At 48.1% G+C, this 112,753-nt stretch overlaps 13 protein-coding genes across 13 annotated transcripts; 4 read left to right on the forward strand and 9 right to left on the reverse strand.

The window, feature by feature from the left end:
• Window positions 1-402: 402 nt before the first annotated feature.
• On the reverse strand, window positions 403-4,086 carry LOC128726101 (uncharacterized). The gene is made up of 8 exons (XM_053819890.1): window positions 3,933-4,086; window positions 2,334-2,611; window positions 1,934-2,259; window positions 1,736-1,861; window positions 1,546-1,658; window positions 1,296-1,352; window positions 658-1,017; window positions 403-518 (listed from the first exon to the last, which is right to left on the reverse strand). Exons 1-8 carry the CDS (start codon window positions 4,084-4,086, stop codon window positions 403-405), a joined length of 1,530 nt encoding a protein of 509 aa, XP_053675865.1.
• Window positions 4,087-6,526: 2,440 nt separating this feature from the next.
• On the forward strand, window positions 6,527-10,553 carry LOC128727677 (WASH complex subunit 5). The gene is made up of 7 exons (XM_053821614.1): window positions 6,527-6,651; window positions 6,730-7,024; window positions 7,089-7,602; window positions 7,664-9,305; window positions 9,388-9,840; window positions 9,903-10,280; window positions 10,343-10,553. Exons 1-7 carry the CDS (start codon window positions 6,527-6,529, stop codon window positions 10,491-10,493), a joined length of 3,558 nt encoding a protein of 1,185 aa, XP_053677589.1. The 3' UTR covers window positions 10,494-10,553.
• On the reverse strand, window positions 10,551-11,356 carry LOC128727678 (peroxiredoxin-6). Its single transcript, XM_053821615.1, has one exon. It carries the CDS (start codon window positions 11,354-11,356, stop codon window positions 10,676-10,678), a length of 681 nt encoding a protein of 226 aa, XP_053677590.1. The 3' UTR covers window positions 10,551-10,675.
• A 2,002-nt stretch (window positions 11,357-13,358) lies between these two features.
• Window positions 13,359-19,449, reverse strand: LOC128724726 (uncharacterized). The gene is made up of 6 exons (XM_053818448.1): window positions 19,177-19,449; window positions 16,707-19,100; window positions 16,472-16,644; window positions 16,194-16,404; window positions 15,964-16,107; window positions 13,359-13,619 (listed from the first exon to the last, which is right to left on the reverse strand). The coding sequence occupies exons 1-6, from the start codon at window positions 19,447-19,449 to the stop codon at window positions 13,464-13,466; spliced, it is 3,351 nt and encodes a 1,116-aa protein (XP_053674423.1). The 3' UTR covers window positions 13,359-13,463.
• Window positions 19,450-20,117: 668 nt separating this feature from the next.
• On the reverse strand, window positions 20,118-30,573 carry LOC128724727 (protein cueball). Its single transcript, XM_053818449.1, has 4 exons — window positions 30,483-30,573; window positions 22,919-24,491; window positions 21,828-22,092; window positions 20,118-21,733 (listed from the first exon to the last, which is right to left on the reverse strand). The coding sequence occupies exons 1-4, from the start codon at window positions 30,571-30,573 to the stop codon at window positions 21,602-21,604; spliced, it is 2,061 nt and encodes a 686-aa protein (XP_053674424.1). The 3' UTR covers window positions 20,118-21,601.
• A 762-nt stretch (window positions 30,574-31,335) lies between these two features.
• Window positions 31,336-31,834, forward strand: LOC128723444 (probable nuclear transport factor 2). The gene has a single exon (XM_053817187.1). The coding sequence runs from the start codon at window positions 31,381-31,383 to the stop codon at window positions 31,771-31,773; it is 393 nt and encodes a 130-aa protein (XP_053673162.1). The 5' UTR covers window positions 31,336-31,380; the 3' UTR covers window positions 31,774-31,834.
• A 209-nt stretch (window positions 31,835-32,043) lies between these two features.
• Window positions 32,044-33,419, forward strand: LOC128724728 (uncharacterized). Its single transcript, XM_053818450.1, has 5 exons — window positions 32,044-32,076; window positions 32,143-32,229; window positions 32,292-32,401; window positions 32,470-32,564; window positions 32,623-33,419. The coding sequence occupies exons 1-5, from the start codon at window positions 32,044-32,046 to the stop codon at window positions 33,417-33,419; spliced, it is 1,122 nt and encodes a 373-aa protein (XP_053674425.1).
• Window positions 33,420-33,545: 126 nt separating this feature from the next.
• On the reverse strand, window positions 33,546-34,423 carry LOC128724729 (copper chaperone for superoxide dismutase). Its single transcript, XM_053818451.1, has 3 exons — window positions 34,355-34,423; window positions 34,103-34,292; window positions 33,546-34,036 (listed from the first exon to the last, which is right to left on the reverse strand). The coding sequence occupies exons 1-3, from the start codon at window positions 34,421-34,423 to the stop codon at window positions 33,546-33,548; spliced, it is 750 nt and encodes a 249-aa protein (XP_053674426.1).
• A 968-nt stretch (window positions 34,424-35,391) lies between these two features.
• LOC128723587 (pre-mRNA splicing regulator USH1G) lies at window positions 35,392-37,399 on the reverse strand. The gene is made up of 7 exons (XM_053817343.1): window positions 37,377-37,399; window positions 37,157-37,300; window positions 36,854-37,075; window positions 36,444-36,790; window positions 36,005-36,371; window positions 35,712-35,942; window positions 35,392-35,636 (listed from the first exon to the last, which is right to left on the reverse strand). The coding sequence occupies exons 1-7, from the start codon at window positions 37,397-37,399 to the stop codon at window positions 35,471-35,473; spliced, it is 1,500 nt and encodes a 499-aa protein (XP_053673318.1). The 3' UTR covers window positions 35,392-35,470.
• Window positions 37,400-42,848: 5,449 nt separating this feature from the next.
• Window positions 42,849-45,290, reverse strand: LOC128722617 (UDP-glycosyltransferase UGT5-like). The gene has a single exon (XM_053816291.1). The coding sequence runs from the start codon at window positions 45,211-45,213 to the stop codon at window positions 43,609-43,611; it is 1,605 nt and encodes a 534-aa protein (XP_053672266.1). The 5' UTR covers window positions 45,214-45,290; the 3' UTR covers window positions 42,849-43,608.
• Window positions 45,291-46,777: 1,487 nt separating this feature from the next.
• Window positions 46,778-48,370, reverse strand: LOC128726422 (UDP-glycosyltransferase UGT5-like). The gene has a single exon (XM_053820231.1). The coding sequence runs from the start codon at window positions 48,368-48,370 to the stop codon at window positions 46,778-46,780; it is 1,593 nt and encodes a 530-aa protein (XP_053676206.1).
• Window positions 48,371-49,318: 948 nt separating this feature from the next.
• Window positions 49,319-51,438, forward strand: LOC128727628 (UDP-glycosyltransferase UGT5-like). The gene is made up of 4 exons (XM_053821558.1): window positions 49,319-49,706; window positions 49,802-49,889; window positions 49,973-50,158; window positions 50,232-51,438. The coding sequence occupies exons 1-4, from the start codon at window positions 49,536-49,538 to the stop codon at window positions 51,356-51,358; spliced, it is 1,572 nt and encodes a 523-aa protein (XP_053677533.1). The 5' UTR covers window positions 49,319-49,535; the 3' UTR covers window positions 51,359-51,438.
• A 22,730-nt stretch (window positions 51,439-74,168) lies between these two features.
• LOC128725939 (uncharacterized) lies at window positions 74,169-75,016 on the reverse strand. Its single transcript, XM_053819713.1, has one exon. It carries the CDS (start codon window positions 74,999-75,001, stop codon window positions 74,339-74,341), a length of 663 nt encoding a protein of 220 aa, XP_053675688.1. The 5' UTR covers window positions 75,002-75,016; the 3' UTR covers window positions 74,169-74,338.
• Between the last annotated feature and the right edge of the window lie 37,737 nt (window positions 75,017-112,753).

Genomic DNA, 112,753 nt, shown 5'->3' on the forward strand with positions numbered 1-112,753 from the left:
CAAATATTCCATCAGAAATATTATCAACAGTATTCTTCCATACTTCCTCGACATGCGGTTGCGTGCGCAAAGCTCCCACTTATACGTTAGTGTAAAAAGTAATATATCTGATCCGTTTTGCCAACGTGTCGCGCGGGGTCAGTAACATCAATATTTACATCTCGCTACCTTTTCCCGTACCTTTTCTCGTTTGTAATCTGTCTAGCTTCAGAGTTCATTTTGCACATGCAATTGCCATTACCACAGAAAAAAAAATCCCCAATCGCGTACACAGAGAAGGGAATAATAACGTGAACGAGATACTTGGCAGGCTCCGAAGGGCCCAAAAACCACAAAAATGCGTGCTTTTGATGTAGTTACTCTTGTGGCGGCTCAGTGCTACCACGCGTAGTTGTACGCTTTCTAGTGCCCTAATACGTGAACATCGTCCTGCTCTTTTTCTCGCTGACGTACGGCAACTGCAGTTTCCACTAGCAGGTAGAGACACTTGAACTGATCCTTATCGTCACGAATTACACCTGAAACGAATCGAAAAAAGCACGAAATTGACGATCACGTTTTATTAGGCCACAACTAAACAAATTTATCCCAAATCTGGTACTCCTTTTGTTCCCAACCCACCTAGCCCTGTTTTCACTCTTTCTATTCCTAACTTACCTTTTACCTTGACTGCCGTCGTCGTGTGCGGATTAGAGTTCTGGGAATTGTTGTTGTTGTTGTTCGCATTCCCGGTATTTCCACCCTGCACGAGCGTCGCCGTTATCGTCTTTGCATTAGATTCACTCAGCGGTGTTGTGGTGACAGTCGTGGTCTTTCCAGAGGTTGTTAAGACAGTAACTTTCTTTGGGCCTGCCTTCAGAGCTGCTTGTAGCGGCACGGCCGTCAAGTTTCCACCCAGCTTCACTGTTCCGAGGGTTGCACCACCCTGGCCCGTGCTGATCACTTTTGCGACCGTGCCCGCTTGTCCCAGTGCGTTGGTGGTGCCGACAACCTGGACTCGCTGCATACCTACCGGAACTGTGGTGAAACCGAAAAACATATGGAAGGAAGGCATTTTAGCGATCAATTAGGCTACGGTCATTGTTAATAAAACATTCCAATATCGTAGTTAGGATGATAAACAAACGAAATAGCAAGCAGGAACGAAAACACGTACGATAAATAACAATAAAGCAAATCATATTGAGAGAAGATTTTCACAAAAAAGAGTTGACAAAGTAAATGGAAGGTATGAAGCGCTAACGTATTAAAACGATTACATAAAACAACTTTTGGCTTTTAGTTGGGTTTTGTACCTGGTGTAGATGTAATTATTTTAGCAGCGGACGTCGTTACCGCTGGGCGAATTGTGCCTGATGATACGTCATTTAAGCCCATCGAATCGTTTATTGCAAGTAACAGAGAATGTTATAAACGAGATAAAGTAGACAATTAACAGAACTTTCCTTCCACCGCACGCAAAGTTTGATTACTTTTAACATAAGGCTGATCTCATGAGTTTAAAATTATCTAATTTGTCCCTGACATGGACACATTTTTTCTTACCTGTAACATTAGTTGTAGTCAGGGACTGTGTAAGGTTTAAATTTGAGATAGAATGTGTCGTCCCGGTAAAATATTCGGGACTGTCCGATGCGATGACTTCTTCTTCTGTGATTCTGAAGAAAAAAAAAAACAAAGAATTAGCATGATAAAAAACATAACTAAGACATTTTCCAGAGTGATAAACACTTACTCTTCTGGAATTTCATCATCCTTAACATTTGCGTAGCGAATTATTCCGTCCCATTCGGCCTGTTCCGACACAGGAATCTCTTCTTCGCTTTGCGCGTATTCATATTCAATGTTGCTGTCGTCCGACCTACCATTAACATGAAATGTTGGTTAGATAAAGGCTGTCATACGAAGAAATTTACAACCTGATAATACTCACCGGTAAATGATGTGATCTTCAAAGTCCACATCCTCCTCCACCTTGACCAATCCTGTCGGTGTTTGAACGTACTGCTGACCGTGACTGGTAATGATCTGAGGAACACCATCCTCGATCACTTCCTCCTCTTCGATGATCTCTTCCGTCGCACCCACAATCACTTCCGATGCCGGGCTCATCGTAAGAGGGTTCTGACCATCCTGGACAATCTGGCCGCCAAGTTTCTTCCCTCTTCGAGAGATGGTGTAGTGCATTGGGTCATGCCCGTCTCGACGAATCATTTCAGGTAGGATACGTCTCCTGGCGTTGATGAACCAATTGCAAACCTAAGATGGAACATAAAAAATGGAATTATTTTCCAAACCCACTGTTATTTGTTGTTCGTGTTCGAGCGGCTTACTTGCAACACCGTAAGGTTGGCCTCTTGCGATAGTGTAACCTTTTCGGCATCCGTTGGATACGCATTGAAACGGTGCTCGTATAGCCATCGTTTCAAGATTTTGACCGATTGCTTTGGAAGATTTCCTCGTCGCTTGCGGCTTGAGTTTAAGCTACCAGAATTCATGGTATCGTTAAAGTCCGCTTCACCCTTGAAGGTCACGTCGCCCATGATCTGCTCCTGGTCCGAGCATTCCGTGTAGTCTGCACTTGAAGCATGCTGGAAATGGTAGTCTTGAGCTACAGACAAAGAGAAAATAAATGAATATGTTCCATTTCAGCAAAATCAATAATTTGAAACAATCAGTGTTTAATGCAAAAAAGGAGTTCAATTGTATCAAGAGGCTTTGTTTTGAATAAAAGAAAAATAGACCTTGAAAAAAATTACGAACATCGGACACAATACAGAAATGATCAAAACATAAACATGGAATTGAAAAATTAAAATAAAGCATATATTCCCGCTGTCAACATGTCAAAATGACATGCAACCAGCGAATGTAGTGGTGTATTCTCTTGTCCTATCGCATTTGCCGCCAGCGAGGGCAATTGCGCCCTAACCGTATACCATTGGCAACAGAGCCCTATAGGGCGAACGTCAATCACCCAAGTTGTAATATGCGTGAAGGGCCCAAGCCAACAGAATTGTGTACGAACCTAGTATATGTTGTTTGTAAGGCGTTGACAGTCCCTTCTTCTAATGAAAACATTACCAATTTCCTGTAAATTTAGGTTTGCAATGCGTTGAGTGTGCTTTATATTAATACTAAAAATTCAACTAAAAACATTGAAAGATCCATTTAAAAAATAAAAATTTAATATCCAGCCTTTTTATGTTATCAATTTTACGCTGACCAGCACTCACACATGAGAAACTTGGGCATAAAAATCATTTAGGTTGCGCGATATAAATAACCATCATGAACCATACGCATTCTTGCATTTCATTTTAATCAAACGAAATACTGGCGATTAATATTGATAGTATTTTCCGCTGATAAATATTCCATGATTAAAGCATGTTTTTTAAATCGTCAAATGCAGCAACACAAGCTGCGCACGAACTATGCTTTGTGTTCCTTGTCGGCGGCATTATTTCGCCGCCACCGGACGCCATATTGGATTCGAAGCAAATGTCACCCTGACACAAAATACACCGCCAAACAACATACCAGAATGTTCGGCAAATACTGTGCGCGTTTCAGTACAATGAATAGGCTTGGTCGAAACGATGGACGCCAAAAAAAATTATAAAACAAGGCACCATAACATCAGCCAGATTAGTTCTACCTTAAGCATAAATTCGTCTTTGACATTTCGGTTGTCCTCAAAACTTTACCCAAGCCCCTATTTACTGCCTTTCGTTTGACATTAAAAATTATGCAACATAAGTTTGAAAGTTCTCTTGTTTACGAACAGTAGAGAATAACCAAAGCAAATCCATATGTTTTAAGATTGTCACTTAACAGAAAGCAACCTTTACACTTTACATGATGACGCGTAAGTTAAGTTATGTGAGGAGCATGCAATAGGTTAACCCTGTTTCATGGCGTGTACGTACCTTCGTTTTCCTGCATGAGTAGTTTGGTCTGAAAGTTGGCTTCCCGCACCATATCACGAACATCCCGCTTCAGGTTGCTTGACCCACCGGAGGGCGTCATTACGGTCGGTTCCTCCATGGACACCATTGTTATTTCGAACTCTTCATGATGCATTTCATCCGGAGAGAGGATAACCTCGGTCTCCACGATTTCCTCTATTTCCTCAATCTTGAAGCCGTTGGGTGCCGGAGGTCAACGAAAATAACGAAGGCTCTCGCCTTTCACGGTGGCCGCTACGGTTCTGGCAACCACTAACGCTGCAAATCGATGCCACCCGCTAGCTTCGCGATTTTCTTCCGTCCGCTGCGTCACTAAGGGCAAGCAAGCCTCCCCTTTTATCCGGAGCGTGGGTTTCTTCGTACGGTCACCTGTGAGTCAACGATAGGCCCACAGCTAGCGCTAATATACTGCTAACGACGATAGTCACTTCGGTGTGTATTTTCAGAACAAACTTCGTCCAAAACTGATGCACATACGCGTGCACATAAACGGAGCTGCGATGGAAAAAAAGAAACTGATCACTTTCATTCGGTCCGGCCGCGTATTGCATGCAACTGTGTGAGCCCCCCTAGCACAATCTCACTAGCGCCCGGGCGCCATTTCACCTTCGGGCAGCATTTGCGGCTCGCGCAACTTTTCTGATACAAAACGGAGCGTAAATTTGTGCAAAAACCTTATCGCTTGATGTTATTCAGCTGTCAAAAACGCGACTATGGTGTGCGTAGTAGGAAAAAGATGACCAACGAACAACAAAGCCACCGATCGCTACACTAGAACTGTCAGCATTGACAACGCGTCGCCTACACAAACGCGGCAAAATTTCATCATGATGCTTACCGCTGTATCCCTTCCGATCGATGCTGCAGGAAAAAACAAAATGGCGGTCTGCGTACCCCACAGGTTAGAAGACAACTCGCGTACAGTGGTGTGAGTGGAATGTGTCAGCTGTCTGTCAAGCAGCGAGCTACCCTTGCACCACGCCACTCAATACTTTGCGTGTTTTGTCCCTTCTCGTTGTGTCAAACTTTGAAGTCATTGTTTTCTTTTGAAACCAACATAAACCCCACTAAACTTGCTGGGAAATCTTTAAAAAGTTTATAACATTAATACTTTTACAAGAAAACTGCTTGTTTCTTAGCATTTCCAGCCGCAAAGCGAAACTGATAGAAGCATTACCAACCTGCAAAAGTTTACTGCCCCTGAGTCGCTCAAAACACGCACGCACACACATCCGCGTGCTGCTGTGACGAACAACCTATGCTTTATGCTGCAGCATGACAGCGGCTGTCAAAAAAATCCAATATTTTCATGGACTGGTTAATGTTACTTGTTTACGAACTTAATGACACGCATGCATACGCATCTAATTTAGCACTTTCGCTTCTAAACAAATTGTTCTCTCACCAAACAAGGATTCACCGATGGATTATGTACACTCGAATAATGAGTGCATTGCGTGCCTAGGAAGCATAATTCAAAATGGCTTCCCGATGCTAGCATTACCCCACGGGACTAGCTAACACACCAAGCGAGGAAAGATAAACGCAAAAACGATTAGGATAACAAAAAACAGCTTATTCGCAATGGAGGCATTCATTGTCAATTGCATTAGCGCAGAACAACAATTAGCAGCGCGCCGAAAGAAATGTCACTCAAATCATCAAATGCATCTTGCCCACACCACCTTCAGTAGCTGCAGGAAAGCTTTTACGCGTCAAGCTTCATGTGACGGATAGAGCGCTCAACGACGTAAACTATCCATCACATTTGTTTACACTTTGTTCTAGACGAAAAAGATGCGCGAAATCACTCGATTTTCGCCTAGGTATGCACAAACCAAAGAAAATAACGTATTGCCACTACTTTTTGCGCTGCATCACAAAGCTAAGGTTGGTAGCGACGCTTTCAGCGTAGCATTCGCAATAAGCTCAAAATGCCCACATCACAGCAGATGCAAAAATTCCCATGAAACTAATAACAATCGTGCACTGAAAGGATGGAAAACACTTACCTTTTCGAACGAAGCAATCGATGCCTATTAACACAGATATCTTTCACTAAATTCCGGTTTATTAACTTTCTCAACACAGTGGACGCCAATCGGGAGGATTCTTTTGGTTCTTTCCTTCACAAGTGTCAAATACAAAGTGTTGTCAGAGGAAAACTGACAAGAGTGACGACCCGTCGATGGCAAGCATCAGGGCTAGCTACGAGCCGGAACGAAGCGTTTTCCGTGAGTTACCTTTATGTTTACGTTCATATTTATCAATTACAAAACATGTACAAATCTCAAGCCATTAAATAACGGTTACAATAGCTTAAGACAGAATTTCTTGGAACAAAACATCGATACCAACCGCTCTCAAATTAAAAACGAAAAGTAATTTTTGAGTTATTGTAATGTTACATTGGCATGCAGCCCTGCATCTTATGTTGTTGTTGTTTTTTTGCGAGTGTGGACATTTTCGTTGTAATCAATCGCTTTGGAGTGCGTATCGCCGTGCCAATGATTCATCGCTGATGTGAGAACGCAGCAAAGTCTAAATTTGTGATCATGGCGACCGAATTTCTAGCCGAAAACAATGTCTGCGGGCAGACTATACTCCAGATTGTTGCGGAGGGCAATACCATCATATGCGAGTTGCTGCGGCTAAAGGATTACGTTCCGGAATTGTTTTAGTAAGCCCGGCATACATGGGTCAATGGCCGCAACAAAACATTTGATGCTAATAAACAATTTTACAACTTCGTTTACAGTTTAAAAACGAAGGAAGAACAACAGAAGTATGGCGAAATTATCAAGGATTTTAGCTACTTCCAAATTGCCGATGCGCAAGAGGCAAAGATCGAAGCAGATGGAAGGCTTCGCCAGATTGACGAGGAGCTTCGCGAAAACTATATCGTCACCCTGAACCGGTTCTACATCGTGTTTGAAAGCATACACAAATACGTGAAAGATCTGAACGCGTTCATCGAGGAGCTAAATACGGGCCTCTTCATCCAGCAGTCGATGGAGAAGGTGTTTCAGGACGAGGAAGGAAAACAGCTTATGGTAAGGCACCGCTCTTCCGCTCTGATTGCCATGATTAAAGGGTGTGTATATCTTCTCATTCCAGTGTGAAGCATTGTACCTGTACGGCATGATGCTCCTGGTGGTCGATCTGCACATTCCGGGCATCGTGAGGGAACGCATTCTGGTGTCGTACAATCGGTACAGCGCGTTGAAAACGCACAGCGACAGCAGCATCGACGAAGTTTGCAAGCTGTTGCGTTCTACCGGCTTCAATGATGTCCCGGCAGGCAGCGGGAGTAGCGGTGGAGGCGCTGGGCGTAAAGCGACCAGCTATCCGGAGGATTACTTTGCCCGCGTTCCTATCAACCGGCTCTACATCGAGCTGGTCATCGGGCGGTTGCGGTCCGACGATGTGTACAATCAAATCACCGTGTATCCGCTGCCGGAGCAGCATTCAACCGCGCTTGCTAACCAGGCTGGCATGCTGTACGTGTGCCTCTTCTTCTCACCCAAAATGCTGCACAATCAGCCGGCTCGGATGCGCGAAATCGTGGACAAGTTTTTCTCCAACAATTGGATCGTATCGCTCTACATGGGCATCACGGTGAATCTCATAAGTACGGTCGGACGATGCCTTAAGCCGTGTTTTAGCTGATTTGCCGCCTCTCTCCATTCCAGGTGCCTGGGAATCTTTTAAGGCGGCTAAAACGGCCCTAACGAACACCCTAGACAACGGAAATCTGAAGGACATATGCCAGCGGCAGAAACAATCGATGGACGTGCTGCTCAACCGCACCCGGAACATTCTGCGGGAGGGAAATCTCACCGAACAGAACCTGCTCGATCACATGCCGAAGGTGATGGCGCTGGTGCGCGACTGTAACATCACAGTCCGGTGGGTGCTGTTGCACACGAGCGGTTCCAGCACCCTCGATATGACCTCCGCGGCCGTCTCCAAACGTTGCCGGCAAGTACGCGAGCTGATCGAGCAGGAGATCGACTTCCGGGGAGTGGTTTTCTTCGAACTTCTCCTCAACACGAGCCAGCTCGAGCTGAAGGTGCGCGAAATCTTGAAGCGGCTGCTCGAGGAAAAAGACGACCGTTGGGCGGAGTTCCGACGGGAGGCAACCTCCCGGATGCAGGACCTTACCGATGCCTTCTCGGGCGAGCGTCCGTTCGTGAAGACGCGTAAAAACGACAGCCTTAGCAAGTGCTTCGCCAACATCCGCAAGGAAATCGACGGATTGAGCAAAGAGGAAAAGTGCATCAACCAGACGGGCCGGACGATCATCCAGCTGCTGCAGGCGCTCGAGGAAGTACAGGACTACCACGGGCTGAGCAAGAACATGCAGGTGAAGCAGCACATCGTCGAGACGCGCCAGTACCTGCACGAGATGTTCCACACGATCAGCATCAAGGAGAACGATCTGATCAATCTGCAGCTGATCGGTGACTTCAGCTACGCGTGGCGGCTAATCGACGGCTACACGGGCATGATGCAGGAAAACATCCGCCGCCAGCCGCGGCTGGTGATAAAGCTTCGCTCGACTTTCCTGAAGCTGGCATCGGCCCTCGAAATCCCCCTGTTGCGTCTAAATCAAGCCGAATCCGAGCACCTGATCGACGTGTCGAAGTACTACAGCAACGAGCTGGCAAATTTTGTGCGCAAAGTCGTGCAGATCATTCCCGAGACCATGTTCGCCATTCTCGCGCAGATAGTCCACCTGCAGACGAACGTGTTGCGCGAGCTGCCGGCCCGGCTCGAGAAGGAACGCATGAAAGAGTACGCGCAGTTCGAGGAGCGATTCCAGATCGCGAAACTCACGTACACGCTGTCCACGTTTACCGAGGGCATTCTGGCGATGCAAACCACGCTCGTCGGTGTGGTTGAGCTCGACTCCCGGAAGCTGCTCGAGGATGGCATCCGGCGCAAGCTGGTGCAGAACGTTTCCGAGGCGTTCCATCAGCAGCTGGTGTTCAACGCGAAAGCCAAAGAGTCGGAGCTGTATCCGCGGCTGGACGCGCTACACAAGATCCTTCACGGGTACCGGCGATCATTCGAGTACGTGCAGGACTATCTGAACATCCACTGTATGCGCATTTGGAACGAGGAGATGGCTCGCATCGTGCGGTTCAACGTGGAGAAGGAATGTCAACCGTTGCTAAAGCGCAAGCCACACGAATGGGAACAACCGCTGGCGGAACTGACCGACACCGAGGGATGTTTGGCGCCGATTCCCGTCTACAACCCGGTCGATATGACGTCCGTCAACTTTATGGGCCGGCTGGCGCGGGAAGTGCTACGCGTTACCGATCCCAAGTTCGTAATTACTTGAGAGGGCCTTGAGACGTTTGCATTCCTCATGTAAGTTAACTTCTTTTATTCTCTTCTCCGTCCACAGAACCACGATCTACATCGACATCTGCTCCAGCTGGTACGACTACAAGACGCACAAGCTGCTGTTAACGAACAAATTCGCTAGCAAAATCAACGACGCGTTCGGTCCTGCCGGTCTAATCGGGCTGGATCGATTGTACGGTGCGATGGTGAAAAGCGAACTCGAGACGATCCTGGCGAGCCTCCAGCGCAAGATCCAACACGAAGCGAACTGGAGCGACGTGTTGGGCACGATAAAGAGCGATCTAGAGAAGGCGGACATTGTGGAAAACCCTGGAAAAAGCTACGCTACCTCGCTGTCCAACGTGAACCGTCTATTCTCGTCCAGTGCCATCGGCGATTGGTTGCTAAAGATCGGCCAAAAGCAAACCCTCCGCAGCCAGGTAGCCCTGGAGCTGAACTGCAGTTGTAAAATACGGGCCACTAAGCTGGAAGCCTCACTGATGACGCTGAATGAGTATGAGAACACGCCACGGGGTTCAGTAGCACGTGTGTGACATGTTCCTTTATCCATTTCAGAGCCATCCTGCTGGAGTTCCAGCGCCACCAGCTCGATGAGAATCACCCCGTACCACAGGCGGAGCTCGTGGCGGAACTCAACACGTACCTGCTGTACGCAGGATTGTACGATCCGTACCGGAAGGTGTATCTGAAGCAGGAAACACCACGCTTTCTCCCGCTTGTGCTGTTCCTGTTCGTCGTGTCCACACTCGGCAAGCTGCAGTACATGGAAAACGTGGACAGTCTGGTGGCGAAGCGCAAAAACGAAGCCATCGATGGACATCCGCTCACGATCGGTGTGCTAACCGTGCTGCGGCAGTTTGACGCACTCGAAACGGACATCTTCCTGCAGTACCTGTGCCAGTACGTGCTGTCCTTCGTGCACGCGAGCTTAGAGTGAGTGTGCGCCTGCCGATTGTTTCCCACCCCGGTTTTCATTTCCCTGCTTTTCGTTGTAGAGCCAAAAACGCGATCGGAACGGAGGCACTGTTTGGGTTACGATTTCTCGAAATCTTCACGCGTATCGCCGACATTCCACGGAGCTACCTGGAGCAGTACCTACCGGTGGTCGTCCTCGATCAGCACGTGTTCACGGCGGACACTAAATGACGACGGTTTTCCTTTGCACTTTTCCAATAAAAACTCATTACACACGCGTGCTTGTTACGTTTTAAAAATCACCTTCCAAAAGGGCTTGTATTTGAGCGGGTATAAGCAAACTTTCACCACACACATCCGATGCTGGATCACGGCACATACTCCTATAAGCTAAGTAACGAACGATTTCGCGTTCATTCGGGACACTGCGTTTTACGTAAGTACTTTTTCCCCGAGGGCATCGGTACGCTGGTGACACCGGCCGGGAACAGGACGTCCAGCTGGTCTTCCGGTACCGTAGGTTGCACCATGCAAACGCTACCGGGCGTCCAATCCGCCGGTGTGGCGATCTTTCGCCTATCCGTTAGCTGCATGGAATCGATCGTTCGGAGAATCTCCGCAAAGTTGCGTCCCGTAGTCGCTGGGTAGAGGATCGAGAGGCGCAGCTTTTTGGCGGTATCGATCACGAAAACTGCCCGGCAGGTGAGCGGCAATCCGGCCGCTCCGATTTCGTCCCGATCGAGCATGTTTAACTGCACCGCTAGCTCACGTTTCGAGTCGTCGATGATCGGGAAGGGGAACACATCCTTGCCGGTGGTGCTTAACTCCCCGTACGCCTTGATGTCCTCGATCCAGCCACGATGCGAATCCACCGAATCGCAAGACAGGGCGATGGGTTTCACGTTGCGCTTGTTGAATTCTGGGACCAGCTTTGCTACGGCGGCCAGCTCCGTCGTGCAAACCGGCGTGTAGTCGGCGGGATGAGAAAAAAGGATGGCCCAGCTGTCGTCACCTATCCACTGGTGGAAATCGATGGTGCCGATCGTACTGTCGACGGTGAAATTGGGAAACGGATCGCCCAGGTTTAATGGCATGGTGGAATGGGTGGCCACCGTAATTCCGATGCGCAAAAAACACACAAGTAAAGCTTCTTTTCCGGTCTTTATGTTCCCGGTGCGCCTCTTCTATACCGCGGTTTTATGTTTTACTCCAATATCAAATCGCATAAGCAAAGGAAACAAACCCTATTTCGTTGAAAAATTTTAAGGTTCAAGGCGTGCTTGCACTTATCTAAAATGACCCCATGTTAAACTGTCATTTGACGCACCACCAGAGAAACTTCTTGACAAGTTTGACGATTAGCTGAGGTTTATTAATTTTACACTTGCATTGGTGATAGTTTCATAATTCGCTCATAATATCTTGCTAAAGTATCCTTGTTGAACTATTTCTTGTGATTAGCATTCGTTTGCGCAGCTTATGATGCTCTAGGTTTCTTGTAAAATTCATGTCCTCCAATGCGTTATCTTTGCGTTTTTAACGTTTACATGAACATTTTATAACTGCTCAAACAGCGAACAAGTTTTGTTTAGCTATGAAATTGATTTATTTGGCAGCTTTACTGTAAAACAAAATTTTACAACGTTTGTGGTCGTTATTATATTTACCGGTTTTTTTTAAATAACTCACAACTGATCCTTGAAGCGTTTTTCGTCACTCACAAGCTACTCTCGCAGGGCTGAACATTGAGCTACGCTCTCAACACTGTTGGCACTAAATTTGAGTGCCCAATAGTTTGAACATGCTGAAAAAGAAAAAATTGAAACCACTTTATTTAACGAGATTTGACTGCATAGAAGTAACAGGAGAGCATGCCGCTCTACAGGAGAACTGGTAGCGCTGCGTCTAATCCGATCGCTGGTGATGATCTTGGAATTTAAACCCTGCTTCTAACATCTTTTGCGGAGCTATGACTGCTTAACTCCGTTGGCCTGCAGAAACAGGAATAGGGAGCAAAAGGAACCAAATCGTGGATATAATAATCCCGGCCTTTAAGTGGACGCATCAACGCCATCACTTCATCTCAATTTTGATCTACCACGTGGGCGATGTGCACGTGAGCGATTCAAAAGGGCTTTCAGCCTGTACAGGTCGTTTTGCATTGCATTTATCACAGGTTTTTTGAGGGCGTATATAAGGAGATATTTGTACGATTTTAATGGCATGCTTGCATTGATCAACGGTTTTTGAGCGCCCACCGTAAAAGGACCTCTATAACTTATCCTGTTTTCCGTGAAGTAGCGTATTCTATGAACTATATGATTGCCTCATTGTTGTGGAGCGACAATTAGAATGGGCCACCAAGTCCGTATAGTCCTTTTAGGCTGGAACACGTGGTGCTGAACACCGCTGTCTAGTAATCGGATCTCTTGTAATGCATATTTTTAATACCGCAAAACGCCAGTAATTTCAGGTGAAATATATTTTTTTCCAATTGTTTCATGTTTCTTATCGTAACGATCATAGTTCATTATTGCTGCAAAGGTTATTGTTCTTACGTGATTTCCTTTTACAGTTTCTCTAAGCCTACAGGGTAATAACGCAATTGGAAGAAGAGTTAGCTTGACGAGCTAATCGAAATCTAATGTTGTAAAAATATGAAAAAAAAAGAACAAGTATAAATATAAGCTTAGCATAACTGCATGAACGCCGCCACTGTGCCTGTATGATATTTCTATTCTTTGTTACACAGATATCCTTCTTTTACTATGCTTAACCTTTTCTATACCTTTGCACATGATCCCTCAATGGGTACGTTTCATAGTCTTACTACTCAAATGCGAAACAACGAACATGCCCTTACACTTTAGTAACGGCAAGAACAAAATTCGTTCGTTTCGTCTCCTGCACTGTATCTCACTCTAAAGGCCTCGAGCCCCCCAAAAAAGGGCTGATGTTAAAATAATAGGAGAAGTCGAACCGTAAATTAAAAATTCGTTCAACGGGTAAAAGGCACTATGATAAGAACTGATCGTAAAATAAAATTCCACACTATGCAGCGTAGAATTGTAAAACGTGGAAAAAATAAGGGCACTAGCTCGATAAGAATACACCTCTGTTAGCCTTCGGATAGCTAAACTAATCTGTCAACCTGCGCGTACGATACAACGGGCGGTGTTGTAAGCGCGGGCGAGTCAACAATTACAGTTCGCCCCCTTTACTGACGAACAGCTTAAACTTTAGCTGACATTCGGTTGTTGACCATTGCTGAGCCTGCCGCTTCTGTTCCGACGGTAATACCTGCTCCATGTTGGCCAACATGTCCCGCCGCAGATGCTGCTTGATCGAATGCATTGCCTGTTGAATAGATTCGATAAAAAACGAAAAAGTTAGATCATTATTAAAAGTGCTGGAAAACTACTCGCAACAACAACACGTCCTCTGCTCGTAAGTGTCGACCGCAGCTAAATTTAAACATTTGCATTATGCTCCTACGACGCTTACCGATGGTAATAAGCGATGACGGAGCATAAATATAGACGTAGCATAATTTATGCTATATATAAAAAATCATCTCACGTCACATCTGCTCTAGTTCGCTAAGCTATCGAGCTCTATTAGTGAAGCATTATACTGTTTCGAATGAATACATCCGTCACTATACATCATGTAAATCAAACGCATGGGCAAAAATATGATACTGAATTCTTCTTCGAAGCAACGCACATCAAACGCCCTCGCCAGACCAGTTGCATTCGATCAACGATCAAAAACACGAAATCCGCCCTCGAAACTCGATCTGCCAGCCGGCCAGCCCGGGGGAGAGGTTCGGTTGCGCGGGGCGCGATGGCAAACGCGTTGTTTATTTATGTCTCCCGGCTGTCTAAACTGGCGCTCGGATGTAACCATCCATTTCGTCGTTCAAAGGTGAATTTCCTTTCGTCACACTTTCCGCACGCGCAAGATTGACGATGGGTAGGGAAAACCATTCGCTATCTCACCCCCTGCCTCACGGCACGATCGTGGTATAATAAAGGACCCCTTTGGATGACGTTACCACCGAGGGTTTGCTACAAAAATGGATCATCGGCCGATCCACCAGAGCACCGAGCGCACGCAGACGATCTCTGCTAGCGTTGCGAGCGGAGATTAATTTTCCACAAAACCCCACGAGAGCGAATGCAACGTGGACAAGCCGCTCGTTTTTCATCGTTCAGACGATTGATCGCACAAGCCGTACCCCGCGCTTTACGGAGCGTGTTTTTTGGCACACATTTTCCGAGATGGCGGCCAACCGGCGGGTGAATGTTTTCCTCTTAATCTTAGAGTCCCGAGGTCGGAAAAACGCCGGATCGCCTCTCCCCGACACGTTACCGTGGCTGGACTCAGGAGTAGAACCGACGCATGAGAACTGTGTACCGACCGAAATAGGAAAAGAGCAAAAGAGCGATCGATCGGTATGGTTTGCAATTTGGCCGGCAGTGGCCTTCTATCGCGCGCTACTTTTGCTCGTTAAGATTTTTTTTCCTTCTGTTCTGGTCGAAATGTGGAAGGAAAAATAAACCAAACCAACGATCGCGCTCGCGCTCCTTTGGCTCGCGACGGTTCGGGGCGATTTGGCAGACCATCGTCGGATTCTTGACCGACACCATCAGTCGGTTAATAGGGCCGTCGGTTTACGCGGCTCATCGAAATACCCCGAGGGGACCGCCGTGTAACGAGTGCGAACTGTTTCCCTGTTGGGCGGGTTCGGTGCGCGGAACTTGGCAGGGATGATAACAAGCGGCACGACGACGCGCATGCTGATACCGATTTTAATCGTCGGCTCAATCGCCACTCTACTCCAGCATCCCGGCGTGGAGTCCTATCGCTATCACTATGAAGATTATGTAAGTACGAAATTCCATCTCGCCCCAAAAAAAAATTCCATTCCACAAACACGCCGCCGGCGGTGGCTCTTCTGCCTCGTCTAGGACACGATGATGGGCACGTGCCGGGAGAACGAGGTGTGCAACATTGTGCACCATCGCCACTGGATGCCGAGCACGGTGGACAAGATTTGCCGCTGCCCGCTCAACACACCCAGCTGTCCGGTGGTGCATACGCACCACGGTAACGTGATGAACGTTAACAGCCGCACGCAGATGAAGTTTTGTGCGCCGTTGCGAAATTTGCGATCCTGCCGTGACGGCGAGATTGCCCTTCGGCGCAAGACGCTTTACCAGTCGTACGGCGTTAAGAACGTTTCGATCGTCGTGGACTGCCTGTGCGACCATCGGCAGAGCTATTGGGCGTTTCACAACCGTTCCGGGGAGGATTTCAACGATGCCCGACATCTGCTGACGGTGGTGCAGAACTACAAGTGTGTAGGTAGGTAGGATGGGGAGCGCACGCATTGAACAACGCCCGTGAAATGTGTTTTAATTGTGTCCTCGTCTCCCATCACGCTGCAGCGATGAAGCGTTGCACGCCACACGAATTTTGTGGTTACGGACGGCGGGATTACGGTTTCATCTATCATCGCTGCACCTGCCCCGTGTCGCACCAGTGCAAGTTTGATTTGGACGAGTACGACGATGATGTCAGCGAGCTGTTCTACCAGGGACCGGCCTACATCGCCCGGTGCGTACCGATTTATGATTACGATTGGTGGTAGAAGAGAAAGAGAGCGAGAGAGAGCAGACATGAGCGAGACACCAACCTGGACGGACTGGCAGGACACGTTCTTCACAAGCAAAAGTGCTCTGTCGCGAATCTTCTCCGGTGGGACCGTTTCCGTGACAAGACCGTAATCCAGTGCGGTGCCAACTGTAATTCGCCTGCCTAGCAGCAGAAGATCCGTCACCTACGGGGTGTATGTGTGTGACAAAGTGAGATCAGGGAAAACGTGTAAAATGAGTGACAAATGCAGACATTCCGTTTGCTACGTACCGCTTTTGATTTAACCATTCGACCACCGGTGAACGCGTTCAAACCTTCGGGCAGGTATCCGAAATAACCGTACGGTGCCATGAAGCTGCTGCCGACCTGCGCTAGCACTACGTCGAACAGGGGCAGTATCATCACACCCATTCCGAGGACATTGCCGTGCACAATAGCAACGATTGGCTTGGGAAAGGCGGCGAGTGTCATCAAAAATTTCCTGCAAAAGAACAGAAGCTCGATGAGTCTGAGACACGCAGGCCAAGTGAGAAAGCTAAATGCTGTACCTCAGGCAATCGCTCATGTCCTCGGCGATGGCTTTACGCTTGTCCATTGGCTGTATTAGGTGCGCCACATCCAACCCACGACTGAAATGTGCTCCAGCAGAACGCAACATGACCACACGTGTTGCCGCATGATTTTGCAGTAGTGTTAATGTACTTCCCAGTTCGTTCATAAGCTGAAACAACAAGCAAAACCCGGTCAAATATGGAGCTGTTCTTGTTCGATCAGTAGGCCTACCTCATACGAAAACACATCCACCAAGGCTCCCTTTGTTCCGTTGGCACTGGCAACGCCTTTTGACTTTAGCACAATTTCCACGTACTCCCCGTAGCTTTCGCATGTCATTTGTTTCAGCTCATCTAGCTTCCTTTGCATTGCATCATCGAAACACGCGTTCTCCCGTTTCGGTTCCACTACTGCAATCTCTGCGGGTTTCTCCACAGCTGGCTTTGGTGATTTGCGCTTGACCATCGTACCTTTGGCAGCAGTCGTACCCGTACTCGGCGTTGGTGTGCTCGTTGCCAACGGAATTGCCTTCAACACCTTGGTGAGTTTGCCTCTCATGGTGGCCACCAGCGACGTATCCACCTTGATTTGTTCCAGCGACGATGTTCCGAGCGATTTGTTCACACCCGTCTCTTGGTTGCCACCTTTATCGGTCGGCTTTGCGAACAAGAAGTCCCCGTCCTTCTTGGTTGCGTCCTGCGAGGAGGTCGATTTTGCTAGCGACGACGATGACCCAGCTGTTTGTTCATTTGTTTGGTCGAAGCTTAACCGCCGTGGACTTGCACTGCTAGAATATGAGCTGTTCGAACGCCGGCGGATGATCATGGCATCGTCGTTGCGCTGTGCGTTGTACACGTAATCCCAGTCTCTCGAGGCGTACGTGGCCAGTTTGCGTTTGCGAGCACCCGTTAGCGGTTGACCGGCCGCATTGCCTCCTGACCCGTTTAACGTTTTCTTCGCCGCCTGAGTAGTGGGGGCGCTTGATGGAGAAACCGTCGATTTGGTGACCACTTCCGGACTGCTCTTGGGAGCAGTTTGTTTCTGGGGCGTCAGGGCACGCTTCGCTCGCACACGTAAGCCCTGCGTGGAAGACACTTCGCGGTTTGGCGATTTGCCCTGATTTATGACGGCGTTGGTGATAATTTTGGTTTTTGCAATCAACTTTTCGTCCTCGTCGCTTCCATCTACCACGGTGTCTTTGAGCAGGTCCTTGCGGTTCGATTCACACTCCACGTCATACAGCATGTTAATAGCGCCCTCGTCGCCCAGCAAGCGCTCGATTTCGTTCTTTTTCCGTTTCTTTGCCCTCGAATCTGCCGGAGCGTCTTCGGTGCTTTTGGTCGACTGGAACTGCTTCCGCTCAACAAGCTGCACTGGTTCTGGTGTCTGTGCCCTCTTTCGTACCGGCGCCACTGGCTTAAATTCCTCCGTACGAATCATGTGAACGGTCACGGAATCAGCGCGCTTTTGGCGCATTTTAAACACCACTTTCTCGGTGGGCGTTGTACTGTCGTTCGTTGCCTGGCCACGGTTCGATTTGGCCAAACCAGTGGCGGGTGCACTGGCATCGGAAGGATCCCATATGATCTTTCGCTTAATGATCCGTTTGGGTTCCGGAGCAGGTGGTGGCACGGCAAACGGCTGGCGGGCAGTTGTTTTAGGAGCTTCCTGCACTACCACACTAGGTGGTTTTGCCGTTGATAAGGAGAGGACGTTCTGGGGCTTATCCTGCGGTAACATCGGTTCATCGTCCCAATCGGACACGAGTGAATCTATCAGTTTATTTTTCCTCTGGGGAATAACGGTCGGCTTGATCGGTGTGTGTTTTATCCTGATCCCTTCAGGTTTTAATCTATCGCCAAACTGTTTGACAACCGTTTCTTTTATGTTCGACTGTTGCGATTCCTTTTCGCTCTTTATTTCCAGAGGATCTACCGCTACCGCTTTCACGATAGGTCGTATCGTCGTCTGTCCCTTTATCGTGACGCCAGCCTCGATATTTATCAGCTTTGGAGCTGGCGGTGGAGTCACAAATTCCATCTTACGGGGGGGTATTTGGGCATTTGCTTGATCCGCGGTGGGTTTAGCGCTTGGCTTCGTGCGAGGTTTTCTCACCTTCGGTATCAACGGCAAACTTTCGATTTGCCGTCTGGCGATCTCTTTCTCGCGCTCTATCTTCGCCTGCTGCACCTCAGTCGGATCAATTATGGATATCGAAAAGGATTCCATCTCCTCATCGACGTCCTTCGCTTCTTTGGCCCCGACGCACACCTCTATCTCGGACGCATTTTCGCGTATTGCGACCACGTTGCCCTCAAGTATGGCAATCAGATCGTGATCCTCTAGCTCGCTCGCCTTCGGTTCGGTCGGTGCCAACGGTGTCGGGGGTAAATCATTGCTCAATATGAGATCCTGGGGGATTTCTATAGCCCCGCTCACATCTAACGGCGTACTGGTTGTAGAGCTGGTTACCGATTTAACATCGATTTGTTTGTTCAAATTGCTACGCATCTTTTGAATTAAATTTTCCTTCGAAGGCAACTGTCCAGGGGAAACTTGCTGTGGTTTGCTTGCATCCTCTTGATCTCGTGCGGAAGGGGCGGAATGTTTTACAGCTTGAAAAGCCTGCAAGCATTTATAGCGAGAAATAATCACAACTAACGAACCAAGTCAACGGTCAAAGTCAAACTGTCATGCCTACCTTTGCAGGTTTCTTAGCGGGAACCACTGAACTAGTAATCTTTTTCGCTGGCTCCTTGGAAAGTTTCTTCGCCGGTTCCAACGTGGTCAGCGTTTTAGTCTCGTCATCACTGAGGCAAATTACGTTCTGCACTGGCGAGGCGGATTTTAACGATGGTCCGGTTGGTAATCCATCATCGCCTAGATTTGAAAAGGCAGAGCCTTCCGGGTATAGTGCCTTCGTTGTCGCCTCCTTATTGTCCTTCCCAACGGAAAATGGCTTTGGTTCGCTCATAGTGCTCTTCGTAAATATGATGCGGGCATCAATCACAGCCAGCTCGGATTTGTAGCGACCGCTTCAGGAACACCACACCCCACGGAGCGCGAAAACTGTTAACGTAGCCTAACGAGAGCGGCCGTTGCACTCCGAACTTGCGCTGGTATAACTTGTGCCACTTTTGGCGGTACCGAATTTATGTTTTCTTTCTGCCGCACAGACGCTATCGGTCGGCAAGCGTTAAAAACAGTGGAAACGAACGACCGCTGCTGCTTCTTCTTTTTCCAATCACGATACGTTGGCAAGCAGCACCGTTTCCTCGGTACTTTCCCTACCAACTCATTCTCTTTAACAGTGACCGAAAAGATATACGTTTACCGATCGCTTCTAGCTACGGCGAATAGTTATTAAAAATGGTTAATCACCCAAACTCACGGATTCCTGCGTTATCAATAATGCCCTCCAAAACAATAGTCTTCATACTTGTACTCACAGAACGTTGACACGACTAACGTCACATAAGTTGCGACGTCAGTTTTCATTCAAAAACTGCGGATGTCAAGCATGAAGTCGTTACGATGTTTGTACGGCTTCTGATACGGCTAGTTGGAAAACAATCAGGAAATAAAATATTAATCGGATGCCATCATCAAACAAATAACAAGGTTTCTTTCTCATGAATTGTTTTTATCCAAAATAAGTCTTTTTTAAAATATTGCTACTAGTGTTGCTCCCTGCAATAAACTCCTATAAAGTTGTTCACTTTGAACTATAATCTTATCTAATATCACATACTCTCATGTGGATATTAGACCTCTGCTGGGGTTCCCTCGTGCTTTCATCACATTTCTAACGTTTTTTTAAGTTACGATGCTTAAGTTTTGCGCAGTACCGCTACTTTCCTACGTTAACATTTCAATTACTTGAGGCAACGCTTTGCGTTAGATCTGTTTCATTACTTGCGCTTATTGCTCCCCTCTGCTCTCGACACCGAGCTGAAGCTCGTGCTAGGCAATTCAGGCTCTCTTCGTCTAGAACTTTCAGTATTAGCTGCCAGAACCCGTCATCCGTAGACGTGTGGTGTCGCTTAACAACAGTTGCGGTATGTTTTGTTTGAAACTGGAAGCCCCAAAACGGTTATCCCCCACAGGTAAATAAATTAAACTAAAGCATAAACACACGGCGATGCGGAACATAAATGTATGAGGGATGATAGGACTCGATATTAAACAAAACATACAATTTGAGACGAGCAAGAGTCCAACAAAGCCAAATTAAGTCGCAAGTACACCATTCACAGCTTGTGGAATTTAAATTAATGTACAAAATGAGCTATTCTTTCGCTGCCGCGCGCGAAAAGCAACAATTAGAAATCAAAATCGAACCATGCTTGGAGTAACAACTATGTTCTGGTTAAGCAACAAGCGGGATCCATTCCACCACCCAGCGCACGCTGCCTGGGTGCGAAAATATATACTACAGAACGAACTGTAGAGGAATATGGCATGAGAAGCTATCCTTCTAGGTCATGTGTACACGAGTACAGGAACTTGGGTTGACGACTTAAGCTTTACCGGACCGAACATCTTCGCATTCTTCCTAGTGCACTGCACGAAACCGCCAATTGCGCTTCCAATTGAGCGTGAGAGAATCTTGCTTATGTTTTGCCCTTTGGCAGGAGCAAGAAGTTTGTACTATTATGTATTTTTTGTGTGGTAATTACCGGCTCTAACAAGAAGTACCTCTGATGGTACGTGGAGTTCCCTTCCAGTAAGACTCCTCGTACTGGAACAAAAATAGAATAAAGAATGTTCGTCCACCCATCTGTCTAACGCATGAGTGTAGCTTCTACTTGGCTGTGGCATTGGCTGTATATCTCATGCAGTGCAGCAGTGCACACAGTGCTCGGCATACAACCCTGGCAAGCTTCGTCTGCAGTGTACGATACTGCACTGAAAAGACGGATGTCCATTACCAACATGGATTGATTCCCTGCTCTACGGTGGCAGCATGTTCAAAGGACACACATTAGTATGTAAGGCTATCTTCATCCGTCAATGGGCTTTCCCCTTCTAAGGATTTTACTGTCTTTCCAAACATCAAACGCCCACCACCGAATCCCTAGGCGCTTGATGTACATTGCCAGCCTGCCGGCGACCGACTTTGAGTCTCATTTACGCTCGTTCGCTTCGCCGCAATTCGGTAGCTTCCGGTAGCTTCCTCCAACATCCTCGATATCCTCCAGCAGAAACTGTTTGTCTTCCTTCTGTGACTTCTTTAGCAGTTTAGTGTCGAAGCAGGGCTGTGGAGGACAGAAAAAAAACGATACAATGAAACGTACTTTCTAGTCGCACCAGTAGAGCAGTTTGTTCTTTTTTTTTGTTTCTCTTCCTTACCGTTTCGCAGACGTTCATGTTGCAACAGTTTTCTATCGTAATCTCGCACTGCGTTGTTGGCGGCCGCGAGGTCATCGGCGTGACGACCATCTTTTTAGTAATGCGCGGCCTCGGCGGTTTCATCATCCGGTGGACGGTAAGTATGATGACGAGCAGCACCACGAAGGACACGGTGAAGCAAAGCGACGAGTACACAACGGTTCGGTTGAAAGATTCCTTGCAGTACGTCACCTTCGGCTCCATCAGTGGTAACGTTTTGGAAATGCTGTCGAAGAACAAATCACGAAATAAACGTTTAATGATCATCGTCCTGCACGGAGAATATCGTTAAAATTTGTTAGGTCTTATCACCAGCCAGCGACAGCGAAGCAATAAATCCTAATCGAGTTGATGCAGTCCACCAAAACGTCAAAACACGTGGCCACATCGTCCCTCTATCGGTACGAGCGAACAGTCCTTCGGCCATCGAGACAGGTTACGATGTTATTTTGATCGTTAGTCAAATCCGCAAACCGGAATACGGATCATTCGATCATCAATCAAAAGGACCGCTTCCGGAGGTAGAGTAATAACCGGATTAGTTGTCTCGCTCATGATGTTGATGGGCGAAAACAGCTTTGCCATGAAAAGGCAAAAGCTTATCTCCAAGCGTCTCCATGCGCACCCATTAAGCTACATTGTGGCATGCATGCAGGGATAACATAAACAATCGTGGTACCGGACAATTCGTTGCCCTTCACTAGAACCCGTTAAAGCTACTCATTGTGTGTAATTTTTAATCATAAAAAATACGCGTTACTGCTGCGTCGCAAAGGTAGGCCAACAAGGATTTTGAGGCCTTCCCTTCTTATCAGTGTTTGAATTGATTTTTTTACTTAAAATGAAATAAGTTAAATGTTACCATTCAGAGCGATGGCGCGAGATTATAAAAAAACCCTTAAAAACCGGAAACATATGTTCATTCCCGTTAAGAAAAGAAATAAACATCTCAACTCATCATTAGAAAACTAGCTAAATCAACTATGAAACAGAACAACAATTTCCCCAGCATAATGTTGCAACAACAAACAACCCAAACTGCCAATACTTACCCCAAACAGTACTGCTGCCACTGCGGATCATCGTTGTAGGTGCTGCAAAGCCGAACAGCAATTTCGCACCGTTTACCGGCAAACTCTTCCTCACACTGACACTCCGGAACCGTGGTTTCGTTGCCAAGCGTACATCGCCCTCCATTCAGGCAGTAATTGTTGCAGCTATACTCCTCACACCGCTCGCCCCGATAGCCTGCCTTACACCGGCACTTTGGCCATTTCCCATCCTCCACGTAGCATTCCCCATTGTAGCAGTAGTCCGTGCCACAAATCGGATTCTCACACCGTGCCCCACTAAAACCGGTGCTATCACACGAGCAGACCCGCTCGCTTGATCCCTGCGTGACATTGGCAAACCGACACTTGCCACCATTTAGGCAGAACCCATCGCACCGGTTCCGATCGCACCGTTCGCCCTCGAACTGGCTGTCGCAATCGCACCGCGGCCGATTATCCCGCCCAATGCGGCATCGTCCTTGCGCGCAGAAGTTACTGCAAAGATCAATCTCACACAGCTTCCCACCGTACGCCGGTGGGCAAATGCACACGTCCGTGTGATGATTCACGGTGCCATTGTTAAGACACCCGGTCAGGGGGGCGTGCTGTGATTCCTGCAGCAACACGCTGGCCGGTTTCGAACGCTGCATGTTCTCAAGGATACGGTTGACCACCGCCTGGCAGTCAGGATTATTGCGCTGGTGCTCCAGCAGGAGGTTCGCACGCAGGATCACCGCCGATGGGTGCTCCCCACGGTATACCGTGCGCGATTGTGCATTTGGTTCCTTCGCCATCTCGTAGATTTCGTTGTTCTCCTGATCGGTCCAGTAGATAAACTCATTCCGCACCGCAATGTCAGCCGGCAACCGATCCAGTCCGGTTTGCAGCGTTCGCTGATCGTTCACCTCCAGATCCGCGCTCTCGATCGTGTACCGACGGCCATACTTTTTCTCCACCCAGTACAATCGATTGCGGTAGTGATCCACCGTGATCCCTTTCGGCAGGTACACGTGTTCCTCGTGTACGTTCAAAACCGTACCGTTCATTGCGGCACGCACAATGTTGGACGTCTTCGGATAGCAGTTCGTCCAGTAAAGATGTCTGCGACACTCGTCGATCGCAAGTCCTGCCAACTCGTGATCGGGTTCGACTGTCGCAACGGTGCGCACTAACAAGGATACAGGATCATCACCACTGGCCGTTTCGTTCACTTTCCCACCGGCAACACGTGTTGAGTTCAGTACGGCATCGATCTCAACGGAATAAACCGATCGGGTGTGCTTCTCCGTCCAGTACAGACGCCGTTCAAGGTGATCGAACGCCATGCCGGTGATGGTTGACGTTTGGGCAGTTTTTGGCCACAGTTTGGTGATTTTGTGCAGCTCATCCGTGTTGTCGTAGTCCAACGCAAACAACCGGTACTCCGGATGATCGAGATCGGCAAAGTACAGCTTCCCAAGGACTTCATCGTACGCGAACGCTGAGATGCGGCTGTACTGGTGAGCCGCCGAGGATAATTTGCGCCAATTTGAATCGAAAAACAAAATGCCATTGTCCGTCGTAACGGCCGCCTCTGGAAGGAAGGAAGGAAGGAAGAAAGAAAGCACATTTCATTAGCGCGTCAGTGGCAAATTTAGACTATGTTTTTAAACCTCATCTTCACAGGGCTCACGCAACCACACCAAAATTACCCCGAGCCACGTTTGCGGTCAGGTTAGCGGGCTTATCGCGCATACATACGAATGCAGCTATAGATTAATTGACAGCGAAACCCCGGCGTGATTGAAATACGTCGATAAGAGATTGCACAAGGATAACGCTCCTCGACATGGATGGCGCGACAACATAAGTCCGCATTTATCACGGCGTGCGTAAATATGCACGTAGGCCATTGCACCATTGCTTGGGAGTTGAATTTGTGATTCATTCATATGCCCACATGCTGTGTGGAGCTAAATCCTCTACCCTCAGTATTAAATGTTTGCAACATCAAACCAAAACCCTCCGGGGGTTTCGCTTCTCGTTTGGGGTCCAAAAAACCCCACTCTTCAAATGGCAGCAGCTCGTTCGCATTTTTCGCTTTCGGGGCAACTCCACCACGGAACGGAACCACCGGTTCTCGTGCTAATGCAGCACATGAAAACGCAGCAAAAAAAACACGTAAAAACGAATGTGCAAATTATGTCTCGAGTTGCGGCCACGAATCGCGAATGCACGCGTTTGTGTGTGTGTGTGCTTTGCACCGTTCGTGGAAGGTGGAAGGTGAGGGACCTTGTTACAAATTAGATGCCACGGTTTTGATGCATCAGAAGCCGCACGAGGGGCAACTCCACGTCTTGGTGGGGGAGAAGCGTGGTTTAGATACCCCGCACACACACATACAGCCGATTCCGGCCACTCGACGAAAGGTCGGACGGTTGCTAATGGCCGTAAGGGATGCCATGGACAAAAGGGGATATTCTGCCTGCAATCAGCAACACTCGGATCGTTTTTCGCCTTTTTCAGCCCAGCTGGAATTTTCCAAACATCCTGGGTGTGCGAAATTTGACCGAAAAGAGCAGTAACCAAAAGCATTAGGAGGGGGGTTGTATTGTATAAACACCTTCCTCGAGCTCATAGCAATCGGATTGCTTTACATTCGGTGTCCGGAAGGTTTTACTGCATTTCGCTCGATGTCTCCCTTTAAACAAATGACCTGCAGCACGAGGAGCAGCCCTTCCGAGGGGAAGAGCTCATTTTCACCGCAAACTAATGACGGCCGTCAGCATAAATTATCATTAGAAGCAACAATGAGAGGCTCAAAAAACCGCATACCACCGTCGGGTTCCACACGTGCGTCTAGACGCAATCGAAGGCCACGCCACTCTAATCACGACGAGGGGGTAGTAGGTAGGCGGCATTGTGCCGAAGGAATTTCCAGAATGCATCCAGAGAATTTCCCACCCTTAGGTGAGAGGGTGTTTTTTTTTATCGCCCTCTAAGCTTTCCCGCTCATCTTACGATAAGTGCTGCGTAAGGCTAAAAAAACCACCCCCTGACGTGGTTTGGAACACTTCTGGAACCGGTAGCGTAAAAAAACAAAAAATACCAACCATTTACGTCCGCTAAGATGAGCAAACAGAACGTTGACGCGTACTGCTATCTTGAGTCAAGTGATCCTCGCTGACATCGCCTAATGGGAAAACACGAGGTATTTTTCGTTTGGCGGAGTTTGCCCCTAATGGTTTCTTTTATCTACGTCCTCCATGGGGTCATGTGCTTCCGTTTCAGCTTTCTACCCAGAGAAATAAGAAGCCACTTAGCAACGGTCATTATGCTGTGATAAAACGCCCTAAGAATCCCCCAAGCGAGCCATATTTTCCAGGACCTCAGCCAAGAAAGTTCACGTGGCCTCGACAGTGACACTTCCCAACGACCAGGTGTTTCGTCTACACGTTCAGCCACAAGCGTCCATAAAATGTTGCAACCTGCGCCTGATCGATGATTTCGTTAACAGCAGGGCCGTAAATTTGCTTCCGTCAGACTTCAGACGGCACCGCACAACCGGAGAGAGATCACATCAGTCCTCGCAAGGGCCAGGAAAAGCGTCACGTCACCACTTTCTGTCCGCGAATTTCGCGATCGAGATCGTGATTAGCGCGATGGCGACGACGAAGTGAAATAAAAACTAACCCCCCAATCGTAAAAGCACACCGTAGGCTTAGAAAAGGCGCGTCCGGGACGTATCATGGCGCAGGTATGCGATTAGGACACCCCCTGATGTGTGTCTGTGTGCGCGTACCTTGGGGTGTATTTTTTTTTCACGTTGCTCGTACGTTGCAAATAAACGATAACGAACCGAATACGGCGGTTGGGAAAAGGCGCGTTATCACGCTCGCTGTTTGCATTGGTGATTGGTGAGTTTTTTTCTTACACACGCAAAGAGGCTCGCGATTACATTAAACGATGGGATAATGGTGAATGGAAATATAAATATATAAAACAAAAAAAGCTGAAGCAGCACACGATGCGCGTGCGCAATACGGTCAAGTGTAAACGTGACCATGATCTAGGGTGTTTGGTTATCGGCCAGGCCCTGTGTAAAAGGCCAACCCCCGGTGGTTGAGTTTCCCGGTTACGTAACAACGCCAAAGAGCCACCATTACCACCGGACGGGCGGGCGTAGAAGACGTAGATGTATTGTTGTTCTACGAGATCTGACGGCTCAAATCGAACGTTTAATAGCGGCGAATCATCGTAACGTTCTGTTCGAATTCACTGCAGCTAAACTTCACCACGCACCACTTTCGCTTTCATTCCAATAACATTCAAAACACACGATCGTGATCGTGACGAAAAGAACCGGAGGAGTTCATGGGCGAACAACCTGTCACGGCGGTGGCGCTAGAGTCCTTGCCGAAATCGCCATTACACGCGGCACCCCAAAAATGGGGTCGGCCGGTGCTAAGCCAATGAAAACAACTACCACAAAACAACAACAAAAAAACCGCTTAAAATTAAGACGCACAAATAGTGCCATTATGTCGCGGCGCCAACTCGCAACTCACCGACGTCACGATGCAACGGCGTCAATGTGTTGGTCAACGTAATGTGCGTTCCGTTTCCTCCACGGAACGTTGCAGCGGGGAAAATTCCGGATTCCGGCGGTTCACGGAAAGACCAGAGGACCAGCACTGGCCGTGGGAAGAAGGAAGCAAAATTTCCAAAGCATTGCATTGCTCGAGAACAAACGGAAATCGCGAAACAAAAACGTGCCCCACGATCGCAATCGATAGCGGCTTCGATCGCGCACTGTTGTTTTTGTTGTTTTCTTTATTTCTTGCTCCAATAGTTACTATTGCCTACGATATATTCCGCTCACCCGCTTCGTGCAGGCCATTGCACTGAACGTTCTAGAGAACAAACAGCGAGATCACTTAACGGAAGTGAATTAACGTCAAAATCCGGTTCCGGGTCCGGGGGTCAATCAAATCGTGCTCCGTTTTCTACAACTGAAACCACTCGCCCGCCCGGTGGTGCGTTGTGCTGGAGTCTGGGGAAGGGGGTGGTTCTTGCACAAACGGGTCGAAAAAAAATCCGAAAGGCAAAAGCTACTGACCGAGGTCCTGCGCAAGAACTGTTAAACAGGAAGTGGAAAGGGTGGCCCGGTGCACGATCGTGAAAGTGACAGCACCATAATAAGCGCTGCCCGCAACAGGTGTTTTGACGGTTTTGTTTCCATGGCGGGTTTTTTGAACCTGCTCCGGGTAACAGGGCTCCAGGGAATAGACCCAGCGATTGTGATGGCAATGACCTTGAGGAGACGGCGAGACACACGAAACACAATGCTGGTCACTTATTTTGCGTTCTAAAAGCAATAAACTCCCCCCCACAATTCGTGGCGCAATTTGTGTAAGGCATATTTTCGTGTACTGTCTGCTTCGAACGTTTGCTTCGCGCACCCTCGTACCACCCATCATGTCCTGACAGACGGTAGATAAGCGGAGTCTTAGCTTATCACCGGTCTTGTCGTGTGCTGCATCACCTTTTGGGTGCCTGGGTTCATGTTTTTTTCAGCTATTTCAGCTTCTCACTCAACGTGTGTTGGTGTAGGGGAGGGTTTTTATTTTTGATAACACCGAAATGGCACACCACCATATCATGGGTTTTGACCTATGCAAAGGATATTGTTGTGTGCACCCTTCACGAAAGTGGTCAATCATTGGCGCCCGTGATTAATTCAATTCGAAACCAGAATAAGAGGCACTTAGAAAGCGTACTGGGCAGGAGATTAAATTGTTTACGGAACGGTGGTTTCATCAAAACCAAACCCGACCGATCGATGTAAACCATTTTACACCACCACTGGCAAACGGGAACCATTTTACATCCTCACCCCACCAGCGACCCACCGACAAGGGGCTTATCAAAATGTCTTGCTAAATGCGTCTTGCTCATTCGAAAGTGTCAGCAGAACGTAAGCACATCAAACCATATTTACCAGCGTTTGTCAAATACGGGAGTTTTTGATGTGCGGGGAAAAACGGGGCCCATTTGGTTGCACAATCGAATTTGACCTGGGCACATGGACATGCTGTAGACAATAAGAGAGAGGCTGGCATTCCAAATCGATGGGATTTGGGAGGCTAGCTAACGATCATGCTCGATCATGGGCCTGCGCCCTAAGGACATTTTTCTTTTTTTTTTTGAATGTGATCACGCACGCGGTCATAATCACGCGATACGCGGAAAAGCGAATGTGTGGCACCAAACGGTCAATCAAGTTTATTGCACAGGTCATCGTGGGGTTGCAGATACTGGCACCGGGGACCCACCGGACCGAAACGGACACCGAGAGCGCAGGGGTTTCTTCCTTTCGGGGCGGAATTTATCTGGGGCTATGCTTCAATCATTCATTGACTCGCGGCCGCAAAAACTAATAAAAGCCATCGCTGGAGCTGGAGACCAGAGGCGGAACGAATGGGTGGAGGAGGGAAGAAAAAAAAAACCACAGCCAACAGACGATTGAAGTGCGTACGTGCCAAATGGAACGACTTTGGCCCGTCCGTCTCCGATGAGAAGGGAGGGAGGGGAGGGTTTTGACTTTCTCAAAATTTGTTGGCCATTGCGAAAAACTGCGGTCAAAGTACGACGCACTCCCCTCTCCGTTCGGAGAGGTCGGTGGAGTCGAAAATGCGAAGTGGCCGAGGAAAAGAAACGGAGGAAAACTGTATAAATAAATACAAAATCCTATTCGTAATGAAGCATAAGGGTTTCGTCGGTCCAAGCAAATAATTATAAGCAGCAAGAATTAAATCGAAATGATTTATATAATACTCGGGCATGGCATTTTTTGAAGGATATCTTCGATGGGAAAGGTATTTGATTTAATTAAACATTATATATTGGGTGAACCGTGATTTCTGGAGCAGAACAACCAATGGTTTACAATTTAAAAAAATGATTTTGTAAAATCATAGGGATTTCATGCTCGCATAGTAACTTATGAAAGTTAAAACCATTATTTTTTTAAATAGTATTTAACTCATTACGAGTATTGTTATACAATCGCATTAGATGTGATATAATATAAACATATTAAAGGGTTACATTATTTAGAAAAAGGATATTTCTGATGATCCTGTCCTTGGCTGATCAATCTAACGGAATGAGTGCAATAGTGAAAAAGGATGCAACGGAAGGATATCTATTCCGCGCGCGTAAAAAAACCAAGGCTTCCCGTACATGACAATTATACGATACAGCACACCAGCTTGGGAGCACAATTTCATCATAGTGCGAAAGCCCAACAGTGTTCTACACCCAGGCTAGGCTAAGGTGATCTTAGTGCTCATTGGCAACGAACATTAAATAACAGCCCATACACCCTGCTGCCTCAAGGTGTTCGCTTAACGCGGGCCACCTTACCCCAAGCATAAGGCGTGCTGTCGGCATGCTGAAATGGGTATTTTTGGACGATAGATAAAACGTTTGCCGTTTTCGGGTGGTCACGAGCTGTGACAGCGACAACGACGACGACGACTAGAGCGTAAAGGCGATTGCCAGCGGAATCATTTTCTCTTACCCCATTCGGTTGCTATGACATAACCGAGGCAGCATGATGATAGCAAAAGGGCCAATGTGACCGTCGGATATCGGTAAGGATGCACACCCATGCTGTGCGGTCAGGCACGTTAAAGGATGTGAGGTGATGATGTTTTCCGTTGATCAGCTGGTAGAATTTCCGTATTTACGGCGCCACACTGCACTGCACTACTATCGAATGGGGTTTCTTCCTTTGGCTCGACTACTCGATTTTCCCTCCCCGGTGTGTACTACGTGCACTAGCCCACCACGAGTTCACTTGGACTGTGCCCGCTTTTCTTGACTACCCGTGGACTTTTCAACCACAACTAGTAATAACCGATCAGAGAAGGATACGAAGCGAGCCAGGAAGCACGAAAACGAGCAACACACGTGTTACGGTTGTGTTTCACTCATCACACTACGCGCGAACGGCACAGGGAAACGTCCGCACCATTCGGCATTTATTTTTCGATTGCAGCCGTCTTTGGACGGTGTCTGTTAATTTTCTTTCGTTTTTTTACTCGGTTGAAAAATTACGTCGGCCACACGCATTTTCAAGTGTCAGAGACGTTCGTGAACCAAGGTGGCTATACACCAGGTTAGCTCTTGGTACATTTTATTTCGATTGAAATATGCTTTAGATCTAAATTGAACAAAGTAAAAAATTTACTTTTACAAAGCACAGTAATTCCATACATCCAAATTCATTCGGTAACGATCATAATCAAGCAGTACCTGATTCTGGTGCCATAAATTTTTGAGAGTTCTGTCATCCTTCCTGACAGCTGTTTCGTCCTTCGAAAAAGAAGAACAAGATACAAGTTGACATTACACCGGCAGGCAGATAAAAAGCGTAGCTGCGCGTTCCGTTCCGTTCGAAATTTAATTTGATCATCATGGCCATAAACCCACAATACGAAGAAATCGGTAAAGGATTCGTAACCCAGTACTACGCGCTGTTCGACGATTCGGCCCAGCGGCCCACCTTGGTGAACCTGTACAATGCGGAGCTATCGTTCATGACGTTCGAAGGACAACAGATACAGGGCGCAGCGAAGATCCTCGAGAAGCTCCAGAACCTAACGTTTCAAAACATAAAACGCGTCCTCACGGCTGTGGATTCCCAGCCCATGTTCGACGGTGGCGTGCTAATCAATGTGCTCGGAAGGTTGCAGTGCGATGACGATCCGCCCCATGCCTACTCTCAGACTTTCGTGTTAAAGCCGCTCGGGGGAACGTTTTTCTGTGCGCACGATATTTTCCGGCTTAACATTCATAACTCCGCCTAAACGAACCGTAATCTTGAGCATGGGTTAAAATGACACCAAATGTTGATGAACAAATGTCTGAATAAACCATATTGATAAAACAAGTTAGTCTCTTCGTTTTTTTTATACACGATCACACGCGACACTGTTGATTATTTGTTGTTATGACGTTTTGAGCGAGCATTTCGTATCGGTAAACGGTTTGTTTGACGCGATCAGCAGCGAAACCAGCTCACGCCGTAGATCGTCTGATTTTTGGTCTCAAATATTTTACATGCATCCCAAACCAAGATGGGGTACACTGCGATACAACACATCGTGAAGGTGAGCTTACAAAATGTATGTTTTTTTGCTTTTGCTAACTCAATCGTGCTTCTTCATATCGCATAGGAAACGAAACGGCGTGTAAGCATGACGGATTTACCGTATGAAGAAGAATATCGTGGCCAGCTGAAGCACCTGGGCTACAAGGAAAAGGTACTGCTTAAATAGCGAGGTTTACCAGCGTGATTGACTGGCATTTTGTTTCCACAACGCAGGATATAGTTAAGGAAGCATTTTTGCGCTTGGATTGGAATCTTGGGAGTGCACGAATTTTGTGTCTTTTACAAGAATCAAACATTCTAACGGCGAGTGAACTTATTCTCAGGTAGAGTTCCAAAACGCGTCAGTTTAGTTAACTGTTTCATCTTTGCTTCTAATGTTTCACAAATGCAGTCTTGATTCAACGGAACGGATCCAACAAGTCATGAACGATCTTTTGGAAACTGAATATAGTCTGCTCTGTCACATCATTAAATTCGCTTACCAAGGTAAAATCTGCGATTTATTCCACTTCCGTTTTACTTTTTATCGTTTCTTTTTCTGTAGACAATGGTTTGTCACAAACTCTAATGAAAGTTCTGCAGGATAGCTTTCGTGCATTAATAGCAGATCTGAAAGACGACCCCAACGTCATTCCGCGGAATTATTTGCAACCTATTAGAATGCAATTGCTACCTAACGAGAATGAGTGGCTGAAGAATGAGCATTTGCGCCTGGTACTTACTACGGAGGAACCATTCGATTTAGATGAGGCCATTGGGCGGCAGGAACAGTGGCGAGAAGAAATGCATAAAGTAACTGAATCCATCCTTGGTGGCCTTATCGTGGAACTGATTGATAACAAGGCACAAGTCATCGGTCTCTTGAGGGAATACGTACAAAAATCACACCCGTTTTCGATTAAGTATGCGCTCTACCTGTTGAATGCAATGTCGAAAGACACAAAAGAGTCGGAGGACAAACTGCTAAAAGAGTTCCACAAGGACGTCTTCCGCTGGGTTGTAGATACAGGGTTAATGAGCCAATTGCAGCTGTTGCTTCTGTTTGCACGCGAAACTTGTTCGTCAAATTGTATCACCATGGGGACGTATTCCGCGTGGTATAAGCAGACGATCGGCGCCATGACTTACAGTGTGAAAAAAGATCAGTTCATTCGAACGATGGAGATGTTGACTGCTTTGCTGCCGTTGGAAACCAATCTGGACGTGCTTGACGTGCATTCAACGATAGCAATATCGGCACCAGCCAAATGCAACGAATACGTGCTGAACTATAAGCAACTTTGTCGAGCTCACATAGCCCAACTGAAGCCTCCTGATTGTATAGTCGATCTTGATGATTGATACGCAAATGAAGTACCAGATAAAAATATGTTTTATTATCACACACCAAACATAATGATTATTTCCTGTCTCACAGGGTTTGGAAATTGATCCTCTTTCGCAACTGGAAAAAGTAACAGGTGTCACCTATATCTTCGATTGCGATTCTTCACGTGCTGTCTCTGCTGCGATGGACTTGTTCCGTTCATCCCAAATTGTCACACCGTCGCATGCACATATTTTTTTATAGTTTTGGAAAATTCCAGCTGATCGTGCAATGATTCCGCAGCTTAGCCGCTTTTCTTGTTCGCCTGTGGAATGTGCGATTACAACGGATCGACCAATAAGATCGTCAACCTCCAGCCTATCGTTTACGAAGCGTATCGTAGCCCTTCCATTTTCATCCGAGCTGATCGCACTGGAATCGTACACCTCACCAACTGAACTACATCCTTGCGAAATATCTCCGCACTCGTGGACGTTCAGGTGGAAGCTACTGTTTCGTTCCAGCCCATCGATCGTGCCATCAACAACCGCTCCTTTTGTACCAGATACGCTTGAGAGTGTACAAAATCGAATCAAGCCCCGTACGTTGGTAGTTTCATTACCATGGTCAACTATAGCCACTGCCGACTGACCTGCGGGTAATGTATACAGTAAATTTAGTCGTGATAGTCTTCATATCTATCGGGCATTGAACCCACCTCCAAAGCCCGTCAACACAGCACGTCGTCCTGTTGCTTCGATGCGTCTATGAACCTCTAACCACGGAAGGTTCGTTTCAATCAGCACACTACCCTTTTTGGCATCAATCTCGAGATCGCCGGCACCGGAAAGTGCATCGGTAATTGCAGTAACGCATTCATGATTCCGAATTTGAGCAGCAAACTCCATCTAACCGAAAATAGACGACGATAAACAGTAACATATATGTATCAACTAGAAATCGAACTAACCTTTATATTCCCATGATCCGTCATATTTTGTTGCTTAAATATTACGGATTTTAAAAATTCGATTATCATAGGAAATCGTGAGTAATAATTATTGATAATAACGTGTTGTTTATTGAATATAGTTGATGTTTCAAACTGGATGGTTGTGATGTTTCATGACCAAGGAATCATATTTGACATTTGGTCAGAATTTTTGATTCAAAATTATCCGTTACGCTTCTTGTAATTATGTATTTCTGTATTTTATCGGTTTTTGATGCATGTTACAAATTATTTGAATTATTTCACATTATTGCACAAGTTACTAGACAAAGAGAGATATAGTGCCCACGTGGCCTAGCTGTCCAGAAATTTTACTTTGCGTCTCACATTGGCAAGGTACTGCTTTAAGTTCAAAAACGTTGAACCTTTGCTGTATATTGAAAGAATAATTTAAATCAACAAAAACTTTAAAATTTAAACCAGTTGAAGAAATATATGATATTTCCAACATGGATATAGAATTAAATTGATTTTGAATTATAACATGTTGATGTCTCAACATACCGGTCGCAAATTCGACATTCCAATATCTGGACTCAAGATTTTATATCTCAACTTTCTTAGCCTAAAAGATAGCTTCATTTTGCGATCAATAGTATCTGATAAAGAGACTTATTTAAGCTTTAGGCATTTAAAAAATTCTAAAGAAAAAAATTTAAAAAAAAAATGCAGTCCACGTGCATCGTGTCAAATGAGCTACCGTTTAAGTGTAGGTTTTTTTTAACTCGAAGCAAAAATTAAAGAAAAAGCAAGTTTGACAAATTTTATGTATTGCAGACAGGAAAAAAATGCTATTCTGATGGATCGTAATGACGAAAGTAATGAAGATGAGAAAAAGGATGTGAAAAGACAGGTTAACACAAGCTGCAACTGCACCTGCAGTTGTCGTTGCATCTATGCTGCGTTTATGCTTTGTTTCGCTTACCCTTTCAATCAAACAAAAAAAAAAGGCAAATGATAGATTTGAAACGTGTTTTGATATTAATTGTACCATCAATAACTACTTCTCGTATTAGCTACAACTGCTTCTCGTATTAACATTAGCTGTACAGTAGGAATCAAGCACTATCCTCCTTACAATCGGCTGTCGCTTATAGTACCCGGTGCGCGGAGTGCGTCTTTACGTTCCTGAATAGCATTGCACAGCCGGCGATACGGTCCGAGGGGCAGACCAAGCGATTTGATGTCGTTCTCCGTGAGCATCATCAAGGTTTCCATGTCGATTTCGTTCTTTTGGAACCTACAAAACAAAAAAATGGAAGCCTCTATCAGCGGACCACCTTTGACTTGCGTCCGGGTTTCATGCGCTACATACACGGGGTAATAATCTTCCAGCTTGAAGGCGGACAGGAAGCGCAGTATCGCCAGCGAATCGTTCTCTTCGTTGCCCGAGCTTTCTACGTCCGAGTCCGTATCCGAGATCACCAGCTGCGATCGTGGTTTGATCGCTCCCTTCGTCGTTGGTTTCACCTTTATCGAACCATCAGACGACGCACTCGAGGACTGTTCGTTACCCAGCTGAGCGAGCACGTTCGATACGGAGCGGCTGGAAAAGGATACAATCGAATGAGTCCTAATTCAAACTCCTCTAAGATAAAGGGTCCTTACGGGAATGCGAGGTTACCAAATGAGGGCCGATTAAACAGCCCAGACGGTCTCTGCAGCAGCACGTCCTCCGTAACCTCATCCGGAGCTCCTGCAGCGGCCAGGAAGTCAGGTTGGCTAAGCGATCGGGATATGGTACCGAATTTACCACTCGCCCCACTGCCACTATCGTCGTCGGGATCATCCTGTTCCCGTGCATTGGCAGGATCAACATCGAACACGTCCTTCAGCTTTCCACGCCGATCCGAAGCATCCGAACCGTCGTTCGAACTGTACGTACCAACGTAAAGCACTTCCGAGTCACGCCGCAGTCCTTGAATCGAGCGTACACTCCGCTTTCCATTCGCTTCGATTTCGCCAATTTTGAAATCTATTCGCCATCGTCAGTAATGAAAAAAAGCTGTCAAAAATGGTCCGTTTCTAGGGAACATTCAAGTGTTACCTCCATTTTCCATCTGCTGTCGAACTTTCGCTGCATCCGCTCGCTTTTTCACGGCTCCACCACCACGCAGGACGGTCCCACCGACGAGAGCGCTAAACTTCGTCGTAGCCGGTGGAGCCACCTGGGGTTCGGGTCCGATCCTTGTCTGTATCCCCTGCGACAGATTGCCCTGACTACCGGACCACAGCTTATGCTTAAGGGCTTGCAGCATGTTCGAAGGACGATGCGGCCGTACCCGCACACTAGCATCCTGCTCACGATCGAGCTTCTGCTGTCGGCTTGCAAACTCCCGCGCACGCTTATCACTCTTCTTTTTCGCCTGCTCGCGGTACTCGAGGGCTCGCTTTCTGCAATAAACGGTTCGGTTAGTTTCGATAACCATAATGATCATGAAGCGTAGTTAGTCCTACCGATCGGTAGCTTCCAAAGTAGCCGAGGCAGCATCGAGATAGCGCAGGATGTTGTCCCTGTTGTTGATCGCCGCCAGATCCTGCGCACTATGGTGATCAATATCAAGCGCGTAGATATTGACCCCAAATTGCACCAAAAAATCTACACACTGCATGTGACCCTTTGCCGCGGCCAGGTGTAGCGCCGTGTTGCCAAACTGATCCGCTTTGTCGGGGTCTCCACTGGAAGTCGAATAAGTTAAAGAAAATGCACACGTTTAATTTTGTGACTCGCAAAGATAGAACCTTCCTGATCAGACTTACCCTCGCGCGACAAGCACCTTCAGTGCATCGAAATGTCCTTCGAATGCAGCCCACAGGACGGGCGTCATCCCGTCCACATCTTTGGCGTTAACCTCCGACCGGGTCGCTTCACGCAGCACGTCCAGCAACCCATCTTTGGCGGCGCTGGGGATGATCGTAGTGAAAGATACAAACCAATTATATGGGGGCTTTATTTCTTTGGTAAACCACATGCGCTTACCGATGGATCCTATCTGAAGACATCGGCAAGGGGGCTTATGTACAAACTGCGCTTCAATCGTGCACTGGAATTTGCCTTCAAATTAGAGGCAAAAGGTTTCACGAAATAAAAAAAACAACGTACGTTTCCACGCCGCAGCCTAAACCAACATCGTGATGTGGTGCATCTCTTCTCTACAGGTGCGTCAAGTAGCAAGAAGCGTGAAGCGAATCGAAACCACCCTAAAATGTAATGGAAATTAGGCACAGTTGTAGTAGCTATTCTGCGTTTCTGGTGGGCCTTTAAGGCCTTCGCGGTGGAAACGGATGAAGAAACCGGGAGCCCGTTTCGGTGGTTTTCACTTTTATCCCGTGGTTTTCACCGCACCGATAGAATCGTTTCCGGTACGCTACAATTGATCGCGATGGTTAGGCGAGCAGTTAAAGGCTTGTTTTAGGCATATGTTTAGACAGGGAATGCAAGCACGTGGAAAGTACTTTTGAATGGAGAACGAATAGTTGGAAACCAGGCTAAAACATACCTGTTTCCTGGGGATTAGGGTGTTTAATCGCGATTAGGGTGTTTTCTTTGTAGATCAACAGATCGTTTGTAAATCATGATCAAGCATTTAGAATTCAAATGAAATGTTTTTCATATCAAAGCAAAATTATTATCGTAAGTTCAATAAGTCTGAACATGCTACCTGTTCTTCGTTAGCGTGTAAAAAAATGCAGTGTTAACATCTACGATTTTATTGCATTGAATGCACTTGAAAGATCCATTACTAAGCTGAACAGTAGTCCAAATCGAATTGGAAGGGTCATTTACAATTGACCAATGTTAATTAACCATGAGCACTAGAAAGAGGTATTGTTATCGATAGAAATTTCATGTATTTCAATTACTGATGTGTGAGAGTAATTGCATTCACTGCCGGTTAATGATGATAATGCAAACACCATAGACTTCTATCAGCCATAATTGCTCAGACTTTCTTTCAATCGTGATTATTTAGAGCTCCACTGCATTAAAATACGTGCCATCGGAGTGCTTATCACTGTTTGAAAGTAATCAAGGTTTGATGTGTTGTGATGTATACAATGATGCTGTTGCAATTTCCTATAATCATTTGAGAATGCTTTCAATACTTTAACAGTGTTTTGGAAATATAAAAACTATTTTCCAATGATACTGCTTCCTAGTTGCCTTTCACTATCTCGAAACCGCGATCCGAAAGCACAAGGAGCATGAACATTTTGGTTTTTGTTTTATTCTCATCAAACGCTTTGTATTTTATACATGAATTTCATTCAATTTTGCGTCTTACAAAGATGCGAGAGACAATCCATAAAAAAAGAGTGCGTTGGGAAGGGTGCAAAATTAATTTTGTTTACAACGCTGATCGCACTACGGTTTCGGTTTTCCTTCCTGTCCACCGATCTTCTGTTGCGCTTCTTACGAACTAGCACTTGTCGTAGCTTATTTGTGTTGTGAGTAAGCTTTCGCGATTGTGCGAATGTTCAGGGTGTAAACTAATTGGAACAATAGCGAATTACACGCGCCGCATCACTGGGCGTGTACTGTGATCATGCATGATGCAGGTGAGATCGACGACCGGGAAACTGCTGCACTTTGTTTCTTGTCGCAAGAGGGACGAGCTGCACGTGTGACGATGGATGCAAAATAATACATCTTCTCGCTTTCATTAACTCGTTTTTCCCCGACTCATAATAGCTGCAGCTTCTGTCGTGAGCTGCTTTCTTCGCATCGTGCCATTAGAATGGAGATAAGGAATCGAAATCGCGAGAAATTGGGTAGCACATGTGAAAAAAAGCGAGCCCTCTATGCATCAGGGGTCATCCGGTGGGTGAGCTTCACACAAACACACCCCACCAGAGAGCTGGAACAAAATTACCCACGGGGTGGTTTGTTTCAGAATACAACAAAAAAAAAAGATCAAAACCATAACAAAAAACTGTCGCTAGAGCGCTGTGGAAACCCGGCGGTGTTTAATGATTCAAGGTTCAACATTAACAACCCCCTTTTTATTGGGCAGGAGTGGATTTCTATTGGAATGCAAATTTTCTACCATCACGAAACTACGGACAACCCTCCGTCTGGGAGGTATTGCGTGGTATTGTTCAGCGTGCCGGTCGCAGAAAACCCACCCCATTATGAGCAACAGTTTTTTTTATTTTAAGTGAGTTTCCATACCCTCAATCTGAGCTATTCATCCCTACGAAGTAAAGTACGCCCGCTTACGCCTCTCGTTTCTGCTGTGAAATCGTAAAATATGTGTCAACCGTTACAGACAATCTTTAAACGCTTCTGAAGAAGATCGCAACGTAAACACCAGCAATTAATTCGATCGCAGTTTTCCTCCACCAGCAGCATCATCGGCGCGTGATCGTGACGAAACTCACTGATCTTTTTTCAGCGGTATTTGGATATTTCAATTATGAGCATCGTTCCATCCAAAGTGAGACATCATAATTGGGGTACCTCTTGGAAAAGCATCTTTCGAGCGGGGGTTTTCTCCATTTTGCGCCAAGAACTACTCTAAGGAGTTGAGTGGCCTACAACCTTGGCAACATCTTCCAATGACCATTAATCACCCGGTGGCCGGGAATTGTTGTGAAAAAACGCTTGAAAGCGAATTCTCATGACCACCGTTAGTCATCGCTCAGCTGAGCTTTCAGCCGAACCACTTTATTCACTGTCCTTCGAACAAAAGTGTAACATTCTTCGCCTTTTTAGCTACGAGTGCAACAATTAAACATACTATAAATTCAACTGCTTTTTTGTACGCTCGTCCGAAAGCACACAGAATTCCGTTTCGCTTCACACGGCAACCAAGACTTGAGTCTGTTTGTTTTAGATACAAATCAGAAGCCACACATCTTCTGCTTTCCTTTGGCGGTACAAACACTTGGCACAGAAAAGGGTCGGTTTCATATAACGAAGCACTGAGAAGGTGTGTAAATAAACTTGTTGACCACGGCACTGCAATCCGTTGATATGGAATTTATACCACCAAAGCTTCTTATCGCGGATATTCATGATTCACGGTCGGTTTGTTCGGAACCTCGGCCATCGCGGTGAACTTCGCGGGGACTGTTTGAATCTGGCACTCCGGGATAGCGTTCCTGCGACACGAAACACGCTATTATCGCGCCAGGATGGTGAGCAAGATAAATGCGGACGGCAATTGGACGGCAATCAATAATCAAACAACCGTTGATAAGGACGAACAGCGAACCCCTGTTTACACACAAACACCCCCCCGGTCACGAGGTGCAATCATTCAGCACGAAAGCCCGCCAGTATTGGGATTTTTTTCTTCCTCTTCTTCTCTCGCAGTATGTCACCCACATCTGCTGACCACGGGCGCACAATTCCCGATAGTACCGATCACAATGTAAGGCGTAATGGTATCGGCTGATTAGATGCAATCGATGGCCGTTTTCGCTGCCTGATCATGGCCATTTGGCCGTGGGGCGTACGGAAAATTAAATAGAATAAAACGAATGTACCCACGCGTTATCGCGCATGCCACTAGGCGAGTAGGAGGTCACTAACGGAACTACGAGTGACGGTAGAGATCGCACAAACTAGATAGGGACCCGTACAGAGCGGAAGTAAACGTACAAATATCCTGGAGGGGTCTGTCCAGGTGTTCTGCACCAGAGTGTTCGTGTGTGTGTTTTTACGCTGAAAATGCGGGTCGCTAGGGGTCGTTGACACTGGACAAGTGGCGGCCGAAATGGAATGGGTAACAAATAGCGCTAGGTGGGAAACATTTGGAGGCTTCTAACCGAATCAATACAACCGCTTGTTGGAAATGCCTAAAATTCCTGATTTATATTTAGCGTAACACTCCACCACTCTATGCGGCTGTACGCAGTGACGGTAAAACGATCTCAGACTAAAACAATACGATCACTCGCAAAAGCTCTCCTGCGGCACTGGAATGTTGTTCTTCAGCTGGAGCTCCCGCTGCTGAGAGAAGCTGATCGTCATCTCGAGGCACATTTTGCGCAAAAAACTCCCACGAACACATGCGCACAGTTCGTTGGTTTTTTAAGGGCATTAAACACCTGCTTGAAGGCACATTTTCGCGGCCATTGGAAGCCTATATCACCAAAAACAAAGCGAACCACCCGTGAACGATCGCGATCGAGCAGCAGCACTGCGGTACGGTTCTCTCCCGCAGAGCACGATCATTGCTGATCGGAAACCAGCCTCGTTCCGGAGCCTATTTTTTACAGGTAATGGCGCCTAATTGCACGGCCTGGGAACACCGCACCGTCAGAACGGGTCGTTTGCACTTACGGGGTGAAAAACAGACGATCGATCGAGGGAACGCGCACCTTTTTCGGTTCGTTTGGAAGCGCTGATCGACGGCGAAACGCGATCCGCCGCGACGCGTGAACTTATTCGCGCAGCAGAATTGACAATGCGAGAAAGAAGTGAGGCTCTACGGCAAAGGTGCTTACGATAGCAGCAGGTAACAAACAGGTCGCAGGCTCTATACGAGACAAAGAGAGAGAGAGAGAGAGAGAGAGAGATAGAGAAAAAAAAAAGAGAAAGAGAGCAGAAAAGAAAGAGACAACGAAAGAGAGCCAAAGTGAGACAGGGAGCGCAACGAAAAAACTCGATCATGCTGAAGGGTGTTCAACATATATCATTACACAAAAAAGCTCACGAACGAGCGGTTTTTGGGGTGGAAAGTGCCCTTCGTTCGCCGGATGCTAGTCTTCTTTTTACACCCACTGTCAATTAAATCGGTATTTTCATTCTAACTTTTCTATAATTATCTCATGGTTCAGAGAGAACCGGTAGAAGAGAGGGATACCAATAGAAAGCCCTTCACATAGCGCCACATATAGCGTCTCTTTCTTTCGTTATGTTGTCGGAGGTTTTCCATGGAACTAGTGATGTGCGTGCATCGTGCGTAAATTTGACTGAAAGGAAAAATAAATAAAAGAGTTGATTGAAAAAACTATTGAAAAATTTTGAATTAAAAAGCTTCCATTCTCGAGGGTCTGCTTCAGCAACGGAACCTAACAGGGTTGCGACGTATCTGTTCCAAGAAAGATGTGAATTTTTATTGATTTTCTAATAACAAAACTCAAAACTGGTTTTATACTTAATAGGCTAATGTAAGACTCAATGCAAAAAGGATGCTTTGGATTTTGTGCGTGTGATGCATATGGTTAATTTGCGAAAGCACATGTAAGATCATTTACGCCGTGAAGTATGCAGCAAGCAACGCGCGACATGGAGCTTTAAATATTTAGCGATCATAAAAAAAACGGATTTATATTTTAATCTATTAAAAATTACAGAAAAGCTGCAATACCTCTTAAAAATTTAAAGGAAGAGTATATCTCATTGAAAGTTATTCTATTAAATAAAAGTTGAAAACAATTTATCAAATTAATTAGATCTGTAGTCATTTGTTTTGAATAAGTAAATACTTCGTTTATTTGAATACAAACCATTCGCATAATATTAAAAAAAGCAAAAGGATACATTTTATTCTTTATAGCCTATTATTTTATTCCAACATACACTTAAATATTTTTACATTCACTGAGTGTTGTGCTATAGTTACCATGCATCTCAAACTGATTCAATGTATAGATTGCTGATGATGGTCAGCATAAGAATAGACACGTGTCAGTGATAACAATTGGCATCCGATATTAATGATATCTGATCTCACACATCACTGGAATAGCAAACTTATAATGAGTCATTAATCATTGAAATCGTTCTGAGTTCGATAGCCATTGGCATGGCCATTTGGATTAACAAACAAAATAATTTGGCATTGGTGACAAACAAAACTATTCTACTTTCCAATACGAAACAAAAAACTAACATCTCTCCTTTCATATGTTGCAGAAAGACAATTTACCAATACGTTCAAAATATCGATGTTGCCTGCAGTCTGTTATCTCACGCTCATACAGCAAAATTAGCACCAGCACATTGTATGGCTAAATTTATCATTCGTGCTTGTCGGTTCATCGAATTAATCAACGTGTCGCATAGCAACGCCATCAAGGATGCACTGCAGGGTTCGAAGTTTTCACAACAATACAACCATAGTACACTAGATCAATAATAATAATCACCTCGATAAGCTAATCGACGAAATGTTCCTTGTCTTGTATAAAAAAGGGTTACCCCTGCCCAGCAAAAAAAACGATAAGCGATTTGGGTGATTTCGAATCCACGTTCAGTTCTATTGTTTCTTCTTGCGCCCGTGTGCGTCTCCTTTATTGGGTCGTTTGACAATTCCCAGACACCGCAACACGGCCCTCACCATCGCTGCCATTCCAATTAGCATTGATAACGCGATCGCGGCCATCAACGCGTAAACGTCCAGCAGATTGTACTCGACGAAGGAGAGCTTCACCGAGGGTGATTGGAGTTGTGGAGCTCCACCATGACGTAACACATACTCCACCCAAAAGACGGCGGTTTTTGCTGGAGTAAGTGGTTGATCGCGATATCGCTGGGAAATAGTCTGAGCGCGATCTTTGTACGAGGCGTCACCGAGGACCTTCCGGATGGCGGCCGAAATTGTCTCCTCACTGAGCGTGTCGTAGTCGAGTTTGACACCGTATCCCGCTTGCTCAGCACGTGCTAGATTAAGTTCCTGATCTCCGTAGATGGGAATTCCAACCATCGGCACACCGTGATAAAGACCCTCAGTTGTCCCGAGCAGACCTCCGTGAGTGATGAAAAGTTTCACTTTCGGGTGGGCGAGAATGTCACTTTGAGGCATCCAGGATTTAATGAGCACATTCTTGGGCTGATCCGGAAGACTCTCGTTCTCGTACTTCCAGATGACATTCTCCTTTAGTCCGCGGAACACTTTCACAAAGGCCGCTCGTTTATCTTCGGGGAAGTTTCGCCCTTTCAGCATCGAACCCATCGAGAAGTAAATGACGCCATGCTTCGAGCCCTCGATGTACTGTAAGATGTCTTTCGGAAGGTCCTTCGGAGGTTGGATCTGGATGCCACCGATCTCGATCATGTTCGGAGCGTACGGATGAGGATAGCTGAGCGAAAAGTGCTGGTTGACAAACGCCAGTCGGACGCTCTGGAGCGTTTGCTCGAAAGAGAGCTTTGCATTGGGGAAGAATCGCTTGTACATGGCTTCCTGTTTCGGTAGGAAAACGTTCCGATAATACAGCTTATCGAGATGACCAACAATGGCGTTTGTAAAACGCTGCCAAAACGACATTTCGTTCGTGTAGCTGAGGAACGTGTGCGGGATGTACGAGTACGGATAAGGTGTTCCGACGAGCTCACTCGTCCACATGGAAGCTCCAAACGGAGAAAACACTATCAACTGCCCGCCAAAATACTCAGCCAGTCCGTACAACACCTCACTAGCGAAAGACTCCACGATCACAGCATCAAACTTCTGTCCCGACTGCATCAGTTCCACCATATTCGGATGCTGAAGTACTGCCTCCGAGGTGGCAGGACCGATTTCGTCATACACCAGGTACAGCACCATCAGATTCGGGGCGTTTTTGTACTGAAACAGATCCGGTCCGGTAACGCCATGTGCTGCAGCCAGTTCCGTCAATAGGACATCACGATGACGATCGGCTGGTGCGTCCTTCATCGCGTACGGACTAACGATCGTCACCTCATGGCCCGCATCAAGCAAGGCTTTCATGAGACCGGCTCCAATGATGTAGTGCGATCGTCCTACGGATGGTAGCATTCCAAGGATACGCGCCGCTTCCGTTCCCGGGTAGCTACCGACGAACAGTACTCCGGCCAGTACCAGCGAAAGCAGACACCGTCTAGCCATACGCGTGGCCTTCATGATGCGTTACGAAATAGTCTTATCACTCGGTGTAAACACTACGATTGTGTCACCCGCGTTCCCGACGACCGAACTGATCGCTGTCGTTGGTTTCTTTAAACTGTCCGCCTGCTAGGATTTCAATCGCTCGCAACCCTTCCTTCCGTTCAGTTCTTATCACGTGTGCGAAGAGAAGCAGCACCTGAACAATCGTCAAGTTCAACGCAAACTTTTGCTCGATCTCTTTCTTTCACTGCATGCTTCGAGCACTCCCTTTGCGTAGAAACGATTCTAACGCAACCCACTGGGAGGGTGCAATGAAAAGTTCTCCCACAGGGGGATGATGCGAGGCAAAAAGTGCCAGTAGCCACCCGGAGCGTCGGGTACGTCGCCCGTCTATATTTGTTTGTTTTAACACGACGGGCTAAACCTTGCCAACAGCAAACGCTCCCGCGCGAACCTTCACAACTCAGATGGTCTTTCAGCGTAAGGTCGTGCGCGAAGCTTTCTTCTAGTAGCGAGTAGTGGCCTTCGCAAGGTCGCGAAACCGGCGCCTATTTTTAACATCAGTGTCTTTGCTGCTCGCCGGCGCGTTTGCGATGTTTGGGATTTGCTCTCGAACAGGCCGGTGTAGCGTTTTACGCGAAGCGTTTCTGTGGCGTGAAGTGTTTTGCGCTGGCGCGCGATCACGTTTTGTTTAGTAGTTTTGAGTCAATATTGAACTTGATAGTAGTAACGGCCAATGCGTGTTAGAGGGTGCTACCGACCGGATGAGCGTTTGAGGTGGTTCAAGAATGTTTATGTGCGAAAATAAACTGCCCGTACGTGAGGGAGACTTATTGATTTTACTTCGTTCGGTTACATGATCACATATGAGCTATTCTCTTTTAGTGACAATAGCCTAGCTTGGTTTCGTTTGGCTCGTTGTTATCATCAACTCAGACGCTTGCTATGATGTTTGAAAAGTAACACGGTTCACGTGTTTCTTCAACTGTGAGCGTATCATTTCTTTCATTTTATATAAAGGTTTACACATTTTTTTCTCATAATTTTATATTTATAGATTTACTACACGTCTTTTTTGCTTCCATAAAGTAGTTTGTACGCATATAAATCTTTTTATCTTTACAGCCGTTTGGTTTTGTCGTTATCAATGTTCGTAAGAAAAGCGCAGCGGTGAAAAAAAATCCTTCTTTCATTCAGTTTTCAATCTACCACATTGGTCAAGGTGCAGAAAATATTATCTCTATCATAGGCGTTTTTATCGCAGTCACATATCGTCGTTCTTTATCTATGTTTACTTTGAGAGTGCTTGCATCTGCTACCTTCGCATTTTATGATTCGATATGGGTCTTTCGCGCATGGTTGTTCATTCAATGAGTCAAGCGGTTCTTTGATCAAGGCCAGTGCCCTCGACTCGGCAGTGATAAGCTAAAAATCTACTTAGCAAAAGAACCAGTAAATACTGATCTAATCGCGACAAACGAGGTCAAGAATTTTAGACTATTCGGACGCGTTGCGTTCAAATTTCGTACGTTCGTCCACTCTGATTTTAAATTGGTTGAATTTGAATCCACGTTCAGTTCTACTGTTTCTTCTTGCGCCCGTGTGCGCCTCCTTTACTTGGTCGTTTGACAATTCTGAGACGTCGCAACACGGCCCTCACCATCGCTGCCATTCCAATTAGCATTGATAACGCGATCACGGCCATCAACGCGTAAACGTCCAGCAGATTGTACTCGACGAAGGAGAGCTTCACCGAGGGTGATTGGAGTTGTGGAGCTCCTCCATGACGTAACACATACTCCACCCAAAAGACGGCGGTTTTGGCTGGACTAAGTGGTTGATCGCGATATCGCTGGGAAATAGTCTGAGCGCGATCTTTGTACGAGGCGTCACCGAGGACCTTCCGGATGGCGGCCGAAATTGTCTCCTCACTGAGCGTGTCGTAGTCGAGTTTTACACCGTATCCCGCTTGTTCAGCACGTGCTAGGTTAAGTTCCTGATCTCCGTAAATGGGAATTCCAACCATCGGCACACCGTGATAAAGACCCTCAGTTGTCCCGAGCAGCCCTCCGTGAGTGATGAAAAGTTTCACTTTCGGGTGGGCGAGAATGTCACTTTGAGGCATCCAGGATTTAATGAGCACATTCTTGGGCTGATCCGGAAGACTCTCGTTCTCGTATTTCCAGATGACATTCTCCTTTAGTCCGCGGAACACCTTCACAAAGGCCGCTCGTTTATCTTCGGGGAAGTTTCGTCCTTTCAGCATCGAACCCATCGAGAAGTAAATGACACCATGCTTTGAGGCCTCGATGTACTGTAAGATGTCTTTCGGAAGCTCCTTTGGGGGCTGGATCTGGATGCCACCGATCTCGATCATGTTCGGAGCGTACGGATGAGGATAGCTGAGTGAAAAGTGCTGGTTGACAAACGCCAGTCGGACGCTTTGGAGTGTTTGTTCGAAAGAGAGCTTCGCATTGGGGAAAAATCGCTTGTACATGGCTTCCTGTTTCGGTAGGAAAACGTTCCGATAATACAGCTTATCGATGTGCCCCACGAGAGTGTTTCCGAAACGCTGCCAAAACGACATCTCGTTGGTGTAACTGAGAAACGTGTGTGGGATGTACGAGTACGGATAAGGTGTTCCGACGAGCTCACTCGTCCACATGGAGGCTCCGAATGGGGCAAACACTATTAGCTCCCCGCCAAAGTGCTCGGCCAGTCCATATAACACTTCACTAGCAAACGTCTCCACGATCACAGCGTCAAACTTCTGTCCTGACTTCATGAGAGCCACCACGCTCGGATATTGCAATAAGGCTTCCGAAACAGTAGGACCAAATTCGTTATACACCACATAGAGAACCATTAGGTTGGGCGCGTTTTTAAACTGGAACAAATCCGGCCCTGATACACCGTGTTGTTCGGCCAGCTCGGGAATAAGAACATCTCGATAACGATCAGCCGGTGCGTCCTTGATCGGGTACGGGCTGATAATGGTTACTTCATGGCCTGCGTCGAGCAGAACTTTCATGAGACCTGCTCCAATGATAAAATGCGATCGTCCCACCGAAGGCAGTACACCAAGGATACGCGCTGCGTCCGTTTGGGGAAAGCTTCCTAGAGTTGCCAGTCCAACAAGGACTAACAAAAGCACACATCGTCCACTTTCCATATTGTGTTACGCAACCGTTACGCACTTAGGGTTAAGCTAAAGTCCTGTTAAAACGTCTTATCACACAAATGTCCGGGAGACCTTTTGACCGTTCGGTCCCAAAAACTGAACCGTCCGCGGTTGATGATTTGCACAAACTGTCGGCCTACTACGATCAGATTCGCTTAGATCCCGTCAATTTGTTCGTTCTTATCTTGAATGTGGAAAATGGAGCAGCTAGAAAAATTTTGTCAGAAAGAAATGTTGTTTAAATGAAACATTTTTGTTTCACATGCATGACATATTTTTTCGACAAGGTTTAGGCGGAAGAGGAACTAAAGGAACGCCGGGGGCTGAAGGAGCTTACGTAGGTGTTACGGCATCCACAACAATGCACCCGTGTAATTTTCAACGGATGCAATTTGAAACGTGTTTGAAGCGTCATACTTTCAAGTGCTTTAATGCTTCACTCAAATAGGAATCACGTTGCGCGGAGGACTATTTGAGTAGGTTTGGCGATGGTAGTGGCATCGGTAGACATTGGCTAGTAGTATTTCTTATCAGCTACCCCTGTACACGAGAGACGCCAATCGGGCTTGTGTGTGGCGTTTCAGGGGTGGGCTATTTAATTAAGTTCAAGTAGGTTTGCTGTTCCAACGTGCGCAATGAAGTTGCAGAAATTGGTGGCTTGTTGTCTGAGTGTAGCCATTCTACGAGCAATGGGAGCAATTTTGTGAGAGAAAAATCGTTTTAAAATTATTGTAAATTATGTGATCAAACCAATATATTCCAGTGAGAGGAAAATTACCGCCCAAAACGATGTTCAATTGCGGTATCCATGCTCGATCCCCAGCATGACAGACAAAAGTCGCATTGTCATCTACAACCATCGGTACGGTGGAAGATCTGTGGTTGTGCTTTGTTTGGGGGGGGTTTGGAACAAATATTTGGCCGTTTTCAGTGAACAGACCGTCGCACACTTATACACGGGAGCGTTAGAAAAGTGTTTGTAGCGTTTTTGAGCTACGATGAGATAACCACCGCCATGTGGTAGCATCCGTATGGTGGCGCGATCCAACAAAAAACCGGCTGGATCATTTGCTAACAAACCACGCAACGTGACGGAAGGGCGTTCGCGTGTCGCGTTAAACATTGATTGACCTCGAAAGCACCCTCTCTCCCAAATATGGAGATAAAAGGTACGGCGACGGTGGTGTTGCTGGTGGCGGCACTGGCCTTAGCCATTCCGGCTGCGACGGATGGGGCCAAGATATTGGGTATCTTTCCGACATCCTCCCGGTCGCACTACATCGTCGGATCGGCTTTGATGAAGGAACTGGCCCGGCGTGGACATGAGGTAAGTACGTGTGCTGAATGTGACACGACGTTTATCAGCACCAGGCAAGGATTTTATTCTCTTCAGTTGATATTAATTTTCTATCGCTCACCCAGGTGACCGTTATCAGCCCGTTCCCGCAGAAGAAGCCCTTAAAGAATTATCGTGATATTGATGTGACGGGGGCAGATGAAGCCGTGAAAGGTGCGTTCGAAAAGTTGCTGTAGCAAACAGAGGCTAAAGTGTTTATTTTACACATTTTTTTATTTATTATGATTTTGTTTTAGACCTAGTACCGAACCTACTGGACATGGCTAACCAAGGCATTTGGGAAAGCATCACGTTGACGTACAAATTTGGTCAAATGCTTGCTAATATCACGCTGCAACACCCGAACGTTGGCAAGCTGATCGCTTCGAACGAAAAGTTCGATCTAGTTGTCATGGAGAATTTCCTTAACGACGCCCACTTAGGTAAGCCGTTTGGTTCCGATGGCATGTGCTCTGTGTTTTGGTGGATTAATTACTGTTTTTTTTTGGTACACAGGATTCGCCCACCATTTTAAGGCACCGTGCGTTGCATTGTCCACGTTTGGTGCGTCACGATGGACCAACGATATGGTCGGTACACCATCGCCTATCTCGTACGTACCCCATCCGTTCCTGAGCTTCACCGATCGCATGTCGTTCGTGCAGCGTATCGGCAACACGTTGATGAACGTCATGGATATGGTGCTGGGGCAGTTGTTGGATTATCCCGTCCAGAGTGCGATGTACGAGGAAGCGTTTCCCGACCCGAAACCCACGCTGGAGCAGCTGCGTCGAAGCTCTGTATCGCTGGTGTTGTTGAACAACCACTTCAGTCTTAGCTATCCGCGTCCGTACGTTCCGAACATGATCGAGGTGGGAGGAATGCACGTTAATCGCAAACCGAAACCCCTGCCGGAGGATATTCAGACGATCCTGGATAATGCAACCAACGGTGTGATCTACTTCTCGATGGGATCGAACATTCAGAGTAGCCAGCTGCCGGTGGAGAAGCGAGAAGCGATCCTGCGAGTGTTCGCTAAGTTGAAGCAGACTGTCCTGTGGAAGTGGGAGAATGAAACGCTACCCAACAAACCCAGCAACGTGTTCGTGAAGGCGTGGTGGCCACAGGACGACGTGTTGGCGCATCCGAACGTGCGTCTGTTCATCACACACGGAGGTTTACTCAGTACGACCGAGTCCATGTACCACGGTGTGCCGGTGATCGGTATCCCGGTGTTTGGTGATCAGTACCTAAACATGGCGAAAGCGGAACGAACCGGTTACGGGTTGCTGGTACCGTACCAGGAAATATCTGAGGAGCGATTGTCGAAAGCGATCAACCAGATCCTCACGGATGGAAAGTATAAAACGGTGGCAAAAAGCATCTCGGCTCGGTACCGAGACCAGCCCCAGGAACCTCTCGAGCTGGCTGCGTTCTGGGTGGAATACGTGATCCGTCATAAAGGTGCGGAACACCTTAAGTCGGCCGGGCAGGAGCTGGGTTTTGTGCAGTATCACGGCATCGATGTACTGGCCACCATAATCGGGGGTCCGATTTTGTTTTTCCACCTGCTGTTTAAGCTGTTGTGTGGTGGACGTTCGAAAAGCAAGAATTCGACGAATACGAAGAAGAAGCGTAATTAAGGTAAGATAAACCTTTGTACTAATTGTGGATGAAACGGAGGAGCGACTATTAAATTTAGTAGATGAAAAATATGGTAACAAATTTGGAAATAGTATCGCTAGTAGAATACTCCCTGGCGCAAAGCAGCGTCATTTGAATTGATTTGACCTTCACCGTGAATCGGCATATTTTGGGTGCCGAAGCGTGGCTGCTGAAGACATGATAAATGGCCATGTGTGATGGCTTTGGACGAACATCCGAACTACGTGGAACAGTAGTCGATGTATTTTAAACATCCCGGCAAAACAATCTTTCGTTGATTGGTGTTTTTTTGTAGTAAATCTGTATGAAGGTCGTTGCATGCAATTCATTCAAATATTACCCTTGAAATATTTCATGCTCTTGTTGAATTATTTCATGATATGTGGGGGAAAATGGTATGGAATGTCTTTGGCACCTGGTAATCTACTGAGAACATATAGTTTGAGTGCTTTTTTATTTTTCGATATGATATATTGGCATAATAATATATGTTTTGTTTCTATGAAATAAAACATCCTTCATTTTGTTGCCCCATACATAGCCAATCGATTGCAATTGTACCGTGAACGTTGATCCCAATTTGCGATCCTACAAAAACCCGTTCCTAATTTCCCGAATCGGCACTGCAACAACCGCTCAGTGGTACCCGTTCCAGCGGAAAGGGATTTAAATATGCTGAAAATAACGCACCCAACGCCACGGCACTCTAGGCACGCCGGTAACCGTAATTCCGATCGGCTTACCGACTAACAGGAGATGAAAAAGGTACGAGCTGAAGATGAAAGCGCCCAACACGCACGAGTGTGTAGTAGATTTGCATTCCAAATCCTTGACTTTGAACTGCTAACTCCATTAAATTTACTCGAAGTATTTTCGTTCCGTGTATTACACATGCAAAAGTACCTCGCTCAGGCCCCCGTACGAGCAGTCGGTTAGCATGTCATCACTTCTGGTCCACGTGTTCGGTTTCCCGGCCCATTGCCTGCTCACAGGACGGTTCCCAGCCACCGGCTCGTACGGGGGTTTGTAATCTGCAAATTAGCAGTAAAATTTGGGCACCATTAAGATAAATCGATTCCATGCGCACTTCTTCCAAGCGAGCGCAATCGTTTCATTCCTTCATGCTTCCCAAACAAAACGCAAACCGATCCCACCGGTGTGGATTCGGTGGCGTACCCGAGACCACTGGCAGTGCGGCTTTTGGCGCTGTTGGCCCAGCCCGGCCTGGCACAAATTGTGCCTTTGATTGATCATCGGTGGAAGGCAGCTCGTGTGAAGCTTTTGTGCCGAGGCGTTTGTGTTGCGCAGCCTATGTGTAGATTGTAATTCCAATCCGCAAAACCGACGATACACCGAGGATCCTGGAACCAGCCGCACCGGGGAATGGTATTCCGTATTCCTTCTTTTTTCATCATCTCACTCGGCACGTCTCTACGACATCCGTAGCTGTAGCGGGACGTGACACCCTTCACGGCAACAAAAAAGGGAAGCCTTTTTTTCTTCTTCTGAGCAAGGCAACAAGAAAAATGCAGGATGCGACACATGGAGGAGCGCTTCCCGTTCGTATCCGCGCCGGGCAGCTTTTTACTTGATTATTTATTTACGGATCTTCACACATGCTTAACGGGTTCATCAAAAATTTAGGTGAGATCGGTATGAATTCCTTTCCGGCGCCATCTGTTTTGCCCTGCCTGCCGATCCATCACTCGTCCTTGCTTGCCGGTGGAATTCCAGCTTCGTGCTGTGTGGGTGCCTTAGAGAAAGGACCAGGACCTTAGGTCTAGGATGGGGAAAACTCCGGGGAAAGCCAGCCACAGCCACGATCGAACTGTGTACGAAACGTTTCACCGTCAAGGTCAAAATGGTACGGTAAACCAAAATTGCGCTGTTTGGAGCTTAAATGTCGATGAAATTGATTTCAAAAGGAAGCTGCTTAACTATTGCTTTATGAACCAAATTTCCTGCCACGTACGCTGAAACGTTTCAATACTTTTCCCGGTACTAAAAAGCTCATATTGCGCGTTTTGGTCTATTGTTTCCACAGCCATCCAATACCTGTGGGGAGAACAATCGGAGGCCGTGAATACCCGGCTTGGTTCTGGGAAGCAAAAATCCTTCCGGGCCGTATCCTGCCGGGGAAAGCATTTTTCTTCATTCTCCGCGACGTCCGTCTGACCGAATTGCTTGCCGCCAATGGAGGGTACAGCCAAACTCGTCGTTGTTTATCTCAGATGCTCAGATACACGGTTGCTGGTCGTGCATAGTTCGCTGGCAAATGAATTTCGCCCCGTTTGCGAGGCTGTTCGGGCAAGGGTGCATTGTTAAACCGGAACAGTTTATCGGAACAGTATCGGACGTGATGCACTTTTCCGTTCGGGAAAAATTAACCCACCCGTAATGAGGACCCAAAACGTTGGAACCGGAACCGTTGGATAACGGTAAGTTGGGCTCATTCGTTCGCTTTCACTCACCCATACGCACAACAGGTGGAAAACCCTCCCAAAAGGAGCGAGCATAATCAGCGGCACAACGCTACCGGAATGCCAAGTGGGGGTGAAAAAGCTGTGTGTGTGTGTGGGTGAGGGTTGAAATTCCCGGCCAAGGAATGTAGGAGCGAACACAAACAAACGCCACCACAAAAAATGTCGAAAATGTCCGCACCTTAGCGAAAGGTTTCGGCTCTAATCGTCGAACAGGATGGGAAGCAAATCCACGGTGCGAAACTTCTGACAAAAGCAAGAAATCGCAAAAGCCCCTGTTCGTTATTCTGTCCCATGCTCGCGTACGTTGCCCTGGCAACCGCTGGGGACGATCCGACCGCAAGGAGGGAAAAGTTTTTATTCCAACCGCAGCAATTAGCTACCGGTGGAGGAGGTGGTCGCAGAAGGTGGAAAGGAGTGCCCGGAATAAAACCTGGAACCTTTTCGAGGTAAAAGGTTGGCGGAACCTTTTTTTTTGCCCCAATCCCCACACCCTCACAACCCGGTAGACCGCTCCCGACGAGCTCTGGAGCGGAAGTTCACAGACGGTGAATTAATTTGGATAATGAGTGACACATCCTTGCGAGCGCATCGGCACACAGGCGGAGAACCGGGAACCGCAAAACCGTTGTAGCCAGCGACCCATTCTCGGCCTCCGTTGGGTGGAAGGGGACCTTCGGAACGACGGGGAACGTCGGTTAGGGCGAACTGGCCGAGTAAACGAAACAGGAGTCCTCGAGCACGCACCTACGCTGCGTCGGGGGGTTTGAGCAAGAAAGTGATCCTGATTAATTGGTTTTTTGGTGAGGGCTCGCCTTTTTTTTTTCTCTCGGCCCCTAGGGCGTGCTGTCATGCTTGAAATATTTCACAACGGGCGTTAAATGTCAGCAGGGTAATGTTAAACAGGCGCTTTTACATGGCTACTAGATGTAGGTGGGCAAAAAACGGTTCCAAAGCTCGTACCCATCGTGATCATCAATGTTGACTCTGCAACCAAATAAACGGATTGAACTTACCCTTCTCTAGAACACTCGCTCTATCTCTCCTCCTACTCCTGAAAGAAAATCCTTTTGAGGGACATTTATCTCCAATTTACTGCCGTTTATTGACGTATAAATCTGGTGCGAGCGGGCGTCTCCATTTCGTTCATTCCCATTGGTGTTGGCGCCCCAAAATTACAACACCACAGCGTAACACTAAAATAAAGCCTTTTAATGTTCGCCTTCAGCAGCCTCCCACCCGTCCCAGACCGTTCGCCGTACCGCAGCTCGGGTCAAATGATTTGTTGGCCAAACCCGAAAATCCTCCCGACAAAGAGGCTTACGGCGCACGACGCCGGTACCTAACAAACCTCCCACCAGCACCGAAGTGAAATGGCGGGTGGTGCAATTATTTGCGCCACCCCCCCAAAACCTAATCTCCCTTCGGCGGGAAGCGAATGAAGATGACCAAGGGCGCTCTTCCGTTGGGGGCGCTTTTCGAGCTTTCTTTTGTGTGTGGGAGCGCGCCCAAGAAGTGCCACGAAAGCGCCACCCTCGGTCCTTTATCAAAAAGCAATCGAGAACAATTTCGTCCTTGAAACACACAAACACACACACACAGAAACACCCACCCACGCTTGTCTGCTTGCTATGCGTGTGGGCTAGCGCGCTGAAGCTGGCCTGACCTTCCCACAGACCCACCGAATCTCCCCGAGTGCCGGACGGGTGTAATTAAATTAAACGTTAAACTTTCGGCGTCTCTATTAGTGGTTTCGCCCAATTAGGGATAATATTGATTTTTGTTGATCGTTTGTTATGCGGAAGTGTGTCTGTATGCGCCCCGTCGTACATGTGACCCCCTTTCGCCAGGGGGATAAAGGGTAGGGATTTTCCCGGGAATCAATCGAGCTTTTCTGACAGTTCCGGGCCGGCAGGGTGGCGACCACCCCGTTTTCAGGACGTGCACGAGTTCGTGATCGTTATTGTTTGCTCAACGAGCGCGCGCGCGCGCACCCACAACCACCTCCACACTGAGCGCTGCTAATGATGATGCTCCGTGCGTTTTGTTGCGGACGGGCAAAACTTCCAGCTAGTGGTTTTTATACCGCTTAAGTGCTGTCGGATGCTTGGACGCCGGGATTATTGTTTATCCTCCCGAAAGGACATCATTACGCGTGGGCGAGAACCGAGACGTCCCTAGCACACGTAAATTAGTACGCGTTTCCTTCGCAGCGTTTCGGGTTGTTGTGTTCTATTATTAATCCCACCCCGGCAAAGATCCCGGTGAGTGGGTTTTGTGAGAATGGGTCAATGGGGAAGAATGCTCCGAGAGCTGTTTGTTTGAATTTACATAATATGTTCTGTTGCTCGCCCCGTGTTACCTCCCACTCGCAGGAACCGCAAACGTTCGAGGAAAACGGCGTTCGCTTGCAGCTTTGTTGAGCCAATTTTAGTTTTTCCCCTAGCTTTACCCCATCAACTTCACCGTGCACTGGCGGCAATCGAAGCGGTTGGTGTTTGTGCTGCAATGAAAGTAATTCCTGCAAACGAACTGTGGTGGGGATGGAGCCTTTTTTTTGTTGCGCATCCTTTATCGACCAAGGATCAATGCTCCGGCGGGTGGGTTTTTGATAACGACCTCGTTTAACCTGTTCCGAGCGATTTGCAGCAAACCTCGCTCCGGGAGAAAGCGAGCAGCACTTTCCACCGTGAAGGGTTTCAAATTTGATCGACTTTTAAACAGGAGAGAGAAAGAGAGATGTTGGGAAAATGCTCGCTCCATTTTCCGGTGCGGTGAAACCTTACCGTTTTGAGTGGCGCTAAAATTCTTCAAACAAATACTCGCGAACCCTAATGCAAGTGCTCAATTAGCTTCGCAGGATGCCAAACCATGTGAAGATCGAAAGTTCTCCTCCTGCAAACTCAACCCGTGGGGTGGTAGGATGTAAAAGAAGCCTTGCAAACGGAAGCAGCTGTGGAAGGAGTAAATCCGGTACGGCTTCAGGCACAGAAAGCCGACGTAAAGCCGCTTTAACCGTTTCCGTTTTGCTTGTTCATCCCAATCGCTTCCATTGAGCCGCTACACGAGCGCGAATGGGGTAGGTCCTGGTTTTTATACGGGTGTAGAGTTCCGGTTCCACCGGGTGCTATTGTTTATCGCACGGCTAATAAGCACAAATCAAGCTGGGCACAATCCGTCCGTCCAGCCGCAAACAACGCAAGCTGTATCTTATCGTAATGGCTTCTTATGCTGTTTTATGTAGCGCGAGCGGGGCTTTAGTGCGCCACTGACTGACCCTGGGCTGACCGGAACGAACCGGGAACTGATGTCAACACGAGATCAGCAGCTCGCTATTGTCCATAAATATCGCACCCGCCGTACCGGGTCGCGCAGATAACCGACGCCAGCAACCCGGGACCGAAGAAGCGCACAAACGGTTGCCGGTCACCCCGCGAAAGCATTACGCCAATTGTGCGATTTCATAAATAACCGTAAACAATGGCGCTGGTTAGTGGACCCTCGCTTTTTTTTGTGGTTGGTTTCTTCTACAGCGTAATGCAGAACCACACGGGTCATGGTTTGATTTAGCCGCTTCACCGGGGGTCCGTGACCCACGCGAGGCGTGCAGCCTTGCGGACCTCGCGGGGTGTTTCCGAAGTGCACTTTATTGAATAAATTAACTGAAAATGGTTCCCACGAGCGGGTAATCCGGTGCGTCCTGGTTCCACAGGCACACACTGCATTGCCACTGCGATTGCAACATCCCTGCGATGGCTTCGTCCTGGGAAGTGGGCCGAACGAGCGAGCGAGCGATCGTGTCTTCCGCAGGATCAGCCTCGGGACACATACACGCGCACACACCCACACACACCCACACATATGCGAGGTTGGCGGTTTTGCGGACGGGGTCTTTGTGGAAATTAATTACCTGCGCGGGAAGAGATTAAATTACCTTTCGCCTTTGCAATAAAACACTCTATTGAATATATATATATATGCCGCAGTTTTGCATGCGTGCGATTGCGCGGGAAGCAGGTGCCACGGGGGCCGGGGGCGTTCAAGGGCACACCAAGGGCGGGTTTTTGGGGGCGCGGAAATTTCGCTATTTGAAGCCGCAGCATTAGCGGGTTTGCGAGCGCGGGCACAAAATGTGTCCGGGGATTGATAACCGGATAAATGAGCGCCCAACGGGGGAGTGGAGCTTGGAGTGCGAGGGCACTAGGTGCGTTTGTGTGGGTGTGAAGGAGCTGTGGTTTCAGGCTAGTGCCATAAACTACGCTCGAGAGCTTTAAGCGAGCTTTTTTGGTGGCGATTTCCGTTTGTCGGAGCGTGTGCTGTAATGGAAGGAGTTGAGTTGCGTTTTAATTCTAAATTTACCACGGAGATGGTGTGTTGAAATAAAACTATTTAACACAGTAAATGACGCTACTCGCTCACAATGAATCTCGCCTCTTCGAATCACGCTTTCCGTGGGTTGAAATTAAAATCAAACGTGTCGAGTCGGAGTTAATTTAAAGCTCGCTTCCAACGGCTCACTTTCACCTCGTGGAAACTGCCCATTTTGGAGGTTGGTTGCCCCCATCTCGGGCAATAAAAGCAAACGAGCGACCACCCCCGATTACCGCTACCAAGAAGCCAATGTCACTCCGAAGCCCGAAAGTATCCCCTCTGACCCCCAGTCCCCCCACCCTGCAAGGCCACCACCCACCGGGCGTCCTGCGTATGTTTAGTGCATTTAAAAGAAGCGATTCGGCAAACATTTGCCTTCATGCGAAAAAAAAAACAAGAAGAAAACCCATCTGCGAAAACCTCCCCTTCTCCACCTGCTGGCCTTGAAACGCAAACACACACCCCACCATGTGTGGGTGGGTGGTGGGAAACGGGTTTATTGTCAATTTCGGGTCGACGATGACGACGCAAATCGTGCACCTTTGGGTGAGCCGTGCGTCCGGCTGCGCCACACGCCACCCACCAAATGAAGACATTTGTGAATTCATAATACATTTTTATGTACTAACAACTCGTAAAAAGGATGCGGCCCGGTGGACCGCGTGGAAGCGAATATTCCACGGCATGCCAGGCATTTGCGCAAAAAAAAAACAAACCTGAAGCTGAGTGAGTGGTTTTTCGGGTGGGTGGGACTGGATTTCTTTTCCCTTTTTACTTTTGCTGCCCTTGAAGGTGGTCCAGGCTGGTGGCAGCCTTCTAGCAGCCATTCTTGAAGGCAGGGATTGTGTGCGCGTTCCGTGCGCACTTGGAAATGCCTTTTCCGGCAAGCCGAAAACACCCCCCCGAATGGAATGAACGGCTCGCGGTTGAGAAGAACAGAAGGAAAACTGGGGGCGCGTGAATGTTGTTTTCAAATTCCCACTGCTGGATAGGTAGAAAAAGGGCCGATCGTGGTGGAGTTAAGGAACGAATCCAGTAACCGCTTGGTATCCGCGAAGAAGATGGCGCAAAGGATTCACCGTTATCCGGAACGCTCATCCGCAATGTGGATCCGGAAAAGCGTGCGCGCGTGCTGGGACACAATTGCGTGCGGGAGCAAATTATAGCGCGGGTTGTGCTTTAAAATACTGTGCGAAAATGTGTTGCTGGAAATGAATAAAAAACGATCCCACGAGAGATCCTGCAGCAGCAGCAACATTTGGCTTTCCTTTTTCGGTGGTCGTTTCCCGATACGTATATTGGTGCTTTCTTTTTTAATCCTCGGGCGCGTTTTTCCCGGCATATCCGACCGGCCGGTGTCACTTCCGGAGGGCAAACGCAGCCTGTGCCGCTTGGGAACGGGTGTTCGAGCGGATGAAGGCGTTCATCGTTCGCCTTCCATAATGCTCCTTCCGTCGGTGCGAACTGTCTCGAAACAAAACATTTAATTTTCATGAACCATGTGGTTGCGGTGGTTAGGGAAAACCTTCCGTTGGGCCTCGGCCAGGGATTCAGACTGTAGGCTGTAGCTTTACCTTGAACCTACCGTGGGATGTGGGCGGAACTGCCGTGCTGGGGGTTCATTCTTATCAAATTAAATGCGTTCTTAGCATCCACTTCAAGGGGACCCCGTTTTACGCTAAGCGCAGGCCCGTTAAATGATGTCTTCGGAATAAAGTGCTTTGAAAGGTGGCCAACTGCCGGTGGATAGGTCGGTGGATGGTGGCGTTTCGTTGGCTTCAAATCGCTGTTTTAACACCCGCTTTATTTGGTACATTTTGTACAACGAGGCGTTCGTGAGGATGGAGTTTGAAGTTTACCGCTTTGAAGGGAAGAAAAGCTTACCAGTGTATTGTTTCTTGTTGGCCTCGCTCGCGAGTAGCCTGAAAACACGCAATCAGCCCAAAATAAAGGGGGCCGCGAGTTTATAAACGGCATCATCTCGGGGGGATTTTTCAATTAGGTTTACCTCTTTTGTTTCGCAAAAGCTCGTGAAAACGCCCGTGACGCTGGGGTTTGGTGGAGCGAATTTGCGAGCGCACCACAACTTTAATTGCCCTGGTGTCGAAATCAAAGCGGCACAATTTTGGAGGTTACGTTTCGTATCGAAATTCGTACCACAAAACGATCGGTCAATGGGTGTTTCTCATTTTCCGCCCACAAACCGTCCAAACAAAATTACGCTTCCACGCTTGCAAAAGGAAGCCTCGGCGCATTTACCAAACGACCACGCACGCGGGGGAGTGCTAATTGTGTGAAACGGGGAAAATTAGACAAAAAAAGGACACCACTGAGTGGCGAGGAAATGAGCGAAATTTAAGCCAATGGGTTTGCTTTTTTTTCTTTTTCTTTGTGTGTGTGTGTTCTCCATTTTGTGGTGTTCCTTTTTCGAGCGAGCTTTTGGGTGCTGATTTTCCGCTCAAGCACACACGCGCCGTCGCTCATGAGGAAAAATGTGGCTTTTTTCTTAGTTCCGTTAGCACGCCGGCCGGGTGAAGCGAGAGGTCCTTTTTTATATCCATGTCGTTGGGGAGGGGGAGGGGGTTTGACGACAGTGCGACCAAATGGCAGAATTAATTTGTTCCCAAAGAAGCAAAGGAAATGGAAATGATTTTCGCATCCCGCAAATCGTTCCTTGCACCACAAATGGTTACAAAAGGAGCCATTCTTTTGATGCACCATGAGCCTGGTTCATGGTCTCTGGGGAGGCACACTTTTGACACAGATACGGGAGTGGTTTTAAGTCGAATTATTGCGAATTTTTGAAACAATTACGAGGAGGCAAAACTTTCCACTAATTTTTGACTCGCTCGTACAAGCGCTCGCAAAGGAAAGTTTTCCTTTCCAATTCATTTTAATTTTACGCTCAGCTTACAACTCCCACCGTTGGTGGGTGGGTGGTTTATGAAACGTCCGGTAAAGCAGCCGGTAGTTTTCTAGTTATTGTCCAGAGCAGGATGCGAAAGCTCGTGCAAAAGGAGTGAGATAGTAACCGTCCTAAGGTTCCGTTTGTGCTTTTTTCTTCGAACACGAAGAGACGACGAGCTCGGTTCGGTAATTACAGCGCGCATTAAGGAAACTTCTTTGCTGGACGACTTCCGAGAAACCGATGCCATCGTTTTGTGCTTTCCCTCGGATCGTAAGGGATCCGGTTAATTTTTAATTCAAATGCCTTTTTTCTGTTCTGTGTCTCTCGTCCATTCCCTTAAGCTCGACGCCCATTCGGCGCAGTCAACGCTTGCTGGGACCACCGTTCGAGCGGATCATCATCATTTCGATTTAATCCCAGCAGGCGCTGCACGGTCGTTTGCCATCATTGGCGGTTCGGTACGTTGTAATGGCAGGCTTTGTGGATGAGCTGTCAAACGCAAAAAGGGGGAACAAAATCATACTCCAACACCAGCCCCAAAACCATTGGCTAATTGCTCCCGTGACAGTCCCGAGCCGCGTTGGGAAAAGCTCACCGATTTGGCGGGGGTCCGGTTCGGCATTAAACATGTACCAGCGTTGATTGGGTTCGGTCCCGCTCGACATCAGAAATCACAGCCACCGGGACACGCGGGGACGTTTGATTACGATCTGCGCTGTACACGCGCGTATCGAGTTGGCGCGAATCTTCTCGACACGCAGCCGGACAGAAGCAAACGGAATAATTCATGCGATTGAGACGCTTCAGGGGTGCGGAAGTTCCAAATCGCACCCCGAGCTATATCCACCGACCGTGATGGATGAGAGTACTGCGACGTTTCGGTACGGCGAATGGGAAGCCAACCAACATGTGCCCAAACCCTTTGGCGTGGGTGCGCTACAACGCTAATGGGTCGCGTTCCCAGGATTCAGCGCAGCGCACTGCACTAATCCGGTTGATCGAAATGCAATTTTTATCATCCCGCCCGTGTGCAGCTTCCGGTGCCGTTGACACAGTTTTCGCTTTGGGTTGCCACCGGGCGCAATTTGATGATTGGTTGACCGGACCGGTGGTCGGGAATCGATTAAGCAGGGATTGTTGCTGAGCGCGGCAACAAATGCGAATTGGAAACAGCAACAATCCAACCAAAAACAACAAATACAACAAAAAACCCCAAATGAAAACAATCGCCAATGGTGGGGAATGATTTTACGTGCCACTAAATCATTCAAATTGATGCTCGGCTCGATTGTGGGGATGATATTTTTTACCTCGCGTGCGGGATTAACAGGTTGGCAGCACGTTTTAAGCTGGGATTTATTATTTTGCCTGCTTTGCCCACCAGCAGGAGTATTTGTTGCTTCTTTTGATTTAAAATTTTGAACCAAATACATTCGGAATTGAAATCAGCTTTGGTGCTGGTTTTTTTTTCTTTCTTTCCATACTTTTATTCCATCGGGTTAATGTTGTCCCCAACCGGAGCGCTCGGTTGAAGTGCTTCCCACAAAATAAGTGCACCATTTTATTTTAATTAACAATAGAGATGAAAGACGGTAATGATCTATTAGAAGCGTTTCGTCAGGACGAAGGTGGCACGTATCTGCCGGAATACCTCGTGTCACGCTTCAACCGGAAATGAATGGAGCGTTGAAAGGACGCAGGGCAACGAAAATGAAAAAAAAAACATAAAACGACAGCAGGAACTCACTCACAAACACATCAAAAACAGGGCAACGGGAATGGCGACATCTGTCACGGTATGAAAATGTCTTCCTGACGATGCCGGAGAACTTTTCACCCCAGCACCGCAGATACTTATTGTCGTGCGTCTGGGATGACGTGCATGAAGTGCCCGCCCGAGAGCGTTTTGGTTGACCTGTGAGCAGCGAACAAAACAAAAAAAAACGAAAGAAATGGTAAAGAAAAGCCGGTTTCCCCGTCCCCAAAAACGGAAGCAAAACCCGGCCGAATGTGCTTTTGCGCTGGCAGGCTTTGAATTTTTTGTTCTTGCTTCCATCTTCCACCCGTTTAACAGCACCTTCGAGGTGGAGCGTAAGGAAGCGAACTTTTCACCTTCGGGCACGGGCAGCTTGGCAGCTTGAAGAACAATTTCTCGCCTCAAGCAATGGCTTTTTTCGCCCCACCATTGCTCCCGGTTTCGTTACGCTCGCAAAGGTTGGAAGCTGCTGGGGGCTTTTTTTTTGTGAAGACAAGACAAATATGCGCCGGAAAAGAAGGAAATAGACGGACAGGAAAATGAGAAAGTCGATCCGGATGGCGGGGAGTGGGTACCCAAACGTACGGAAGAATTTGCTTGCAGTCAACACTGAAACAATGTTTGGAGTTTGTTTTCACACGCTTTTGTGCAAACGTTCGTTTTTTCAACCGGTGTGCCGGAAAACCCACCCGCACTAGCTTCGGGTTTGGAAGCGTGGGTGGTGCACGGCGGGTAGATGACTTAAAATAAATCACGTTGCAACCCCGAGACCGCCCGGAGGATGTGCAACGGTGCCAGATTACTTTAAATGGCTTTGTTTCACTCACAGGCGAAAGGGCCGGTGTAAAGTTTTCCGTCTTGAGAGCAGAAATCGGAACGGTTTCGAGTTCGGAGTGCATCGCTTTGCAGCGGATTCCAGCCGGGTTTCGCTGCTTAATGGAAAACTCCTCCGAGACGTCGCGTACTCGCATTCCACGCGCTGCTAGTGGTATCGTTTCGATCCGCTAGTGGGGAAAAGCTAAAGCTACCGAGGCCGCCGATTGTAATCGAATCGTTGACAGCGTAGGGATCCTTCGTCCTTTGCGATCCACCGCCTACTTCGCTCCCGCGGCGACCGAATGACAGCTGCGATACTGCTGCCGGTGTTTACATTTGCGGCTCGAAGGACTCGAAGCGCTTTCCACGGCACCATTGCAATCCTGGCCGGAACGAGCGAACTTGCACGAAAGTGCTGAGCGCACCTGGTTTTCTTGTCCATTTTCCCTCTATCGCACTCGCTCGATCGAACGACGATGGAACCCAGTTGGGAGAGGCTAAATCGGAGCGAGGTGCTTCCGGTAAGTCGATACTTTGGCGAATCAATCGAACGAATTTCACAGATTTCGCTTCGTGAAGTTTTCTCGATTGAAGTGCGACGGGGCCGTCTTATCATTCTTCCCATCGCCATGACCCTTCACGAGTTGACGATGGAAGTTCGAGCGCATATATTGGCAGAGGACAGACTCAGGACAACCTCCTGCCAGTTCGCAGGATACCGATGAAATGCATCGTAAAGCGACCAAGGCGTCATCCCGGGCGGTGGGCAGGAAGCACTATGCAAATGGCGGTTTGATAGCCCACCAGCAGCTTAATTAGTTGACTGGAAAGCGACCGGGTTGGTTTGGGATGTGCATGTCCACTGACCGAGAGAGAGAGAGAAAGAGAGTGAGGTACGCCGTGAAATATGATCGGTGTAATTATCGCGCTCGCCTCGTAAAACTAATGCGGCCATACGGCCACGATATGATGCATAAAAATGGTAATGAGTCGGGTGAGTTCATTTTCCCACAGAGCGCGAGAGATGGAGCGGCCATTAATGTGCATACGACGGGGGTTTGGTTGGTTCCGCGGTGGAAGATAATGAGTAGAAGCTCTCTTTGCTCAGTCGTTCGGGTACATGACAATAATATGAAAAAAAGTCCCCAACAGCAACTTACAACCCACCGCCACGCGATACGCACGTGCCTTTCGGGTAGAAAAGAGTGTCCTTTTTGTTATGCCTTTTTTAGATTGTTATTTTTTACGGTATCCGAGCTGTAACAGACGACACATTCCTTTGTCTTGTGGGGTTGTGAAAAGAAACGAAAAACGTAGACGAAAATATGCCTCGTCCGAGCCTGACATCTGTTTACGGATTCGATCGGAAAAGGCACTCGAAGACATTGCATAATGAAAATGCATAACGATAACGATGGCCGGCCGCAGGGCTACATTATTCGGGCGTGTTTTTCACTTTCACGCGAAAAAAAGGACCGCACACGGCCCCATTCCGTTTGGGGGGGAGGTTTCGGACGAATTGATGTTGCTTCTATTTGGTCTCCCACCAGCCAGTCAGCCAACCAGCCAGGATTCGTTTTGTTTCTCGTTCTGGGGTTTTCCGAGTGCCGGGTGGTGGCGTTTTTTTCTCTCTCTCCCTTTCGGTTGTTTCTTTACTGGTTCCTATTGCCTCGCTGGCCGCCGGTGTTTCGCCGGTGAAGGATGGGAAACTTTTCCCATTCACTCGAGTGCATCAGCAAGGGAAATGCCGCCCTAACTCGAGATAATACATTCTTCGGCGGGGGTGCGCACCTTCTCGCGGCCATTGTCGCTCGGGTGCGCCATTTTGCTGGCGTGGCTTTCGGGTTTTGCCGGCGCAAGCGGTGGAGAACGACGGGCGCGTGGCAGAAAGTCGGACAAGAATATGAAAAGTTTGCAGAATATTTGCCAGCCACGGTATGAGCTGCCAACCGGTACCGGTTGCGATGGGGTGGAAACGAAAAAAAAATAAACGCGAAAAAAAAATCATTCATCATTATGTCAGCCCTCATCGGAGTGGGCCATGAGAAGAAGGTGAGAAGGGCAGCGATAAAAAAAAATATTCAAAAAAAAAGAAGCAAGCGCAACAAGAAGGAAGAAACCGGGTCGAAGGAGGCATTGAGCACCGTTTTTTCGCCGGTGCAGCAAACCCTCTGGCTGGGTGGGTGGAATACGGATAACATTGGAGAAAGTGAGGGGGAGGGGTGAGTGGGCGGAACAAAAAACTCAATTTGCTGGAAAAATCAAGCGTCGCGAGAAAAGTTTCGACAGAGCGCTTTATTCCCCGCGCATATTATGTTATTCGCGTTTGCGAATCTTTGGTATATATATATTTTTTTTCTTTCGTTCATTTTCTCCCCCTTTTGCAAGCTCGTTTCGTTCGCTGTGTTGATCGAAGAATGGATTCGTTTCGGTGGGAGGGGTGGCTTTTTCCTTTCGCTGCCCTACCGCGTATGCGCTTCCTTCCCGTCCCGTGAGTGAATAAAGCGTGTTATTATTTCTTTCTGGTGCTCCCCAGCTCCCGGTGTACCGATGCCGGAAAAGGGGAGCGAATTTCGCAATGCTGGCACCGAAAAGTGACACTCCACGCCAACGGACGACCAACCCTCCTTTTTTTCACCGACACACCGGGACGACTCAACTTTGATTGTGTTGATAATTGATGAGACGTACTAAAATGTGTAAATAAAATGAGAGCCACACGGAACCGAGAGGAGTTCTTTCTGTGCCCATTCCTGCTGGTGGGGTGGGAATAAAATTTCCTCCTACCAAAATAAGACCAAAAAAATTATAATGGACAAACGGAAGGTGTGCTCGAAATAGAAATAAAACTTTACCACCCATAACGTGGCTTCCGGTAAGAAGCAGCCTGCCCACTTGGACGCAACCGGCAAACCCCGAAACCATCCCCAACGGGGGTGAAACAATAAAATCGGTATTGATCTCAGGATTAAGCATCCATTAGGTTGATTGCGGGATCAGCGGCTCGAAGGACACCAATGGGGTGGTAAACGCAACAAACAAAAAAATAAATAAACCCCAAACACCAGTAAGCCAACGGCTACGTCTGCAATGAATTTCCAGGGATAATGGGCACATCCTGCAGGCGTCATTTTAATTTACACCCATTTGGATCACCGCAAAATGGGGTTCTCCCCCGTTTTTGTGCGTTGACAAATACCGACCAGGTTGATGATGTGATACATGTCGGGGGCGTTGTTTTTTTCTAGCAGACACTTGGCTGGTCGTCTTTCACCAGAGTGACCCGGTTTTTTTTATGACGCCACATAAAAACAGGGTTCAGCAGGGTTTAATCCGTCAAATACACCGCGCTGTAAACGGCGCCGTCTCATAATGTCCAATAATTCCTGGGAATAAAGAGACAGCGAGAGAAAGAAAAAGAGAAGGAGATTCAGGACGAACGGTTGCCATTGTGCTTGGTTTTCACGCGGCACGTGAAAGAGCCATTTGTGCACCGTTTCGGGCGCGTTCCTTTTGACAGGACACCGGTTCCCATTGCACTTTGCAGGTGTGTGCGTCTGTGTGTATCGTTCTGGAGAGTGGTTATCTGTCCTTCGCTTGGAAGGGGAAGCTTTTTGACGAACGTTACGAGATACGAGCGGTAATAATTGGACTGAAAAGACACCGTGTTTTTCGTGGATAGGACCATCACGATACGCTCCTGTGCGAGTGAGAGTGTCCCTTTTCCGCCCGGTATGTCAAAGAAAGCCAGATCAAAGTTTGCCATGCAACTTCGGTGCCGTTGTTATGGAGATAAAGATCGGCCATGCTTTTCTGCGTGGGGTGGTACTGCTTCCAAGAGGGTAAATGAGCAGCGAAAAGCTAGCATGTTCCTGCAACGGGATCACGTGTACGTACCGGTTGTATCAACGTTGTTGATCCATCATTCTTTCCTCGGTTAGTTACTGCTCTGGAACACCGTTCTTGCGAGCCACGCTAACCAGCCCCATTCGTGTGGTTCGTTAGTCAAAAACGGTGCCTCCGCAAGCTACGGTAAGTTCCCGGCAAACTACTCGCGCGCCTGACAAGTTCACTAATGATGTTCCCCGAACCCGGCGTCGATTGTTTGAGTTTCGTTTCAAGGGTCGTTTACGGCCTGGGGAAGGTTTTGGGCCTTGTCACTTCACCGGTGGATTGGATAAATTAAGTTTACTTCCAGCGGGATGTTCCACACTCGGGTATTGAAACCCGAGTGTTAGGAATTCGAACGGGCAACGGTGGGATGTTCAGCTCGACGGGAACGTTGGAACGATTTTTGAAAAGCCGTTCTTCTCCAACCACAAGCGTAGAAGCAGGACCTTTTTCTCCAGTCAATCGCCTAATCGGCCGTGATTGACTTGTTGGCTTTTGCGCTCAAGGATGCGTCCACCCGGCGTGGGCAGGGTTTTCCCGGTTTTTTGGGTCCGTCCACTCGCCTTTTGATCAACGTGTGGCCGCCCACGCTGTCCGTCTTTTCGGTGCGGGAAGCGCTTCCGGCTACATCAAAAGGATGCCGGATGCGTGCCGGACCCGGGAAGGAAGCCAGTCGATAAATTATCGATTCGCCAGATTGATGTCGCTTAAGGATGCGTGTGCGACGGCTTCGGAATTGGGTCCATTTCGCGCATCGTTGCCCTCGCAGTCCGATTCGATTAGGTGACCAATTGCACGGAACGCTCGGTGCGGAACGATGCAGAAGCAGGACCAGGTCCTGGCAGGACTGGATTACCCGGAAGGATCCGGTATTCTTTCCCACGTGGTCGTACGACGTCGTTCGGTCGTCTACAGCCCTGTTGTTTACCAGCCATTTAGTTAAATGGACGTAGTAAATTCGTGTTCTCTTCATGGATTGCACCCCTTGCTAGAAGAGGGATGCTTAGGCAGACGACCCTGATCATGTATCCTTGAGGATAAATAGAGCCACCCAGGGCAGCGGCCAGATGCATATCTGCTTTCGATAGCATGAACGGCAGATTGGCTTCGTAAACAATTAGAAAGATGAACGAACTTTCGGATAAATGTGCTCCCTGCAGGCAAACGCATTCATTGAAGCCATCTCGTCCTGTTCCGGACTCCGAACCGATAACGGTACGCAACGTTGGGAGAATTTACGTTATCAAACCTCAGCTCGATTACTTCATTCATGGAATATTTAGCACTACTATCGATTTCCTCATAATGCTTTTATTGTAATTTGATGAATCGCTCTCTTGATATAATAATAGTCATCACAAGAAAACCCGTGTTTATACAACCAGCTGCAGTTCTTCATTTCCGTATACAACCGATGCTGCATAGAAAATCGCCTATAATTGCACGAATTTGCAGTGTTTAATCGTTGAGAGCAAACATGCTCCTCCATATGGGGTCTCTTTAACTGCCACCAGTGCGGCATTTCTCATACGAAGAAAAACATTTCTTTCTTACAATGCTGTCCGCTGCTGCCTCTAGCGCACGTTTCCCATTAATCTCAGCAGGCCGGTATTAATCTTGCGCCCGAAAACAAAATGTCGCCCCGGGTTTTTTTTGGCCCACAGATCGAAAGCAACATTCGCAGCGCCGCTGATAATTAAACGTTCATTTATCACGGGCGGACCTGTGTTCGTTTTCGCCGTCGGATGGTTTGTTTTCCCGCCAGCTGTATGCTCCGCATCACATGTACATGTAGCCGTTGTTTTTGCCCCGACAGACAGGATGACAGCAAAACAAAAAAAAAGAAAGAAAGAAAAACCTCGAGAAGTCGATGGAAATGGGCGGCAAATCGGACCACCGAATGCTGCCCGAGACGTCGTGAGACGTTTCGGTGGGCCACAGTTGGGTTCGGAAAATTCCACCCACCGACAGCCGGACCGCCTGGGCCGGGACATTGTTTCCGATGTACGCATCGGTGGGGGCGCTGGCTCCTCCACATGGCGCGGCCGTAACACGCCCCCCCCCCCAAAACGTCCAAGAAACAGTAATGCGCCAAAGATAGGGCAGAAAAAGTGTTTGTGGAAATTTATTGCGGTCAAAAAGCCACATTTATCATACGCCGTGGCTGGAGCACGCTGCAGGACGGCAAAGAAAAGCCAGTCGCCCAATGGACGGGGCGGGTAACGGTTTGCGAAAGTTTGCGCTTCTTTTCTTGGCAGAAACTTTGCATCCACTGCGTTCGCCTTGTCCTTCTGTTGGTGGTGACCTCGTGTTTTGTGTGTGTGTCTGTGTGGGAGCACGTGGGTGAGGAGTTTGTTCGAGAGTTTACCGGGTGGTAAGGTCCTCCTATAGCGATAACGACCGCTTTAGATATGCCCGGGAAGCTGCACCGAACAACTGCCTCTAAACAGCTCGGGAGGGGCTTTCACGCGAGCTGTAGGACGACAGCACAATGTTTCTTGCTGATGCTGACACCCACATACAGGGTGGTCGGGCGGGATTTGGGAGTGTATCGGTGACAATCGGCTTCCGGGAAGGAAATCTTGAAAGTTTACCAGTCAAAAGTTGTGCGTTTTTGATGCACTTAAGAGAGAGAGAGAGACAGAGCGTTCGAGGAAGCGATCCGTATTTGCGTGATTAGCTGTTGAATTTGTTCGATTATGTTTTAATTTTGTACTCGGAATTTCTAGCATTTAAAGATCAAGAAGCTAGCGAAAGATCACAAAAAGTAGTGCATGAGGCAGAGAAAAGTATCACACCGTTGATGCATTTTCCAAAACCCAACACAGTTTTCCAACAGCTTGTGAAAATGAGGGTTTTTTCCTTAAATACACATACACACGGTTTCCGCCCACACGCCTGAGCAACACCAGACGCGTTGAACCTGTTAAATCCTGCAATTGATTCGCGTGCTTCGAACCGTAATCTTCCACCCCCTAAGGGCCGCATTATTCATTTGCATTATTCAACGCGACCCGAAAACGATCGTTTTTGGGTCGGTGCTTGATTTTATTATGAACCAGCCAGACATGGTGCTGGCCATTTCTCTCGAGGGGTTCGAAAAGGGGTGAGTAAATAAAAGGGAATTATAAAAAACAAAAACGGGAGAACAATTAATACGTGCAAGCCGCAGATATTATTTTGATTATCCAGCGCGTGCTCGAAATGGTAGCGCGTGTATGATCGCGGTTCGATGCCGCGTGCGGATGTAATGTTTTAATTAATTTAATGAATTTCGGTGCCGGGTTTTGCTAGGGTATCAGCGTGTACTTTTCGCGGTGTGCCAACACACGTACGCGTTGGTTGAGGCGTATATTTACGGCATGAGAACGTAGGGTTTGCATTTTCCGGCTCCCGAAAAAGCAATCGTTCACATGAACCCGATCCTCGTTTTCGGATGCGTTCGATCGAACTCGAGTAACCCCGGGGGTGGTCGGACCGGGATGGTATGCATGGAAAAATAATTTCGATCTGATCGCGGTCAGGTGTGGAAGTTAATATTTGCCAACCGGATTGGCCGTGGTGGGGGAGATGCTTTGCGTTTGCTTAAATTTTAATTCGCATTATTTCCGGTACACTCGGCGGTTGAGGGCATTATTTACTGTGGGCATCGATTGAGAGAACAAGAAAATAAATCCCTCATCAACACCCACTTCCGGATCGTTATTGCGATTGGGTGAGTTATAACTCATCATTTCACCAGAGAAAGAGAGGGAGTGAGAATACCTCCAGCAAAATCGTAATTATGTTTCGCTCGCCCATTCATTTCAATTACCAATTCTTACTAACGCATTACGAAAGAAAAAGAAACACATTTTTGTAGGAATAGGAACCGGAATGGATCTTACGAAAAAAAAACAAAAACGAGACCGTCTATTAAAGAGCCCTAAATGGAAGCGTCCATCTTCTGTCCGTTACGTCGCGTTGGCTTCCGTTTGATAGCATTTTCAACCCCTCGAAAGAATACCCCCACGGTAAAATTGCATTAATAAAAAAAAACACTTTCAAAATGGAGAAATGATTGCCCCATCGGAGGATGCTCCCTCAGCGAAGCCTCTTCGTGGTAGGTCGATCGATTGTTTTCGTCCTACTTGATCTTCCCCGGGAAATGTTGCCTTCCACGTGGTTGGTACAAAAGCAAGCCATAATCTCGTGACGGGAAACCCTTTTCTGCAATTCAAGAATGATAGAGAGAGAAAGAGAGAGAGAGAGCAAACGAGACGGAACCACGCAGCGGTCGCCTTTCTAATGGTTCCGGCAAACGATGGTCCAACCATCACGTCAGTCAGCTCGCGCCGTTGGGCTCCCGGCGCAAAACAAGCATAAGTCATAACCATTAAAAAGCATCTCCCCGGTCGGTCGGGAGACACTGCGGCCGGGTGGTGGGTGGCCGCGCTAATGACCGGAAATGGTTGTCGAGGCGCGGGCTCCCGGAGCGAAACACCGGTTCCAGGGGCAGGATGTGTAAACTAATGGTGACCGGTTCCGTGACCTGTTTGCCACACGGTTTCCGGCCGACCGACCAACTCGTCCTCCTATGGCGATGCCGATGACGACGGCGACGGCGACAGCGACGATGATGATGATGATGATGTTGGAACGGAGAGTTGAACGTTTGAATAAATTAGACGGTAATGGCCGCCAAGCTGCTCCCCCGGTGCCATTAAGCTGTTACCTGTACGCAATAATGAAAGAGGACGTTGCAGTAGTTCCGGGCGTGGGACGAGCCCGGTTTGCGATCGTCGGTTGTCCCGAGCTAGGGTTGTAGCCATAAGGTATCGATATTTTTTTTTGCAGCGTTTTGATACGGTTACGGTGCGATGATTTAAGGCCCAACGGATGCGTGCCCTTTTAACTTCGCAGCTTGTTTGTAGGTGATTTTTTTTCTGATGTCCTGCGGCCCTTCGGAGTGAACTTTTTAGCGCTATGTTTACCATCCTTACATTCATTTGAACGGACGTTGTTAGCTCGAAACGTTCGACGGCAGGAATTTCCAGGAAGCATAAGTCAACGTGGAGAAGGAAAAAAAATCCCCGACACAACGTTCCCTTTTGATGCTGATGTTTGCAAATCTGTTTGTTTCTACCTTAAACCGGCTCATCCTTAATACAGGAAGAGGTTCCGTCGTCAAGCTGGGCTGCACAAACTGCAGGTGTTGTTAATTTTCTTGAGAAAACCAATTAAATCGCACCCGGCCGTGGTGAGAAATGTGCCACAATCGTATGATTAAGATGGAAGCGTTCGTCCCGGGACGCATTCGATTTATTTTATGCACACACACGTTCCCCGGCCGTTTGCACGAGTGGCAAACAATTACTATCTCCTGGAAGGCGCTCAAACATCGCCACACCTGGGCGGAATGGCATTAAGCATCCTGGGTGCGAAATCGATTGTGAATCTATCATTGCCGTCCGTCCGGTGCCGTCTAGACCGTCCGAAGGCTGGCTGCGTCATAGTCGTCCTGTCGGCTTGCCGGGTGTTTCCACTCACAGGCGAGAAAGATAAATCTAATCAAAGGATACAATATCTCGCCCCCCAGATTGGTGATGGGCGCCGGAACGCTGGCAGTGTGGTGTGATTTATTTACGCCTAAGTGCTCCAAAACACTTGTAACGCTGGGCAGCGTATGTGTGCACACTCCCTAGGCTGTGTTCGTGCGTTTGTGTACGGGACTTATCCTGATAAGACGGCAGCCAGGGAGGATGATAAGGCGAGAATGAGAGAGAAAGAGAGAGAGAGAGAGAGAGAAAGAGAGAACGTAACCAAGGACGAAACGGGGAAGACATATTACTCCGAAACAAATTCGAAATGCGATCAAATGTCACCCGTAATGTGGCCAATGTTCGAAATAGTAGGCCGGTTGGAACGGAGCGCAGGATGTCATGAGGACAAACGTTCTTTCTAGTATGGGAAGCTGTGTTGGTGTGTATGTTTGTGCGTGTGTGTGGGGGCATTTATTTTTCATGAAAATCGCTCCCCCAAACCACGCAACATCTCGAAGTCAGGGAAACTTCGCGTACAAAAGCCATCGCGTGTTTTAGCCTTTGGTGCGGGCCTTTGTTTGTGTGTGTGTGTGTTTCTGGGGGGGGGGGGGGGGGGGGTTGAAAATGACCTCCAGCGTGTGGTTCAGTTTCACTTGACCCTCTCCAACGCCCAACCCAACCGGTGTCTCGTTGCATGAACGTCTCGCAAGATGGAGCTGTTCTCGTGCTACCTGTGCCGTTGATCCTTAGCGCACGAAAGTAGCCCAACTCGTCAGCCACCGTCAGCGGGTGGTCCCAACGGTGGTAAACTGTTGAGAGCGTTTTTATGTCCCCATCGCAAAACCTGTCAGCCGCGGGACAGAACCAACCCGGCCGAGGACCCGACTGTCGCGTGACGGGGGACAAATGAAACATGTCACTCGACGGGAGACTCACTTTATTGACTCGGACGTTTCATCCTGCAGGGGGTGAGTGAGCGTACGACCAAACGCCACTCTTGTGCCAGCGGGAAAGAAAAGACCGGTTCAACATGGCCACCGGCTAGAGGTCTCCATTTGCACACAGAGCATCCACGTCCTTGGAGGCTTTTTCTCGGCCAAGGATAAACGTTTTCGTCCGTCTGGACTTCTACACCCACCGAGAGACACGGTCACACACGGTCAACGAAGGATATGTTTATTTGCGATCGCACACAAGCAACTTGTCTTATAGCACTACGATAGCGTTCCATTATTCGTTCGCGCACTGACGATACCCTCGAGATTGCGTTTCGTGGCGAGCGTCCGCGTTAGGGTTCCATTCGCAAGCATAACGCTTCGCTCCAGCTGCTGGTTCGCCGTCTTCAGCAGCTTGATTTGTTCCTGCAGCTCAATCGCCTCCGTATTGCGGGTATCGTGCTGCTCGCGAAGTTTGTCCGTCTCCACCACAACGCGCCCATTCTCGTTGTCCAGCTGGGTGAACATTTGCTTCAGCAGTTCCACATCATCGGCACCGGGCTGGTCGTGGCCTACTGACGAGTGCGCAAGTTTGTTCGAGACGTACGTTTCCATGGCTAGCTTGGACGACTTCAACCGTGCTTTATCACTCTGCAGTCGATCGAGTATCGGTCCCAGGGAGCGATGGGCTTCCTTGCGATCTTCCGTGTAAACGGTGCCAAAATCGTTAGCCATCCTCTGCAGGGTGGTTTGGATGGTGTCCATGTAGGTGGCATAGGGTGTACAGTACGTGAACCACGCGTGCACGTGTGAGGCAGCGATTAAGCACAGAAGCACCACGGTGAACGTTTGCGTCCGAGCGGTGATCCTCATCGTTGTGCGAGATGCTAGTTGCGGTTGCGAAGGTCTAACTGAAACTGTGTGCCAGATTGAGTCCGACATCGCGATCAACGAAGACTGTAACAGGTCACTAAGGGTGTGTGATTCCCAGGGAACTACGAATTGCAGGGGATCCCCGGTGTAGAAATCACTCCGCTTATGTAGCGATTGTTGACGGTTTCCGTGCGATAGTGGGATGCTGCGATAAGGGATTTGTTTTCGCCGTTTGCCATCACCACTACCAGCGGGCACGAAGAAAGAGGCATTTCACAGTGCACAGTGCTGTTGGTACATGATCTTTCTGGTGTTACGATTAGCCTCAATGAATATTGCTGTGCGAATTTATTTTTTATCATAAGTCACATTTATTGGACAACATGACACTTCTAACTGCTGCTAACTCCCTAACCCTGTACGGTGAGGGGATTATCGTTGATCTTCGCCTGCAGCTTAAGGATATCCTTTTCCGCGATCGCGACCGAGCTGGCTATTTCTTGTTGCCGCGATTGAAGCTCCTGCTTTCGTTGTTCCAACTTGCTCAGCTGGCTCTTGTATGCGTCGATTTCGGTGTTTACATTTTGGTTCATTTCCTCCAGCACGGACAGCTGGCGCCGTTGGAACGTATTTCGCTCCTCGACGTGACGGAAGACTTTCTCCAGCTTTGCAGTATCGTCTAGCAGTCCGTTCGGTATGATACCGAACTGGTTCAGCTTGCCACGCACGAATGTTGCCATCTTGTCTACATACCGACTGTTCCCGTTGTGGATGGTATCGAATCTATCCAACAGCAGCTGCAACCGATCGTCAGTGTTTCGGTGGGTGTAGAACGGTTGCGATTGCAGCGTATAAGCAGCATCAGTTATTGAACCGTCAATGAGCCGCAACTGCTCCCTGATCGCATCGCAGGTACTTTGTTTCATCAGCCCATGGCTGCCGGCACTTAGCAGGATGAGCAGCACAAGCACTGGGAACGTCCGTGATGGGAACATGTTAGAAGTGAACTCAGATGAAGCGAACTCTCATGTGCCTCGATCGGTCGGCTGCGTCGTGTAGAACGTTTCCCATGATAAGCATCGCCATAAAACGGACACTTACGGCCGGGTCTGGTTGCGTGCTACACTCGCTCGCATCGTGGAACATCGTGGTATGTTTTCAAACAAGAAACAGCAAGCACTGCCCCGGGATCGGTTGGGTGTTGTAGTGCACCATGCTTATCAGCAAAAACCGTGCAAATTCGTGTTAATAAAGTGCTCATTTTCAATCGAATGGTGTGGCTGCTTTAGGGGTTTTTTATGCTGCAAAATGTGAGACAAAAAACGCACATTTGCGTCAGATGACTCATGACAGATTGATTGGGGAATTTGGTCGGATTGTGATTCAGCCAATGAATTTGACCAGTTCAGTCAATGAAATTTATTTTTCTAATCAGTCGGGCTCATCTAAAACAAGTGCATGACGTAAAACATCAATGCAACCTTTCTAGAAAGGTTAAAGTTCTGTTTAACTTAATGCGAGTGGGAAAGAATTTTCCACTTGTAAAAGTTTGTGGAAAATCCGTAAATAGGTAAAAACCGTTCTTCTTGGTAAATCAATTCATAGTATTTTTTTATACATAACTCATGCTGCTCATCATATCAATTAGAAGGCATGGTTTTAGTTGTGAAGCAAAATCATAAAATATCATGAGCCAGTTGCGAAGAAAAAAGGTACCTCTTTTTTTCGGAAACCGGAGCGTTTGAATTGGAATTCCTGACGCGCTCAAGCTCCCAGCAAACGGACCGGTTAGATGCTGCACGCTGCGAGCACATTACCTCAGGAATGGCGAAGAAAATATGCCATTTCCACTGCCACCTCACGGTATCACCGGCCGGGGTCTATTTTGCTTTTTCACCTAACCCCGACCCCGAGTGAATGAAAACCGAGCTGCATTCCGTGCTGGTGTTTTCGCTTTTCACCCCGCCCGGGAAGGAATAAAAATGAAGGACGAGAAAAACGACCAAAGCAGAGCGGTATGTGCCATGATTGATTTTTCTGCCGGCTGTTATTTCATTTTCAGGAATCTTCATTATTGGGTTCCGCCGGTCAGGAATGCGCCCTTTGATGTGGCGTGCCCGAGCTCGTGATTGGGAAGAGAGCAAGAGTTGACGAGCCCACGGACGTGTTTTAACCGGACGCTACCGGACCTCTTGGTAATTGGAGTCGGTGGTCGGTGAGGCGTAAGGAACAGTAACCCTTTCCAGTGGGGGTGGAAGAGTGCGTTCATTTTAAGGAAGAAACTTTGAAATAAGCATGCTGCATTCGTTGTGTTTCGTTTCTTCCGAGCTCATGGGTCGCTTTAGGAGGTCTCCTCTCCAGTACGATAATGGTCGACTGGTTCATTGTTGCTTCTCGACATAGTCCGCATTGGCGAAAGGCGAAAGGGCCGCAAGAGAGGCGTATGTAAACTACGGATACCGTCCACCGTCTACTGGTCGGTTATTCGTACGCTCCGGCCGAGGCTCTCTCATTAATTAGATGAACGAAAATTGAATTATATCCGGCACGGTGCCCGTTCGCACCCAAGCTCTCGGCTGGTGGTGCTGGTTGACCTGGAGATAGGAACAACGGTATGTCGTTTCGGTGTACCGGCTGGAATGGGCCGAAGCGTGCAGTCCCCGCAGGGCTCGGACCGCCGGTTGTCCGTTTGCTTGCGAGTAATTTCATTTGGCGCTTGTTTGCCCGTCCAGCACAAACCGAGACCTGCTTGGCCCTCTCCCGGCGGTGTCCATTTTGATATTCATAATGAACCGGGGCATGTGACATGACGTGAGGTCTGTTTATTTTTACGAGCTCTGAGATGGATATTATCATGCTGGCGTGCTGGTTGTCATATTGCTGCGAGTGAACGGACACACAGGCAGGCAGTAGGCTGTGGAGAAGGTTTTTTTTTCTTGCTCCCATCAGGAGTCCGGTGCCATTGTGTGTCCGTGAAAAGGCGTTCCTTTTTTTGGTGTTACTTGCGTTAATGTGTTAATTGTAGTTGGAGCAGTAATCCACCAGTTACATTGTGTGCTTCCACGAGCTACGACTATCGGTATTCATGCTATCACTCTATCAGCGCATTGGTGGTGTTTGCTGCCGGTTGATAATTGTAAATCAAACAAAGTCATTGCGCTTTGACAGAGGCTTGTTGCGTTGTCAATTAATTAAGAACCGTGCATTGCGTACGTGAAGTAGAAGGATTGATTATCTCATCAATCAACCGTTGGCTGGTTTAAAAGCACGTCTCAGAATAAAAAAAAGGGTTTATGTGAGAAGCACTCAAATCGGCTCGATGGGATTGTTATGCAGCACATTTAGTCCCCACTTAGCAGTTTAAAACAAAAAAAAAACAGAAAAAAATGCTGAAGTAACGTTTCAGAATACGCTTAATTTACTTACCACTCGAATGGGTAGCAAATCGCTTCCTGACCCATTGTAGTCACCTCAATCAGGACCGGTTGTCCTCCACGATTTGAATAATAGATCGATCCCGCAATCAACGAGCGGAAACTGTTGATTTTCCGACCGATGAGTGCCGGTCTTGATGAAAGGGTTTGCGAACGAATAAACAACGGACAAATCAGCCTAGTAAATTGTACATTATCCAGATGTGCCGGACGGCAAGGGAAAAATGGTGGAAATCGAACTAAACTGGCCGATAAAGCTGGGTTTGGATAGCATCGTGGTTCCCTGTCCACACGTTGCTTCAATCCTGAAAGCCTCAGCAAACGCAGGATTTGATGAAGCTCTTGAAACGCTATTTAATGCTTCCGAATACGCCTTGTTCCAATGGTCGAGCGAACGACTGGAACCAACCGGAAAGATGACACACGCTTGAAACAGAATGGGTGGAAAATGACATAAAATTGAACCGGACCCATTATTCACTGGCGAAACGGATGCGGAACGTCAAAGTTTGTGGCAAACAACGTACCCTGTTCATCGGTTTTTGCCGGGTGACACTGCCCCTTCGACGCTATTCATCCAAAATCCTCCGAACGGCACCATGGGTATCGGCGAAAATTTATTGCGGCCAGAGTGACACATTCATCATACTTCCGGCGGCTGGCCGCGTACCGATAACGCTGCCCAGAAGGGAAAGTTTGTCCCGGTTTCCCGGGTAATCTTACCCCGGGGTCCGGGTAGGGAGGTCCTTTTCAACAAGTTTTCCCCAGGATCGCTGATAAAACACTTCAACCGTGCGATCTCGGCAAGCGAGTGGATTGGAAGCCCGTGTCCCAAATTCGCACCCGGCTAAGTTTTGCCGGAAAATCCGGTGGCAACGCAAGACATTCCATCCGGTGTGTCCGGTTAGGCGCATGTCGATGCTTTCGAGTGGCTTCGGCCCGAACGTTGAAAATGGAAAGTTATTAGGGAATGTGCGGCATCTAGTGCGCCTGGTGGGATCTATTTTCCTCGGGAAACACGCGATTTCGTAGCACGCCGGCAATTATTTGATGGTGGAGAATTTCAGCCACTCTGCGTGGGTTGAATTTTATGCAGATTCTGCTGTGAAAGAACAAATTGGAATGGTTGAGAAAAAAAAAAGAAAAAAAGCAAAGCATGCCATACCGGCGAGCTTTATTGAAAACTATCTCCGAGCAGATGTTGACACGAAAGCATGTTTGGTATGTTGAAATTAATAAAACTTTACTCGCGTGATAAATGGGCCTATTTAATTGGTGCCTCGGCGTGTTGGAATGGGGGCTGGTGGATGTAAAAACTTGCTTCTCACATCGCTATTCACTTTGCTCCGGTTGCCATGGGAACGGGAAAGTGTTCTACGTGAAAAATTTCCACAAATTTAAGGCACCCATTCAACGACAGGACAAGTCGTTGAAATTTTTTCCCTCCCCGTGTTTTCAATCGGCATGCTTACCTGTTTGAAGGTGAACTCAATCAATCTCAGAACGCTTAACAGAATGGCACGAAACTTCGCCAAACCTAATTGACATAATGAACTTTGACCCATGGGGAGCGAGCCAGTCAACAACTTGACGCACCCGGTTCCATTCATCTGCTTTGATCCTTGACCCGTGTGAAGTTTTTCCCCACTCACCGTGGGCCGGTTGAAGTGTTTTCCGAATCGTCTGCCCACGTGGGATGAATCAACGAAATTGTGTTCGACTTTTCATCGATTTTTTTTTTGGTGCTGCTTATGTGCGCCCGCTTGAGTGTGAGTGTCTCGTAGGCGAATGGCGCCCCGTAGCACTGTGGGGTAGAGTGTTTATCTTTCATTTCAGTTCACGCAAAATGGCGGGCTGTGAGTGGGACATGTTTGCGTGAAAGTTTTCACAGGAAAGCGGATGAAAAAGAGCAATTTCCCGAGCGTTCGCGCACAAGAAAATTTTGTTCAATTCAAGTGCTGGTTGGGTTTGAATGAACGGCAGCTTTCACGTGGTGGAATGAATGGTGAAAATAAAACATATTTTTACAGCATAAAGGCTACAAGCAGCACATTACATTAGCTCATATTTGCGTGCACTTTTCAAGGTATTTGGAGCTATCCGTACGGCACGGTGCAAAGCTGCACAACGAACGAACTGCACCTGAACCGTTTTGTGCTCTTGTTTTCGAACGGTCAGCCCAGCCACCGCGTTTGCCCTAGCAAACAAACCCGGTGGTCGTGTTCATAAAGCACATAAAAATCTCCACCAGCGGATGTAGCAATTTGACGAAAACCCACAAGCAAATATATGTCCAAACAGGCGAACGAGCGCTCTTCCTGGGCGAGCGTATGGCCTCGTTCGGGGTTCTGTTTGGTTCGGTGCTCTCTTGCCAGCTTGTAAATACACGCTTTTGGTCCGCTTGCGGCGTGGAACCGGTGCGGTGTTTCCCGACGTCCCCGCACGGCTGGTGCAGAACCACCTGGTACGGTTGTGTGGAAAAACCCCGGGACCAGAAACTATGTCGGTAATCCCCCTTGCCGGCTGCCGGGTGGGATTGAATCATGATTCGTTAAAAATGTAACATCACCACTCAATTCTGCGTTGACAAATTTTCAATGGCACCCGGTTCGTTTTCGGGCAGGAAAGTAATTTCCTGCCGTTGTATGAGGGCGAGTTATTTGCAGAGGTTTCTCCGGGGCGAGTCATTGTGTTGGCAACATGGGAATGGTACCGTACGCGGTGGCAAAAATGAAGCCAAAAACAATTTTCAGTGTCCATTCTCTTGGCCGGTAATACGCTGCAAAATTTTCCGTTATTTTTTGTTTGTTTGATGACCGAGTAGGTGCTTTTACACACAAATAATACAGCTCATATTAAGCCCACGCTTCTCTGCCGGCCATTCGTTGCTGGAATTCCGATCGAAACGAAGCCGTAGGTTTTGGAGTGGGATTAAAATATTGTGTTCGAAAAAAAAAAGGATGCCAGATGTATGCTAGAGCCCCAAAAATATGCCGTATTATTGCCCATCATACCGGGGTGGTATTAGCGAAAGCCCTAATGTACCACGGGACATCGAAATCAATGGCACACCTATGCGATTTTCCCGTGCCATAAATTACCTGCCGTCGCGTGGAATCAGCCGCTAATCATTTCACGCGAAAATATCCGCACTACAAATCGCGCTTTTGTTTTCCATCATTTCTGTCAATCATGGGGGATTTTCCTAAAAGGCTCTGACACCATCCGGGCCCTAAATTATGACCTCTCGCAGCGCGCGGTTACACCGTTACGAATGATTCCCGTGGGCGTGTGGGCATTAGTTACCGCGTGAGGTATTAGGCGCCTCCATCGCGGGGTGTTCGTGTGGTCGGATTAGTGGATAGCGGTTGCGATTTTGTTTTTTTTGCTATCGTTGCGTGGTTGGATCTACCACAAAACCACCACTAGCACCGTTGATCCGTCGTGTACGGATGGCGAAAAATGTCACCTCACCGGCATAATCCGCTTTGATTGCGTACGACGATGGTGATGGAATCGGTTTCGCCGCTCCCATCGAAGGAGCCATTGGAGCGAGCTAGCGCTCATCTAAGAAGGCGCTGAAATGTAATAAATTTCCCGCCATGTGTGCCGGCGGGAACGTGCCATCGGGGAGCCAGAAATTCTCGCTAATTTAGCGCGTCAATTCCGTCTCGCGAAATTCGCGTCGCTACACCGGTGGGCGATAGACTTTCCTCCCTCGTCAGGTGAGCAAACATTACCGAATGCCACACGGAGATGCTCTTCGAACACAACCGGATCACGCCACTCCCGGTGGAATGCTGCCAGTGGCGTGTAGCACGCTAGCTGCTAGAAGTCATGATAAGTTAATTAAAATGCAAACAGTTTAGGCGCTCCGGGGATCAGCCGGGTGATATGAGCCGCGCGAAACACGCCAGCATCAACAGAGCTGCGATTCTCGCGAGCTCATCTTCCGCGGGTCGTTCGAGTATGGCGGCTAATACCGGGCCCTGGGAACGACAACAGGATCGCGTTGCACTCGCGATGGTTGGCAGAATTTGTCAAGGAGGGACAAATTTAATAAAGCGTCTTGCCATACTCGAACGTCGAAAAGGAGCGACACGTCACGGACGATCGTAACCGGAAAAAGGGGTAGCCGGTTTTCGAAACACCGGGCTTCACTGCAGTTGGCAGTGCAGCAAGCTTAACGGGTTAATTGTGTAAAGGCGTGAACAAAAGAGAGAGAGAGAGAGAAAGGGATTGAGAGAGTGAAAATATTTGTCTCAAGGACCCACCAACCCAAGCCCACTCAAAGCCACCGTGACGCAGCCAAAAAAGGGGTGCTTTTTTCACCTCGGCGGGCAAGAGCCAAGATCCCCACGAAGTACGGATTACGCGACTCAGTCGTCGGGTCACCGATGCAAATGTCCTGCACACGGTGTGTCCCGTTTCTTTCGCTGGCACACCAGTCGGAAAAGCTTAGCCCCGCGTTAGTGGTGTGCTCGAAGAAAAGAAAAACATTCTCCCACCCTCTAGAGACGCCATCTCCCCACGCCGAGGGAGGATTATGTGGTAGAGATAAAGTTTTCGGTCGTGTCGTACGAGCGGATTAAGCTGCGAGATCGAAAGATTGTCCCCAGAGCAAAAGGGGTTCCCGGGTCTCCACCCTCTCACTGGGGTGTCGGTTCCTGGTGGTTCCTTTTATCGCTGCAGGTGTTGGCACACGGCCGCGACCTGACGCTCGCTTTCTTCTCGCTCACACGCGCCCTAGCTTTCACGCCCCGTAATGATAATCGTATTAGCATGCGCCGTACCTTTCTGGCTCCGTGGCCATTTTGTGTGTGTATGGGTGTGTGTGTTTGGGGCGCCACCCCGGCGAGGTCGTTTGGCTTATGGGCAGATCTTGTCAGCTTCGCATGATAAGGTCAACCGCCGGTGCTTTGCATGGCAGCTTAATTGATTGTGTTGTGGCACATGATTAGCTTGGCTGCTGGTGTGCGCTGCCGGCAGCAGCTCAGGTTCAATAAAGTTTCGAGACGTTTCGGGATGCTTTTCTATTAGCATAATGTTCGCACACAGGCAGGTATGGTAATGTGCGATGGCTTGTCCTTTTGGCCGATGGCATTGGGGATCGTTTGGTAATGGAGCTATTTTTTCTGTTGTTGTGTACGGTAATCGCTGGGTTTTAATGCTGTTGCCTAAATTAAGTCTGAAGGGGTTATTTTAGTGTACAGCATGAATATTTGCTTGCGGGAGATTTTTTTTGCCCTATATGTTGTATCAATAGGTTGAATAGACCAAATTTTATTTGTTATATTGTGTTTTTTATTAACCATCATACAGTTATTAATGTTTTTATGCTGTGTGCTACGGATATGATTTCCTTTTCCTGCTCTCAGCATTTCCGTCCAATATGCTCACATCTTTCGCAGTATACTACGCCTTAACGCACCTGGCCACACGTACCTACAGCTGCACTTTCCCATCATATCTCTATCACGTGTAATCACAGTTTACGGCTGTAACCGCAGTTGCAGTTGCATCCCATCCCACCTAACCACCTTGACAAGCTTGATAACCCGACAATGCTGCGGTTAGCCTCATCACCACCACGATCAGGGTCTCCGATCATCGCGGGGGCGGTGGCGATGGTGATAATACGCTGGCCACAAAATCACATCCGTCGTTCGTCGGCGTGAAATGGTTGCGGCTGCTACGGTTTGTGAAGCACCATCGAACGGTGGGGTCACGAAGAAAAAGGCAAAACGACGGCGCACAAAATTTAATAACAATCTCCCGATTTCCCAATCATCTTCACCGGCTTAAAACCACCACCCGCGAGGGAGCGGTTTCGAGTGGTTGCAGATTATGAGCTCGGTTTCCTTTGGATGGGTGGGAAATGATTTTTCCAAGTGGGTGCAAAAGTGGGTCCCGCGTCCCGAGCAGCTCGCGGATCGGGTTAACAATGGGTGGGAAAATTGAAAAATAGAAACCCAATCAGCGAAGCGCAACCCCGTGGATCGGGTGGGGGTGTAAAATTTCAATCGGCAATAGTTTCGAGTTCCTCGACGTGTTTGTAGGCGTTCCTTTTTTTTCTTCTCGTTTTTCATTTCGATTCCCCACGGCAAAGGGTGGCAGAAGAACTCCTTTCTGGCTTTCAATGCCCCCGTTCGCTGAAGGAGTCTCGCCGCATTGAGGTGAGCTCGCGCGCAATAAAGCCATCGGTTGGGCGCCAGCCTTGTTGGTGGGAGGAACACGGAACGGACAGTGGGTTGTGCGGCTGCTCGAAGATTGCAGTCCGTTGGCGTGGAAAAACCCAACCATCCTCTGTTGCGCACGGGTTGGAAAATAATTAAAACATAAAATAATGCTGCGAGCACGACCAAGCGCAACTAGCGCAACTATGGAGCCGAGAAACTATGGCACGATAGATATAATGAGTCGTGCCGCGGGCGTTACCGACCGGTTCGAGCATTTTTTTTGTTGCGAGTTGGCTTTCTTTCTGCTCGCAAAATTACTGCTCCTTGCGATGCTACGAAACGAAACATATCGAGAATGGGGTTTTTTTTTCTTAAGCGAAACTGTAAAATTCCAATGGACCACAAATTTCATCACAAAATGCCAATGCCGATAAAACCAATTAGATGAGCGGCGCTAAACAATGCAGAAGATAAAACAAGTAGAGCTTGCTGGAAAGTGGCATAATAGTTCAATGCTTTCGTATGCTTTTGCTGCTTAGCTTAAACCGATTATTTTTCGAAATAAAAGAGAGCTAAAAGAGTGAATAGATTAAGAGTAAAAGTGATGGAAAACATTACGATAAGCTTTACTGGAACGCTATCACGCTCGTTCATAACGGGTGGAAAAGGAATTAATTGGCTGAGAAAAGCTTCTTTGAACGTCGCCACACCTTTTGAGGCATTGCTTTCGAGAACACAAAGCGGACAATTGCGTGCACGGTTTTGTATGTGTTGAGAAAAATATGGCTCAAATAATGGGCCCTCCTGAATGGCTTCCTAGCCGATAAAAGCATCCCAACCTAAAACACATGCCGTGCCGTCTGTCGGGGCGATAATGCAGCCACCGGAAGCTGCCAGAAAAGGATACGGAGCTGGAAACGGGTTGAATGCATTATCACCCGACGACAGCAGAAAGCATGGAACTGGGAATACCCGTTTCTCTGGCAACTCGTCTCACGGCCACAACCGGAAGTGCCACCGTAGCACTTCCGGTTCTTATCATTTATGCAGCAAACAACGCTTGCCAACACTCCCCCAACGGAACGCACGCTCGTGCATCGCTCGTGCTGCAGTTTCTCTTTCGACTGCGTAAAGTGTCTAATGGCTGACACATATGACTCATCGAGCATTCAGGCAGCGACCACATCATCTATCATGCCCCGTGTGGAACCCTGCGCAGGGGCGCATTCATTCGTCTGCATTCCTCTAATCTCGGGCGGTGTTCGTACGTGAAGGTGTTCCGGAAGTGTCATCGTCGTTGCACACCGAGTATGTGTGTGTGTGTCGGGGAGAGAGACTGATCCGTTGGCATTCGCACCCCTGTCAGCGGACGCCCAGAACAAGGAGTCAACCTATGGTGGCCATAAATAAAGTATAAACAGTATATCGTCTCGAGGACGTGGCACACCCGCCCGAAAATCGATCCTTGACCGAGTGCTGGCTCGGCCGCAGCTGACGTCGATCATCCGTCACGGTGCAAGCACGCTGAGGCACGTTGGAGCTGTCGGTTTGAAAAATCGACTGCTTGCTCACAATTTCTGGCACCACTTCCTCGGATGCAAACGGAAGGATGCGAAAGGAATCGTGTCCCCGCGGGCATGGGTACAGAAAGGATTCGGGGGACATTTTTCAGCTCACATTCGCATCCCACGTCGCCACGTGCGGTGGGTGATAACAACCCCGCTGAGTGGTATGGCTTAAGTAGCGCTTGCCTTCACCAACAACGGGCAACGCAGCTTCACGGCGTGAGAGGCGAGTTTCGTGGCCAAGCGTGAGCTGTTTGCCAAAAACCCACCACCGTTCCGGCGTACGCTCGAGTGTCATATACGTTCGCATACGCCCATGCGCTTTGGTCCAGTTGCAGTGGAGTAATGAGAAAATGGAGAAAATTCTGCAACGAATTGCAGTTGGTGGCGCCCCCTAGCGTGGAACGGTTTTTGGGGCACGTGGAGAAGCGAAAAGACTGTACATGACGGCTCGGATTATGAAGATAAGAACCGGTGGCACGGCAGCGTGGTGCCATTCGGAGTGCGCCACTGCCTTTGGTGTGGCTGGGCGCGTTTAATATGCAGTTTAATATAAATGAACCTGCCTCGTGGCTCGTGGCAAGAACGGGATGCGCTTTGTAAGCAACAGTTTGCGAACTGGCCTGGCCGGCGAATGGAGGTTTGCCGCGCTGTGAAGGTGAATCGTTTTTATCTTTCCTCTAAGCAGGATGAGCCCTACGGAGGATCTAAATTGTACCGCCCGTTTATTATGTTTGTTGCATGCGGAAATGTGTTTCATTTCGCCAGGTGCAGTAGCCTGGTGCGAGTTTATAGTCGCTTGCGAGAGGATTAAGCCGAGTTCATGCGAGTTAATAGAGGGGGTGGGCGGGCAGATCTTATATATCCTTAGAAGAAAATGCATTATGTTTCTGACTTTAATCTCAATAACCATTTGTACACCTTATCATGTCACTTTGAAAGATGTTTTCCCAAGAATTGGGAAATGAATGATGCTTTGACGAACTTGAGTAGGGGCTATAAACGACGTATGAATTTCCAGAAAACAGGCTTTAGTGGAAAACGAGTAAAATTTTAATCACATACTAAAGGAGAATATGAGACTATAAACATACAAAATATAGGTCTTTAAGGAAGCTTAATTTGCTTTCGATTGATAAATGAAATCTAAACAAATATTTACATATTTTAAACACACAGTTTTTGCATACCGTGTAACAAAATTATATCTACAAAATTTGATTTATTATGCTAAATAAAAAAAAAGAATCCAGAAAGTAGACAACACCCGTTCATTATCCAAACTTGTTCGTAAAGAACTGATTGTTCCTCCGTTTACTGGTAATCCCGGCCTATTGAGCGGGACACTCCGGTAAAAGCCCACGATGATTCTATAGCCAACCGCTCCATCGTAAGCTTCCGGCTGCAAACGCGGGAGCATTAGCTCGCTCGCTATTTGTAGCTTATTTTCTGAGCTGTGTTTGGAAAGTTTCCGTAAATGTCGTCGGTGGATACATATACATAGAGAGCAAAAAAAAAGCAAACAACCCGGGTCTTCCTTCCGCACAGTAGTAGACGGCAAAAGGCACAAAAGGTACACGCAGTGCCGGAAACGCAATGGAAAATGAAAACAAACGAAACCCAAAATTGCACGAACCGGATCTCGCGCAAAAGTTTCGTGACCCGCCGCCATCCCCCACTCCCCACCGGCCATCGCTGCTCAGGGGGACGAAGACAAACTTACCTAATTCAGTTATCATCGGAATCTTATCGGCGGATGGGTCGCTACCTTGCAACCACAAGCCCACCCGGGCCTGCCAGGATACGTCCAGAAGGAGAGGTTGAACGACGGGCTGGAGGTTAGAAGGCCAGCAAAATTAAAGCTCATTATCCGTTTGCGATCGGGCGCCCGGGATAAGGAAGGGCGCGTTTGCGTGTGGGCCTGATTTTTCCGTGAATGGCGCGTCACGAAGTTTGAAGTTTTCGCCCGTCAAGTTTCGACCTGTCGAACTTTTCGTCCTTGATTGTGGCCCATTTTCCACTCGCCAATAAGGTGGCTAGGGGGCGGTGAGGGCGGCGAGGGAGCGGAAAATCAAACAACACTCAAAAAAAAGAGATTCTAAATTTAACTCATCAACGTCTCCATCAGACGCGCGGCTTGTTCTGTCCCGTGGCCGGTGGCTGTTTCTCTGACGCTTTCTCCTTCACGTCGCGGGCTCGTTTTTTTTCTTCATTATTTGGGGCGTGTCCGCCCAGTCCGCCAATCCAGCACTCCATCGAGCGTTTGATTAATGTCACTTCGGGTTTTCATCGTTTTCCAGCGCACCCATCTCTTTCCACGAAATCCAACACGTCCAGCCCGGTGGTGGTGGTGGTGGTGGCCAGCTGACAAGCGCGAACGACAGAGAGGCTGGCACGCAAAATTTACATCCGCAAATTGGGACCCAACCGGACCGATCGAGGTCTGTGAGCAGCGCTGTTGGTGCGTGTCAGGCTATGCACAAACAGCCATTAATATTGTGCGAAAGTTCACTCGGTGAACCGGGGTTTGGCCATCCGGGGAGGGCTGATGTCGCGTGACCCGGTCCGTGGAAACTTTTCCTATTTTCCATTCGTGCGCCCCATCCACCATTATTGCTTCTTCTTCTCTGTTTTTTTTTTGCAAATATTTTCTCCCGCCGTTTGGTCTCGTTTCCTGGTTGCTTGGATTGCGATTCTCTTGCGCTCTCGAGCCCTCAGTCTCAACGGCCAGTGCTTGTCCGTTCTGATGAGTGTGTGTGTGTATGTAGGTGGGTGGGAATGGGAGTGAGGAGCACTTTTGAAAAATGATGACCGATGGGACGCATCCACCCTCCGAGCGTGGTGGAGGTCCGTGTGACCCACCCAGTGTCACCGTCAAGCGAGCCGTTGGCAAACTGTTTATCGAAGTTATTTAAAATTGATTCACGTCCACCGGCGAGACCGCGAGCGCCCGTGACGTGCCGTTCTAGGTGATGATTGGGATTAACCCCCACGAACCACCCCCCAACCACGCTGGAGTTGGCACACGGTGGCACGACGTGTGTTGCCATTCTTGGAACTTTCGTCCACCGGAGATGGGAAAGTTTCACAAACTGTCGCTGAAAAGTGCCGTCAGCATGGCATGCCCGCCTTTGGCGCGGAGTTTTCTCGCCGTCTGCACCGACTCAGTCGGATTGCGCTGGTTGCGTGGGAAAAATCTATCATCCTGCCGTGCCGTGGGGTGTATTATTCAACGCATATGCTGCTAGGGCTGGGCGCAATTCTTGGAACAGTTCGTGCGGTTGACGGTGAAAGATGGTATTGAGTTTATTGTTCGGCAAACATTGTGTGAGTGCTAAAGATGGGTGGGTGGGCGATGATGACGATGATGAAGTTGGTTGTTTCTATGGTCTCGACGTAATTCAACAAGTCTGCTGAAGCGGTTCAAATCGGTTTATAGCTAGCTTTGGCCATCGCCATTTTAAAAGCATTCTTTTACAAGCATTATAAATGTTCAAATAACTGAAAATGTGTGACAACCACCGATGACTTAGATTATGACAGTTGTAAACGCGCAAGATCATAGCAAGCTGTTCTAATCTGACGTTACAAAAACTCGCACGTTTCAAACGTAGCTCAAACGTCTCGGAACTGGCCTCAATTTATCATGGCGAAATTATCTCCCGACGGCGTACATCTTAAACTATATTCCCTTGAGCGTTCGTTGCCTCCACGGGCTTATTTGTGGTATCTCTCACAAAAGGGGTATTAGATGAAGTTTTCAATTTTCACCAAAAAGCTCTCCCTAGCGCATCAGACCATCCCGAGATGGTCCGCACTGGCTATACAAATTGTTCCTGCGGGTAAGCACGGGCTCGGTTCGGGTTAATATTCCCCAGTGAAAGTGGTTCAATTAAATTTTCCCTCGCCAACGTGCGCACCCCGCCGAGCACCGAGTGGAGCAGGGTCAGTCAAAGGGGCCACATGGCGCTAGCAGAAGCATCACATTCCACCGGATTTTACCGCAGCAATAACCGATGCGAACTAGAAAATTAATGACCACCCATAAATAAATCCGGTGCAAGTATTTTTCATTCCAGCCCGGTCCAGCAGACAAACACTTTCCCCTGCACCGTTTGGGAGGCGCACCGTGAAAGTGGAGTGCAAAATTGGCCCGCACCGGTTCGAGTACCACTCACAGCTCTTTGCTGAAGGGGGCTCCAATTGAAGCTATGCCTTCAATTTATATTCCCATCCGGCGTTCCGATCGGGTCCGGATTTCATCAATCTCGCTTTCTGCCCACGGCCGTGGCTGCCAACTGGCACGGAATGAGGCAGATTTCGATCGAGCGCCTCCTAATAAGTCCGTTTCGCCCAGCAATAGCACCCTGATGAATGATTCAATTTTGGTTTGATTTTTGGTGAAGTGTCGAATTTCGGGCTTGTCGAGCGGATGCCGTCGGTGGAAATGGTTGAGAAATCGAAACCGGAGGCTTCGACGTCAATATTTGTGAGCTACGTTGCCTAGGCCTCGTTTAAGGATGTGGTTTTGAAAATAAAAAAAATACATAACGAAATAACTTTCGAGCCCACCTTAAGTAAGCAGTGGCACTCATCGTGATGGAATTAATAAATGGTCTTGTTATGTTGAGGCCGTTGATACTTCTCCGGTATGTGCAATTGATCTTCAGGATATCCTGAACTGTTGTTTGCCACGCTGATAAGGAAAGAGTGAAGGCCCATTTGTTATTTCTCACACTCCGTTCAGCATCGATACGCACCGGCAATGGAGCAGAAATGGACTGCTCATTCTCTCGACTGGTACAAAGTACCAGGCGTCTCCATGGGATAATCTGGTGCTTGTGTTCTGGAAATCCGGCTCGCCCGTGTATTAGAGAGCATCGTGGGACGGTGGGAATTGGAATTGAATAAATCTGCATGGCACACGGCACCTGGCACACGGGCACACCGATGCGTCCGTTTACACGCACCCGCTGGGAGCGTCAAAAACTGCATCGTGTTTGGCGTACGGCGACATCTCCGGTGCGAAACATACAGGACGGCGAGGGATATGCAAATAAATTGTCACATTCTACGCAGCAGCAGGTGATCATGCAAGGGAAAATGGAGGAGGAGAAGCATTTCGGGCAAAATTTACATCCATCCCGACCGCCGGAAGTGATGAAGATGGATGATGTGTTGCAGCGCTATTTCAATGCATGTTATAATTTCCGGCCCATGGCTACCGGTTCGCTAGGGAATGCTGGGGGATTTGTCAGCATGCATACGCAATACGCGCCTGGGAGAGTTGAATGAAACGTGAACGCATGGTGGTATTGCTTCTGAGGTGGTTTTGATGTGCGAATAAGCCCGATTTGCGGTGAAATGGGAGTGTGCGAGCGTCGGTGCTAGATATTTCCGAAACCGAAGTCCTGAAGTCCGTACCGATGCGTGTGTTTGACAGCGATGGCAGTATATTCAACTGTCATACGCAATTTTGAAATGTCGGAAAACCACATCAACACCCAATGATGTCACTTCTGCACCATCAAAGTCGGCGATGACTGAGATGTTCAGTGACGTCGACGTTTTGGTTTGGCACAAAAACTTGTCAGCTGTTTCATTGCAGAATAATTTGCTTCAATCTATCATTTCAAATACTTGATTTTGAATATCATTATGCGGACAGTATTTGTTTAGGGTTAGGTTTAATGTATTCAAGGGTTGTGTGAATAAATAAATAACCTTCAAAGTCTTGAATATATAAAACTGATGTTGTCTTTGAAAGATATCATGTTTGTACGATGATGATAATGGGAAGGATTCGTTGTGAATAATAAGTCTATTCGCAATTCACTACAGCTAAGCCTGTACAATGCTGCACTCACACCGGTGCGTTGTCTAACATTCAATTGCTAATGTGTTTCCATCTCAACGTCAATTCGAATCACCCCGATCAAGACCCGGCATGGATTCAGTGCGCCATTTATAATCATCTCAAAATGATCGATACATGTCTCACGTTCCGCTAGCAGCTAGCAGGGCCCTTTATCAACGTCACGGAATGAAATGCATTTCCTTCTGGTCTGATAAGCGTGTACGCCTGTCGACGCCACGTTACTGCCCTGGGATTAAACGCGCGCGCGGGCGCAACGTTCCGGGACGGCTCTCCGGCAAATGGCGGCATGATTAACGATCTATTTGCATAACCGCTGCATCAGCGCGTTTATCGGTGGTGCAGTTTCTTTATCGCTTTCCCTAGCGCATCTGATCTTTTCCAACCGTTGCCCCTGCTCAATGATGCGTGTTTGGCCCCGATAGCTATCATCTTTTTCTTTTCCGCTTCGTCCTTCACGCGGATTGAAATTCCGCACGGTCGTTGCACCTCCCCCGGAGGGTGGTCGGGCTGTCTTTAACGGCAAAGAATGGATTGTTTGCTTCTTTTTCTCCTCGTTGTCGAACCCAACGCAAACGGGGATCGATGGTTCGCAGAATTTTGCCGAATCATGCACTTTTGCTGCTGCTCGTCATTTGCCCTCTGTGTTTCTTCCTTCGGGCGTAGATCTCTTTTTTTACTCGCTTGCCAGCGCGAGATTGTTGCACAACGCTGACATTTTCCGTGAGTTATGATTTTCTTTCGATTATCATCAAGCAGCACAAGAGCCAGTCCTTCCTAGCCAGTCTTCAATTTTGCACAAGTTGTTCGACAAGAGCGAACATTCTTTGAGCGGGTGGCTCTTTTTCTTTTGCTTCCATCTCGGTATTTGCTGCAAACAAACACGATGAAGTTGCAAACGGGGTTACGTTGTAATGTACGCTCAGTTTGGCCGGGAGTCGAGGAAAGTGAGCTTGTCGACAGAAAGATCTTTTTCATGCGACAAAATCAATCTTGCGCTTGATACATTTATATTAACTTTTCACGGAAACAGCACATGATTCGTAGTTTCCATGCGTCGTTGGGGTTCTTTATGAAATCAACAGAACAAAGGAAAATTTATATTCGTATACGTGAGCATGTTGGTTTGGCTGATAAATCCGCAGTTTCATACTGTAATTTTAAACATCAACTCCACTAGCTACTGCAGGCAATTCAGCGCTTTATTATTCCCTCAGATGAAATCGGAGAAACCTAATAAATTACGGAAAATATGTTCCTCAGTTTGTTTGAATTCAAATGAAACTCGGCACCGCTAATGGATTGCAATTGGTACATTATTTGTTTTTTTTTCCTGCCGGAAAGCAACAATTCCCACTCTTCGGCGTCAATTTATGCCGCGCTGCAGCATAAAGCGGTTCCAAATATGCGCCCAGGTGCAACGCAACGGCACGAAAAGTGCATTTACCATCGAACTTCAGCGAGTTACTTCGGACCGCTCGTGCGGTTTACGCGGTAAATCATTGTGACACTTATTCCGTTCGAAAATTTGCTCCCGAAAGCGCCCGCTGGGACGAGTAAACAAATGCATTCCACCGTCTCAAATATTAGGGCACACGATGAAGTCGTTTTCCCATGGCGACACCCCCAGCTTGGAAAGGGAGGTTTTCCCGACCCAACCCCACCGCGCACATATGTCACACGGTTTGTGCCGGGGTTTCCGGTGGCGAACGGCGAGTGGCACTAATTTATTGCCGCTTGGAAAAGCGCCCCCAGTGCAACCCGTTCGGTGCCCTCATGTGGTGCCCCTTGCACCGGATGTGCATTCCGACCCCAACGTGAGGGGTGTCAGTGCCACGCCAGTGTTGCCCTTTTTTGCCCGGAATGCCGATTATACGACGGGTCGCGATAGGTGCCAAACATTCCGAAGCCGTTTACCTGGAGCTGGAGTTGGCCTGAATGGGGCGCATCCCCAGGAGATGCAGCTGGGCAAGTGCTGCGCGAGAAGAAAGCGAGAGAGAGAGAGCATGGCAAGGTGCTCGAAGGTGCTTTGAAATATTTCTTCCGTTGCTATGGCAAGCGTACGCTAGACGACGAGCGAATGCGAACGCAAAAGTAGGCGCCATGAGCAGTCACGTTTTCTTGAAGCTGTCGTGGGGGTTTTCTTTTCTACCACCGGCCCATGAGCGTGTGTGTGAGGCATTCGTCCTGCCGTTGAACTTTGTTGGCCGGTGTAGTTTTTCGTTCCAGATACTCACAAGGGTGCAGTTTCGGGTTGAACTCGCCCGGCTACCAAGGAAGCGAAGAAAACGCTCCACATGACTCCGGGAATGGATGGAGAAGGTAAAAAATTGTTGCCATTTCCCTGGCGCTCATTATGCTGCCAACCACCCCCGCATGACCGCTCTCACTGGTGGAGATGCTGCAGACGTAGGTGTACAGGTGCAGCCAACAGGCCGGCTGGACCCTTTGCGCGGCTTAAGCTAACGTTTTTCCACGCTCATTTCTGTTTTTTGTTGCCAACGGTTCCGTTACATTGTTAGTTTGCTGGCGTTTTGCCGGGCGGCGGAACTTTACGGCACTTTGTGGAAATTAAGTTTACGGGAGGGCAGCCCGGGTGATGAAAGCAGCCGTGTCTCGTCTCGGTGGACATTTTGTTATTATTACGAAACAGTCGGACGGTGTTTCTTTTTCTCGCCGCTGGCTTTACGGTGACCCCACCGCCCCGGGGGTGGTGGCTGCGAATCGAGATGTAAGAAGTAGCTAAGTAACTCCCGTGGGAAGTTGGTGGAGAAACAAAGGCAGGGAGACAACGAGGAAAAAAAGGCTAAATTATCCAGCTACACCAGCACGTCCTGCTGTCCGCTTGCATTAGGGCGGCGGGTGAACAAACAAAGTTAACCACGGAGTAACGATCGGGTTGGGATTCAAACGAGCTCTCGCGTTCTTAGCCAGGAATTGGTATGGGGAACTTTTGTTGGTTCGTTTCATGCAATTGTCAGCCAGCGTTACCGTTGTGAGGGGCATTTTACTTACGAGAAGTTGAAGTTGTGTTTTTTTTTCGGGTGCCTTTTTTTTAAGTCGAAAAGTTTTTTCGTTGGAAAGATATCGTAAAGGACAATAAATGCTGCCTAAGGGAAGCCAATGATCGTGGACGTAAAATCACATTCGAGCGTAATATGCGTGCAATCACTGTTCAGGATTACGATTTGATCCGCCCATTTGCATTGAAACCGAACCCCTTTTTCCACGTTGAGGGCTATGAAATGTTTCATGTGAAATATTTCTCCCCATCACTCGTTGTTTAGCAATCGCCCTTTTTTTGTTCTTGTTGCTGCTGCTTCAATTGCTATCGGTCCAATCAGGCCCGGGAACGATAACAATCCCCGTTCCGGAGCGGTTGCAATTTGAATAAGAAATAGCCTCAAACCCCTTTTTGTCCCCGCTGGCGAAGAGAAAAGAAGGATCGACGGGATGACGACTGCAGCACGTTCCAGCTTGCGGTTCGTCCGTTCGCTGAATATCAAATCTTCCCCTGCCCCAAACCGAGCGGGTTCCCTTCGGTGCCCCTCGGGGTCGTGTCGCCCTATGCCACCAGCAACCGCAAGGCTCAATTAGAAGCGTTCGATTTGTGGTGGGATACGTCGAACCGATCGTACGGAAAGCGATCTGTGCGCACTTGCTGGCTGGTCGTTTCAAATGGCTTCATCCTTTGGCACACGTGTCGAGCGTAAAAACACACCATTTACAACCGAACGTAACGCAAACCCCTCGGTAGCCGTGCGATTGTCCATTAATCGAATGCGGAACAACTCAACTAAAGCGGCTCGGTCGTGAGCATCGAGGAATACGGAAGGACACTAAGCCCTAACGCCGAAAGCGAATAAACCGCAGAAAGAAAGAAAACAAAAAACAACATCCCACACGCGTCCTCGAAGCCAATACATCAACGTCGCGATAATGGCCGAACATAAAAATCGTACCGACGGTTCGCAACGCCAAAAAATAAAGGCCAATTCGCCGGCATGCTCCTCCTAATGTGCGGGTGGAATCGTAAAAGCCGGACGAATCCCTTTCCCGACTCTCTTCCACGCACACCTACGTAACCTGTGGGACCCGTCCTTGGCGTCCTTGGTCGAGCCGGAGATGAAACATGCAACAAATAACCTCTCGTGTTCTCGTGCGGAAGCCTTATTGATCGTTTTTTTCCCGGAGATGTATTTGCTGCGCGTGTAGGTACAGCCGTACAGGGAAGCGCCACCAAACAATTGGCCCATTCCGCGTGGCGTGGTGTTCGATTTTCGGGCGACCGCCGGAGGATTGTTATCTCTCCCCGTCACCGTTATCCTTCGGTCGTGGGAAGGGACGGCATCCTTCCAGCTTCGAGTTCATCGGATGCGTACACGGTGGGGTATTCACGCGGACCGGCAGGACGAGACTGGGACGAGGGATGAACCGGAAGAGCCAGCCGAGCAAATCCCACACCCGCATGCCAGCCGTTGGCCAACCGAGCGTGTAAGCGCTGGTAAGCGGATTTTTATGTGCAAAGCTATAATCATTATTGAACCACCTGTTATCGGAAACGGTTCGTGCGGGGGTGAGGTTTCACGTCCTGCCTCTGTTGCTCTCACTTTCCCCCGACGCCACATCGACGGGCGGGATTCACCAGCCCGGTTTTCCCGGACTCGTGCCGGATTGCACCGAGCTGCAGGACGAAGTTTGCGTCCGGTAAAGCGGTCGAAATAAAACGCGGCAATAAAGAGCGCACCGGTGGGCATGGGTGGGAAATTATCGTTTTACTATCTATCGGTTGCCGATCAAGTCATTTTAAATTGTTCCTTCCGTGGGGCGCTTATCGCCGTTTTGCAGCCCCTTCCGGGGTGTTTCGTTGTGTGTGAGGAATTTCATTTCGTTTCACTTTCAAACGGTCTACGGCGGGTTTGGAAACGGTAAAGTTGTGCCGAGCGGGTTTTATGGGCTTGAGCGGAGGGAGAATCGGGTTTGCTTCATCCTTAAATTAATATTTGAGACAGCAGCGGGAATTTATAGCTCAAGTTCATTTCAGCAAGTCCAGCTTAAATGCATTATGGATAACCACTCTCGGAAATGATGCCCAAAAAATGCTTCTTTTATCAAGCATTTCCCGTTCTGCAAACTCAAGGCTTCGGGAAAAGGCGTAGAAAATAGATTGATGAATTTATATCGAGCTAAATTTATGATCTTCATGCATGTTTTACGAGCTCAATTTACGAATATACATGTTTTTTAAATTTATTTTTATTCCACAGTAAAAAAAAAAGAGTACACATCCCCCAAACACTTGCCAGACCACGCGACCATCGGTCGTGATTGAATTGCATAAATCCGCGTCCGCAAAATGTGTCTTCCCGGGCAAACGGTCGCTTAAAATATTCATGTCGCAGTAAAAAGGGGCAATTAAATGCTGCGGTTTTCAGGGCACTATTAAGCGGTGGTAGCCCAAGCCGCACAGTCAGGCTCCCGGTACTGTCACGTCCATTCATCATCCACCATATGCTTCGTGTGCAACAAACTATTCTCATAAAACGCGCGAGAACCGCTTTGTATGCATAAATGTATTTTTAGAGCGATTTCCCTGCATGCTGCACGGAAGCGGACAAAAATATGCGCGCCCTACCATGTGCGGAATAATATTATATTCTGGGATGCTTATGATTCCATGTATCTTTTTTTTTCATTCCGCCCATCTTCTGTGTGTGGGAAACGATCCTTTTTTTTGTTTGGTTCTGCTTGTAACAGTAGCGCAGTAGTACAAAGCCCCCACGGCACGGTTCGGTTGTAACACAGTTTTTCCATCCCATGCGGTGATCGTAGTGTGCGGTGCGACTGGGGCGAAAATGACAGATCGCTTTTGGTGTCCCATTTTCCACAGCCTGCTCTGTTCCGGGCTATTGTAGCGGGTCCTGCATGGGTCAGCCCGCATGCACCGCCGTTACGATTGCACCAGGACTTGATTAGCGTTATGACACGAGCATTTGTTCGCGTCTGTCAGCAGGGCACCGCCCGAAAGTTCCACGTTGCAAACAAGACTAGTGGGAAAGTGAAGGAAGAGAAGAGTGAGTGAAAGAAAGAGAGAAAGAAAGAGAGAGAGAGAGAGAGAGAGAAAGAGAGACAGCCATGGGCTTCTGGGTGGCTCACAGTGGGCGGGTGGTTCGAAATGGTTTAATTTGGGTGAAATTTATTAACGCCTCTGAGAGTACCGTCAGTCAGCGTGGGAATGAAATTAATTACGACCATTAGCGAGCTGGCAGCTGGACCGCACTCGACCTCGGGCGCAATCGCACGGAAAGGCAATATTACTCAGCTGACCATTGGGTCAGCTCCCCCCGGAAGCTGCGAGGAGCTTCAGTGGCGCCGGTCACTGGTGGAAAGCCCCACGGGAAGCAGGCGCCATTTCGGCTGCTATCAAAGTGACGTTATCACTGGCAGCAGGACAAACAAAAGAAGAAAAAAAAGGATCCCCACACCGTTCCAGCGCGACCCATAAAGCGGAATTGCTGACCGGAAGACATCACCGTCCGGATGAAGGGAGAGCCATCTGGTGGGGACACACGAAATGACGTTCAAATTGTGTCAACCGAAAGCCTTTCAGGCACGTTGATAAATGACGGTGGAACTGGCGCTTCATCATCATTACTCGGTAGCTCGCGGGAGGCATCATTAATGCCATCGAGCGGTGGCTCGTCCCAACTGGCCAGCTTTTGTTAATTGATGAAGCCGAGATGTCTTACCTGGCGGAAACGGAAGCTTCCCGTGGTTGTCCGGGCATCCGTCCCATTACCAGGAATCCGACAATCCGCTGTCGAACTGCCAAAAATGAAGGCTATTCCATTTGTGAGTACTGGCACAAAAAACACGTTGATCGGACCTGCTGGCAGCGTTGGCGAATGGTTGCTTCGTCTCCCTTTCAAACCGGATGTAATTAACGTGGAGCGAAGTCAGACATCCGAAAAGCGTTCCATCCGAGAGGAGCTGTAAGGCGGCACTTAGCCGTGATCTGGTTTGTGACAATTACTGTAACATTCACGTCGCCTGACGCGGCCTGAGCCAGCACCGGCATCTGGTCACTGTGGAGCGTTTAGAAGCATTCGCTCACCGGCCGCTCGTAAATAACGCAGAACGCAGACCAGAACGGCCGCAGAACGCTCCGAGTGGGACCTGAGTGCAGTGTTCTTGCGGACCACAGCAGGATGCCGGTCCGTGTATCTGCTCACCGACCGGCCACAAGTGGAACGGGCCATGCAATTCACCTCGCCGGAAGTTGGACCGGCTTCTCCGAAGGTTGATCCAAAGTCCCTTCGGCCACCGTAGTCTGGCGCGCGCGTGGCTGCAGTATCGTGTATCTTCGTCGCCGTCTGGGAGCGCCGGAACATCATCATCGGTTTTGCAAAATCGAAACCGGATATGCCGGTGCCGGCAAGCGCCATGCGAGAAGTGTGTGCCGTATAAACAAATCGCCGTAATCGGTGGTGGCCGATGGGGTCCGTTTCGCACCGTTGGAAGGTTTCTGCTTGCTCTGGTAACGCTGGACCGGAACGGACCCGTTTTGATGGTGCTTGTAGCGCACGGTAGTGAAATAGGAGTCGTCATTAAATAATAAATCTTTCCCGGACGGGTGTTGCATTGGTGGCGTGTTCTTTGGGACCGTTTTCGCGCAAGCAACGCAACGGAACACTCACACGCGCGCGCGTGCACCGGGAAAATGAGGACATGCTGCGCCAAGCGGTTAGCTAGACGGTACAACGCTCTACGGTTGGTTCATCTTTTGGCGTAAGGCGCTGGAAATTGCTTGCGTGGAACGGCTGGACGAGCGTTTGGCTGCATTGATTCACTCTGGTGGCGCGTGTGAATGGGGATAATTGGTTTGGTCCCCGTGCTTGCAGCGAAGATCTGGACGGATTTTGCCAACCGGACCGGGCTAGCAGGGACAAGCTTGCAATATTTCGTAGCCTTCGTGGTTTTGCTCATTGAATTATTTGCTATATGGAGTGGCTATTACGGGTAAAGTGTCCTGGTGTCGGTGGTTGGTAAGCAACCGGCTTCAATCCGCAAAGTGAGAAATAGCGACAGAGGTTCAACGGATGCATTTTGTAGGAAATTAAGCACTAAAGATCGCACCATAATCCTCTATAGAAAGGCAATCGCTTATGGAATGAGAAAAAAGATTGTTCAAGTAAATACGGAAACTTCAAACATCATTTGAAAATTTCCCTTTGTTTGCTTAATGTATCAATTAAAAATTGCGTCAATAATAGCTTTAACATCAAGTGTTCATTGATTTTGCATTCAAATATTTTAGCCTGCTCCGTTTGTGTGGCAACACACGACGATCAAATGCGGATGTCGGTATACCAATAAAATTCCGGAAGCTCGAGGGCAATTGAGCTTCCCCACGGCGAAAAACTAATTGTCCACCAAACAAGCGGAGTGTAAACAAAATTACCTCTCACTACGCGGCACTCCAGCCTGAGGCACTGTTACGCTTAATTCCTGTCCGTGCACAACATCGCTGACTCGTGTAATCCCTCATCGCGATCAGTAAATCACTTAAATGCCCGGCTAGTGGCCGGCTCTCGTGTAAGTGTACTATTTATTTCCCGCCTCGTTGACTGCACGCGGGTACTAATAACTCGTTAACGGCCACCTCCCGCCATAACCGGTCACGGTCGAGCACTGGAGCCTCATCGCTGGCTCGAAAGGCCGGTCGTTCGCTGTCGAAATGCTTTATTTTTCCTTCCGCCAGTAGTGGTACTTTCTGCGCTTTCTGGCTATCGCACGGTTGAAAAATTAAAGGACTAAAAGGGCCACCGAGTGCAGAGCGGCAAAATGTCACGCGAAATGCGTTGACCCCGTGTACCACCGGTCCTGATAAATATCATTAATCACCCTATCGCATTGTGCCGGTATATTAACGTTCGATAATCGTCCTTTTTCGGTCGGTGAGATTTACATTTTTTCATTGCACGTGCGCGTGTGAGTTTTTTTTCTCGATTGTTAGTACAGCTGCGTTCAGCTTTTTGATACGCCAGCTGGTTGCGCGAATTGCATGCTCCAAAGCGATACAATTTGTGGGCCATTTTTCGGTGACCGAGCCCGTTGAAATGCCTCCCGGGGTCTAGGCTCCAGGAGGTGGAGCCATTCATTAGCACAAAGTGTCGTCGTGGCTGGAAAATTGGGATAATTTTCCCTTCTCTATGCGCCGTTATTTTCCCGCGTGGCGTCGTGTGTCCCGTCGATTCATCAACCCGCAACAAATGCGACTCGTTTGAACATTTGAACCCCAAAACGATCCTCGTTACCAGAGTCGAAACGTCATCAGCCTTTCGTCCCGGTGCGCTCGTTTCGTCACGTACGATTCATTTCACCGTCATAACGTGGCGCTGCAAGTACCCAGCTCGGTGTTTTAACCCGGTTCCCAAAACCGTACGCTTTTTGATGCTGATAATGCGCCGTTGGCCTGGTAGGCGAGAGGGCTCAATGGCCCCGCCGATTTTCCGTTTGGTCCGTGTGTAAAGTTATGGACTGGCTGGCATGGAGCGCCATCAGGAAGCTACCGGATGCGTTCCGCGGCGTCGTGCTGCTAGATTGGCTTTTGTTCTATCTAGCAAGCAGCTCATGGCCCCGCTTGTCGTTGTGGCCAGGAACACCGATTTTTTGCGCTTTTTCCTCACTTGTTCGCTCGCTCGCTCGCTTGTTTCCCACCACAGAGATGGTACCCGTTTCGAGCCCCGAATTCCACATCCGCTCGAGCATTTACGCGCCGTGCTCTATTTCCGCTGCGGGATGCCCGCGGAAAACCATCTATGGACTGTGAATAATAATGCTATTTATGTGCCCGCATCATAAACATAATGTCAAGCGCGGTATTTGGTCGGAATATTAATCCACGCGGCAGTACGTTCGCTATTTTTTCGCCTCTCGAGCTTCCGACCACCATGTGGGGGTGTTTCCATGAATCGAGACGGAGGGGTAGAACTATTCGGACGCACCCTCCACGGGGGGTGGAAATGTTTGACAAATTAAACATTTGTCAGCGGGATCCTGCTTTTTGCCTGCGGCACATTCCCTGATCTGTACCGGTAACGACCTCACGGCAGGAGGTCGATGGGATGGGTAATGTTAGGGTTGATTTCGATCTAGAGCAATTCATTTGGATAACACGATCGAGTATGTTCAACTGTTTGCATTAACGGCTGCATTAGTTGATTAATTCCTCGCGGTAATCGCGTGCAAAGACTGACAATTCGAAACGGACAGTGATGCTCGGTTAGGTATCATGAGGGAGTTGATTCAATCGTGCGATGGAGATTCGGATACTGTATCTATTTATTTAATTTTGAAGTATATGCACTCAATAGAGGTTTAATGGTGATATAATTAATGATTTATACAAATCATGTGTGTCTTATATGGGAAGGAGAAACCTGAAGCATGCGATTTGACACCACACATGCTCACCAACAGCATGGGGCCCATTTTAAATTAGTTCAATTAGTTCAGATTGCGCCCGTGTAATGCGCCGCATCCTGACACAAGCTTCAATGCGGCATTGTAAACATCGTGTGATGTGATAGTAAACAATGCACTGACGTAAGCGCGACAGGTGTCTTGTTAAGATCGTTTCGCAACACGCGCAAACAAATATAAGAAATTCAGATTGCGAACGATCATCAAGTGTAAGATTTCGAAGTATCGTCGATAATCCTGCAAGAATCTGTTCGATCAATGAAACATCTAGCATGTGAACTTTGAGTAAATATAGTAAACAGCTGTGCATTGTCTTGAGGTGCGGCAATGTGTTAGAGCGAATGCGATTGATCAAAGTAGACCGATCGGTAGTCGAAATGGAGGCGTCATGCGTGTTACATCAAAAAAAAAATCAAAGTGTTACAGTAAATCGATTACATCCCGCGGATGTGAGTTTTATCGTAATTGGCGGATAATGTGTAATCTTTGTGGTGTTGCAGTATTACGTGAATGTGATTTAGTGCGCGGTACGGAAAGTGTTTGAAGAAATCTTTGTGCGTCTGTCAGTGGATGGGCCAAAGCACGAGGTGTGTTTGACAAGATGGCGGCGTTTGTTATTGTGCAAATGACCCGTCGTGGTCGCATTTCAATGATGCCGTACAGTGAAAGTGCGTAAATCAAGGTCTCGATTCGTGATATGTGAATGTGATTTGATGCTCAAAATGAAAAGTGTTTGTGCTTCGCTGAGGGAATATACGAAAACGGGCGTGATCTGAAAGGTGGCGTCTTTTTGTGTGCCAAATTGGACGATCCGAGGCCAGCGTAGTGGTGCCATGAAAGTGGGTAGTGCTGTGAATTTGTGCTATGAGATGCCGAATAGTTTTTGCGTGGTTTTAGTCATACAACGAAGAAAAACATATATCGAATCTGAGCTTGCTATTGCTTGTATCTCTGCGTTGTGAGTTCAAAAAATTAGCCCACGCGTTTCAATTATCGGTAGCGCCGCTAGCTGACTGCTTCTACAGGGCTGCAAAAATGTCAAGGTAAGAAAAAAGAACAAAAAGTAAACCCGCGTGGTGGATGGTAAGCCTTCCGGAACGGTGATTTAAAAATTAAAGCTAAAATCAGCACACCTTTCGCGTGCTGGCCCATCGGTACGCAAACGAGACGCGGGTGCTCTACATAGATTACGCGCGAAGGAAAGGACCGAAAGCTTGGCATCACGCAAAAGCGTGCCAGACCCCAAAGGGTACCAAGGGCCTTCGAGAGAGCACTCAGCTCGTTGAAAAGGCCGGGTGCTTTTGTTTTTTTCCCCCGCCCGTCCGTTGGATGGTGATTTTCTTGGCTCTTCATTTTCATTGAGTGGTTTCTCGCTTGATTTCCTCGGCGGGTTACCAAAGTAAGGCACGCTTTTCGAAGGGACGTAGAATAAAAAACACCTTGCCAGCGCTGCGCAAAAAAAAAATGCTCCGAGGACACAAGACTCACGGTCGTGAGGTGCGGGATAGGGAGAGAAAAAAAAGGCGCCATCCCGCACACCGCGAAGGAACGCAATGAAAATACCTGCCGAAAGGTATGGAAAAAGGTAAAATGAGCTTTTTTACGGCTGAGTGAAAATGGAAATTTTGTGCCATCGCTGCCACTTTCAGGCGCGGGTAATTTTGGTTGCGTGCTGTGTGTGTGTGTGGATGTGCGTGTGGATGTGCGTGTGTTTTTTTTCCTTTCACCCAACCACCCTCAACTCTGAATCCCTTTCTTTTTCTCGCGCTGGAGAAAAAGTTTTTATTCTAAAAATCGAACTAGCCGGAAATTGTTCCGCTTCGGTTGTGGGGTCCCCTTGCTGGGGTTGAATAAAAAGTAAGCGGGGACAGATTTCCGTCCCCATCGTGCTACCAGCGGGCGAGCACGGAACGAGGGTGACGATTTTCTTGATTAGATTTCCCAGACAGTCCGGAGAACCTTCAGCGATCGGTTTCGAGCCATGGTCTCGATCGTGCGAAAGAGCCCTCGCGTTGTCTCCATTTTACATCGAGATTTTTTCATGCGCGCGAGAAAAGAAAAAAAGGTCCACAAGGGCGCTCACCAGCATTAGCATTATTTCTCAACAAATCTCTCGCAAAAGCAAACTGCCCCTCGCATCACGGCACGCGTTTGAACACCATCGGAAGGATGCTCTGTTTAGCTTGTTCACTTCCCGATCTCTTCCAGGCGCCGGCACTTGGCTGGCTCGATTGCTCATCGTTTCGCTGGTCGGGTGGAAAGGAGAGCTGTTTAAATTAAACAAATTGCCTACCAAACGTTGGGACCGAGCCGACAAGGCGGTCGAGGTTGGTGGTGGCACATTGGAAAAGTTACACCCGACCAGGGAGCTGAGTTTGTCGCTGATTTATATACTCTTGCTGCTGCGCGTCCAAAATTCGGGTGTAGGACGCCAGTCGTGGGGAGGTCGTAACGAGTTCCCGAAACTGTTTCGAGTTGCTCCCGCAAAACACACGTGCCAACGTGGAAAAAAGGGCCACTGTAGCATCCGAGATCCGAGTGCGTAGCTCTCACACCGGTGCTACCCCTTTTATTTCATCCCCCTGTGTCTGTAGGGCGTTATGGACGAAGCGTCTTCTGTACATAAATTTCATCCTGTGTGGTGTGTGAGGAGTAGCCGGTGTCCCTTATGGCGCACGGATGAGTGAAATTGTGTTTCCCGGACAAGTTAAATTGTTGACTGTTCATTTGCTCGATAAATTTCCCGCACGCCCTCCAACCGGGTTGTGGTGATGATAAATTCAAGATCCCTAAGTACTGGTGCGGGTGGCGTAGGTGGATCCGTGGTAGACGCAGCTGCACGTGGGACGTATGGTGTGTGTGTGTGGGAGCTTCGTTTGGTAGATTTCGTTTCCGGCAGATAATATCTCAATGCCGAAGTGCCGATAAGTGGCAGTAGCTTGTACATCGGATCGAACACGGGGTGTGCTATTATTGCGCGATGTTCGAACTAATTTACGGTTTTATAATGAGATACTAAACAGGTTGCGAGACCGTGAAACCGACCGCTGTATGACAGCGAACAGATTTGACCTTTAGTTTGACATTAGATTTTGACACTTGATGCAGGCGTACTAGATTAGCAATTCATGTCAAGTCATAAATTTTGAAGTAGTATCTCTCAATCAAATAGTCCTGCTAGTGTCAGCAAATGCTTAGGCTTTCCCGGAAAATTATTGCTGTTGAATTGTTGCCAAAGTTTTCCGCACAGGTGTCACCTAACCAGTTATGTATATATATATATATTTAACTGCAATCTTTTTTGCGGCCCACAGCTTGCGCCCGTGTTGGTTGGCGTACCTTCGCCGGGTACGTAATAAACTGATCATAAATCTTAATACCGCCCAATCAATGCAAAACGATCCAATTTCGAATCGTAAAGCGACAGCTGCACGCTATTTGTGGGTATTGAAAACGATTCTCCGCAAAATCACCGTCTCGCGGTGTGCCGTTACTGACCTGATTCAACATTCAACGCCCGGACAACATTCCGTCTCATTCATTTCGAAATGGGTCCCTTCCTTTATGTACGTAAAAAGGACCACGGATGCATAAAATTGGCGCGCTGGGTCTGGGGATCGGTTTGCGCTAAAATTCGCCCCCACACCATCGCAGCCCAAAAATCGCACGGCGTTAACGAAATTTTCGCACAATTTGCCCGTTTTTGTTTTTTTTCCTGCCTTCCTACCGGTGCCACCGGAGCGTCACATTCCGCGGCCGAATTTTTGGCGGCGACAGCACCAATATTTGCTCCCGGTGAAATTGGAAAAGTTTGCCTGAATAGGAAACGGTGTGACATTGTGGTATCATGATTAAACTTTCGCCCGCGGTTGGTGGAAGGCGCTCGGGAGATTTTTAGCTTTCTTTCACGCGCCTCCTTCGGCAAGGTTGGCCGATTTCGGTTGACATTTTCCGGACAATCTTGGAAGCGAGAAAGAGAGTGTATGAAGGGAAGTGTCTGGAGCTGTCGGAAACGACCCACTCGAAACTACCGTCTGGTTGGGAGTGAAATACGAACCCGTGGTTGGCTCGCAGCCGGAAGTGGTCGGATTTTGGTGAACCACATTTCATGCCAACTCGCTCGGCACAAATAAAACTCGGCAAAAGAACACTCGTGCACAGGACACTCACGGCTGCCGGTCGTTGGAACAGAGGCCCGTCTTACACATCGATGAATGAGAAATTGGCGCTTCGGTGGCGCTTGGATAGAGGGTAGAAACCGGGTGGAAAGCCACCGTACGGAATGAAAAATGTGCCACGGCCGCCAAAGTTGGCGGGCGCTCAATCTTGCAATGCGAAGCAAATTCCAATCTCAAAGCCCGCCACCCCAGGGGCGGGTAACCGACAACGGTGCGAGTGAACGAATGGGAAAATATCGGTATTATAATTACCCTCGTTGTCGGTTTATCGCCTGCTCATCAAGAAAGAAACTTAATTAATTCTATGGTAATCTGTATAATTCGATTAAAACTAACTTTTCTCCTCGGCTCTTGTGCGCGATCGTACGATCGCGGTGCCCGTCGTGGAGGGTTTGTTCGAAAGAGAACGAAAGAGAGAGACAGACCGGATGGAAAAAAAACGATTCCTGCTTTGATTCTGCAGCCTACATCCGCCGGTGTGTCTGGAGAAGGCAAATGGGACAAACCGGTGTCCGTCAGCGAGCGATGGTTGGGGCTGGAAATTTTTTTTTTGCATTATTGCATGCATCTCAAGCTCCCCAACTCCTTCAACGTCGCGCGTCTGCATAAAAGGGCTCGTATATTTTTCGCGAATTACGCGCTAAAATGAATCACGTCTAGGGGAAAAGCGAATCATCGGATGGTACATTGTGTGCGCTTGTGAGTGATGGATAATGCTATTAGATGGATTTCTCCATTCCATTCCGTAGCGTTGCATTTCATTAGCTGGTGGGTCGTATCGACGTAAGGATAGAGAAGGGCGTCTCTTATATTCCGCATGCAAATTAATACCGCTTTTATAATGCGTTGATTACTGCTAAAGTCACGTTTGCCTTCCCGCTCCGGCCGAGGCAAGAGCGCTTAAAGTGAATTCAATTGAATAAAAGCCAATCATCGCGATGATGCATCGGAAAAATGGGCCCCCATTCTTTAACGGCCCACTTCGAGGCCACTATCGAACGATGGGAAGAGAAAAAGAAAGAAAAAGAAAAGAAAAGGGCCATCGAAGCCATCGGGGTACCGAATCGTTACGCTACGGTCGTTATTCCTGGGAAACTCGACGAAGGACTCGCTCCCTCTCTGCCCGGTGGATATTCATGTTTGTTATCTTAACGCCGTGTTTGATCACCTTTTGCTTCCTTTTTTTTTACTTTCGGTTCACCTCCACGGTCGGGGGGCACCGGTGATACGGAATAATGGCCGATCTAACCCGGTCCCAGTCCAAACCCAACCGACCCGGTCGATTCGGCTGCAGGTCGGTCCGGGCTAGTAGGTGAGTTTTTCCCCATACCAGCTGGGTGTACAATTTCCAGCACCACCTCCAGGGCACACACAAACACACACATGCCCACCACCGAACCTAAGTGAAACACAATAACCATAAAGATAGTGAGGTTATTTGTTTACTGTATTATGCTAAAACTCAGCACTAGCCGCATTTTGCTCAATTTTCCACCGTATTCCGTGTCCCCTTGTGGCTGGCGACCGCATCGCATCGTAGTTTCTACTTTCGCTTGCGAGATTCCCATCCCCCCAAACGCCGGGAGGGCCTGGTTGCGCTCCTTTTCCCATCCCGAATGGGGTCGAAATTGGTTGAAATGTCCCACGGTAGTCGCTAGTCACGATCGGCTGTATGGCGCTCCGTATGGTGCCCTGGTGGATAGGTAACTTTACCGTTTATTTCTTTCACAGTGATGCCTTTTTTTTACTTCTTCTTCTCACTCTGGTTCACACTCAGCCTTTCTTTGCCACTACTTGGCCTTCTTTGCGGAGCGCGCGTTATGGGCTACCACTTTCCGGTGCCATAAAAAGGGCCGGGCATATGCAGCAGCCAGCAGTTTGACGGTGCCGGCAGAGACAGCAAAAGGGAAAACTTTACATCCCTTCTCACTACCGCACATACAGTCAAACACACACACACACAAACATCGGCACCGTGCACCAGCACGAGTGGAGGAGTCGATTTTTCTTTCGCGCGCAAAGTTTACGGCTTTTACTATCCTTCGGAGATTAGCCGTAAGGCGGAAGTGTTGAAATTGGAACGTTCGAAACCGTCCGTGTGCCGTTCCTTGGCCGCACGCATTTCCCTCGAGTGCCACCGCTTTCATTCTCTCTCTCTCTCTCTCTCTCTCTCACACGCTCTTTCTCTCTCCGCCCCGTAATGTCATTATCAGGTGTGGGAGGGAAAGGCAGATGCTTCGACTTTTCCCCGTGCGTGCCCAGTCAGAAGGCTGCGTACCTAATTGGCGGTTACAGCGGGCCTCACTTGTACAACTTGTAGTACCAATTTCCGCCGCAAAGCTTTCGGAATTTGCACCACTCGCTTCGGGGAAGTCGGATTTAAAACTCATCCGGTTGTTTAAGCCCACTCCACCCCAGCATGGTTGCGCCCTTCTCGGGTGATCGCGAGGATAACGCGAAAGAGGGAAAGTGGGAGGAGGGAGGGGGAGGGGAGTTAGCGCAACTTTTGCGTCCGTGCGCGGGTAATCCCGGGTGAGCTCGCGTGCGCGCCCACGTCTTCTTGGATTTCTCAAGTATGCCAAAATCCGGATGGAGGCGCCTGGTGACGCGTCGCGCAGGAGGCGGTGATAATTTTCGGCTTACGTTTCTAATATCGTGTATCAACTTTACGACTTTGCAAATAATTTAGCCGTGCGCGTGAAAAGCAACTCCTGTCGGCGTGGGGGCGATGGAGTGGCATTCCCACGCGTGCTTCGTCCCTTGGCGGAAACTTCTTACCGGTGGGAACCGGAGAAGAACGTCCGTAGCCACCGGCAGGGTGAACACATGACCGTGGAGTTGTTTGGATCGCATCGCAGTAAGCGCATCGTGTGGATTTCGAGGTGCGGAATTTTGCTGCTCTTTTTCTACCTTCCCACCCCCAATGGGGGGAGAAGCGGGCGTTTTGAGGGCGATGGTTTACGCCGTTGCTGCAGCAGTCGGTGGTGCGGTGGGAGAGATAAAGATTTAAATCGCGTTAAAACGTGTGGAAGGGAAAGTTTGCGCAAAACAGATTGAATCCACTCGTTTCGGTTGTGGGTGGGTTGGTTGGGATTTACTGACTCCTACACGGAGTGGTGGAAGTAGGATCCGAAGTGCTAAATAAGGGTAGTGCAACGATTTGTAATTTTAAGTTTCCAACACACCTTCGGTGGTATTGTTTTGAAAGGTACATTACTGCTGCATGAAAAAGAAACAAAACAGTGAAGTTTGTAATCTCATTTTCGGTTTCAAACGAGGAATGAATGAAAGGTGCAGAAAGAGTGCTTAAAGCGCTGTTTGTGAAGGATTAAGCATGACGTGTTCCAAATTGAAAAGAAATCCACATTTTATTTGGATAAACCCCCGGTGCCACCGGTCTCTCGAATGTGTTTACGATGGCATACGTTTTAATTAACCTCACGAAAGGAGGAAAACACACCTGCCATACTCTTCATCGCACAATTTATTTCGCACGGAGCAAATTCGCGCCGACAGTCGAAACTGGACTGGAGAAATGACACGAAAAATGAACCCGCTAATAGACTCTTCCCTTGCCGTTGACCCGCCTGTGATCGGTGCTCTCTGCCCGTACGGACGATATTTAATTTAATTCCACATTATGCGTCCCTCGCATGCCGAATGGTCGAGCTTAAAAAACAATTATATCATACACGCGACAACGCTCCCCGTGGAGCGTACCTCGTAGCCTTTTAGCTCGCGGGCGTCGTAGGTGGAGATTGGACAGGACCGGTGAAACAATTTGTACGCACTCGAAAAGCTGCATTAATGCACTTTCGATGAGCGTTTTAAGCGACGGCATAATCCATACTTTCCGTTCGTGGGGAATTTTTACTCCTGGCTTCTTCTGGCCGATGGTGTGCGAGCTTTTGCAGGAAATTCAGTAGGTGGCGATGATCCATTTTCACCGAATGCAGGCATCGTTGCTTGCTGCAAAAAAGGAGCTTGTTGATACATTTTACCTTTCCTCGGGCCGATATTTTACGGGCCGATAGTCGAAAAGATCATCGGAGATGATTCGATTTTTCGTCCCACAAACACGTTGCGTGTTGCGCTTCGATGCATTTCGTACAAAGATAAAAACAAAATAAAACGAAGAGTGCCATCAAAAATGTACTTCTCGGTATTAATCACTTCCAACCAGCTGCTTTTTAGTCGCGCTTTTTCACTTGCACACCGAGCGCCCATTTATCAATCGTGGAAATGCGATGTTTTTCGCCTCCTCGGCCGTCTCTTCAGGATATGACACATTTCCTGAGACCGTCAACTGGCTTCCCGGAGAGTGTATGTGCCTGTTTCAGTAGATGTGTATGTGAAAGAGAGAGAGAGAGAGAGAGATAGAGGCACAAGCCCGGCTGAAAGAGAACGCGAGCAGCGAGATCCGGCGTGACAGGTAACCGGTTCGGTTCGGCGCCAACTATTTAACCTCCATTTCTTAACGACTAATCCGATCGATCGATCTAGAACACGCGGGTAGTTTTGGCAGAGCGCTGTCGGATGTCGTGCACGGTGTCAATTACCGGCGCGACGGTAGCTAGCGTATGTAAATTCGATGAAATCGTATTAGTCGAACGACGGCGGATCGGCTAGAAAAAGCGGGCACGGCTGTGGATTTGAATTTTCCCTCGTTCCGAAAAAGCGTTCCGTTTGTCCCTCACTCACCGGGCCACGTTCCCTCGTGGGTAAGTTCGTTTGTGAAAATGAAATAAAAACGCATTAAAATTGAGTGTAAACTTCGTTACCGACCCACGGGAGCGTGAGCGATGAATATATTCGCTGGTTTATTTATTTTTTTGCTTATTTATTTTGGGTTATATTTTCACCCCGCTCGCTTCGTTCGCCGACGGGAGTGGTGAAGATTTATGAAAGGTGTCAAGTGGCGACCCTACGATTCCCGCCGTTCCATCATCAGCGTAAAATCATTTGCGCCCTGAGAGCGCCCTGTGGCCGCCTATCACCGGGCTATCCTCCCACAGGAGGAGCTCGGTCGGGAGCTGATTGCTTCCCATCGGTGGTGCGCGGGAAAAACATGCAGAAATGATAAATCGACCGTTTCGATCCACGTGGGGGTCACACGGGGGATGGTCCTCGGTGGGCTGGATCTCGCCATCGTCGACCCGATTGCTGGAATTCAATTGACTTTAGTTATGTTCATCAGCCGCATGGAAAATGCGGCCCCTCGACCTGTGGATGATAAGGATTTGAGCGGTTGCTTTGTTGTATGAGTGGATCCTGCCAAAGGATGACGGTGTTGAAATGTTGTGCCCGTTTCTTTTTTTTGCAGTCGGTTGCGTGTGACGATGGCTTTGGCGTGTTTCACGCAACACGCAGACTTTCGGCAGCGTAAGTGAGTGAAGTTTTTTTCGCCCATTTGAAAACCTTTTCCGATGTGATGGCATGCTTCGTATGAATACATTCACATGAACGGAATCAGTACGGTGTACGGTAGATCGCTTCGTTCAACGCAGCAAACGAAGCAGTTAATCTAGCCGGTAAATGCAAATATTTTGTAATTCGAGAAGTATGGGAAACCATGGAGACGTCGCTCAATTGAATTGAAAACAAATTATGCGCCACAAATTTGCTCGCTCGATTGATTTCGCAAAACCTTACCTCACGCTTTTAGACGCCATAATTGAGTTGGAAACTACAACCGACATTCACAGCGTTTAAACAAAATCTTAAGCTCACGGTTTCGTCCCTGCGCGCCCACTCGATGCTACCGAAAAGGCTCATTTGGAAACCGGTCCCGTTTCCACAAGCGATGTTTTCAATGAAATTTGATACCCGCGCTATCGCTGCGGCCCCATAATGACTGATTAAATTGAAACACGCCGAAAATCCCACCCGAACAAACAACCGGCGCCTGTCGGGGCGGGGATCGAAATTGATTGCTCCGGCGCGCTCCGTTTCTAATGCCGCAGGCGTTGAAGTACACAGGGCGAACTGAGGTACCCTCAGTAGGGGTGAGGGAAAAGGTGTTTCAGGCCCTGCCAGCCTCCTTTTTGTCCCGTGGCCAAGGATCGGTTAAGAAGCTCCCTCGTGGAAGGGTGGGCGATTCGAGAG

Source organism: Anopheles nili, chromosome 3, assembly GCF_943737925.1.
Source record: "Anopheles nili chromosome 3, idAnoNiliSN_F5_01, whole genome shotgun sequence".
NCBI lineage: Eukaryota > Metazoa > Arthropoda > Insecta > Diptera > Culicidae > Anopheles > Anopheles nili.

Coding starts and splice junctions, on each gene's coding strand:
- LOC128723444 (XM_053817187.1), top strand. CDS start 31,381: ATGGCCATAAACCCACAATACGAAGAAATCGGTAAAGGATTCGTAACC.
- LOC128726422 (XM_053820231.1), bottom strand. CDS start 48,370: ATGGAAAGTGGACGATGTGTGCTTTTGTTAGTCCTTGTTGGACTGGCA.
- LOC128727677 (XM_053821614.1), top strand. CDS start 6,527: ATGGCGACCGAATTTCTAGCCGAAAACAATGTCTGCGGGCAGACTATA. Junction 7,025..7,088: donor AGGAAGGAAAACAGCTTATG/GTAAGGCACCGC, acceptor TTCTCATTCCAG/TGTGAAGCATTGTACCTGTA. Junction 9,306..9,387: donor CTACGCGTTACCGATCCCAA/GTTCGTAATTAC, acceptor CTCCGTCCACAG/AACCACGATCTACATCGACA.
- LOC128724726 (XM_053818448.1), bottom strand. CDS start 19,449: ATGAGCGAACCAAAGCCATTTTCCGTTGGGAAGGACAATAAGGAGGCG. Junction 16,108..16,193: donor GAATGGTTAAATCAAAAGCG/GTACGTAGCAAA, acceptor TACACCCCGTAG/GTGACGGATCTTCTGCTGCT. Junction 13,620..15,963: donor TGTCCTGCCAGTCCGTCCAG/GTTGGTGTCTCG, acceptor TCTATTCAACAG/GCAATGCATTCGATCAAGCA.
- LOC128724729 (XM_053818451.1), bottom strand. CDS start 34,423: ATGATAATCGAATTTTTAAAATCCGTAATATTTAAGCAACAAAATATG. Junction 34,293..34,354: donor CGGATCATGGGAATATAAAG/GTTAGTTCGATT, acceptor ATTTTCGGTTAG/ATGGAGTTTGCTGCTCAAAT. Junction 34,037..34,102: donor TGTGTTGACGGGCTTTGGAG/GTGGGTTCAATG, acceptor CATTACCCGCAG/GTCAGTCGGCAGTGGCTATA.
- LOC128724727 (XM_053818449.1), bottom strand. CDS start 30,573: ATGGGTGTGCATCCTTACCGATATCCGACGGTCACATTGGCCCTTTTG. Junction 24,492..30,482: donor TGTCATAGCAACCGAATGGG/GTAAGAGAAAAT, acceptor CCTTCCTTCCAG/AGGCGGCCGTTACGACGGAC. Junction 21,734..21,827: donor ACATGAACGTCTGCGAAACG/GTAAGGAAGAGA, acceptor TGTCCTCCACAG/CCCTGCTTCGACACTAAACT.
- LOC128727628 (XM_053821558.1), top strand. CDS start 49,536: ATGGAGATAAAAGGTACGGCGACGGTGGTGTTGCTGGTGGCGGCACTG. Junction 49,890..49,972: donor GGCAGATGAAGCCGTGAAAG/GTGCGTTCGAAA, acceptor ATTTTGTTTTAG/ACCTAGTACCGAACCTACTG. Junction 50,159..50,231: donor CCTTAACGACGCCCACTTAG/GTAAGCCGTTTG, acceptor TTTGGTACACAG/GATTCGCCCACCATTTTAAG.
- LOC128723587 (XM_053817343.1), bottom strand. CDS start 37,399: ATGTCTTCAGATAGGATCCATCG. Junction 35,943..36,004: donor TTTGGTAACCTCGCATTCCC/GTAAGGACCCTT, acceptor ATCCTTTTCCAG/CCGCTCCGTATCGAACGTGC. Junction 35,637..35,711: donor CTGGAAGATTATTACCCCGT/GTATGTAGCGCA, acceptor TTTGTTTTGTAG/GTTCCAAAAGAACGAAATCG.
- LOC128725939 (XM_053819713.1), bottom strand. CDS start 75,001: ATGTCGGACTCAATCTGGCACACAGTTTCAGTTAGACCTTCGCAACCG.
- LOC128724728 (XM_053818450.1), top strand. CDS start 32,044: ATGGGGTACACTGCGATACAACACATCGTGAAG. Junction 32,230..32,291: donor ACCTGGGCTACAAGGAAAAG/GTACTGCTTAAA, acceptor TCCACAACGCAG/GATATAGTTAAGGAAGCATT. Junction 32,565..32,622: donor CATTAAATTCGCTTACCAAG/GTAAAATCTGCG, acceptor CTTTTTCTGTAG/ACAATGGTTTGTCACAAACT.
- LOC128726101 (XM_053819890.1), bottom strand. CDS start 4,086: ATGCATCATGAAGAGTTCGAAATAACAATGGTGTCCATGGAGGAACCG. Junction 1,353..1,545: donor GACTACAACTAATGTTACAG/GTAAGAAAAAAT, acceptor ACGTATCATCAG/GCACAATTCGCCCAGCGGTA. Junction 519..657: donor GACGGCAGTCAAGGTAAAAG/GTAAGTTAGGAA, acceptor GATTCGTTTCAG/GTGTAATTCGTGACGATAAG.
- LOC128722617 (XM_053816291.1), bottom strand. CDS start 45,213: ATGAAGGCCACGCGTATGGCTAGACGGTGTCTGCTTTCGCTGGTACTG.
- LOC128727678 (XM_053821615.1), bottom strand. CDS start 11,356: ATGCCATTAAACCTGGGCGATCCGTTTCCCAATTTCACCGTCGACAGT.